Source organism: Myxocyprinus asiaticus, chromosome 30 (assembly GCF_019703515.2).
Source record: "Myxocyprinus asiaticus isolate MX2 ecotype Aquarium Trade chromosome 30, UBuf_Myxa_2, whole genome shotgun sequence".
NCBI lineage: Eukaryota > Metazoa > Chordata > Actinopteri > Cypriniformes > Catostomidae > Myxocyprinus > Myxocyprinus asiaticus.
The window spans coordinates 39,340,405-39,484,583 of record NC_059373.1 but is presented as its reverse complement, the minus strand read 5'-3'; the positions used below and the strand labels follow the sequence as shown (position 1 = coordinate 39,484,583).

The 144,179-nt window shown below is 38.5% G+C and overlaps 1 protein-coding gene across 7 annotated transcripts; it reads left to right on the top strand.

The window, feature by feature from the left end:
- Positions 1-32,670: 32,670 nt before the first annotated feature.
- Positions 32,671-141,594, top strand: LOC127420688 (phosphatase and actin regulator 4A-like). Of its 7 annotated transcripts, none has more exons than XM_051663154.1 (16): positions 32,671-32,951; positions 40,066-40,114; positions 89,177-89,341; positions 89,769-89,849; positions 98,478-98,585; positions 100,690-101,604; positions 105,768-106,181; positions 116,985-117,116; positions 119,266-119,761; positions 120,183-120,424; positions 123,472-123,628; positions 123,717-123,772; positions 124,002-124,063; positions 132,131-132,268; positions 134,010-134,086; positions 139,907-141,594. In XM_051663154.1, the coding sequence occupies exons 2-16, from the start codon at positions 40,102-40,104 to the stop codon at positions 139,920-139,922; spliced, it is 3,072 nt and encodes a 1,023-aa protein (XP_051519114.1). In that variant the 5' UTR covers positions 32,671-32,951; positions 40,066-40,101; the 3' UTR covers positions 139,923-141,594. The 7 variants fall into 7 exon arrangements, 6 of the variants coding, with proteins under 6 accessions (XP_051519114.1, XP_051519112.1, XP_051519116.1 ...); XR_007893847.1 differs by lacking the exons at positions 32,671-32,951; positions 40,066-40,114 and adding an exon at positions 66,783-67,172 and having other exon boundaries at positions 139,907-140,094; positions 140,677-141,594; XM_051663152.1 differs by lacking the exons at positions 32,671-32,951; positions 40,066-40,114 and adding an exon at positions 66,783-67,172.
- The last annotated feature ends 2,585 nt before the right edge of the window (positions 141,595-144,179 follow it).

Below are 144,179 nucleotides of genomic sequence, written 5' to 3'. Positions count from 1 at the left end.
GACCTGAAAAAATATGCCTCACTGATAAGCTGATAAGACCTAACTGAGCTGACACACACTTGCTATTGACTCTAGGTGCTCACAGGGAGCTAAAAAAATGCAGACTAGTATGAATATGTGTGTTTGTGTTCACCTGAGTTTGTTTAGGTGTTCTCAAAGCCACCAGTTTCTGAGACACCGTCTCTGCTTATCAGATTATTGCATAATTTTTAGTCTAGGATTTAGACACTTCACCATTTTACACTAATCAGCAGCTGGTAATCAGTACAGTGCGTCATTAGAAACAACAGCACTGTCTGTCAATGCACTAACTAAAACAGGATAAAGAATGTTTATGAACTCATGCCATAGCAGCACCTGTGAACATCTGTAGATGGATAGGAACAAATGAAGGCAATCCAGCACTGATAAAATGGCTTAAACAGCCTTAAGTGGTTTAGCCAGCCTGATCACGTGTAAATGACATGACTGTGGCAACACTTCTGCAAAATGGTATTATATGGTTCATGACACGCATCGTGGCAGTTCCGAGATGAAATGTCTACTGTGTGGAGCTAAAAGCGAGTTAAATGTTCTCCCAAACACATGAGGTTTTATGTCGAAATGCATTATTCAAACACAGTCGTTTTCAGTTACCAATGCCATTGTAGAAATTCACTATACACAGTTAGCCAGCATTAATTTAATCCATGAACGAAAGTGTCCAATACAAGGGCAGTTACTGAGATTAAGCGAGTAGTATGTGATGCTAACATAGCTGCCCCTATGAGGGTGCCCCTGCTCCATGTAGAATAAAAGAGCTTTTATAAGGTTACTGATATGACTGAACTCTTTATCTCACATGAGTGGTCATGATTTTATACATATGTTTTAAAATGTCTATTCATTTCTTAAGAAGTAAAACTTTATAAATGAGGAAAAAAATTACTGAGTGCACCTTTAATGCTCTATTGAGTTATAAATCAACCAAACTGACCTCCCTACCCTAAACCTTAAACCTAATCTTAGGTGTCAAAAGAGCAAATGTAAGAAGAAAAACAGAACTGCCAAAGCAACCACGTCATTTTGTGGCGCTTCTTTGACACTTTCATGTCCACAGGCTCTTCAGGACTTGTACCATAGTCCTTTGCATCACAAATGCAGCGCTCTATCAGTTGAGCTACAGCTCAATTTGCTCGCAACAATTTGTAAATGTAGTTGGTTATGTAATGCAAACATGTCAGTAAAAGTGTTGTAAAAGTGTTTCGATGTAATAAGATAGCACTTTGTGAGGAATGGGGCGCAAAGTGTTTATGAACTGATACATTCATTACTGAACACTGCTGTAGCGCCTCTAGTGTTCATTTGACCAGGAAACTGCCGCAATATGTACAAAGAGCCATGTAAAAATCATTTTGCAAAATTGTAGGCATGGTAACGAGATACTGTGAGACCAAGTTGGGTGTTTGACTTAGTATGTGCATAAATACAGTAATGCCTCCATATCTAATATGCTCTCATGCACCTTATAAGATCAGCATCAAAGCTGATAATCATGAGCAGAGGGAACATTTTTAGCTTCTGTACTCGTATTCCACAATGACTGGGGTGAACAAAGCCTAAGATGCCTATTGTGCTTAGAACAGAATTATTGTCTCAAACTACATCTATTCCTAACGTTTGTGATGTTAATGCAATGACGTTCATGTCGTTACACTCTTGCTACACATTAAAAACAAAAATAGTAAAGGCTGAGTTTCATCGCATGATCAAATCTGCCATTTCATCTAGATATAATATGTAATTAGGCTATACACAGCATTTCAGACTTCATACATGTGGCACCAAAGCAGAGTGATGTAAACATAGTGATAACATGAACACTATGTGTCCTTCTCAAGTTGTGCTACGTGCCACCTGCAATATTTTTACAGACTTCATGCTCCCCACCAGGCCTCACACAGGCCTCACATGAACTGCTTCATCTGTTTATCAGAGGACCCTATCAAAACCTGCATCCACAAGCTTCTGCCATAATCCAGATGACAACCCTACAGATACGTTCCCCTGTTCATCATTATGATCTCATCTGATTAACCCACAATCACACGTCATTGTTTTAAAATTCCATGAAGATAGAACTTTGTTAGAGGTGTGATTGTTTCTATTATTAGCCTCCAACATAATGGAAAAGAGTGAGTGCATCATTGGTGAAGGGTGTGGGCTGACAGATCACATTGTTTGTGTGGTAGATTAAATGTTGCCTAATCAAGGACATTGGAAGGAATGCAAATGTTGGCTTTATGCCCATTTGGTTAATTCTTTACTAGGTCATAATATAATATAATAGTCTTTGGCCTTGCTATGACAATATCTTGCATTTGAGTACAGAGAGGTTAAAAACATTATATTAAAAATAACTTAATTAACCTATTTAATATGCATTAGTGCCTAAGCAGCTGATTTATGACATGTTAAATTCTCATCCTCATCTCATGAAAATGACATGACTGTGACGGTATTTCATAATATATATTTTGTAGCAGAATGTAAAAAAATTTAATAATAATAATAATAATAAAAAGAGCTCCAGGTGGCATAATAAAGTGGCATATCAAAGAGAAATGTGTTCTCTACCTCTAACTGTTGAGGTTGCTGCTATATTTGTTCTTTATACATGACATCACGACTGTCAAGTCTGAGCTTATAGAATATCGAGTTTACAACTTGTAATTACAAGTTCTATGAGTGATGGAGAAAGGACCTCTTAACGCTATTTATTGTACAAAACAAGCCCAGATGGGACTTGTGAAAGAAATCAAGTACTTTGCAGCCTCTGTAAGGTGCAATTTAATTACCACAGAAGCACATCAAGTCACAAAAACGCAGAATGAGACATTTGTCTGTAAGTCCTTTTTATATAGAGTTCAAAGCGGGGCTTGACATCCTGATGCGAAATGTGAATGCGGCTTCACAACTGCTGTAGCAATGCGGATAGCCACAGTCTGCTGGCTGATTAATATTGTGGCGGATGAGAGTTTAAAAGTTTTAATGCGCATTGAAATGAATATGCAGCAATGCAGCTTCTTCATTTTCATTCGATCCCTGGAAAATTATGTGAAGGACTTCTGCGCTTTTGGCCTGGGTGGACTTTAATGAAGTCATTTTCCGGGTGGGATTGAATGAGCCAATCTCTTCCCTGATGCCTGGCGGACACAGTCCCCTCAATCTGGCTCAGTATATCGACCTTGCCCTGCAGATAAGTGGTTCTACGTTCACTGTGGGCATTCACTGTGGGGGAGGCAGATGCCGAGCCGGAGTTCCACATCATGGCCGCCAAGACAGAGTTCCACGTCATGGCTTCTGAGCCAGAGTCCCATGTCATGGCCGCCGAGCCAGAGTACCACGTCATGGCCGCCTAGTCAGGGTCCCACGTCATGGCCGCCGAGCCAGGGTCCCACATCATGGTCACCAAGCCAGGGTCCCACGTCATGGTTGCAGAGCTTGCGCTACCTTCTGCCCCGGATCCTGAGTCTGCTCCATGCCATGTCACAGCCACGCCTCGGCCTGCTCAATGCCATGTCACAGCCATGCCAGAGTCAGCTCCATGCCATTTCACAGCCACGGCAGAGTCTGCTCCATGCCATGTCACAGCCATGCCAGAGTCAGCTCCATGCCATGTCACAGCCACACCAGAGTCAGCTTCATGCCATGTCACATCCACGCCTGAGTCTGCTCCATGCCATGTCACAGCCATGCCTGAGCCTGCTCCATGCCACGTCATGCCTCGGCCTGCTCCATGCCATGTCACAACCACACCTGAGTCTGCTCCATGCCATGTCACAGCCACGCATGAGTCTGCTCCATGCCATGTCATGCCTCTGCCTGCTCCATGCCATGTCACTGCCATGCCTGAGTCTGCTCCATGCTGTCACACCTCAGCCTGCTCCATGCCATGTCACAGCAACGCCCCAGCCTGCTCCATGCCATGTCACAGCAACACCTCAGCCTGCTCCATGCCATGTCACAGCAATGCCCCAGCCTGCTCCATGCCATGTCACAGAAACGCCTCAGCCTGCTCCATGCCATGTCACAGCAACGCCTCAGCCTTCTCCATCCCATGTCACAGCAACACCTCAGTCTACTTCACGCCATGTCACAGCCAAACCTCAGTCTGTTCCATGCCATGTCACAGCCAAGCTTCAGTCTGCTCCATGCCATGTCTCAACCAAGCCCCAGACTGCTCCATGCCTTGTCACAAGCATGCATTTGCTCCACGGTCCAGGCCCACCTCTGCTCCACTGTCCAGGCCCGCCTCTGCTCCACGGTCCAGGCCCACCTCTGCTCCACGGTCCAGGCCTGCCTCTGCTCCACGGTCCAGGCCCGCCTCCGCTCTACGAGCCAGCGCTCACACCTGCCACGTCCAACGAGTCATCATCCAAGCCTACCATAGCCAAGTCAGGATACTGCCGTAACATGTTACCACGTCATGCCATGTAGCCACGTCAAATCGCCACGGCCCCCCTAGCTCCCTCTTGAACTCTGTGTTTTTGTTTTGGGGCATCAGGGGCCACCACTAGAGGGGGGATATGTCACGTCTAGATGTGTTTTTGTTCATGTCTTTTATTTTAAAGTTTAGTTTCCGTTCCTGTTCAGATCATGTGGTTTCATGTCATGTTATTTCCTGTTTCCATGCCATGTTTGTTCCTGTTTCCTTGGTCATGTGATTTTATGTTTCCCTCCATGTTCATGTGTCTTGTTTTCATTGGTTATTGTCTTGTTACCTTGTTATCAGTTCTGTCTTGTCATTGGTTATCATTGTCATGTTTCTCCCTTGTCCATGTATTTAAGCCTCATGTTTGCCATTGTCCATTGTCAGGTATTGTGAATGTAACTTTGTTGGATTGTTCATGTCAAGTCAAGTCAAGTCAAGTTCATGTTTTTGTATTTTGTTCATGTTGGGAGTTACGGTTTTTGGATTTCATGATTGATAATAAACTGCACTTGGGTTCATCACACATCATCGTCTTCATCATCTGCCCAACATCATTACAGTACACCTGTACATCTACTTATTCATGCGATCATCAAATCAGCCAATCGCATGGCAGCAGTGTAATGTATAAAATCATGCAGATATGGGTCAGGAGCTTAAGTTAATGTTCACATCAACCATCAGTATTGGGAAATATGTGATCTCAGTGATTTGGACTGTGGCATGATTGTTGGTGCCAGACGGGCTGGTTTGAGTATTTCTGTAACTGCTGATCTCCTGGGATTTTCATTCACAACAGTCTCTGAATGGTGTGAAAAACAAAAAACATCCAGCGAGCGGCACTTCTGTGGACAAAAAACACTTGTTAATGGCAAACATTAATGTCAGAGGAGAATGGCCAGACTGGTCTAAGCTGACAGGAAGGTGACAGTTCCCAAATAAACATGTTACAACAGCGCTATGCAGAAAGCATTTCTGAACATACAACACATCGAACCTTATGGTGGATGGGCTACAGCAGCAGAAGACCCCTCTGGGTACCACTACTGTCAGCTTAGAATAGAAAACTGAGGCTGCAGTGGGCACAGGCTCACCAAAACTGGACAGTAGACTATTGGAAAAACATCACCTGATCTGGCAAATCTGGATTTCTGCTGAGGTACACAAATGGTAGGCCCACTGCAGCCTTAGTTTTTTGTTCTTGACTGACAGAAGTGGAACCCAACGTGGTCTTCTGCTGTTGTAGCCCATCCGCCTCAAGGTTCAACATGTTGTGCATTCTGAGATGCTATTCTGCTCACTACAATTGTACAGAGTGGTTATCTGAGTTACCGTAGCCTATCTGTCAGCTCGAACCAGTCTGGCCATTCTCCTTTGACCTCTGTCATCAACAAACCATTTTCATCCACAGAAATGCCGCTCACCGGATGTTTCTTTTTTCTTCACCATTCTCTATACACTTTAGAGACTGTTGTGCGTGAAAATCCCAGGAGATCAGCAGTTACAGAAATACTCAAACCAGCCCGTCTGGCACCAGTACTCAAGCCACAGTCTAAATCACTGAGATACATTTTTTCCCCATTCTGATGGTTGATTTGAACATTAACTGAAGCTCCTGACCTGAATCTGCTTGATTTTATACATTACACTGATTCCACATGATTGGCTGATTAGATAACTGCATGAATAAGCAGATGTACATGTGTTCCTAATAAAGTAGCCGGTGAGTGTAGAGTCAAATTTCAGTACTTCTTTTAATTTTGATTAACTGCAGATTTTAAATATGAAAAAATATGTGATTAATTGCGATTAAAAAAAAATTAATGACTGACAGCATTAGAAAATCTATCTATTAATACGTTTGTTATTAATACTTACTGTTTTTAATAAGTCTTTTTGAGAATCGACAGGACACACTGTGTCACTAATATGATTTCAGCTCATAGAAAAGGTCTGTCAATGTCTGTTATTTAATTGCAGGAAATAACAGAATTAATTGCATGAATACATTTTGTCAGAAATACAATTGTCCACACATGTTCCCATGCACATTGACTAATTTTTTTGACAAAGGGTCTGGTTTGTCTTCTTGAGGACAAACAAACAATGAAAAAGTATACCATAAATATATCTGAAGAATGTGATACAACAAGTGACCCTTGGGGGAATAACCAATCAGGAAATATGTTACACTACATAACATACAAAATGGAAATCATTGATTTAAATCATGTAAACAGACTGTATTGCTGCGCTGAACTTCATCAGATAACTAGAAAGTATACTGTTGTTTATGTGGTCATGCTAAAAATATGACAGAGGATTCTTACAATTACAAGAGCTTAAATTGTTTTTGAAACAATGTTTTATTTACAAGATACAGTTTGTTATGAAAAACCATTTATCTGGTTTCCATTGTGTTCCATATCGGTTTAATCTGTGTCTATACATAACATAAAGGCAGGTACTTTCTGTGGAACACACTGAAATGTATCTCTGGCTCAACCCACTCATGGATTATAAATTATCTGTTGCTACAGCACTATCACGCACACATTTTTAATTTTCTCCTCTTATATCAGTCTCATTTCAGTAACGGTAGCCTAAGCTGCAGGGGTCAATCAGGGTGCTCTTTTCCACTCCAAATTAGCTTCCTGTTTATTTTTTGCGTAAGTCACAGTTTATCTGTAAGAGAATGTAGAGAGGACATTTGAGCTCTTATTTAAACACAGGCTGTGGGTTATCTTTTCGTATTTGAGTATCAGTAGGGTTTTTTTTCCAAATGACCCTTCCACGGCAGTCTCATGACAAATACGGCCCCGTGGCAACTTTTTGCCTGCATCATGAAAATGGCATTCTCATGCCGTTCTCATCTCAGTTTGGATATTTCCGTCACAGGCCCTGCAGTCTTTATATATCATTGTGTGTGTTCAACTGCAGTGTTTTATTATACCCATAAATACTTTAGTTTAGCAATATCGATATTTTAGATCGCCTAACCCAACACCATTCCTAAACCTAACTAATTATGAACCATATAAAACATGTAACGGACCTAAACCTTACCAATTCTCAGCAATAAAAGATTTAACAAGCAGAAAAAAGTACAATTACAATCATTTATTCTAAAAACTGACGAAAAATGCATAATAAATGTTCCCTATCTGTCACTCACTCGAAGTTGTGTCGATGTAGTGACACTAGGGGTCACTCTTGGGAGCCCAAGACACCTCTGGTCTTTGGTAAAAGGCCAATGAAAATTGGCGAGTGGTATTTGCATGCCACTCCCCCGGACATACGGGTATAAAAGGAGCTGGTATGCAACCACTCATTCAGATTTTCTCTTCGGAGCCGAACGGTCATGCTCACTGAGCTGAATTCCCAGAGAATGCAGAGAATGCCCCTGGGCGCTTCGGCAGAAATAAGAGTATATTTCTCTAAAAGAGTATATTTCTCTAAAAGAGCGGCACACACGGAACGTCTTTTTAAAGATGCTTCTTTTTAAAGATGCCTTTCCGATTGTGTGTTATTCCTGGTTGCGCTCGTTATCTCTCGCCTTCTGACGGTGACGATCACTGTCTTTCGTGTCTGGGCACTGCTCACACGGAGACAGCATTCGTGGATGGTCATGTTCTCATTGCGAGGACATGTCCATGGCAATGATGCGGTCGCGGCTCGCCTTTGTAAGAAAGCAAGCCACCCCAGAGGCTTCCCGCCTTGGTCCTTTTACCCACAGGTATGAGGCCAGCGCGGCTAGCACTGGGGGCGATTTGGGGACCCCAATGGGACCGCCTCTGCCGGGTATCCCCCCGCGGACCTCCCATTCCCCAGCACGCTCGTCTGCCCCAATCGGGCTTCCGGATGAGTCCGCCGGCTCGTCTCACGGTGAATTCGACCTCTTATTCGGAGCCCGCGAAAGTGATGAGCTCTCGAGTGCAGCATCGGAGAGCGGGCTCGTCCAGTCGGACGCGGAAGCCTCAGCTGGGCTCCTCCCTTCGGGGACGATTGCCCAGTCACAGGCTGACACGGAGATGACGCCGCTCAAAGCTACACCCCGCCCCCGTTCCTTTCTTCCCGGAAGTGCACGAAGAGCTGACAAGGTCGTGGGAGGCAGTTTTTTACTGCCCGGTCCCGATCTTTTCAGCTTCCCCGCTCTCACTACCCTCGATGGTGGGGCGGACAAGGGCTATTCAGCAATCCCCCGGTGGATAAAGGCGCTCGCGGTGCACCTATGCCCGCAGAGCGCCACCACCTGGCGCAGGTGCCCAAAGCCCCCGTCCAAGGCCTGTAGGTTTACGTCATCTCTGACGGCCAAGGCCTACGGTGCCGCCGGACAAGCCGCCTCTGCCTGCACGCCATGGCTCTTCTGGAAGTCCACCAAGGCGCTAAAGGAACTGCACGAGGGTAGTTCCACCCTGGGATTGATGCAGGAACTGCACTCGGTGACAGACCTCGCTCTCCGGGCAACAGAGGTCATGGCGCGGTCTCTCGGGCGGATGATGTCCACATTAGTGGTCCAGGAGCACCACCTTTGGCTCAACCTTGTCGAGATGGGTGAGGACGACAGGACACGATTCCTTGCTGCCCCCATCTCCTGGGCTGGCCTATTCGGCGACACCGTCAAGGACTTTGCCCAGCAGTTCTCAACGGTGGAGCAGTAGATGGAAGCTACCCGGCATATCCTGCCCCGGCACGGCTCAAGGTCCCGCACCCCATCTACTCGTCGTCAAGGGCGTCCCCCTGCGGAGACTGCACCGGCTCCGCCGAAGCCCACCCCTTCGGCCCGGCCCCGGCGTGGAGCCCACCACAGGAAGCAGACGCCACCCATCTCGCGGCTGCCCAGAACCCATGAAAGGCTTCAAAGCACCCTTGAGACGGGCGACCCTGAGACGACGAAACCCGCTGCTCTGGATCTGGTAAGCAGACCTCTCCATCTTTTTGTTACCTTTGCATTTAATTGTGCTGCATGCCCAAGTGGCTGCAGTACTCAAGAGTTCAGCAAGAGTGGTTTCCTTGTTCCCTGGGTCACGTATCTGGTGCGCACGGCCGTCATCATGACCACCGTCCACCACTCTATTTGGCAGGTTTGGCGCTCCAGCGGTGGTCTCCCACCCCTAAGCGGCCAGCTGTGGCACAAATCCGCCCCTGACGTGACAGTTTCCACGGGTCACGAGGATAGGCCTCTTCCTCCCCATCCCAGGCTGTTCCGGGGTGGTCACAAGGAGCCAGGTAAGTGCTTCGATGTCCTTAGACTCAGCACGGCCATGACATGGTGTGGCACCTCGAGCTCCTCCCCGCCGCGAGGCCCCACCTGCCGGTACATCCAACGACATTGTCCCTTTGGCCTCCTTGCGCGGAACTTGGACGCATGGCTTGCGCTTTCCAATCCGTCGCGATGGCTGGTCCGGACCGTCCGACTTGGCTATGCGATTCAGTTCGCCAGGTGTCCGCCCAGGTTCAGCAGTGTCTACTTCACCTTGGTGAAGGAAGAAAATGCTGCTACCTTGTACGAAGATTGCTACCCTCCTACGGAAGGGCGCGATAGAACCTGTCCCTCCGGCCGAGATGAAGAAGGGGTTTTACAGCCCATACTTCATCGTACCAAAAAAAGGTGGTGGGTTGTGACCAATCTTGGACCTGCGAGTACTGAACCGGGCTTTACACAGACTCCCGATCAAGATGTGGACGCAAAAACGCATTCTGGCGAGTGTCCGGCATCAAGATTGGTTTGCGGCGGTAGACCTGAAGGACGTGTACTTCCACGTCTCGATCCTTTCTCGACATAGACCCTTCCTAAGGTTTGCATTCAAGGGTCAGGTATATCAGCCCAAGGTCCTCCCAGGGTCCTCCCTTCGCATATTCATGAAGGTCCCAGAGGCAGCCCTTGCCACGCTAAGGGAGGTGGGCATTCACATTCTTAACTATCTCGATGACTGGCTAATCTTGGCTCACTCTCGGGACATGTTGTGCGCACACTTGGTGCTCTCACACCTCAGCCGACTAGGGCTTCGGGGCAACTGGGAAAAGAGCAAGCTCCTCCCGGTTTACAGCATCTCTTTCCTCAGTTTGGAGCTGGACTCAGTCTCATTGACAGCGCGCCTCACGAACGAGCGTGCACAGTCGGTGCTGGCCTGTTTGAAGGCGTTTAAACAGAAAACAGTGGTTCCACTGAAACTCTTTCAGAGGCTCCTGGGGCATATGGCATCCTCAGGTTGATGCATATGAGACCGCTTCAGCACTGGCTTCAGACTTGAGTCCCAAGATGGGCATGGTGCTGCGGGACACATCGCGTGGTCATCACGCCGGACTGTCACCGTCTTTTCAGCCCTTGGACTGACCTCTCGTTTCTACGGGCAGGTGTTCCCCTAGAGCAGGTCTCCAGGCACGTCGTGGTCATGACAGACACCTCCAAAATGGGCTGGGGCACTGTTTGCAATGGGCACGCAGCACCAGCTTATGGACAGGCCCGGCGACTGCATTGGCACATCAACTGCCTTGAGTTGTTGTCAATTCTGCTCACCCTGTGGAGGTTCTGGCCATTGATCCAGGGCAAGCACGTGTTAATTCGGACAGACAACAGAGCAACGGTAGCATATGTCTACCGCCAAGGCAGTCTGCGCTCTCGTTGTATGTCACAACTCGCCCGCCGTCTCCTCCTCTGGAGACAGCAGCACTTCAAGTCGCTGCGAGCCACTCACATCCCGGCGACCTCAATACTACAGTGGACTCGCTGTCACGGCAGGTTACCCTCAGGGGAGAGTGGAGACTCCACCCTCAGGTGGTCCAGCTGATTTGGAGTCGATTCAGACAGGTACAGGTAGATCTGTTCGCCTCCCAAGAATCCTCCCACTGCCCGCTCTGGTATGCCCTGACCGAGGCACCCCTCGGCATAGACGCGCTGGCACACAGCTGGCCTCCTGGCCTACACAAATATGCGTTTCCCCCAGTGAGCCTATTGCACAGACTCTGTGCAAGGTCAGGGAGGACAAGGAGCAGGTTGTACCGGTAGCACCCCACTGGCCCACCCAGACGTGGTTCTCGGACCTCACGCTCCTCGTGACAGCCCCCCCTACCTGGCAAATTTCCCTGAGGAAGGACCTTTCTCAGGGACGGGGCACCATCTGGCACCCGCGACCAGGCCTCTGGAATCTCCATGTCTGGCCCCTGGACGGGATGCAGAAGACTTAAGCGGTATACCACCCGCGGTGGTAGACTCGCGCCTGTATGCATTTAAGTGGTGTCTGTTCGCTAAGTGGTGTTCTTCCCGATGGGAAGACCCCCAGAGATGTGCAGTCAGAGCGGTGCTTTCCTTCCTACAGGAGAGGTTGGAAGGGCGGCTGTCCCCTTCGACCTTGAAGGTGTACATTGCTGCTATAGCAGCAGACCATGACACAGTGGACGGTAAGCACAACCTGATCATCAGGTTCCTGAGAGGCGCCAGGAGGCTGAATCCCTCCAGACTGCGCCTTGTTCCCTCATGGGACCTCTCTGTAGTTCTTCAGGGTCTACAGAGAGCCCCCTTTGAGCCTTTGCAGTCAGCTGAGCTTAAGGTACTCTCTTTGAAGACTGCCCTCCTGACTGCGCTCACTTCCATCAAGAGGGTAGGAGACCTACAAGCGTTCTCTGTCAGCGAAACGTGCCTGGAGTTCTGTCCTGGCTACTCTCACGTGATCCTACCGGGCTATGTGCCCAAGGTTCCCATGAACCCTTTTAGGGACCAGGTGGTGAACCTGCGAGCGCTGCCCCAGGAGGAAGCAGACCCAACCCTCTCGTTGCTGTGTCCGGTGCACACTTTACACACCTATTTGGATTGCACACAGAGCTTTAGGATCTCTGAGCTGCTCTTTGTCTGCTTTGGTGTACAGCGGAAAGGAAGCGCTGTCTCCAAGCAGAGGATCGCCCACTGACTCATTGACGCCATAGCTATGGCATATCACGCCTAGGACGTGCCGCCCCCGGTAGGGCTACGAGCCCATTCTACCAGGGGTATAGTGGCCTCCTGGGCCCTGGCCAGGGGTGCCTCTCTAACAGACATTTCTAGAGCAGCGGGCTGGGCAACACCCAACACCTTTGCAAGGTTCTACAACCTCCTGGTGGAACCGGTTTAGTCCCAGGTAGTGGCACGCAATACAAGCGGATAAGCCCAGGATAGCTGGCCAGGTGTATCGCTTGCACATAGCGCCTTTCACCTCCTCTGAGCTGAAGACGTGCGCCATTAATTCCCAGTAGTGTTCACAAACGATGTTCCCTGGTTGACTTCCTCCGAGCCCTGTGGCAGCCGAGTCTTCGGAGAGACATGTGCTAACTAAGAGCCCTGTTCTGGGGTAGGTGCTCCGCATGAGGTGGTTCCCTGTAAGGTAACCCCGTGCGATGTATATCTTCCGCTAATTCGTTTCCATGTTGGCAAACTGCGTCTTCCTTGGGCAGAGCCCCCTCTGCCACAGTCTCCATGTTTGTAGTAACTCCTCTCCCGTTGGGTAGGATCTACCATGAGACTCTCCATATGGTTGGCAAAACCATGTGACATATTTTTCCACTTAAATATCCCCCCCTCTCTTTGGGCGAGGTGTGGTCTCCGCGGTGTACTCCCCTTGGGAGGGATACCCCCCGACTAGACCTGGCGGCCCAGTTGGATAATCCCCCTTCTTTTTTAGGGAGTGGAAAAAAAGAAGGGGAAAAGAGGCCACGACTGGGCTAGCCTGTCTCTATCTTTTGGGTAGTCGACTTGTCCCCAAAGGGCCGTTTGACACTCATAACTATGTTGGGGGATGTTACGTGTTGGCCTGGTGCGCTGGCTACAAGGCTCACAGTTGTCTGCCCATCACACATCGCCAGTTCACGTAGCACAGTTCAGCCAGTTGCGGCGTTTTTTTATAGGGACCCCTAGTGTCACTACATCGACACCAACGTCGAGTGAGTGACAGATAGGGAACGTCATGGTTACTTGCGTAACCTCCGTTCCCTGATGGAGGGAACGAGACGTTGTGTCCCTCTTGCCACAATGCTGAACTACCTGCTGAAATGGCTGGACCTTGTCTTGGCTCCTCAGCATAAAACCTGAATGAGTGGTTGCATACCAGCTCCTTTTCTACCCATATGTCCAAGGGAGTGGCATGCAAATACCACTCGCCAATTTTCATTGGCCTTTTATCAAAGACCAGAGGTGTCTCAGGCTCCCAAGAGTGACCCCTAGTGTCACTACATCGACATAACGTCTCGTTCCCTCCATCAGGGAACGGAGGTTACGCAAGTAACCATGACGTTTTCAAATAATTTCATTTTAAAACTGAGCCTTGGGTAAAGTAATGGAATGTTCAGAAATGAGTCAAATACAGCACCAGATTGACATTTACAGTATGGAACAATGGTGATGCATTGGTGGTGGAAGCAAAAAGTCCTGTCATAAGAATATGTCCCCTGGCTTATTTTGCAGTCTCCACATTTCTTTAATGAGTCAGTTAATGGGATTTGTATTGAGTAATTTTGAATTGGAGGGTTTCCATATTGCCAGTGGCACTGCTTAGACAATGATGATGGATGGATGAGTCACATAGGCTTTAGTTTCAGACACAGATTATGACTGGTGCAAAATTAAACACTGTTAACAGTAAATATTGTCCCAGAGACTAGTTACTTTAGTCTAGGACTATTCTTCGTGAATGTCTGGAAGTATAGACGTATTCATAATGATACATGTACTTTCACAACTCAGACTGTGAATATGACGTTATAGTTTAGTCTGGGCATGACATCCATATAAGGGATGCATGCTTTTGTATGCTTTCCAATACAACTGAAGTGAACTCATATTGGCCTCAAGTGCGCTAGTGTAAGTCTAAAGTAAATATTGTTAATCAAGCGAAACAAGAAAGTCACCTGAAATGCAATGTAGGAGCCATCACAGAATTAACCAACCTATGGTATTCAAAATTGGCACCTTCCTTTGGTATTTGTGGTCATTTTTCACTGGAAGGTTTAGATGTGTAACCCTTTTTTGATGATGATAATGATATACTTTTTTCTTCCCTGAAGTAAGAAAAATAAAATAATGCATTTCTTTGGGGATTTTATGCTGTTTTGATCTTATTTACATGTAAATTTCTAAATTTTGCCATTAATTTGCATATACAAATAAGCACATTTTTGGAAAAAAATAAATAAATAAAAATTCAGAACCTACACTTCTATAAGTTGAAACATGAAGAAAATATGAGAATGTGACATAAATTGGAGGCAAATTGCTGCCATCTGGTGAACAAATTATAAATAACATGACTTGAAAACCATGTCATGCCAGTAACAGCCAGTACATGACGTAGCCAGAGCATGTGAGCGAAGCGGAGCTGTGTGACACTCCACTCAATAATCCGCTCCATGCGTATGTGCACCACCGCTCACGGCCCAAGCTGACGCTCCGCTCAAGTACCGCTCACACTCACCAGTAAAAAAGCATTCGCTCAAATCCCGCTCCGACATTAAATTTCTCTGTAGTATACTTGGTTCCAAGCACATACACAGGGGGTAGTTAAAATGGCCCAAGCAACTGCCCCTTTGCCCACATGGGCTGAGGTGCCCCTCTGGGTGAAATATAGACTATAGGCCAACATTTATTAAATTATCAAATGATTAATAACGTACATATCTGAAATTATGTGATTGTATTGTTGTGTTTTAGTATATAGAATCTCGCTGTTTATTTTGTACTGTTTTACAATGGCTGTTAGATAATCGGGTCTACCAGACCTTCGTTATCACTTGTAATCAGTCAAATATTTCTCTGTTAGCACATATGTCATTGAACATCTTCAAACAATGCCATAAAAAAAATAAAATATAAAAATCAGTTCTAATTACCTTTATTTACTTTAAACAAGTCATCAAACATGCCCCTACAAGTGATAAACTCGCATACGTGCAAATTCATGCTTTTCATATTAAACTGCCTCTGAGTGACACAACCGACCCAGAAAAACACAATCTTTTCAACTTTAAAGTTTGGTAAAAGTGAAATTCATAACTGTTCTTCAGTTGTCTCCATGGAATGATTATTAGGCTACTGTAGATTTGATACATTAATAGGTTATTGATTTAATGCTATCAGACTTTATTTTTTTTTTTTAGAAAATAAAAATAAGCAATTTCTCATCCTAATTTTGTGTTCAGTTTTAAAGGGTGTATTAATTTATCCAGAAAAGAGCAGTGTGAAATGCTTTATAAAAATGATTTATATTCCCTTCAATTTTATATGTAGGAATTGTATGCAAGCTAAAGGACTGTGGTTATTTATATAATAATTATTATATTAGTAAATACCATGTGCCCACTTTGTTTTTTCTTGATATTTTTAAAGCAGAATAAAGTGAATCTGGACTTTATCTGCATCAAAAGATCATGTGTTGTGCATGCACTCTTTATATGTACAGCAGGGTTTAACTGTTGATTTAACAAATAAAACATATTTGTCCTGCAGAGATTTTGTCCAATATATATATTCGATGAAATCATGTTTAATGATCCTAAAACAAGTAAAAAATTATTTAATTCTCAAATTACACTGCCTTCATTTAAGAAAAGTTTTTTATTTCCAATGTATCATTAATAGATTTTTTTTCTGCGCATGAATGCAGCAAGCGATGTCGAAGATGTTTTCCACAACCACTAATCTAGAATCTTTTTTTTTTTTACGTTTCACTTATCGTTAAGGTGTGGATTTGGCTTTGGGAAACTGAGCAGCAGTTATGTGCCACTTTATCCTGAAGCAGATATCGAAAGCAACAGGCGGTCAATGAAGTGTGATAATTCCGCTATGAAATTCTCTATGCGAGAGTGGAAATCTTTACCAATCAAATGCTCAATTGTACAATGAAGGTATGAAAGCAGAAGCTGCAACTGCAATATAGGACACACTGATCTGCAAGATCATATATGTTTATTAGTTTTGATGCAGGGATTTTTTTGTGTGTTCGCCAGGATTCAAGGAAAAATGCTTTGCCAATATACAGTATTATTAATGTTCGCAACCCTGCAGAACCGGGCCTGCATTTAGCTGGCAGCTGCACTGACATGATGGCAAAACAACAAGATACCTTACTTATCTATTAATTTATTATCGAATAGTAGTGTAGTCTACTAGCTCACCTTTTGCTGCACTACCATGTTCGTGTAGCACATCCTCGTGCTCTCTGGCAATATATGACTCCAAAATGAATATTTGCTAATTCTCACGGTCTCTCCACAGTCCACACTCCCTTTTGATTTCCTCGTTCTTAACTTTGATTTATACTTTGCATTTATTTAGGCTATAAGGTTTGCAACTTCACTAAAACAATGTTAGAGCTCCATAACCTCAGGTCTATTGCTTATTTCGCAGATTCCCAAACCAGCATATCACGAAGCGCATTCTGGGTTGAGGGAGCGGCACTGAGCGGCCTAAGCGTGCGGAGCCGAGTCTTCAAAAAGGCGCTCTCCGCTCAGGTGATAATTCCACCGCTCTGCTCACATGCTCTGACTGTAGCCACCACTATGTAGTCCAGGGCTACTCAACTTCGGAAAGGTCAGGGGCTGCAAAGCTGGATCCCTGTACCCTCGAGGGCGGCACTCTTAATTTTTATTATCTATCTATCTCTCTATCTATCTGTCTATCTATACAGTGTGTGTGTGTGTGTGTGTATATATATATATATATATATATATATATACTGGCAGCCAAAAGTTTGGAATAATGTACAGATTTTGCTCTTATGGAAAGAAATTGGTACTTTTATTCACCAAAGTGGCATTCAACTGATCACAATGTATAGTCAGGACATTAATAATGATTACTAATAAAAATTACTATTACAATTTGAAAAAAACAAATTCTGAACTTCTTAAACTACTTCAAAGATTTCTCATCAAAAAAATCCTCCACTTGCAGCAATGACAGCTTTGTAGATCCTTGGCATTCTAGCTGTCAGTTTGTCCAGATACTCAGGTGACATTTCACCCCACGCTTCCTGTAGCACTTGCCATAGATGAAGCTGTCAGCTGAGGACATGTGAGGCGTCTATTTCTCAAACTAGAGACTCTGATGTACTTATCCTCTTGTTTAGTTGTACATCTGGTCTTCCACATCTCTTTCTGTCCTTGTTAGAGCCAGTTGTCCTTTGTCTTTGAAGACTGTAGTGTACACCTTTGTATGAAATCTTTTTCAAGCATTGTATAGCCTTCATTCCTCAAAACAATGATTGACTGATGAGTTTCTAGAGAAAGCTGTTTCTTTTTTGCCATTTTTGGCCTAATATTGACCTTAAGACATGGCAGTCTATTGCATACTGTGGCAACTCAAAAACAAACACAAAGACAATGTTAAGCTTCATTTAACAAACCAAATAGCTTTCAGCTGTGTTTGATATAATGGCAAGTGATTTTCTAGTACCAAATGATCAATTTAATATGATTACTCAAGGATAAGGTGTTGGAGTGATGGCTGCTGGAAATGGGGCCTGTCTAGATTTGATCAAAAATGACTTTTTCAAATAGTGATGATGATGTTTTTTACATCAGTAATGTCCTGACTATACTTTGTGATGAGTTGAATGACACTTTGGTGAATTAAAATCAAATCTGTAAATTATTCCAAACTTTTGGCCACCAGTATGTATATATATATATATATATATATATATATATATATATATATATATATATATATATATATATATATATGTATACATATACTACCGGTTCAAACCTTTCAAACACTTGACTGAAATGTTTCTAATGATCTTAAAAATCTTTTGATCTGAAGGCGTATGCTTAAATGTTTGAAATGGGTTTTGCAGACAAAAATATAATTGTGCCACTATATTCATTTATTTCATTATAAAACTAAAATGTAATAATAAAAAAAAAAAATAAAATAAAAGAAAGGTTTTGAAATTGATGACTTGGACCGAATAATAAAGAAAAACAGCCAATAAGTGCCCAACATAGATGGGAACTCCTTCAATACTGTTTAAAAAGCATCCCAGGGTGATACCTCAAGAAGTTGGTTGAGAAAATGTCAAGAGTACATTTCTGCAAATTCTAGGCAAAGGGTGACTACTTTGAAGATGCTAAAATATAACACAGTTTTGATTTATTTGGATTTTGTTTAGTCACAACATAATTCCCATAGTTCCATTTATGTTATTCCATAGTTTTGATGACTTTACTATTATCCTTAAATGTAAAAAAAATAAAATAATAATTTATAATAAAGAATGAGTGTTTAAAAACTTTTGACTGGTAGTGTATATATATATATATATATATATATATATATATATATATATATATAAAATATTAGAAGTTAACCTTTTTATAGTTATAATGTTGGAATGTTAATTAACGGGGTAGTTCACCTAAAAATGAAAATTCTTTCATAATTTACTCACCTTCATGCCATCCCAGATGTGTATAACTTTCTTTCTTCTGCTGAAGACAAATGCAGATTTGTTTTTAGAATAAATATATCAGCTCAGATCAATATCTAAATTTTTCATCAATTCACTGTATGCCCACCACCTCTTCAGACACTACTACACCACAGCGCCAATTGTTTTGAGCTTAAATAGAAGTAAATGAGAAAGTGTATCCATCCAGAATCGACTGGAGAAAACATCCATACAAAATTCTGCAATCTTTTAATATAAATTTATACACCTAAAAATTTTTTTTACATTGGTAAAATAATATCAAACATGTTGTTTTGTCTCATGCTATCTTGCATAGCTATTTTTTTTTTTTTTATATGTAACTTATCAATTTATAAATTAACATGCTACCCTATTGGTCACAATAGGCCACTGATTATTGTTGTTTGCCAACCTCTAAACAACACCCTTGCAGCTACCTACACAAACCTTTCATCATGGTGGTGAGTTATGCATGGGCAAACATCACTCACTCACTCACGATTACTATAATTTACAAACTACAGTGATTTTCTTTTCTACTCTATTCTTTGCCCTCTTTTGATGTTGGTAACCATAAAAACAAAAGAATCAGCAAATTTCCTTTCAAAGCAAGTCAGTCCACTCAACGGCCATCTTTGGAATGCTTTTGGGCAGGCTGGGCAGTTATTTTTCTATGTTGACAAGCAGCATACAAGTACAACTCCTATTTACTTGAATGAGGAAAGACCGAAATCTCCAAAACAGTTGGTCAAGATTACGATCAAAGAACACATTTCAAATCAGCAGTAAAATCTGACAACAATGGTATCATAAATGGTGCTTCTTAACCTCAGATTATGCAACAACAACAAAAATTCCCAGCTTGTATAGCTAATGTTCTCGAGTTGATTGACTGGTGATGTCTGAATCTAAAATGTGATTGGCTCTTTTACTTGTAAGGTGGGACTTCCTTTTCTACATCCGTTGGCAGTTGGACATTCCAGTTTCTCCAATTCTGCTAAATAGTCTCTGGCATCAGTTAACATTGAGCCTGTTTACATGCACAGCCATACTCTGATAACTCCCAAAAATCAGCTTATTTAAAAAAATCAGACAAAGCAAGAAAACGTTATTTACATGAGATTTTAAATTATCGAGTTATTCTCTGTGTTTGACGTCAAACTTTGAAGAGTCATATGCACAACTCTTGCACAGACTGGATAAGCCAGTAAGAATGCCAGTTAAGGTGTTTACATGCAATGCGAAATCGAGGTTATGATTTCTTCCTACGCTGTTTATGACCACACAGGTTGTCGGCTTAATAAACATAATCGGTGTGAAAATGTGCATGTAAAAGTATTCAGTATTCAGTTTTCATTTAAAATATATGTTTATATTTTAGAGAGAATAACATTAAGAAGTGCTTGTTTTAAGATCTGTCTGTGCTGAAGCATTTGAAGCAGTTACTCATTTACCTGGTCACTAACAGCAGTGGCGAATTCTTAAGGCCGAAACATACTTCACGAAAGAATGCAAACACAGATGCGAGTGCTTGGTCCCGTTGTACATACATTACGTGTGCTCTTACTTTGCACTGGCAGTTACAAACCTCAGACCACAAGGGGGCAATAGATTTTTTAGGCGTGTCCACAAAATCGGTGCTGCGTCCGACACCAGGAAAATGCTGCCTTCGGAAGCTGTATATGGAGGCAGAATGAAAATAAGGTGCTTTTCAAACTGTTCGGAGACCAGTTAATTCAAACCAAAGTTCATTAAGAGTTTCATTCATTCAAAACAGCTGTCAGTAAAGCCATTAACTGATTAGGCAGCAAGCCAGCTGCCTACGTTTTCAGATGCAACCTGGATGTGGTAGATGAGTCGATAGTTGAGCAGTGGGGAGAGACATGGAGAAAAAACAAGTTTGTTTAAATGGACTGGGGACAAACAGTCATATATATTTTTCGAAAAGATTCAACTCAAATTGCTGCCCGAGTCTGCCATAAAAGTTGTTGATTGAAAGAAGAAAATCTGCTCTAGTGCCCCTTGCGGCAACGCTGAGAATTCAGCGTATACTTGCGTTGTGTTATGAATTGAGCGCTGACACATTTCACAACACATCGACACATGAAATTGAGCTTGCGTAGCAAGGTGCATCTGCGCTCACGTACTTGCATAGAGTATGTTTGGGCCTTTAGGGCCAGCAAAGCCTTCTCTGCTGGCCTAACATGCCTAATAAATAAATATTTTTTCATCATTTCATTCACCTTTTTGCCTTTGTATTTTCAGTCGCTTTCCACTATTAATTCATCTACAAATGAATAGCAAAAAAAAAATTTTTTCGTTTAAATGAAAGTTTATCCAATCTGAATTTATTCCTTGATGCTTACAAGCTGTAACGATGCTGGCAATGACAGGCAGATGATGACGATGAAGTGGAGAACCCAGGTGCAATTTATTTACATGAAGCGTGAAAACCAAAAACGTGACTACAAAATATAAACACTAGACTAGACTAGACTTCCAAACAGCATTACATAAACACAATACCTGACCATGGACAGTGGCAAACATTAGGCTTAAATACATGGACAAGGGAGAATCGTGACAATGATAACCAATGACAAGACAGAACTGATAACAAGTTAACAAGACAATAAACCAGTGAAAGCAAGACACATGAACATGGAGGGAAACATGAAATCACATGACCTGGGGACCTCATGACATGAGACAGGGAATCGCATGACATGGCAGGGAAACAGGAAATGACATGGAACACATGACTATAAAACAGGAACTAAATTTCCAAAATAAAAGACATTAACACAAAACATGACCAAAAACACATAAAACCATGACACAAGCAAAGCGTGACGGCTGTTTCATATCGCATGCCCGAAGCTGAGCTTGTTAGATGAAGCAGCGCGTGAATCTGTGCTCCACCCCGTTAGGCCTTCAGAATTTCTACAAAATCTCTCAACAGTGTAAGTGAATAGGCATCTAAAGTCAGATTGTCAGATTTCTCAACCAATCAGATTGATTTATTTGTTCTTGGTGGGTGTGGTCTTTAGGATATGTCCCAGTTTAGGCATTCTAGTTGGCCTTGAGTGTCACAATCAGGCTTAAAGTAGGCTCGTTTGAGATGAGAAAGTTCTGCGCTGAACCGATCACTGGTGATCACTGGCAGGTGCATGCTGGTTAGAAATCTTTCCGACTTGCTGTGACTTGTAGCAGGCAGGCGGCGCAGTTGCGTTTTCTGAGCTGCGCAAACTTTAAGCATGATGGGAAATGACTTGCTGATGACAAAGCTTGATGCTCATTGGCTTAAACAACCGTGATGTTTCATCCTCTTTTAAAATGTTAGATTTTTTTAATTTCTAATAGCAAGTTTTGTGTATAAATTATATGTGAATATTCCCAAAATTCTGACAGTGCAAAGTCTGTATGGGATATGTGATTGGTATCATATTTCTGAAATATCTAAAATGTCTTTATTCAACTAAAAATGGATGGAAAGACACGTCTTATGGGGGTAATTAAATAACAGGTACATTGAGTGTCTGGTTCATCCAAATTTTTTGTCATTTAGAAGCAACCGAATTTAAATTGCTTTTACTTTATTAACAACAAATCACATGAATGTGAATCCCGCCATATCTGCCTTTGATCTCCTAGTTGATGATCCACTACGAGAAGTTAGAATTGTTCAACTTGACAGCTTTTAGGCTCGTTTGAGATGTCAAACGCCTCATCTTGAAAGTAGACGAGAGTAGACGAATGCAGCCTGGGGAGGAGTGAATTAAGTGCTGTCAAGTCGGACAGTTCTCACTTCTCGTACTGGATCATTCGCCACGAGATCAAAGGCAGATATCGCAGGATTCATGTTCATGTACTTTTTTGTTAATAAAGTGGATATAATTTAAATTCTTTTGCTTTAAAATGAAAATAAATATGATGAACAAGACACTCAGTGTATTGGTTATTTAATTCCCCCCGTAACACGTGTCTTCCCATCCATTTTTAGTTTAATAATACACGTATTTTAGATATTTCAGAAATATGATACCAATCACATATCCCATACAGAGATCACACTGTCAGAGTGTTGGGAATATTCACATATAAAATATACACATAAAGCATGAAATTAGTGATAAAAATATCAAACATTTTAGAAGAGAACGAAACATCACAGTTGTTTAAGCCAATGAGCATCAAGCTGTGTCATTAGTAAGTAATTTCCCATCATGCTTGCAGTTCGCGCAGCTCTGAAAAACCAGCTGCGCCGCCTGCCTGCTACAACTGCACACGCCTCGCTCTCGTGGGACATTTTTTGACATACGTCACCATGACATCACAGCAAGTCATAATTTAAAAAAATGATGTACATAATTTGAAAACGAAGAGCGCAAGATCCAGTTGACGAGTTGGCTGTCATCACTGCCGCTATCATCATTGAGAAAGATATCCTAGTGTTGGGTTCGTATCCACCTTAGTCGAGTCCGAGTCAAGTACGAGTCTTTAAACAAACGAGTCCAAGTTGAGTCTGAGTAAAAAAGGGGCCGAGTCAAACTCAAGATCGAGTCCATAACAGGCCGAGTCCAAGTCAAGTCCGTGTCCGAATGAATCTGTTCATGAATCTGAATTAAAATTGTAACCGTAAACTCAACGTCAATATTTTAAGCTTATTTTAAACTTCACAACTAAGAAAAATAGTTTGTCAATATAAATGTAACAAAAACTCCTCTGTTGCATTTCATATATACATTTTATGATTAGTATCCTGATGAACAAACTTCAAAGTGGTTTCAGAATGAAAGCATATGCTTTCAGTCAATGAAGACAAAACTGTCCTTCAACACAATTCTTACTGTGTTCTGTTGACATTTCAGTTATTTGTTACTTTTCCCCTCAACTCAAACATAGACTAAAGAAAGTGAATGCTGCATTAGTCATTACAACCAAGGTTATTATGTTTCGAAGTTTAATTTAGTTTTTATTTCTAATTAATTTTCAATTTGTCAATTCAATTTAATTTAGTTTTTTTAAAATGATCCCTATCTAAAGAAATAATATGTACTGAGATTTCTTTCTGAATCTTTTTTTCTCTATCTGCCGACTGATTTGGGAAAATACAGTACATAAAAATTAGTCAACACAGTAGTAATTAGTACTCGCTGAGAATTTATGTCTCACGATTTGACTGCAAATGCTACATCCAAAAACACTGGAAAAGCCCATCTTATTAGGTCCATGTGGTCACAGACATGATTTTCTAGTTTATTTGCGGGAAACTGCACAATGCAGGGCAGATCTGCGTGCTGCTCTTATACCTAAATCCCTGATGCGACCATGTGTGTCTCGCAGCAGCTGCCGCAGAAGATAAAAAAATAATAATAATAATTGATATTTGCTTGAGCGGCAGCCGCATTGGTCTGCAATCAGTCTGAAATCTTTAAATACCAACCAAAGAAACTTTAATTGAGCTCTTCTTTAACTGCAAAAACATGGAGAATAATAATACTGAGTCATAAATTTAACAGAATTGTCCTTTAAAAGTGTCAGAGATGTAGGCTAAAAAAAGACGTGCATAAGCTACCCGGTGGATTACAATAAAAATAAAATAAAATAAAAATGTAAAATAAAAATGTCATAACCAACTAAATTAATCTCATAACATGAAGTTTAGCTTCATACACAAACTCATCGTTAGTATATTTATTTTATAGTCTATAATTAAATTATAAACAAAACATTTCACTGCCCAAAAATATCCTAATATTTTATTGTGCTTGGCTGAATGTTGTGAATGGTGGACAAATTCTGTAAAAGAATGTATTTTAAGCAGCTCGTCAATTCTTTGAAAATAGTCAGTCAATAATAAATAGGTACTGTTTATCTGTTTAGAGCTGCTGTCTGCTTTAGCAATAATGCTTTCCCCCCCCTAGACTATTTACCAAGTTACACAGTTAATTCATCAAGCTATTATGGACCAGTTCAAGCTGAAAACACTGCATGGACCACAAGAGACTACAGAAGCCTACATGTGTAGATACATTATGCCTAAAAAGACTTAATATCCAATAATAATACTATTTTTATGTATTTTTATTTCGATATGCTGTTTTTAGTAAATTGTGAGAGACATGATGTGGGTGACTTGACTCAATGAAGTTCTTGATTTTAAGTTTTTAACCACGATGAAACTGCAATGCGTGCACCGTCTTGGCTGCACAAATGCCACACGCAATTTACCAGTTGTCAGATCCCGTGTCGTGTGAAACTGCCTTGTTTAGTTTCATTACATTTGATACATACTCGTCTTTATGTTTTCGTCATGCCAGCCACCTTGGTAGTCGATGTTATACAGTAGTCTCTGTAGTAACATTCAAGCATATTGGTTGACTGATGAGTGTGCCTGTGCACGTGCGTATGTGTGTGTGCATATGTCTGCTTAAACACAGTGAAACAACTCTGGCTACGTCTATGACTACAGGGGATAATACAGCTGCATGCAGACAGAGATGTGTTCATTAATTTCTGTTTTTTTTTTTTTTCATTGCATCACAAATGTCATGGACTCGGCTGGACTCGCAAAAAATTTGAATCCCAAAGGCTCGAGTCCGAGTCAAATCCGAGTAAAAATGCATCCGAGTCCGTGACAAGTTCATTAAAAATTGGACTCTTGACTCAGACTTGAGTCTGATTCCAAACTCGAGTACCCCAACTCTCTAAGAGATCCTTTTAAAAACCCTTGATGTAAACAGGAAAGGAGGACTGATTTTTACTTCAAGCAAACTGGTAAGTGCTTTTTTGCATTGTTATAGCAACATCAGGAGTTCTCTAAGTGTAAATTAGGCTGCTTGAGCATTCAGTGTCAGATCAAGTTTGGAAAAGTATCAGGTTTGTCAGGATGTGAAAAAAAATTATTTAAAGCATTTTAGCATAAGGCTGCAACATAACAAAATGTGAAAAAATGAAGGGGTCTGAATAATTTATTAATACACTGTATATACAGTATATATACAGCTCTGGAAAAAATACACTGCAAAATTATCAGTTTCTCTGGATTTACTATTTATAGGTATGTGTTTGAGTAAAATGAACATTTTTGTTTTATTCTATAAAGTACTGACAACATTTCTCCCAAATAAATATATTGTCATTTAGCGCATTTATTTGCAAAAAATGGCAACTGGTCAAAATAACAAAAAAGATGCAGTGTTTTCAGACCTCGAATAATGCAAAGAAAACAAGTTCATATTCATTTTTAAACAACACAATACTAATGTTTTAACTTGGGAAGAGTTCAGAAATCAATATTTGGTGGAATAACCCTGATTTTCAGTCACAGCTTTCATGCGTCTTGGCATGCTCTCTACCAGTCTTTCACAATGCTATTGGGTGACTTTATGCCATTCCTGGCGCAAAAATTCAAGCAGCTCAGATTTGTTTGGTGGCTTGTGAACATCCATCTTCCTCTTGATCACATTCCAGAGGTTTTCAATGGGGTTCAGGTCTGGAGACTGGGCTGGCCATGACAGGGTCTTGATCCGGTGGTCCTCCATCCACACCTTGATTGACCTGGCTGTGAGGCATGGAGCATTGTCCTGCTGGAAAAAACAATCCTCAGAGTTGAGGAACATTGTCAGAGCACAAGGAGTCAATTTTTATTCCAGGATAACCTTGTACGTGGCTTGATTCATGCATCCTTCACAAAGACGAATCTGCCCGATTCCAGCCTTGCTGAAGCACCCCCAGATCATCACCGATCCTCCACCAAATTTCACAGTGGGTGCGAGACACTGGCCTGAAGGCCTCTTCAGGTCTCCGTCTAACCATTGGATGACCAGGTTGAGGATCGCTGATGGACAAGCGCTTGGGCCAATAAAAGCCTTCGATACTCTGTGTGTCTTCTGATTGGCTAGCTGTGAGAAACACGACATGAATTACAAAAGTGATATTATTCAGTACACACCGATTGACATTTATTTAACGATTGTTAAGATAAACTGTTTATAATTATTTCTTTCTTCTACTGTACTGAAAATATTGAAACTACAATTTATTCAGTTTTTGGATATGAGCTCCAAAGATTTCCATTCATACTTTAAAAAAGGGCATCTGAATGTGTGAAAGAGTCAGTTCTATAATCCCAGTCAATCTGATATGTAGCAATAAGTAAAACACATATGAAATATAGGGCTTTCACTGATATGAAAAGTCACATACTTGTATGTATATGGAACACATATCTTAAAATACTGCAAAAATGGCTTTATTCAGATGTAAAATATATTTTCAGTAGAATTTGAATATATGTACAAATATGTGAACTATAACTTAATATATATGTTCATATTTGGATATATCAGATTTCTGTATGGGGTTATACAGAGTATGATCTCGAAATAAATGTCCAAATCCATCTGTTTACACAATGGAGGAAATCAGTGTTTGATTCATGTTGCATTGCTGGTCTTTTAAAACATACGAGAACACAGATATAGTCCTAATTTTATTGAAACATAAATGATGAAGATTTTATAACAAATACCAAATCACAATGCAAATATATTGACAGTTTACAATGTACATCATAACTATTGGTTTTAGCATTCATTACCGTTTTGATTCAACATCTAAAATGTGCAATACATCTTCCTTTGCCCATTCAGGTCTGTGATGTCTCTAAACACTTCATATACAGACTATAAATATTCATATGATCTAAATGAACAGTGAGGTGATACAGTGCTAACAGTACTGAAAATCCTACTGTTGAGCTGAAATGTTTTATTCTATTTCTATAATCATATATAATTTACACTGACTGGCTATTTAACATTTTTCCCATTTATTTCCCTGCAGCCCCTTTCCTCAGACTTGGGTCATTCAAACAGTTCTGTGATGACCACAAGGGGGAGTGTAAAATGTTTTATGGCACCTCCATATTAAACAAGTTTTGGGTGGGGAACAAATTCAATTTAAAATGATTATTCAACATAAATAGTATTCGAGGAGCAATGTGCAGTTAAAATATGCCACATTTCTGCATTCAGTGAATGCAGTTACTATAGAAACTGTGATAAAACCCTACAGTGACCAGAACACAACACCAGTGTGGCTGTCATGCCATTTCAATCCAATCTTGAATCTCTTATTGTATAATTATTATTGATTGTCTTAAAACACATGGATCAGGAGGAATATGGTGTGTTACATATTTTACACACATTTCATTTACACATTGGACGTGCTGATTTTAAGGGAAATCCACAGGGCCCCTTACAGGACAGGCAGGGAATTTATTTTCTGAAACAGTTTTGCATTCCTCACAATTATTGTGGCTTTGCAATAGCTTTCTCCATCCCTTAGGTAAAATAATTTACTAGTAACCATGGCTTTTACCACAAAAATTGGTTACAGCTGGTTTACTATTTTTATTATTTATTACAGGTTTATTACTTTTTACTACCATGGTATTGTTTTTCCTTTCCTTTGCTAATATTATGGTATTACATTGAATATATTGGTCAAAATATGGTTACTGTAGTAAAACCATGATAAAAATGTGTGCTTACTATGGTACTGTACCAGTTCAACTATGGTAACTGTTCACTAAAAAAATGACTAGTAAGATTTACTTGCTACAGGGACGTAGCAGTCATTTTAAAAGTCTGGGAACACAGCTGATAGTAGGTGGCTCGCACAGACCCAGCACTTACAGTGCAGTATTAATATATTAATATCCAAGTATGATATAAGTATTTTATTAATAGATATGTATTATTTACTTTTAATATTTGTAGTATTTTAAATATTCAAGTATTGCAAAATAATTGCAAAATTTAGCAAAAATAAAGGGAATCTTGTGGAGCACTTGATTTTGTTTCACACATGACAATAAAAGACTGAGCACAAGCTGGTCCTGAATAAATTATTTAATCAATTACAATAATGACAATTGTGCATGTGCACAATTTTATTTTTACTCTGTGCTTGTGTATTGTAGGATTTAAATGTATCCAAGTGGCTCCAGTGTTTTGACTACGTTCACCCAAATTCGTTCAGATACATTTAATGATTTAGTGACCATTTCTGGTGATGTCAGAAGGTGGCGACAAATGAGTGTCTTGTGTGAAATGAGTTAGTCACTGAATCAACGATCAAAAGAAAATTTCATTCCTTTCATTTTTATGTCTAAAGACCTACAAAGAGACTTTATTTGAGGTTTTAAGCATTATAAGAACAAAGCAAATCTATAATTTCCCTACAGTTTGTGAGCTGCTGAGCATGACTTTTATCAAAAGACAACAACAATAGTCTTATAATAATTATAATGAGTTTCAATAACATCCAAATGTTTTCATGTATAAAAAGCATGTCTACATATCTATTGACTTCAGTAAAATGCATAAGTGTTCTAAGAACACAGCAGATCTATCTTTTTCCTACAGTTTGTTGACTGCACACCAACACAGAGATAAAAAAACAGGAGCTGATATATATAAAAAAAAGCTTTACATATTTAACACAGATCTAGTAATCTTCTGAAATTGGCAAAAAGACCTGATCAAACGATTACCTCACAAACATAATAATAATAATAATAAAAAAACTTAACTTAATGAAGACTCATGTGCTGATTTAAACTCCACTTACAATGTGTGCTTCAAAGAAGGATTGGCCTTTGTTTTTGTTTTCTGCAGTGCATTTCACGTAATGCTGACGGCCTATTACGTAAGGGTGGCTTCGGCTCATGAAACTCACCTGTGATTGGCTGGATGGTCGCTCAATCAGTCCAAAGTAACAAAACACAAAGAATACTGTATAGAAATCCACCATTTGGACTCGGTATGGGTTTAGCTTGGAAAAGTGCGGGGGACAAAAATCACCTTTTTAAAGGACATGTCCCCTGCAACTGCTACGCCTGTTGACTTGCTAACATAGTTTTTCTAAGTACATTTTAATGGTATACAATTAAGTGAAACCTACTTAACCTAATGACATAATATTGATTAAAGTGAGTCAATTTTACATAAACATTTCAGTTAAAATGCTAACTTTCCTTATAAATCTGATGTACATGGAATTTACATAAATGAAGTAAAATTCAAATGGGTATTTTATTAGACATTTCATATTGAGATATTTTTTTATGTGCACATCTTTCATCATGTACCACTTATCAAACAAAAACGTTCCATCTGGAAGCTCAAATCATGTTATGTAATCAAATAAACATCATCACCAATAGAATCATATTACAGAGCTGCGCATGCTGATCTGAACACCTGGTGCACAAAACACGATGATGTAACAATGAACAGATCTTTTTATTTTTTTTTTGGATCATGAACAGGTAATTTTGAGATAAAAATGAACTTCAGACTTCACAAAACAAGAAGTTACCAAATGTAACAACAAAATCAACAATAAAAGTGGTGTAAATAAACTTGCAAACAGTGAAACCATGCAAGCTGATTAATTATTCAAGCATGCTGGGAACACCAGCTTTGAAAAGTCAAGTAAAATTAACTCATTTTAAAATTTACTCAAATTAGCAAATAAATATGACAACAATTTCTACTTTAGGATTGATACATGACGATGCATTGTAAAGAAAACAACAAATCCTAAATAATATTTACTTAAAGGCTTGAGAAATAATTTTTACATGTTTGAATTGAGAACAAATTTCAAATTTACTTAATGTTTTCAAGTTCACACTTAAACTAACCTATTCAGTGTAAGAAAGTTATTAATCTTTTCTGCTATATTTCCTCACCACAAAATAATGTTTTTTCAGTGCAGACTCATTCAACCAAAATGCCCTTTCTAATTATTTACTGTCCAATCTTTAAGCTCTTGCACATTCTAGCCTTTTCTTCTTATTTGCCAATTTCAGATGCTGCTTTATCTTGAAGCTGCTTGAATCTGAAAGGCTCAGACTCATCACAGACATCACAGACTCTCCTCTTCACTGTTGCAAGTAAAACTGGTGTTTAGTGTGTAGTGTTTAATGAATCCACCAGCTGACCTCCTGTGAGGGGTCTGTTTCTCTAAAACTCCGATGTACTTGTCTTCTTGTTGTTGTGAATCTGGGATGACCACTTCCCTATCTGTCAAAAAAAAAACAAACAAAAAAAAAAAACAATAGAATGATGAGTTTCTGAAGATTGTGTTTCAAAAAGACATTGTTTCCACACTTAACTATGCAGCATAACCATTTTCCACTAATAGTAGGAAAGGCTTCTTAAGTTCCAGATTAACTCATTCGAATGACTTGACTTGAGGATGTTAAGGATGTGTAGATTGGAGAAATGGTTGGTGAAAATTCGAATTTTAAAATATATACAATTTTTGTATTATTTTTTTTTCAGTAAAAATAATTTACAGAAGCATCAATTTCTTTCAAAATATTATCTTTTGGACCATAAGAGTTACATATTTTTTTTTCTTCTTAAATATAGGTCTATTTACCAAATGATGAGACTAAAACAGTCTTGAACCAGATACTTTACTAGACACTAGACTTTACTGAGCATGTGCAACATTAAAGGAGCAATATGTAACACTGATATCAAGCGTTTAAAATGGGTACTTCAGTCCAAATTCAAGATATTGGAGAAAGTTGTCTTCCCCGCCCCCTCCTCCCAGACTCATGCTCATGTGGGTTGCCAGGTTGAGGACACGCAACAGGAACGAGCAAACTGACCATTGCAAGCGACGAGCCTTACACTGTTAAGCTGATCAGCTAATGTATACATCTGCAATGTTTTTATTTTTTGTAAATTATAAACCAGCTCATATGGATTTTTTATAACTCTGTCAATGTTAACTAGATGTATTGCTGGCTTCCATGGCTGCAGCGTGCTGTGTTTGCCCACTAACTTGTTTCAAATCTGGAAACCTGGGGTGTCAAAATACTATTGGTGAGTGGGTAGTGGGCGGGATCACACAGGCCAAAACATAAACAGAAATTCTGGCCAGGAAAGGACCTTTCAAAGTAGAAGATACTGACTGTAGCATTGTTTTCTGAGAAGCCAGTATTTCAACTTAGCATGTTTCCTAAATCTCTGATAACATATTATGATAATTTTACACTTTAGTACAGTAAATATATTACATACTGAACCTTTAAGGAAGTTATCTCTGACTTGAGTGTTTAAAGAGTAGTCTCACTTACCACGAATAAATACCACCACTAGATGGCAGGCGTGACCAATGAAAATTCATGCTCGATGCCCCTGATTCCTTTATGAGTTCTTAAAAACAATGCGAGTCAGTAAAGGCCAAATGTAGTCTGCTTTATCTAAACAGAAATTTTTGTACAGTCTGTACAAAAAAAAAAAAAAAAAAAAAGAAAGAAAGAAGAAAAAAAGTCAAACTACAATCTATAGAAATGAAATAAGGAAAAGTAATGCTTATCCAGTCCAAAAAAAAAAAAAAAACGACCACATGTCCAGAGATAAAATAAATTTAAGGAATTTTTTTTATTAAAAAAAAAAGTTTAATATACGATAATTTTTTACTTATTATATACTAAATAAATAAATAAAGACAAAAAGAAAGAAAGAAAGACAGAAACATACCTAACCGAGCGATTAACAACGAAGAACTTGGCAACCTCGTGATCTCTCAGGCAAGTTAACTTTTACCTGGTCACATGACCTGCCAGTGACTCCTGCTGTCAGCCAGGCATCAGCCTGTACCTCCGCAGGTTTCTGAGAGGAGGAGTTTCAGGTGCGACACCTGGCAACCCGTGATCTCGCGCTTTCATCAGCCAAATTAGAAGCCTGACAGGAACACCCTACTGGCATCGACACAACCGAACCAACTCGACCAATAACAGCGACATGAGAGCCTTCTGGATTAGGACATATTCATTGATTATGGATAATTGTTTTTATTAGTTCTCACTGACTCATTTTGAGAGTTTGGGGATCTGACAGACTTTGAGTGACAGTCGCGAGGTGAAGCTGAAGACTGCGTTTGAAACTCTTCGCAGCTTCACACAAGTTTAATGGAGGGATTTTATTGATATATTCACACAGGTAAGCTATTACAAGTCCCAGTAATGTATTCATAAATAATATAAGAGATGTTTCTAATGCTTTGGGTCGGTGGTAATGATTAGCCGCTGTATGCTAGCAGCTCAACAACCTGTTGCTGTTTCCAAACATCATCAACGAATCAGGAAATAATGACATTTACTCACCTGAACACATTTATGAGACACAATAAACACCAAAACATTCAGAGTACATAATTTAAACGCGAATTTCTTCAAGAGTCCTCCGGCAAGTTTAGCTGTGTTTGATTCAGGTTAACTCGCAGTATTTCACATACACGAGGATGTTGCACTTTGAATGGACACACGTACACATCGCTATTAATGTGAAACAAACCTGTTCAATTGAAGTTTGATGAAAACTAATGAAGCAGGTTACACTCCTCAAATCCCTCCAAACACACGTCAACCTGGTTTAAAGTTTACTAGAGAGGAATGTGCTGTTTTTGTGCAGTGTGACTTGATTGATCAGTGTTCAGAATATCAGTACACAAGTCTACAGGTAGTGTGATGTTTTATATGACTTGATTGAAGTCCATGCATTCCCCACATGGTTTCTGTAGTTCAGGCGAGTTTCAGCAAGCACTGGTGTTCATGTAGACACTCTGAGAATGAGCAACCTGAGGGTCTGTTTTCTGCATACTGGTCTCATTAAGAAGCAGGAATTACAAAGTATGGTCAGGTTCTGTCATCCATTTGAAGTCAAAGTTCAGCCTAGGAAAGGTAAGTGTTGAGTTTATGACTTGACTGGATGGATTTGGTGTTTGTCGCATTGCAGTCACGCAAATAACATTGTATTGTAGCAGTTTTCTTCAACTGCTGTGAAACTGAATGCAGTGTAACTTTGTTGTTGATTGTCATTTTGTTTATTCTCGTTTGAACAGGAAGTGACGCTGGACATTCCATCCCAAGGGCCTCGATTTAAAGGAGAATTCTTGGTTCAAGACAAGTTGAGCTCAATCAACAGCATTTGTGACATATTTATTTTCACAATATGTGATTTCAAAAAGGCAAAAATCTGGGTTACAGTGAGGCACTTACAATGGAAGTGAATGGGGCCAATCAGTAAACGTTAAAATACTGTTTCAAAAGTATAGCCACAAGACATAAACGATACATGTTAACATGATTTAAACGTGATACAATTGCTTACTAACCTTTTCTGTGTAAAGTTATAGCCGATTTTGCAACTTCGTTACCATGACGATGTAACGCAACCCTAAAACGATCGTTAAAACGACAATTTAAACAACTTTACAGCTCATAATAAACAAGCTTTTATAAATTGATAAGCGTCACATTTCTGCTTTTAAACCCTCCAAAAATTGGTCCCCATTGACTTCCGTTGTAAGTGCCTCACTGTAACCTCCATTTTTGCATTTTAAAGAAAAAGAGAGATGAGTCCAAATACATTTTTGTGGTGATCAACATAATGCCACAAATGCTGTCGATTGAGCTCAACTTGTCCTGAACCCGGAATATTCCTTTAATGGTGTCTATCTGAACGTCTTAGACTCCAGGTTAATCATAAATGAAAAGAGGGTGTTCTGGTGCAACAGTTGCTGTGATTTTAGTTGAGGAGATGGCCTTGTTCAAGCTTGGTTATGTCCCATTTAACCTCCATTCATTCTGTCAGTGCATCTAACAATGACAGTCAGACAATGAAGGATTGTTTAGATTAGGTCAGAGCCCTTGATACACACTGTTTGTGTTTCTTAACTGTAGGATGATAATGTGCCTAGTGAGCATCCTGAAATAGCTGTTGTGAAGGTTTTGTTTTTAAGAAATGGCTTTAAGTGTGTTTCAGCATCATTAAACAGAGTTGATGGTTAACTTAAGATCTTTTCTGCTGCCCCAGTCAGGACAGTAGTTCAGATTTTACTCGTGCTTCTACAAAACTTTAGAGTCGAATTGCATAACTCGCACCAGAACATGTCGTGTTCACAGATAAAACGGTCCCACACAGTGCTCTTTGTAGCTGTACGCTTCATATTTCCCGATCTTTTAGATAGAGGAAGACAGTGGTTTACATGTTTAATAGCACCTTTGTGTATTCGTAATGTGCCCTGTGTGATAAACCAATTAAATTACCTCTTTTTTGTTGTTTCTTTAGTATTAGTCAAACAAATAGTTAAAGTCTCATCGGTCCCAGTACTTGTGACCACCAATGGTATATTCCTGGATACTGGAAGTTTGTTTACCATATGCTGCCAAATGGTTACCAACCACTTTACACCGAAAATGTCTGTTTATCTTCTGTTTTGTTACTTTTAGTCTGTGTTTTTATCCGTCTCTTACTACACACATCCCTATAATGACATTATTGTATCCAATCCAAACAAATTTTTGCAAATTTCTGACTGTGCTGCTGCGACTCGCGAGCTTTCTACCCCGGCTGAACATCGCCGTGTGCTCACACTTTCCATTTGATGATGTGCCACTTATCCTTGATACGTGCTATGAGAGCTGCGGGTCGTAGTGGTTTGTTTCATGACTCCAGCAGGGACCTCTTGTTTGGATATTTTACCTTTCCACTTGCACTCATTATATTTGGACTGTCTGGCGGATTTATCAATACCGTACCATCACTCTGGACTGTACTGTTGACTTGGGCTCCGTTTTTGTCTGTCGTAAGTATATTTTGTTTGTTGTTTTATTGTTTGTTTACCTGTACTTTTATGTTTGAGCATTGGCTGAAAGCGCTGTGTAAAGTAAACATGTTGTTATTATTATTATTATTATTATTATTATTTTTTTATTTTTTAGTGGTATTAACTCAGTCAATTGTATGACACATTGCCGTGTGTTGTCAACATAGCAGCGTCCATGAGGGGGCGACCTGCTCCATGTAAAATTAAATAGCTTTTATTAGGTTTCTCATGACTGGAGTCTTCATCTAATGTGAGTTTACATTATTTTCAACATATTTCTAAAAAATGCTTTTCATGTCTTTTGTGTAAAACTATTTTAATTAGCATAAACTTACTGAGTGCACCTTTAATGCGACTAATTGGTTAATTGCCTAAACCTCAATATCCATAAATAGAGGCAAAACGTTACAGATTGTTTTGTAATTTTCAACCCTTTTTAACCTTCGAGACCTTGACAAAACCTTTTTACAATTTCAACAAAACCTCATCTACGTTATCCATCTAGATAGGTGATCATTTTAAATCAGTAGATTTTGCAACATCAGTGATCAGAAATCCAATTATTTAGGTTTGCAAGGTTTAGAAAGACACTTCTAAGATCAATAAATGTAACATTTAGCTACAACACTGCATTGGGCCAATTGGGCAAGTGACAGTTTCCTCAACTGGCCTGAAACTCTTTCACACTGAACCCGGGCCAGCAGGCCATGCTTATTGTTGAGCTCAGTGTGTGCATATGGGGGAAAACAATTTGAGAGCTACGGTGGAGCGATTTTTAATGAATAACGACTTAGATTTTTGCACACAAAGCACAGGTTTTATGGACTAATCTTGTGGTATGTTTATGGTGCTTTTCGTTCATTTCTTAAGCTCCACAGCTTGGATTTGTTGTTGTTACGTGCGCTGCAGCGAGCTCATCACAACAGAATGGGTGAAAAGCGGCTCAAGACACACTGGTGGTGCGCGTTCTAAAGATATATTCAATAACTCACAAGATGATATCTGATGAAACCGCATATGAACGCACACAACCCAACTGTCGCCAGTGGCGATTAGATTTTAAATTATTGTCACAATCAATTATTTTTGGTGGCATTTGCGACCATTTTAGTCTTTAGTCTGGAGCCCTGAACATGTTTACTTTATATAACGCTTTCAGCCAATGCTCAAACATAAAAGTACAGGTAAACACAACAAGCAAACCAAACAATAAAACAACAAACACAATATACAATTACAATGGAGCCAGAGACAACAATAGTCCAGTGTCATGGTATGATATTGATAAACAGGAGTGTAATCCACCAGTCAGTCCAAACAGAATGAGTGCAAGTGAAAAGATAAAAATGTCCAAACAAGAGGTTCCCATTGGAGTGAAGAAACAAACCGCTACAACCTGCAGCTCTCACAGATAAACTGTGCAACATCAAAAGGCAAGCGTTAGCACACAGAGGTGTTCAGCTAGTTAGAGAGCTCGTGAGCCACGGCTCCACAGTCACAGTCTAGCATGCAACAACGCGTGGAAATTAGTTTGGATTGGAAATAGGTCTGGGCGATTCATCGAATACTTATGATATAATCGCGATGATTTTGCTGACAATATAAAATTCAACAATATCGTTAATATTGCGATGATTTTAATCAGCCTTTTATTTGGCCATTAAGTTTCATAGAGAGCATCAGTTGACTAATTTCACAATCCTTAAGGGCTGTATAATTAATAAAAATAACATCAAAATGGAGATATGATCATATGTGATTATTTAACTGCCAAAGGCTGAGATTAAAGACAGATAAACATGAACCGGCAACACGCTGATCTGTGTGCACGTGCTTTTAGCGCAGTTCACCTGCATTGCGAAGTACTGCAGGTTCAAGCATTTACGCAATTCCAAACATTAGTGACCGCTATAAAGTAATTATACAAATCTACAAACACGGAACAGTAAAGGAGAGTTTGACAGAGGTTCACACGTTGTGAAACTCAGAAATGTCAATCAAATGTTGCACTTCCCGTTTCATTATAAAAGCTCCTGGTGAAGGTGAAATAAACACCACTGCACTTGCAGTGTCAAAATAAAAACCCTAGTTTAGGGTGTAGTAAATAGGACAGAAATATATAACCTTGTCCTGAAAATAATAATAATAATTCAGTTTTATATTATAATAATAAACTTGACTGGGTTCCAAAGTAATAATTTAGTATGATGCCATATTTATCTGGTTTCCAAAAAATAGGCTAAGTGAAGTCGTTTTTACACACCTTCATTCACAAAGAAAAATGTTGTAGTCAAAATATATGAAGGTAAATAAGATTTTTTTATTAAACTTCCATGTATGATTTTATGTTAAATAGAAGTATAAACATGCAAATTAATGAAAATGATTACATTTTACTCTCCCTTGTGTTAATTTAGTGAAAAACTAAATACATTTTTATTTCATATATTTGAAATGTTAATACTACTTGGCTACAATGGCTGTTTAGATGAAATGATGGTTCCTCTGATTGGATAAAAAAACACTTATGCAATTTCAGAGCAAAAACACAATTATCGAGATATATATCGAACATCATCAGTTTGCTGAAAAATATCGAGATATCAGTTCTGAAGCCATATCGCCCAGACCTAACTGGAAACAATAATGTCATTATAGGGATGCATGTAGGATGAGACGGATAAAAACACAGACTAGAAGTAACAAAACAGAAGAAAACAGACATTTTCAGGGTAAAACGGCAGCATTTGGTAAACAAACTTCCAGCATCCAGGACGATGGGTGTCAGTGTACAGTCCACAAGTACTGGGGCCGATGGGACGAGTAAGAGCCAGCTAAAATCTTACTTAGTGCACTTTTAAAACAAACTGGCATATTCATCTAAATTACAGCATGTCTGCAAGTGTAAATTTGCAAATGCTTAGAATTGCCAACAGCTCCAGTGGCCGCAGTGTCATGCATCGGGGGCTGAGCAAGTGCTCATTCATTCAGTGAGCAGTGTATGTGATTTTGTGCATGATGCAACTTATAAAAGATCGGCCCTGAATCGAGGCACGATCGGTCGACCGCCGTGCACAGATTTAAAACACAAAATTTGGCTGAATAATCCTTTAGCTCCACATTGTTGTTAGAGATTTACATTAAGAACTGCAAGTCACTTGTGTAAAGCCAAAGTATAATTCAATTTTGACGAGAACGCTCATCGTCTGCGTACAGTCAAACACAAGCCTGTCAAAATATACTCCGTTTGACGGTGCGCGCATACACAGGCAGTTGGCACATATGCGCTACGACTGTTGTTGTTTTTTTTTTTTTTAACCTTCGTCTCCTGTTATTTATTGGCTATAACATCCGGCTCAAATGTGAGTATTGCCACCTTGTGGAACCACTAATTCGGCACATACGCATTCTGCACGTTCAAAGACGAGTGGTTAGAAAAATCGGGCTTCATGCGTTCAATGCTCATGCACTCTGCTGATGACGAGATTTGCGTCACGCATCCTGTACGCGAACGCTCAGTGCTTGACCGAAGTGTACTTTGGGCTTAAGACTAAATCCTGCTGAACAGTTGACTAAACAGTTAGGCTGTTGCATAACATGTCTAGGATGACTTTAATGTAATTAGTGAGGCGATTATTCTTAACAGTTGACATGTTTTAGCAAATGCACGTGTGTAATGCAGACAGTGTACTGTACCATGAGAATGCCTGTTTTTACTGTCATGCAAGTTGCATTTTTCTGACTTTCAGAAGAGGGTAGATGTCTAGGACATGATTTTATGATGCACGGATTAAGTGATCAGACAATAATAACATTGAAAGAAAGGCTTGGCAGTAGATTCCATTTACAATAGCTGACAGAGGATAACAATGAATCCATTTGAGATCACTGAATTATTGAGTTTTTTTAAGGCTGCTTCAAGGCAGAACATTCAACAAACCATGTGTTTGTCATTCCAGTTTAAAAAAATAAATAAAAATGTTGGTACAATCCATAAAAGAAACTTTTACAATTATTTTATAATGGGCATCTTTATACCCTATTACTGATCATTATAAGTCATTTCCTGTGTTAATCTCATTTCACTCTGTGATCTCTTTCTTCTTTAAACAAACCAGATCCATTTGGCCATTCATTTATTTATTTGGAAAGTAGCTGTGCAATAAGCAGGATAATGTACTGTACAGTCAGCAGGTCTTTCTCGCTAAATGTCCCCCTTCAGGATGGAAGAAGACCCATTTGCTTTGGGTTTTATTTTGCAATAATGACCGGCTGACTGAATGTTATCCCTTACCTAGTCTATGTTGACTTCATTCAAGTGTTCTTTTTAATGTGTCTTTCAGTGTAAGGGCTGCACCTTTCAATACAATGATACAATTGCATCAGTGAAATTATGTTTAGTGTTTGCATCTTATTAATCAAGGAATTCTTCTTTTATTTCTTCAGGAACCTCTAAGCTTCTGTTGTCTTCTAGACTTGGGAATGGAAAACCCTGGTAAGAGAATGGAAGCAATATTATTGTAAAATTGACTGGGCATCTGCTCTGTTCTACTTCAGTGTTTTAGGTTGACCACAGATGTTTCATAAATCATACAAAATACTTTGTTCTTCTGTGGATAGTAGAGAGAAGTGAAACACACTACAGCAGATGTTATCATTAACTCTGAACGATGTTGAGTTTATAATATGACTGATCTCATACGGAATGTTAACATCATAAAGATGGCTGACCATGTGACACAAAGGTGTGTTGACTCGAGTGAGATATCTGATCTCGCTTTGACCAGTCGACACACCCACAGGTGAAACAGCATTTTACATTTGCCACAGTGTAACCTTGCTTTTCTGTGTGGTATTTCACACTTTATGGAAGATTTTAACTCTGTAGAAGAGGAAACTACCTCAGGTAGGACATTTTTTTCAGTATCCCACACTTCATAGTGTCTGAAAAATGAAGAACAGTGTGATATATCTGCTTTCTACCACTGAAGGTCAAGTGCTTTTCTGTGATAGCGATGAGGGAAATACAAGCCGCTGCCAAGTTGATTGATGTTGTTTCCTGAGATCATGTCTTTTGACTGTCTTAGCTGTTGATTTAGACTTGTTTTTTAGTTTGTGGCTCATTTAGGAATATTTGTTGAGTTAGTGTTATAACTACAGTAGTATTGTTTGGTATTCTCAAGCATAAATGTAAGATTGTAAAGTTACTGACCACATGGGTTGTAAAAATTACTCATTTGTACAAACCGTTCTTTTGTTTATGCCATTGCTAATATCTGTCCAGTGAAACCAAATACTACATTATATCTTTTCAATTAATCATGCATAGAGATGTACATGCAACAGCAGATCTGTGATTATCTGCTCGTGTGATGCCTAACATAAAGTACTATGTCAGCACAATGGTACATTGATGGTGTGAGATGGTTATACAGCGGTACTTTGATATATACCATAATCACAGTATTTATAAACCATAAAAAAAATTCATAAAAGTATTTGGGAGGTTGACAGGCAAAATATTAAACCTAAAATTTGCACTTTTCTTGTACATTCAAAATAAATGTAAACCTAAAGTCTTTAAAAAAATATGTTCAACTACCTGTTTACATAGTGGTATGGTACTCCAAGATATTGCAAAGAATTAAGGTGACATTTTTTATAAAGTGTATGTATATGTGTGTGTGTGTGTGTATATATGTATGTATGTATGTATGTATGTATGTGTGTGTGTATGTGTGTGTATATATATATATATATATATCACACGTTATATACTGTATATACACTGTATATATATTTATAGGCTTTAGCCTTGTCCCAGACCCAGACTTCCAATATTAAATTATGAAAATGCTAATTATTATGTTTAAAACAGTGATCATGTAAACAAAGAGTGAAATAAACATAAACCATTTCAGTATTTATTATATGAACATATACATTTTTCAAAAAATTACGACTGTCCCACAGTTGTCGTCATTTCCACCACACCAAGCAATTATGCCCCTAATCAGTATTTTCCTCAAAAGCTAGTATACTAGGGGAGTGGTAGCTCAGCGGTTAAGGCTCTGGGTTACTGATCAGAAGGTCAGGGGTTCAAGCCCCAGCACTGCCAAGATGCCACTGTTGGGCCCTTGAGCAAGGCCCTTGACCCTATCTGCTCCAGGGGCGCCGTATCATGGCTGACCCTGCACTCTGACCCCAGCCTAGCTGGGATATGTGAAAAAGAAGAATTTCACTGTATATGTGCAAATGTATAATGTGTGATAAATAAAGAAAATTATAATTAATTACTTGTTAACCATGTCAACAAAAGTGTCACTGAAGAGCATGCTTGGATATGAGGCAAGGAAAAACAATGAAAAAATACAAACAAAGAATGTCAAAGGTAAATATCCTGTGTGAGCAGAGCATTTTTATTGGCTGTTTTTTCCAATCCAGCTGTAATTTTGCCAAATTATGCAGAAAGTGTGAAAGTATTATTGGATTGTGTGCATTTAGGATACATAATATGTTAGCTATAAAAATAGCCTTAGAAATACAAAAGAGTCATTTTATTTCAAAAATGTTAAAAATTTCATTTTCATCAGCATCATTTCCAGCACACAGTTTTATAAATGTTTTATATTTAAGTAAGATTCTTTTGTTAGAAATGTAAAAAAAATCGTTAATGAGCGAGTACAACAATCTGTCTTCCAAACGATGTATTTGCTTTACCCCGATTTACTATGGTAAGCCTATAATTATTATTTTAGAGCTGTCGGGAAGGATTTGTTGGGAAATTGCATACTTCCGTCATTCGTCCGTGCGTGTTTACATCATGTCCGTAAATACAGAAAAGAAGGCCCAGAGCTACCACAGCATGTGTATGTGTGCGGTGATAGTTGTGGTAGTAGTTTGATGCTGAAAGCTTGTAGCCACAACAAATGAGCAACATTGACAATTAATCATTCAAAAAGGCAACCAGTCTGGGGAATCACCCGTTTTCAAAATAAAGAGACCTCGAACCTCGAACAGTCTGCAAGCAAAAAGTGAATCCGTAATAATAAAACATCGGAAAAAACATAGGATTGGCTTTTTCAGAGGTGGCGACAACTTCGAGATCTGAAAGGATTAAAAACCGACCCAGAGATGGAGTTTGTCTTGCTCTCCAGGTAAGATATTTTATTGGACCGATAGTTAGCCAGGAAGCTCTCTTGGCACGGTAGTTCGTTAGATAGTGTTAGCCATTCAAATGGGTCATTTTATTATGGATTGTGGTACTGCAGTGCTTGATTTCATTTTCGAGGAAGGACAATGGGGAAAAATAAACTTTATGCTGATAACAATGCCAATCTCTAAACCAGTTACTACCTTAGTCTATTTGCCTGCTAGCCAAATTATAATAGTTTGCACTGTTTGACTTCATGACTAGCAATCATTGTCTAATGTTAGCATTGCCTAACTTTTTTAATGTTATTTATTTTAAAACAGTTGTTTTCAATAAGTCATAACTACAGTGGAAGAAATGTTACTTACCTTCTCATAAGACAGATTTTTCAGATATCCGTCTTTTTCTATCTTTTCTTTTTAATATATTTATTTATTGATGAGAGGGGGCGAGTTTTGTTGTCATTTGCTCTGATAAGATGATCACCTGTATCTATGGTTACACCGGTTCTCCTCAAACCATCAGATTAATCTGTGCAGTACACTGAAAAATTGAACAGTTGGATCAACACCCACAATTTTTCACATTTATTTACCACTTTAGACCAACTCTATTTCAAAAGGTCAAACACACTTTAATGATTTGAGTTCTGTCAATCCCATAATTCACATTAGTCTAACTTAATTTTACTGCAACTCAACTTAAATATTTGAGTTTTTTCCAAATACATTTTTTACTTTACCTGTATGTACACTGGCGGCCAAAAGTTTGGAATAATGTACAGATTTTGCTATTTGGAAGGAAATTGGTACTTTGATTCACCAAAGTGGCATTCAACTGATCACAACGTATAGTCAGGACATTACTGATGTAAAAAACAGCACCATCACTATTTGAAAAAAGTAATTTTTGATCAAATCTAGACAGGCCCCATTTCCAGCAGCCATCACTTCAACACCTTATCCTTGAGTAATCATGCTAAATTGATCATTTGGTACTAGAAAATCACTTGTCATTATATCAAACACAGTTGAAAGCTATTTGGTTCGTTAAATGAAGCTTAACATTGTCTTTGTGTTTGTTTTCGAGTTGCCACAGTATGAAATAGACTGGCATGTCTTAAGAAGAAAAAGAAATAGCTTTCTCTAGAAACTCATCAGTCAATAATTGTTTTGAGGAATGAAGGCTATACACTAAGGTGTACACTACAGTCTTCAAAGACAAAGGACAACTGGCTCTAACAAGGACAGAAAGACATGTGGAAGACCAGATGTACAACTAAACAAGAGGATAAGTGCATCAGAGCCTCTAGTTTGAGACGCCTCACATGTCCTCAGCTGACAGCTTCATTGAATTCTACCCGCTCAACACCAGTTTCATGTACAACAGTAAAGAGAAGACTCAGGGGTGCAGGCCTTATGGGAAGAATTGCAAAGAAAAAGCCACTTTTGAAACAGAAAAACAAAAAGAAAAGGTTAGAGTGGACAAAGAAACACAGACATTGGACAATAGATAATTGGAAAAGAGTGTTATGGATCTTAACCCCATTGAGCTTTTGTGGGATCAGCTAGACTGTAAGGTGTGTGAGAAGTGCCCGACAAGACAGTCGACAAGTGCTACAGGAAGTGTGGAGTGAAATATCACCTGTGTATCTGGACAAACTGACAGCTAGAATGCCAAGGATCTGCAAAGCTGTCATTGCTGCAAGTGGAGGATTTTTTGATGAGAACTCTCAGTATTCTTTTTTTTTTTTTTTTTTTTCAAATTGTAATAGTAATTTTTCACGTTATTAATGTCCTGACTATACATTGTGATCAGTTGAATGCCACTTTGGTGAATAAAAGTACTAATTTCTTTCCATAAGAGCAAAATCTGTACATTATTCCAAACTTTTGGCCGCCAGTGTATAAACCTAATAATTTCCAACTTAATAATATGGCTTGATTGAATGCATTATTTCCCAGTAACTTAACAAAAAAGTTTGTAAAATTTAATAAAATTACTTCCTTAAAAATGAAAAACTTGGGTTAAAACATCAAAGACTCAAATATTACTTTTTAAAAACAATTATTTTTATTAACAACTTGGTTTGTTTCTTGTACATTCACCAAGTTTAGGTCCCCACTTAACAACAGGCTTAGTATATAGCATACAGCCATACAACTAAACTCATTCTTTCACGTAACTAGACAAATTCTTACAAACATTCTAATACACAAACATAATTACTGTGAGTTTTGTAGTCTCTCGACTTTGAACTTTGAGAGATCTACTGTGCTGTTCAAGCTGCAAGAGTTGTTTCAGGAACACTTTGGTCAATCAAAGAGGTTTCGGATGAGCCAGGTTGAGTACATCTATCAAACCAAGAACCAGGGCACAAACAGAGGCAACTGAAGTTAGTTCATTCAAAACCTTCACACCTTCAACATTGTCGGCAGGTGGTTCTTGATTTTCTTCCCCACGAATCACGAACACTGCCATGGTGAGCTGCTCCAAGTCACTCCGAGCTAGAGGTCTGCAACCCGACCCGGGCCCGACGGGACCTGAGAACCTGAAGGGTTTTGGGCTGGGTTCGGGTCAGTTTTTTATAAGAAGGGCTTAATGTTCAGGTTTGTAATTAGTGAAAAGATAAACAGGCTTATTGAACTTGTTTCGCGCACGCGCTCTCACTCAGAGACACGCGCGAACGGACGATTTAGGGGCCGTTCGCACTGAATGTGTTTTTGCTCACGTCTGTTATGTTTTCCCACTGTTTAAACACATGTTGGACGAATGTCTTTGACATATGCACCGCATCTCACTTTTTCTTCAATGTCTCGTGCTGGACCGGCATATTTTAAACACCATGTCAAGTTAAAAAGAACTTCAAGTTGTCAAAAATGCATGTCGAGACACCTGCGCTCTGTTTCATTCTTTGCGCTGCGTCTAGATTATTTTTAGCGCAGTTGTCAAAGATTCAACAATCTGAACAAGTTCAGGCTGCATAGAGGCAACTGTTGCATTGTTTCATTTTATTCCAGATTGTTCTGCACCAGGTGAAGTTTCAGCGCATAAACGGGAAGTCAATGCTTTTTTCCCCCCCTTCTGCTCTAGTGTACTAAGGGGCTGCTGTGCCTTGTTAAAACGGTGTATGTTTACTGTTTCAGTACTGTTAAAAATGTTGCCTATATGCTTGCATAAAATGTAGCCTATTGCAACAGTACTTGCTAGGAGAAGAAACTATATAGTAAGCGATTTCGTGTTCGGGCTTAAAATCTGACGGTATCGTTCAGGTAGGGTAGAGCCACACGCAGACCTCTACTCTGAGCACCATCTGCCTGGCTATCCTAAAGTAGCATATATAAAACAAAAGAACAATAATTTGTTTTGCCTTATGCCATAATTACAAAATGCACAAGAAGTCAAATCATAATACATTAACAGCTGGGAATGCAAGTACTCAGTCATAGGTCACTATTCCAGTACCTTTTTCCAAACAGTTTTGCAAGCTGTGAAATGCCAGATTTCTCACTTCAGAATAATAAAAAAGAAAGAGCATGAACATTTGATTAAAGAAAATGTGAATCAGTGTGCACTTCTATCAGTGAGCACATTTACATGCACGTTCTTACACCGATTATGCTCAATAAGCCAACAATGCATATATCAATAAATGGTGTTCCTTTGTCAGTGTAAGGTCATAAAACGCGTAAGAATAAACTGGTCAACACAGGTAGATTTTTGCCCAATGCCCCGATTTTCACAAAAAGACGTTAGTCAACTCATAAACCACAAAAACATATGGGCAAACATTACTTGATCAAGTTTATTAATTAAAAGAAAATTCCAACCTACCTTTTGATCCGAATCCGGCAGAAAAAGAAAATGGAGGGCAACCAGCCAGCGGCGTAGCTAGACCCTGGCTGATAGGGCTGAAGCCCCAGATCCTTTGTTAATAGCCTCGAATGTTTTTTTGATTAGAAAAAAGGAAGGCTTCATGTTCATTACATCAGGGTACAAAAGCAACAAGACATACTGCAATTTTGACTTCATATGTAAATTAATTCCATTCAGTGAGCCCAACGTTACATTAACATTGCATTAATTGACAGTTCGCATTTTGAGTTTTAACTGCTGTTCGTGCTCAAGTTCATCAGACATGTAACGAACGCTTTCTATTTTCTCTCACAAAGGTACAGCTTTTCTATATCAGAGGCATGGAGGTTTTATTATGCAAGCCTTATTTCTAAATATATAATCTATAAGCCTCATTTCTAATCTTCATTTGTTATTAACAGTTCACACACCAAGTAGATTTTAATGTATGCGCCAGTCAGCTTGTTCGGAACATCCCTACTCGTTCCCTAAAATGGAAGAATTACCATCCATAATCCAATTAGCAGCAAGTTCACTGAACGGCAAACCAACCAGACTTTATTTAGCATCAGTCGATCAGAATGAAGAAGGTATGTCAGTAACAATAACTTCAATACAACAAAACTTTAACAAGGGTAAGATTTGTATAATGTACGATTTTTATGCCAGTAGTCAGGTATCCACGTTAACGAGCTAACAGTTGCTAACTGGTTAAATTACACGTGAGCTGATGAAATATCTGGATTTATCATTATCCATTGATAATTTGGAGTAGGGATGTGCACAGTTACCTTTTTTACCACTCGGTTAACCACGAGGTTTCACAAACGGTTATTCGGGTTTTCGACGGGAGTTGGTATGTGGAAATAATGTTTATTGCAGTGGAATTTTCTCAAACACAACTCAAAATATCAGCATAGCTATGAGCCTAAATAGCACAATACAAAGGTCTTAAAATTATAAAATCTCACATTAAAGTCAAACAAAAATGATCCAAAAACTGGTTCACATTTCTGTGTCATGTGCATGGAGTTACACTGCTGCGTTTAAATAGCCTCTTTGGAGTGTCTTGATTTTTAAATAGTTTAAAATCAGATGGCACATTGAACTTGTTTAATTAATGTATTTAAGTCTGCACACCAGAGCAAAAGGGGGGAAAAAAAACTGTCTTACCGTTAAGATGAAACTTTGCTTTGTTAAAAACAGCCTGGAATAAAGTTTAATGATGTAACAGTCATGAAACCCAACGCAGGTGTTTCGAGATGCGTTTATAAAAATGTACATTATTTTTAACTTTACATGGTGATCCCACGATGGTGTTTTATTGACACGTTAAATAAAATAAAAAAATTATGATTTCAAGATTAAAGTCGCAATATTTTTCGAATGAAGTAAAAATTACGATAAAGTTGTAGCATTATGAGATTAAATTCATATAAGAATAAAGTCAAATTATTTTGAGAATAAAGTATTCTTGTCATTTTTAATGTCGTAGCTTTGTGAGAATAATATAGTATATTGTGTGAATAAAGCAGAAATAGTTAAAGAAAAAAATTTCAATATTAGGCTAAACAGAGCGTCATTATCACAACGATGGAACGGACGCTGAGCCAGCAGCTTCATTAACGCAAGAGATGGATGTGGAGGATGTAATCATATTTAGAATAGGATTTAGCAATAATGAAATCCTTTGTCTTTTGGCGCATCAGCACAGAGTTATTATTAGTTTCTGGACACTGCAGCGGTTATGTAGGAAATTTTATTTATTCAGGAGAAAGAACCAGACAGACATTCGCGCAGTCCCGTTTGACGTTGTTGTTGGGTTTTCCTCTCTAAACAATACTGTAACTGAGGGGATGTTACCACATACAATGTCTTGAAATGGACCTGTATAATTCACAGCAGTTCCAATAATTTTTCGCTTCACTTGAGTGAGCCTATATCTCGCGTCTCCCTTGACAGGTGCCCATATGTTGAAAACTCCTGTTCCAACACACGCACAGCTCATTCATGAACAGAGAGCTCATAAAAACTTCCCACAAATTCAGTTCGGTTGCATAGCCAAGCTATCTCCCTGGTTAGTGGTGTTGTATGTAAAGACCCAGACACTCCACTTTGCTTATGTCCACAACATCACTTTGATGTTACTTTCCTTTTGATTTATGATCAAAATATTACAGCTTTAATCTCATAATGCTTTGACTTCTCATAATTTTTATTTTATTCTCAAAATATTAGGATAAATGACAATTGCAAATTTAAACCGTTAAATGACTTTGATTTTATTTTTAGTTTCTGTACAATGCACAGTGAGCCGACAAGTTGTAATTCTCACTTTGATCCGCAATTTAAATTAAAAACGCATTTTATTTGTTTATTGTGCGCCTGACGTTTGCTCATATAAAGTTCTCAACCGATGTCAGTGTTGTGCTTAATATAATAATTATTTGACAGGTAGGGTGGTCATTTTTTTAAGTCATGGAAAGAAGGATGATTCTTATTTTTATATTGTAATATTGCCTGTGGGCTAAGCCCCGGAAGACACTGAAGTCAAGCGACGTCCCTGCAACCAGCAGGTTAAAAATCTGGAGATGCAGGCAAGCTTGTGCGTCATGACTTCAAACCAAACTTTAGATGCATGATCCATAACACGAAATTACACTTTCACTGAAACTGAAATTTTGATTAGTTCTTAAGTTGAGATTCGTTTTTAAGTTGATTGAAAGTACAATGTTGAATAAAAGTCCCCAAAGCAGAAAGATGAATTAAATCGACTTAACAAGTAATGCAACACCCACCCATATTCACTTTTTAGAGTGTAGAGCAGAGCCAAAGCCCAACTCACGTAATTACCAAAACAATGTTCCTCCCAAAGTAACTTCTATGCTTCAACCGCCAGACACATAGTGTAGCTTTAACCGCAATACAGAATTTGAGATGTGCTGTAAATGACGGGATGGGAAATTTAAATTACAAAAATGACTTAAATCTCCTGTGACATTGTTAGTACACAAATGAACAAAATTTAGAGTATTCCTTTCAAGAAATCCATTGTGCTAAATGTGCCCAAAGTTGAAGAAAATATAAATTGCATATCACTTCTCCAAAAGTACCATGTAAAAAAAACAAAAACAAAAAAAAAACACTTTAATGCCATGGTACTGTTATTAATTGAAGTTATAATCAGGGACTCTGGCAGGAAGAGGAACTACTCTTTACTTTCAAGAGTTATCTGCTGTGATTTGGGAACACTCCAAAAGATTTTCTTGATAGGATTTACTCGCCTCAATGTTTTGGCCTGTTTTCACCCTGTGACGCTTGTCCTCAACATTTGGACAGAGTGATATCAGGATAACAGATACAAAATAACAGATACTGTTGAGTTTCACATGTTAAATGTGTCAGTTTCATGTGTTTTTATTATTCAAATAATCCCTTTCACCCTCCTTTCCACCTATTACAGTATGAACTGCTAACCCGGTGTTAAGTCAGCGCTCGTAACCATGTGCTGGTGTACAGTGAGTCAGCAGTCCAGTGACACAATTAAAAAAAATACACTTAAAGCCTCACATTAGTGTAAAAATCTCAATTCAGAGTTAATGTCAGCTGGTAGGGCTGGGAGTTATATCACAAAATGTCATTATATATTACCCGTGTACATCACAATAAAGTTATTTATGCCTGAAATACAACTAGTGACTGACCGATTTATCGGTCGGCTGATATGAGCCTTTCACAGATATATCAGTATCGGCGTATATGTTTTCCGATAGGCGCAGATATGAAAACTTTTTTTTTTTTTTCAGAACATATAATGCAGAAAACAATGCTTGGGGTGATTTAGAATTGGTGTCATAACGTAGTTTGTCCAGCAGAGCATGCTCCGACTCCATTGTTTACAGAGCTGAGCTGACGGTAGTTCTGCTGACAGTGCAGAGATAAGCGGTGTCTGCACGGTAAGTTGGTAACTAGTTTGTGAAATACATATTGGAAAGTTAATAAACAATGACCCCATCAATTTCCCTTTTCAATATAACTAATATAACACTAACCCTGTCCCTGACAACCATGTCACTCATGTTTATCACATCTGTTTGCTATGTTAGCTAGCTATAGTTTGTCAGTGCAGTCAGTAATGTATCAGATTGAAAGGTAAGCAGAGCATCTTTTTGCAACTCAGCAGACAACTTGTGGTGGTGGATTGTGTCTGTTGAGTGTTGATTTCACGCTACGTTGTTACCTAGTTGGTGAGATGCAGTGCTGGAAAGTAAATAAACAACATCCATCTTTTACTCTCCGTGACAACGAGCTTATGGCTAAACTAGCTAACCACGTAGCTACTTTAATACCGTGTCAGCTGAGTGGAAGCTAATGTGTAAACATGTATTCACCAAACTGTTTTGTTCAGGATTCGCAGTTTGGCACCCCCTTCAACAATTGCAGTCATTGCATTTACAAAATGTAATTTTTAAAAGTTTGGTTTTCCATTGTTGAAAGTTTCCCCTGAACTTGTATAGCAGAATACAGTGTAACACCGCTGCAGCTGTTTATCTCTTGACTCAGCAGGTGTAAATGTTTCTTGTTTTACAACCTGCCCCTAACTGACTGGCAGTAGTAATATAGTCAGCATTTGACTGATACTAAACAGTACTACTGATGTTTATTTAGCTATTTATTTTATTTGAATTTATTCTTTATTTTAATGGTCAGCATTTGGCTGATACTAAACATACAGTACTGAAGTTTTTAAGCTATTTATTGTTTTTTAATTTATTCTTTATTCTATCATTTCTAGAATTTGTTGACGATGTATAATAATAATGTCAAATATTCTTTGATAAAAATATTTAAGAAAGCAGCCTTCTGAGTTCCTTTGCATAGTCATATCTGTGCAAAATGGGTGCACAATGCACATAGAAAAGGTCTGTTTCCATTCCGGCTCAAAAATTAACTATATCGGCCACCATATTGGTAATCTGTGAATTTTCCCCCTCTTAAAACCAGTATCGGTCTCAAAAATCCCATATCGGTCAGGCTCTAAATACAACCCATAAATGTAGTATATAAATGACATAACCATGTAGCAGTTCGTATTTTTAAGAATGCAGTGAATCAAATACTTCAGAAAATGAGAGAAATTTGATGTTATTTATTTGGAAATTGTGAGAAGCAAAACAAAAAAAATTCACATAAAATCAACAGTAACTTAGTTGCTGTATTTTATACCACAGTAACATTAGTGTATAACTATCTACAGTAGTTTAAAACATACTGTATAATGATTTACAGTAAGTGTTGTACTGTAAAATTACAGTAGTTGTTTGTATGATGTATATTAAAATACAGTATATTAGCTGTATAGTAAAAATAATTACGGTAATTGTATGTTGTATATTAAATTGCAGTGTCCATACCGTAGAACTAACCCCATTAAACACAGTTATAGCTTACAGAGTTAACTTATTTCAATCTATTACAAGTTAAACAAGAATGAATCAACTGAAGCCTTTTTGCAAACACAACATTTATTAAAAAAATGACAACTTAAATATCACATAAATGTTACTCAATGTTAATTATGACTACAGACATAGAAGTCCATTCAAAAACTTCAGTATTAATTTGAACAGATGTCCAAATGACTGAAAGAACACTCTCCAATTCTTTGACTGTCCAGACATGGAGGACAAAAATAAATTCATATCATGTAACTTCAGTCCTGTTTTTATATCAATGTGGCATTTCAGCTATAGGGAAGAAAATAAACTCTCAACAACCAAGGTTGTGCACCATTCAAAAAGGATTGAGAAAATGGTCAGAAGTTACCTACATACATATTTAATAAAATTCAGAGGTGAACATTTACTCATATAATATTTGTACATAATATAACTATATTTTAGAGAGATGGGTCAAATAAAGTGGCCGGAATAACACTGCAGCGCATCAAAATAAGTTGCGCACATTCAACCAGTGTAAATACAGCAACATTTGTTCACAGACAAGATCATTTGGTTGGTTAATACTTCAAAACTTGCTATTGCTTACTTCAATACAAACAGAATGGCTGTTATGTTAACTAATGCTAGTATCTGGCTTACTTGCTAACTTGTTTGAGAACGTAAACTTTATTGTTGCAAAGCTACTTGTCGAAAATGACCTTGCTGATCTTCATTGTCAAATGATGAATGATTGAAAAAAATAATTAAAACCGCTAAAATATGTTTTGAGCGATTTTAGTACTCACCTGGTTCAGTCGAAAGAGATAAATTTGCTTCTGCTTCTCTCAAGGCTGAACTGACAAGGAGTCGAGTACTTTTAATCACGGGTGACTCTTTTGTACCATTGCACAATGTTGCCGTCATACCACCCAGCCCTAGCTGGTGGTATCAGTAAACAAGCACAAGATATGGAGTCTGAGTATCAAAAGTGATTCTACCTGAACGGTTCTTTTTTTATTCCATAAGTCTCTATTCACAAAGATCTACTGTATCTGCTATAACAATTTCTGCCCTATAGCTGGAGCTAATGCAAATAATTCGGCTTGAGTTGCAGGCAGAGTGAAGGAATCTAGAGCTTGAGGAAACCTGTGTGCTGTCACTGCTGTTCTCTCTGTTTGGCATTATAGAGAATTGAGTCTCAGAATAAGGAATGTTGACTCGGTTAACTGTATCTCACATTCATTCTGACAATCAACAGAGTCCACTCAGAACATTGGTGATATCCTTTTTTGTTTTAAGCATTTTCATTACAAATTATTTGTTCAGCATCATGTGTGAAAAAGTTAATCTGAAAAATGAACATTGATTTCAGAATGTCGTAGTATCTGTGTTGCCCTTTTGCTTTGATAACAGCATGCACTGGAGTTGGTGTGAACAAAACATGATGATCTTGTTATCCAGCATGATTTGAGAATGATCCAAAAAGTATCTTGTGTTCTTCACTGCAAACAAGAAAATTGGATCTTTTAGTGCAGAATCTTAAATATTTCAGTTTCATTTACATCTTCTTCATGAACTTTTCTTGTTTTAAGGGGCGATTCTCATGAAACATCAAAAAAAAAATGTCCGCACATATATGTTTAGTATGTACGCACAGTGCCAGCGCATTAGTGAATGGCGCTGCTCTGTTGACACACACACACACACACACACACAAACATGCGCAAGCCGCTAGCATTCGCAGCTATTTTTAGTCTTCACGCGTGTGCAATATTAGAGCACTACTCACAAACAATATCTCAGATGCAGATGCTCAATAGTTCGGTTCATTTATAATATGCATTTAGAACGGCACCGGATGAGCATTTTACCAGAATTTGAATAAGAAGTGAATTAAACTGCTGTAAACTTGCCTAAAAACAGACACATACAGGAGAGTTCAGAATGTCAAAATAAAAGCCAGAGGGTTTAAAAGTTAAAGGTGCACGATTGAGATATATTACTATATATTACTATTATAATAATATTTAAGTTGAATGGGTTCCAAAAAATAACTGTGAATGAAAAGTGAGCTGATATCTTACAACTAAACTGAACAAAAAAAGAGATCTGAATCCTCTACTGGCTTCTTTTCTACTGAAGACTTATACTGGAATTACCGTTAATTTTGCTGCTACATTATCCAGTATACTAGTTAACAATAAAGTTTTTCATAATAAGCTATACATTGAAATAATGTGTAGTTAGAGGTTTGTGTTTCTTTACATATTAAAGAGTACTCCCAATTAGTTCCACACAATAATGTAAAGATATTCTAAACTGATTATGCAAAACAACAACACTGCTATCGGATCAGGATCTGTATCGGCCGATACTGAGATTTCCGATATCGGAATCGGATCGGAAGAGAAAAAGTGGTATTGTTGCATCCCTATCCCAGACGGACACGTTTGGAGCGTCTCACTGGTATTCAGCATCATAAATGCCATATTTTTAGGATGCTGTGTCAAGTTAAAAGTAGTAGAAACTTTGAAAATCGCATCTCAAGATTCCTGTATTCTGCTGTGCTTCCACGGTGAGTGGTTCTCATTCTGATTCTGTGCTGCTTGTGAGGTTTGTTGAAGCGCACTGCCACCTGTTGACGCGGCTTGTAAAAACAGAAGTACTTCAAGGTTGAATTGCTTGTATGGTAGGAAAATTCGTACTTTTGTTATGGAATTTACATACGCTTCCTTTTTTTTTTTTTTTTTTTTTACACATTATTTTTTATATAATGCAGTACATTTTAGCAGTGTTCCCTGAGAAGTGAACCTGTGAACCCGCTGCGAGCATCATGTTCTACCAGTTCTGTTACCAGTTCCCTGTCTGCTTTTGGGATATTCCTAAAGATGAATTACAAGTGCAGAATTTTTGCATCTTATTTTCTCTAATAAAATGTTTCTACTTTTATGTAATTCTGTTTAACTGAAAATGGGAGTGTTGCTGTTGCGCGCTGTAATTAACTCAAGTGTTTAAATGCTTGCACAGCTTACTCATACCATTAACGCACTCCCCTGGCAAAGATGTTTGCTGTGTTTATGTAAAGTGCACACTATTGGAGCAGTTTTTTCTCTCTTTATTAGTGGCATACTTGCCAAATCTTTTAAATAATAATTAAATTAAGAGTATTTAACCGAGTGTCCTATTTAATGATCTTGTTATTTTTTTGGTGGGGTTGGTGTCATTTAACCTCTAGTCTGGGTTTCATCTCCTGACAGCTTGTGTGGGTTTATCCCTGCACAGCTCTGTGTGTGAGAGTGAGAGTGAGAGTGAGAGTGAGAGTGAGAGTGAGAGTGAGAGAGAGAGAGAGAGAGAGAGAGAGAGAGAGAGAGAGAGAGAGAGTGTGAGTGTGAGTGTGAGTGTGTTTCAGTGGAAAACCTGGCTCTGACTGGCACTGAACACAGCCAGCTTTGCTTTTCAGTCCTCCCATGTCTCATAGCTCCAGCTCTCTTCTATCCCTTACTCCCAAACACACTGATAACATGAGCCACATCATGTCCTGTCTGCAAGACTCCCTCCTCAAGGTTCCACATATTCAGAGGGATCTACTTCAGTTAAAATCCTAATAGAAATCACTGGTCCATTAGTTCATGTGCCACTCTTTCAACTCAGTATCCACTAATATACATATAGTTTATCATCATAGAAGAAACCCCAAACCCTAAGTATTAAACTTCTGTGCGTAACTATTTTGTACATTATAACCACATTGTTTGTGCTTCTAAAGATGGTGCCACGGATGGCAGCCTCGGTGTGGAGCTCTCCAATTCTTTTGTTGTTTTTGTTTGTTTGTCCTGTTTAGTAATTTTTTTTCCAATCGGTTTTACCAGGGATGAACTGCTGAACATTCGGCAGCACATATCGGACAATCTTTTCCCCGTTTTTGACTATTGAGATGTTTTGCTGGACATTTTAGTCGGAGGCAGTGTTGTAGTCAAGACCACCTAAACCGAGACCAAGTCAAGACCAAGACCAGAGTGCATCAAGACCATGTCAAGACCAAAACCAGACCAGTGCGAGTCCCACACTGCATGACACACTTACGAAAAATGTGTAACATGCTAACCATAGGCACTCCTCAAACTGATCTGAAAGATCCACATTCCCATGAAACACCCACAGAATACAAATGAAGATTCATCTTCACCTCTTATTGCCTTGTGTGTGTGTGTGTGTGTGTGTGTGTGTGTGTGTGTGTGTGTGTGTGTCTGTGTCTCTGTGTGTGTGTGTCTGTGTCTCTGTGTGTGTGTGTCTGTGTCTCTGTGTGTGTGTGTGTGTGTGTGTGTGTGTGTGTGTGTGTGTGTGTGTGTGTGTGTGTGTCTTGATAAAATAATCAAAAGTCATTGCAGAGGTGAATTTTATGTGTGTGAATTTTCCTTTGTTTTCTATGAGCAAACAAATACAAACAAACACTAAGGAGCTGAAATTAACTTAACCATCTTTATTCAACACTCTTTTTCTAAGTTTTACCATCTACCTAAAACAATAAAAATTTTGTGCAAGCATTGCATCAGGTTTTCTGGATGACTCTTCCCTTAGAAACCATCATTAATTACAGAATATATCAAACAATTATTCAATACTTGTGTCTAAATGAAGTCTTCACTTTACTCTGTCTTTTCTTAAACAGTATAGTAAGTTTTTTGTTGTTTTTGAACCAACAACAAGCCTTGTATAAATGTGTGCAATTTGCTAACCACATAACTAAATCTAGAGAATAGAACAAAGAATGCCAAACATAAGCAAAGCAGACTATTTAAAATGTCAATTTTTCATATAAGTGGAGGCGCATTACTCTGTCTCCACTCTCTGCTGTCACATCTCTAGCTCCCTCACCCAAGTGAGGGAGCGTTACCACGGCATGTAGTGTTAATGCTGGAGCTGACATTAGCTAATGTTGATGTAACGTAACTTTATATACATTAGCTACATAGCTTTATGTGGCCTGTCTCATTGTTTATCACAAGCAAAAACGTAACTTGGGAGCAACAATTTGTCACTACATGCCCTGTCCGCTCAATCTCTCTCAAAGTTAACACTGCATTAGCTACATCCCTCAGTATATGTTAACTAAATTAGGTAGCTTGCACACCTAGCTAGGTGACAAATAGCTGGCAAGCAACTGAAACTAGCGCCCTAAAAAAGTAAATACCTAGGTAGCTAATATGTATAGCTAATACTCGCTAAATCTTTTGGGTGAGGGGTAAAGATGAGTTTAGGTACAGATGCTGCATTCCATTCAAATCGGATGTGGGATATTCTACTTGATATCTCTGATCTCCGACTAAAGGCATTCCAATGCCAGATGCTCGGAAGATGACATTTAAGGAAACAACTGCAACGCTTCCGTTAGCTTAGCAGGTATTTGACCAGAGATGTCTCCTATCAATCCAATTCATAATTTGCAACGCTAGCATTTGTGCTACAGGTGTACGATTATCAAAAGAGAGTATATTTTACCATGTTTTGAACACCTTCTACTCTGCTATGTTTGTTAAACAAGCTTTAATATCATGTAATATAGGAATTTGACTCATTTATCGATATTATTTAATAAAATTGAATGTTTATCACTTCCTGGGTGCCGGCAAGATTGTGTGATGTCATGCACCTGCACCTGCACAGATGCCAAGAGCGCTAATTGGATAATGAAAAACCAACAAATTTGTGTCTTTTCCAATTTGTAGATTTGTTCTTGCAAATTAATTCTCGCAATGGCACAGCAAATACATTTTTTATTTATTTACTGTATATTAGGGAAATAAAGTCGCACCTGAATATAAGTCGCACCAGGTCAAAATCGCATCATTGATGGAGAGAAAAAAAGTAAATAAGTCACACTGAGAGAGGTTGGATGTGGCAGGCACTAGGACCCGAGAGCAGCCGCCTGGCCTCCATTCACTGGTTCAGATGTCAAACGCGCTCCTTGAAGATTGCAGTACCTCAAAATCTACACATCGTATCACAGTGTTTTTGGACTTGTTTAAAACAGGAGAATGTGCTTTTTATGTTTCATTAGAGAAATGTGACAAGTAAGCCACATCTGTTCATAACATCTGTAACTCTATGCTGTGTACAAATAAACAGCTTTTAGTCTTTGAGTAAAAGAATACACCTGTTGTATTCTATTCATACATTTGGTTCACTGACCGTATGTTTTTTACTACAAGTGTGATGATGAAGCATCATTTTGTGAGCATGTGAGGAGTTGCGTTTGACAACAGACTAGAGTTTGTTAGAACAGTAATGTTATGATGGACAAAATATTTAAACTGGTTGCATAAAATACTTTGTAATGGAAATTATACTAAATTGGCAACTTTAAACCTCTTCTGCCATCTTTATGCCTTCACTAAAATACCGGAAAAAAAACAGTATTTATTTATTTTGAGGAATTTGATAATTTTCCATGGCACACCTGACGATCTATCACAGAACACTAGTGGGCACAGTGGTTGGGAAACACTGGTTTAGGTAGCCAGACTGTATTACAGAAGATTTGTCTGAAATCTCTGACAGCCACAGTTTCTTCTCCTGTCTCCCGCATTCACTTTCTTGGAGTACGTATGCAGTGGGTGTGGAGGGGTGACAGCCGTTTACAGTAACAAAAATGTAAAATTTGAAATGAGTCAAGTTATTACTTGCATTTGAAGCAGGAAATTTTACATCCAATCACAGTAATGATGATAACAAATAAATCAGACAATGCACAGGCAATTTAGTGATATCCCCGCAGTTGTGGTCTTGACAGGTCTTGAAATAAAATCCCGAGTCTTCTTTGTCTGAGACCGAGACAAGACCAAGTAAAAATGCGGTTGATTCCGAGACGAGACCTTTAAAAAGTGGTCTCAAGACCGATCTCAAGTACTACAACACTGGTCGTAGGCACAGCTGTGTTGTTCAAGTGCGCTATGAGGCACAAGCGAGGGAAGTGAGCTGGCGCACTGGTCAAGCTCCTACAGTGCGGCTTTCGAACAGCACTGCCGAGTATTCATCTAGCGAATCTCTGCTCTCTTCCTAACAAAATGGATGAACTACATCTCCTCACCCATACAGACAAGGCCTTTTCAAACTCTGCTGCCTTTAGCTTCACAGAAACCTGTCTGAGTGAAGCCATTCCGGACAGCACGTTACATCTGTCAGGCTTTCAGCTGTTCTGAGTGGATCGTACTGTGGATTTAACGGGGCAAACGAGTGGCAGTGGAACATGCTTTTACATCAATGAAAGTTGGTGTACAGATGTAACAACATTAAAGATGTGCTCTCCTAATTTGGAAGCGCTCTTTATCAACTGCCTTTCTACTTGCTGTGTGAAGTTTTCCTCATTTATTCTGGTGAGTGTTTATATTCCTCCACAAGCGTGTGTGAGCGAAGCGCTGCAACAGCTGGCTGATCAGATCACAGACACGGAATAACAATACCTGGACTCACTTATTATTCTCTGCGATTTTAACAGAGCCAACCTCACCCGTGAACTGCCAAAATATAGAAAGCACATTACATGCCCCACCAGAGACAGAAATATACTGGATCACTGCTACACAACATTAAAGGATGCATATCGCTCTGTCCCAAGAGCAGCTTTGGGATTCTCTGATCACTGTCTGGTTAATCTTCTTCCAACCTACAGGTAGAAACTTAAATCAGCTAGACCTTTAGTAAGGACTGTAAAGAGATGGACCAATGAAGCAGAGCTGGAATTACAAGCCTGCTTTGACTGCACTGATTGGAGTGATTTTTAGGCTGTAGACACCAATCTGGACGAGCTCACAGATACATCATATATCAGTTTCTTTGAGGATATGTGCATCCCTACTAGGATTTATTTAACATACAGAAATTACAAACCATGGTTTACAGCAAAACTCAGGCAGCTTCATCAGGCCAAAGATGATGCATACAGAAGTGGGGATAAAATCTTGTACAATCAGGCCAGAAACACACTGACAAAAGAGAGTAGAGTAGTAAAAGAAGCTACTCTTTTACCAGAAAAAAACCCCTGCTACTCACCTGCACGTAAGATCTGTGAAGAGGATGTGTGCCGGGTCTTCTGGAAACAAAAGACATTGAAAGCACAGGGCACAGATGGTGTTTCACCCACTTGTCTAAAATTCTGTGCTGACCAGCTGGCCCCCATCTTCACACAGATATTCAACAGATCACTGGAGCAGTGTGAATTTCCCTGCTGCTTCAACCACTCCACCATCATCCCTGTCCCGAAGACACCCAAAATTACAGGACTTAATGACTACAAACCTGTAGCTCTGACGTCTGTGGTCATGAAGTCATTTGAGAGACTGGTGTTGGCCCACCTGAAGGACATCACTAGATGCTTACTTGATCCCCTTCAATTTGCTTATTGAGCAAACAGGTGTGTGGATGATGCAGTCAACATGGGATTGCATCATATCCTGCAACATCTGGACAGACTAGGGGCATATGCAAGGATCCTTTTTGTGGACTTCAGTTCAGCTTTCAACACCATCCCAGTTCGCTCTAGTATTTAGCCTTCAGTTAATGTTCACATTAACCACCAGAATGGAGAAAAATGTGATCTAAGGGATTTAGACCGTGGCTTGATTGCTGGTGCCAAACGGGCTGGTTTGAGTATTACTGTAACTGCTGATCTCTTGGGATTTTCACGTGCAACAGTCTCTAGAGTGTATAGAGAATGGTGAGGGGGAAAAAAAGCAGACGGAAACACCTTGTTTATGAGAGAGGTCAACGGAGAATGGCCAGACAGGTTCGAGCCGACAGAAAGGCAACTGTAGCTCAGATAACCCCTCTGTATAATTGTAGTGAGCAGAATAGCATCACAGAATGCACATGTTGAACCTTGAGGTGAACGGGCTACAAAAACAGAAGACCCCTTAGGGTACCACTTCTGTCAGTCAAGAACAAAAAACTGAGGCAGCAGTGTGCCTACCATTTGTGTACCTCAGCAGAAATCCCAATTTGTCATACCAGGTGATGTTTTCCCCATTGTCCACTGTCCAGTTTTGGTAAGCCTGTGCCCACTGCAGCCTCAGCCTTCTGTTCTTGGCTGACAGGAGTGGTACCGAAGGGGTCTTTTGCTGCTGTAGCCCATCCACCTCAATCACCACAATCAAATATATATACACTATATTGCCAAAAGTATTCGCTCATCTGCCTTTAGACGCATATGAACTTAAGTGACATCCCATTCTTAATCCATAGGGTTTAATATGACGTTGGCCCACCCTTTGCAGCTTCAACTCTTCTGGCAAGGCTTTCCACAAGGTTTAGGAGTGTGTTTATGGGAATTTTTGACCATTCTTCCAGAAGCGCATTTGTGAGGTCAGACACTGATGTTGGACGAGAAGGCCTGGCTCGCAGTCTTTGCTCTAATTCATCCCAAAGGTGCTCTATCGGGTTGAGGTCAGGACTCTGTGCAGGCCAGTCAAGTTCTTCCACACCAAACTCGCTCATCCATGTCTTTATGGACCTTGCTTTGTGCACTGGTGCGCAGTCATGTTGGAACAGGAAGGGGCCATCCCCAAACAGTTCCCACAAAGTTGGGAGCATGGAATTGTCCAAAATTTCTTGGTATGCTGAAGCATTCAGAGTTCCTTTCACTGGAACTAAGGGGCCAAGCCCAGCTCCTGAAAAACAACCCCACACCATAATCCCCCCTCCACCAAACTTCACAGTTGGCACAATGCAGTCAGACAAGTACCGTTCTCCTGGCAACCACCAAACCCAGACTCGTCCATCAGATTGCCAGATGGAGAAGCGTGATTCGTCACTCCAGAGAACGCGTCTCCACTGCTCTAGAGTCCAGTGGCGGCGTGCTTTACACCACTGCATCTGACGCTTTGCATTGCACTTGGTGATGTATAGCTTGGATGCAGCTGCTTGGCCATGGAAACCCATTCCATGAAGCTCTCTACGCACTGTTCTTGAGCTAATTTGAAGGCCACATGAACTTTGGAGGTCTGTAGCGATTGACTCTGCAGAAAGTTGGCGACCTCTGCGCACTATGCGCCTCAGCATCCACTGACCCCGCTCTGTCATTTTACGTGGCCTACCACTTCGTGGCTGAGTTGCTGTCATTCCCAATCGCTTCCACTTTGTTATAATACCACTGACAGTTGACTGTGGAATATTTAGTAGCGAGGAAATGTCACGACTGGACTTGTTGCACAGGTGGCATCCTATCACAGTACCACGCTGGAATTCACTGAGCTCCTGAGAGCGGCCCATTCTTTCACAAATGTTTGTAGAAGCAGTCTGCATGCCTAGGTGCTTCATTTTATACACCTGTGGCCATGGAAGTGATTGGAACACCTGAATTCATTTATTTGGATGGGTGAGCAAATACCTTTGGCAATATAGTGTATATATATATATATATATATAATTTAAAATAGGCTCATAATATCTTAATATCAATCACAGGCCCCTGAATTGAATCAAAATCGTATCGTGGCAGACTGAAAGTGGAATCGAATGATATCGGCAAACATCGGATCGCTGGCTAAGAGAATCCATATAAGATCGGATCGTGATGAAATTGCAGATTTACACCCCTACTAGAAACTAAACTTATTGCAAATGTGCAAATGGGTTTACACATCTATTCGCATGTTATGTTTTTTAATTGCAAATGCATGCAAAACTGTCGCACTGTACTGCCCTGCATTAACAACAGCCTCTGAATGAGCACCTCATTCCAAACATGCTGAAATGCTCTAATTTCCTCTTTTGTCTACTAAGAACGGGTGTCATAGGATTATGTTAGATTTGTGTAACGTATAAAGTAAATTTGCAGAGCTGTAAGCAGAACAAACTCAGTGTTACCAAACCAAATCTAACGCAGCACATCTGGTATCGCAAGCACGAGATGAAATTCGTGGAGCGGGCAAAGAACCACCTGCTCAAAACAGAGATGCATACGAGCAGTTTGTGGAGCCCCCCTGCATTTTAATAATCGCTCAAGGTCACATTTTTGATTCTATTTCGGTTGGTCGTTAAGCCCCACGCAAATTCGAGGCACGCACTCTTATCTCATCACATTTATTTCAGACTGCAAGCTCACAACTTGGATATCATTTTTTTGCCATGTCACAGGAGAATCAGGAGCAGCGCAGCGCAGTGCTGCTGCTGGGAAGCGGTGCAGGAAACCCTGCTCTTCACCCTTCAGCGGAGTAATTCTGGTAGCATTACAAAAATCATTTTTGCAATTTCTGCTTTTCTTGTCAAATGTGCTGTATTATGAGTTATGAGAGAGCGCCACAACATGAAAGGTGGCAAAATAGATTGCTCCAACAATAACTATGTTTCCATCCAAGGATGTTTTGCGAAAAAATTTTAGCGCATCAAAATAAAGCTGATGTCACAAATGTCGACATAATATTTTTCCGTTTAACTCTAGCGCATAAATACTTAAAATGTCACGAAAAACTGGTTTGGAAACCCTTTTTGTCGAGAAAATTGGCATTAATGCAAAAATGTAGTGTCACATGACAGAGTTCACCCCAATCGTTAGCCTGTGTTCATCATGACGACAAGGTATGCAGCCTTTAAAGCCAGTTTATTGTTCGTTATTATGAATTGATCTTAACGGCATATAGATCTGATGCTGCAAACATGACACTTCCAGGAGTGGCAACACAAATCTCGTATCATGCACATTGACAAGTGCACGAAGAACAAATGAATGGTCACTGTTTGTGATTAATTTAATCATGTTAGACATCCGCTTATTTATTAAAGTTGTTTTTCCACACCATTCAAAATAATAGACGGCAGTCACGGAATTAGCCCACAATACAAAAAACATATAATTTCTGTGCACAAAGATGTTTTTAATTATAAATAAATACACAATACTAGGAGGAAAAACATCAGTGTGCTTTTTTTGGAACACTAACATATAGCCCAATTCTATAAAAATTATTGTTTATACTTTTGAAAAAATGCCGGCAAAATTCCCTGTATTAAATTAAATTAAATTACCAAACAAAAAAAAAAAATTCTATATATTTAGACCTATATATGCCTTTTTTTACACAAACTTAAATTAGCTTTACCCTGTTCTGTAGACAAAAAAAGTTGGCTGAATGACATTCTCACACTTTTTTCAAGACTATAAACTATCAGAACTATTTGTCCAATGTTGAGCTCACTTTCAGAAAATGAGCTTTTGAACATTTTAAAACGTTTACCTCGGATCGCATTTGCTGAGCTTCTTCAGAACATGTAAATTGCAATATGACACTAAAATTAATTTTAGATGACAACCAAGTTCAGTTGCTGGACAAATATGCGGGACATAGTGCAGTAAATTTTGTTTTACGCATTTTCACTTTGTCGATAACAAAATAGCGCAAAAAGTGGATGGAAGCTAGGCTGTTGTGCGCTTGCAATGTTGACAGATTTGAATAAAAACAGGAGCAATAGTTTTATCGCATCGCTCACTTACAGAGACTTGGTACGATGCCACTCATGTCGATAACCAGGTTTATAGATCTGTAACATCTTAAGTTCAGTAAATCTGCGACAAAATGCACTTCCTCGCTGCGTGCACTCACTCTAATTTCAAAGTGTTCAAATAACTGCTGCACGAGAGAGGGAGAGAGAGGGACGCAGAAGAGCTGATTTATTCACGCAGATTCTGGAATTACAGTTTTATGCGAAGACGATAATTTGATTGTTCATCTGTTTGGATTGGTTTATTGATTCTCAGCTAAATGTTTAAATGAATAAATGTGTGTGGGAATTCCCCACATTCTGAACATGAAACGTGCAAGAATGATTATTAATTTTGCGCTTGAGGATGAAAATTCTTTTTCACTTGCCCCTTCAAAAACCCACTTGTCCCAGACAAGCGGACAAGCGTTAATGTCAAGCCCTAAAACTGACTTCATAGGATGCAGGACTGCGTTCTGTATAAACAAGTCAACATGGTGAAAATTTAACATTTCTTGGGAGTACAGTGAGAAAGGAAACAATTGCACACACGTATACACACACAATCAACTAGAGCACACAATTTTGATATTGAGTACTATCTGTCACGTCCACATATAGTACTATGGGGGAATCCTGGAGTGATGTAAGAGGGAAATCCCATTATTACAGTGCAATGCTGAAATGAGTCCCAACAACAACTGTGGAATATTTGGAAATAAAGCAAAGCAAGTCTTTCTTGTATGCCCTGTTTGTTATTAATGCCAGCATCGTAGGAAAATTAGGTTGTATCCTCTTTGCTGTGGAGAAAGTGGCTTACTGACCGAGCTGCATGTATACAGAAGTAATTATTAAACCGTTAACACAGAGCATGTAAACGCAAACTTCTCTTTTGCATCTTAAGCAGCGTTCTGTCAGTAAATGGCTTCCTGGTGTCCATATAAACAAGCTGATTTTCATTGATTACAAATTTATACACAGTAAATCCTCTGAGGTGTCTGTGATTGTTAAAATTTCACCTCCAGAGGCTGCAGTTGTACATCAGAATCGGCAAACTATCAGCGTTAAATCTTTTGGAATGCCCAATTCCCAATGCGCTCAAAGTCCTCATGGTGGCGTAGTGACTCGCCTCAATCCGGGTGGCGGAGGACGAATCTCAGTTGCCTCTGCGTCTGAGACCGTCAATCTGCGCATCTTATCGTGTGGCTTGTTGAGCGCGTTACCACGGAGACGTAGCGCGTGTGGAGGCCCACGCTATTCTCCGCGGCATCCACACACAAGCTAGAACCACATTATAGCGACCACGAGGAGGTTACCCCATGTGACACTATCCTCCCTAACAACCGGGCCAATTTGGTTGCTTAGGAGACCTGGCTGGAGTCACTGAGCATGCCCTGGATTTGAACTCGGGACTCCAGGGGTGGTAGTCCGCATCAATACTCGTTGAGCTACCCAGGCCCCCTCAGCGTTAATTCTTGCCGATAATGGATAGTTCCAAAAGTAGCTGTCAGCACTGATTAATCAGCAAAACCAATATATTGGTCAACCTCTAACCAGAATATCATGGAGACTTGGGGGTTCTTTGAGTTTGGTGAGTGAGCTACCATCTTGCAATGGGCTGCTAACCACCCAGAAAACCCTACCACAAACCCACCCACAAAGCCTTAGTACATCTTAGTAACTGCATGGTATTGACCTGGCAACCATCCAAACCCCCTCCCTCCCCCTGGATTGTGGTGGTGAGTTTGTCACGGGCAAGCACCACCAATGTATAAGTTTGCATATTCTCATTAGTTGTGAGAAAATTAGCAGGTTGGTGAGAAGATAGTAGTAAATGAGAAAATTTATGCTACACCATCCACATTGCAACTGGATTGCACAGCCTTATTAATTACCACAACTGTCTGGAATTTTCCCTCCCGTTTCGGTTACACCTAGGTGTTTCGCATCTGTGTAAGTAAATACTGTGAATGTATTCTTCATTTCATTCCCACACACATAAATAATCAGGGCCACACAAACCTATGTCACTGCCTCACTATCTGTCTGTCTCTCCTTGTAATTTGAGGCCTTTATGATGTCACTTCCTGGCAGCTGAGCACTCCATCTTGCACCAGCTCGTATTGCAGCTGCTCTCAGGTTACACTTCACCGTCTAATGCATTATGAGAAATAAAGGTGTTGCAGCAGAGGTCAAGACCCCAGAGACCCCTCTCCGATATCTACTATTCTGGTGCCTCTGGAGTCGTGTCCTGTGAACATTCTCTCTGAAAAGTATGCTGCAGGGAATGACCGACATCCCGACCAGCTGACATACTTCAGACATGCAGCCTATCTTATTTATGAAGTCAGGGCTGCCGAGAGGGAGGGACCTTTCTGACTTGTTGACTAAGAGAGAGAGAGAATGACTAAAACAGAGACATGAAGAAGGAGGGACGAAAGGATCCACAAACATACTAGTGTAAGCTCAGCCATCTACAGTTACATAGCGTATGTACCTCTGCGGTGGGAGTAGTGGAACTGTGTTTTGCCCTCCCTGCCACAGGCCCGGGACGGCCCTGGGGGTACAGGGCAGGAATATGGGACAGGGAGCGAGCACTCAGACCTTAAACCCGAACCTTGCCTACATAACAGGTGAGTTGCACAACATTTTGGACTGAACATGGAGTTGAAAGTGTGAAGACAAAAGTATGCATTGTTTTTTTTATTTTTTATTTTTTTATGTTCTCATAGAGTTAATTTGCTGTTGTGACACAAGTTTTCACGAAAGAGTTCAGTTTGTTTCTCGGTAAAACTTCTGAAATGGTTGATTCATAAAGCAATACCAGACTTGTTTTGCTTGTATAGTGTCTTGTACTAGAAAGGAACAGATTTCTTGTGCATGCAGATACCCAGTGTACTAGTCTGAATTATGGCAGGTGTATAAGTGTTTGAGATGAAAGACAGCATAATAGACAGGCATGGGCAGGAGAGGTGAATGTACGCTGATGGAATGTGGTGATTGTGCAATGGGACATTCTCATGTTTCTGTCAAGCACACTTTCTATTGCACACAGACTCTCCTGTCCTGATGGGATTAGGCATTATGAGATTATTTGAGAGTTGACTGTAACTCTCTGTAGGAGTTTAAATTCTGCCATATTCTCTCATCATAAACAAACAGCACCAGTCTAAAGATTGAACACAGTTTACTTTAGGTTAAGGACTTAAGGTTTATGCTTAAATGCGTTCAAGTTTAGTTTTGAAGATGCATATATTGTGCCAATGTAAAACTGCTTTACAAAACTAAAGTTGTAATTAATAAAGTTGGATGAAATTGATGAGCTGGAGCGGATAGTATAGGAACAGCATTCAGCAATTGTCCAGTCAACAAGTGAACTCCTTCAGTACTGTTTAAAAGCATCTCAGGATGCACCTCATAAAGTTGGAGAGATGGAATCAAAATAAAGGGTGGCAACTTTAAAGAAGCTTATATATAATATACTGTAGTTTTGATATGTTTTTAGCATTGTGGTCAATGCATATATTAATTCCCATACTTCTATTTGTGTTTTTACATGGTTTTGATGATGATTATTATTCTAAAATGTAAGAAATAGTAATGATGAAACTTTTGTTTGGTACTGTATGTGTGTGACCATGTGTTTGGTGCTTTAATTACTTGCAGCAGTGTTAAAGGAGGAAATTCCGTTTGTATTGTATGTTGATTTGAACTGACTCTGTAGCATTTTCTCAAGATCAAGTGGTTTGTTGTGCTGACACTTTTTTTTTTTTTTTTTCATCCCAACCCAAAGAATTGCAGCTTTTAAGTAGAGTTTTGAGCTGGGAACAAAACATGCAGTCTTGCCTTTCCTAGGGATGCACATTTTCAAGTAATTTTGTAGTCGAGTACTCTTTCCCACAAAAATGAGTACTCGATTAATTGTAAATTAAAATGCATGTTAAAAATAACAAGTATGACACACATGTGAATCTTATATTTTGTTTTATTGACAAACATTACTAATAATGGTTTCAAAATAAGATAACTTGAACAAACTATTTGTTAAAAAAAAGATTGCAAAAAAACATTTGCACTCACCTGAAGCTTACATAGAAAGCAATACTGACGGCATGAGGGTAATGCACAGATATAAACTTTTGAGTCTACATAAAACAAATTTGTATTATTTATTATTAAAGGCAAATGCGAAAAGGAAAGTGAATTTGTGATATTCTAGTAGTGTTTTTAATACTCAAGTAACTGGTGCAGAATAAGTACTCAATTACTCCTGCACATCCCTAGCCTTTCCTTCACTGCATACTTTAAGATGATGATACAGAAGATATAGAGACAGACTATGAGTCTCTTTGATTAAAAATGAGTAAAATTTGTGTATTGTTTTTAAAACTTTTCTTGCATAAATTGCTGCATTTTACTAATAGAATTTGAATGTTTTACACCAAAAGTAATTCTGCTCTCATTTTATGAAGGATGCATACCATGTGGAATGCTGTATCTCACAACACAGTGCACTTGACTTGACTAGGGCCCTATGATTTCCGTGATGTGGAAAACATGGACAGAATCGCAGAATCCAGTCATAAAAATTGAAGTAACTACACTGTAAAAAAAAAAATAAAAAAAAATCCTGTTAAATTTACAGTAAAAAACTGGCAGCTGTGGTTGCCAGAAATTCATTGTAAAAAAATACGGTAACCACGCTTCAGGCTTTACGGGATGTAATTTTGATGCCTGTATATTTTACGTTGCATTACCGTTTATATTATTAAATGATATAACCTTAATACTTTAACCTTCTGAAACTGTAAAAATCTGCTTTTCACTTTATAATGTATTGTTACTCACCATAGTAATTACTGAAAGGCACATGATAACAAGTTAGTCCATTTGACCCTTCTCCCAATTCATCCATCAGTTTTTTTGGAAAGTGGAATGGCTAGTTTCTAAGAACCACCTTTGCTATGACAAACTGTGTTAATTCTTAATACACTATCGTGTGATATCGTGATACTGCTTGGTTTCATGGTACTTTAGCTGGTATAGTATCGTAAGATATGATTATGGTATCGTGGCAACCCTAGTTTGGGGTTGGAGTTAGAGGGTTCAGTTTATAAAAATATGCATTCATCTTCACTATATTAAAGCCTGTACAGCTGAAAAGAACTCGCTTCACAACTCGCTTTTGGCGCCCCTCTGTGGACATTACCGCCGAAAAATGACACGCACACGTGCCTATAAGCCCAACAACACTTACTGCTTTGGCCACTGGGGGCAGTGTTTAAAGTTTCGTTAAGCACAGTTCAATTTTAGCTAAACAATTATCAACCTACTGTTTCCGATCTCACTGCAAGTTGAGTCTGGGAATAAGTTAAATCGATTTACAGATCATGTAAGGTTGACATTTAGTGCACTAATGAAATGTGCTGGCAAATAAGGCCCATTTTTAAATTAAGCTGCGCCGTAGAATTAAGACTATTAGTAGTGCCTCGCAGGCTCATGTAATTAGAGATTTATTAGGTATTTGTATCACATTGAGTATTATTATAGAAATTATGATTGATTTGTTAAATTCCTTAAATTCTGATACATTAAAATGTCTTTGTCATGTTGAATCAATGCATTTTTACAGCCCCTCTGCCAATAGTTAGGAATAAAATTAGGTTAAAAATGCAAAATAACCATATTTATTACGCTTTTTGCATAGCGGGTATGCATTTTGACCTCAAAGTATGCTGGTACGATTTGTCACTCTAAACTACGCAAAAACCTGGTGATGCCTCTGTGCACGCGCAGTACTCAAATCAAGCAACAGCAAAAGAAGAAGAGTTCGACCAATCATAGCGCTGGGTTCATTCCCCAAATAGCAAGCGGGGATGATTGACAAATGCGCCTATTATTAAAAAGAGACTGCAAATCGACAGCAATACAAAATCCCGCTCGATCCCTGTTCCATTCCCGCCGTCTTACTGATATCTTAAGCGAGGACAGTATAGTAGTCACAGTACTTCTAACTCCTTTAGGTAAACAGGTTGGGGTGGATGTGGAAAGTTGAAATATTGAATTGAGTTAACTTAATCCTCTGGAGTCAAAGTGATCACATGGATTAACTTAAAATACTCCGTCATTCATGGTCACTCAGATAAGAGGAAGACATCATTCAGCCACGCAAATTATAAAATGCTCAAGTAATGCTGAACAATAAATCGAAATAGAATTGAAATCGCTATATGGCTTAGTGATTATGAAAGTGCTGTGATTTAAGTAAATACTGTGATTTAAAAACTATAAAAACATGACATCAGTTGAGGACACTGACAGGGAGAGAGAGAGCAGCAGACTTAAAAAAAAAAAAAAAAAAAAAAAACGAGTCCATGCCCCACAGCAGTTCCTGATAAAGTATCAGGAGCAATGGCCGTGCCTCCGCCTGTCAAAATTGCTAAACCATGCATTTTGCACATTGTGCAATTACGATTTTGACATTAGCCATCAAGGAGCTTCAGGTAATAATGTAGCTATCTAGGAAGACCTACATTTCTAGATATTTTTTAATTGAATAGGCTACATTTTTCATTTAGCCTATTTCAGGATGTGTGCCTATATAAGCTGATTTAGTTATTAAACAAAATGGAAATCTTGAACACAAACTTGGGTTTTATTCATTTCATATTCATTCATCTCATTGACAGTGTTTTACATCACAACATCATCATTATTATTATTATTATTATTATTCCTTTTTTTTTTTTTTACATATGTAAATTAGGGATGTGCGAGACTAGTCGACTAAATGGTGCAGCTGCTGCTAGTCGGCATTGGAAATAATAGTCGACTAGTCTGTTAATATTGAATTCCCATAAAACATTTTATTTACACTTTGCGTTATATTGTTTTTATCATTACTTAATAATTATTAACACAATTATTTAATAAGCGTTTATCTCTTTGACTCACGGTGCACACAGAACAATGTCCTGATGAGCAAAACATGGTATGTTATTCATGCTTCATTCTTCATTATTATTCGGCCATAATTTAGACCTATATCACTTTCCAGTCATAGTCTTTATCACCTCAGCACAACATAATGTGCAGGTTAGCAAAGATTTTAAAACTGAAATCATGGATGACTTACAAGCGCGAGTCTGGAGAAACAGGCGTTTATTTATTCATTCTCAGTGTTGAGAAACGTAGCCTACATGTTACGTTATTGTGTTAATAATAACTAAAGTACCTAATTATGTTACATATTTATTTTGTATGAAAACTAGCATGTTAGTTACTTATGGATTAAAAAGTACCTCTTCCTAAATGTAAATGTCTTTTCATTAAAATAATTATTCTGAAAAATGTGACTGCATTGTTTTCTTCACAACCAATTCATACGTTGAAAAATGTGAGAATATATGAACCCCTCCCCTCAAACCCTGTGTCCCATCACACTGATGGTACTCAAAATGTTTTTCCGAGGTTGGCAGGTCTGATGCAATAAGGTCATGTGATAACAATATATCATGCTACTGTTTGAAATGTTTATCATCGTAAAATGCATACTGTTTCACATAGACCTACTAGATTTAAAAATAGTGGCCAGTATTCAGGATATCGTCGTTATCTGACATAAAGCAAGTTTCTCCAAAAAAGAAAATAAAAACATTTTCAATAGCATGAAAAACTCAAACAGTCTTACAAAATGAATCGAAAATAACATAATTAGTCACCTTTAGCACCATATATAGAATTCTATCATTACACATCTGTTAGAGAACTGTTCAATATTTTAATTGGATTTACGTGGGCGGGCAGAGGCGCGCGCAGACAGGCAGACTGTCTGTGCGCGCCTGCCTGCCTGCCTGCCTGCCTGCCTGCCTGCGCGCGCACGTGTGTGTCTGTCTATCAGTGTGTTTGTGTGCCTGTGTGTGTCTGTGTATCTGTGTCTGTCTGTCTGTGTGTGCGCGTGTGCCTGTCTGTCTGTCAGACAGACGTGCGCGCAGACAGACATGCACACAGACAGACAGACACGTGCACAGACAGACAGACTCACACACACACAGTATCTGTTTCTCCCTCACTTTCAGGCCAGCACCATCCAACAGATTGTCAATGTTGTTTTAAGGTATTGCCGGGAATCTTCTGTTTGTTCTTTGTCAAAAGGCAGCATGCGAAGTGCTCCTCACTAGTGCTCTATCACTCTCCTTAATGTTTGACCCATTTACAAGCTCATCCGGTTCTCCGTTTGACTGTTGACCTCTGTGTTTATTTACTCTGTGTCCTTGACTTCCTTTCGTAATGTCCTCTAGCATTATCAGCTGCATATTTTTCTCGGGCCACGCTGTACAAAATCTCGTCAGTCGATTCTGATCCCATTCTCACAAATGTCACTTATATGAGAGGATTTTGCAGCTTTCCAGAAACAAAGAGCTCATTGATACCGGAGCAGCTCTTCAGAGGTGTTGAAGTGTGTGTGTGCGTGCGTTTGTGTCAGGTATGTGTGTGTGTATCAGTGGCTAGTGTTGTTGGGGTTTATTTTGGTCTCTGCTCTGTGACACTAACTTTGATTAATGTATTATTCTGTTGTAGCAAAAGGTTGTGGTACTGTGACAATGAGCCTCCTCGTACTTTGCGTCACCGTGCCCTACCCTTTTCCTAGCAACACGAGGAATGTGTTTTTCCATGTTATTGCAGTAAGAGTCTTACTCACTAATTACTTCAATTACCTCACTAAAGTCCACGTTAGCTATGTTTGCTAAAGCAAGCATCACATACCTTTGCTCATTCTTGCTGTTAGGGATTTGAGCTAACCCCCCAAACCCAAAGTAATAACCGTTTTCACTGCGGCCATTAATGATACCTCAATTGTGTGGCTTGTTGAGGAGAGATGTGCCATTACTAAATCCCATACAGGGCTTGATATTAAGCATTGTGATGTGCTTGTCCTTCAGACAAGTATATTGGTCATTCACTTGTCTGAGTAAAAAAGTTACTTGTCCGGAAAGAAAAAGGGACATTTAAGCACTGGTTACATTATAGCACAAGTAGTAATATGTCAAAGTTTCAGTTGTATGTTTTCTAAAATTACGACAGATGTCCAACCTAATAGTATTTTACCTATGCAATCAACTCGATTCTCTGTGACAGAAATGTAAACCATGCTGGGTAGGGGAGGAGGTTATTGTCAAATGGTAGTTAAATTATGTTATGTGGTTGTCATATAAAGAAAAGCACCCACTGCCATCATTTACAGCAGGTGCACTCACACTTCTATATAATGAAATCTACTTTTACATCATGTTATTGCAGCAAGATTTACCATGCACAACATATACATTGTCACAATACCAAAATTTCAGTAGTGTGTAGTGAAATATGATGATTTTTGACATCAGCTTCAATACCACAACAAATAATATCCTAACACTAACTAATTTTTTAAGAATTGTTTAAGCCCGGACAAGTTCATTGAACTTAAAAGTTTAATGGAAACTCGTTGCCCTAAAAAAGTTAATTTTTCTGTGGTAAAAAAGTTGGGTTTATTCAACTTAGTTTTGTTATCTTTGCTTTGACTCAAGTTACATTGACATAAAAATATCTTTTTTGTTTTGTTTTGTTTTTTTTAAACTGAAGAAGTGACCTGTTTTGTTCAAATAACATAAATATAATTAAACTTGTTTTTTTTTTTTAAAAACACTTGCATTTTATCTGCATACTTTATACGAAGTACACAAATCAATGTTTGCCTTTTAAGGCATTAAAAAACACAGTTTATCGCAAAACACAGCTCATCGCAAAGCCAACACAGTATGTGATAACCAGTGAAGGAGGCACATAGACGTCAAAACTTGACCCAGTAATGGTGACAATCAACAAACATCATTATGTAAAAAGATGAGCTCTGAACATTCACACACAACTATTAACTAACAGTGATGACAAAAACAACAACAATGACTACCACCCCTGGAGTTGCGAGTTCGAATCCAGGGCGTGCTGAGTGACTCCAGCCAGGTCTCCTAAGCAACCAAATTGGCCCGGTTGCTAGGTAGGGTAGAGTCACATAGGGTAATTATCACGATTAGTAGTTCTCGCTCTGTATTTCTCCTGAGGTTACCTGTGGGTTTTTCTTTGTATCCCGAACAATTCTTCTGGCAGTTGTGGCTGAAATCTTTCTTGGTCTACCTGACCTTGGCTTGGTATCAAGAGATCCCCGAATTTTCCACTTCTTAATAAGTGATTGAACAGTACTGACTGGCATTTTCAAGGCTTTGGATATCTTTTTATATCCTTTTCCATCTTTATAAAGTTCCATTACCTTGTTACGCAGGTCTTTTGACAGTTCTTTTCTGCTCTCCATGGCTCAGTATCTAGCCTGCTCAGTGCATCCACGTGAGAGCTAACAAACTCATTGACTATTTATACACAGACACTAATTACAATTTAAAAAGCCACAGGTGTGTAAAATTAACCTTTAATTGCCATTAAAACCTGTGTGTGTCACCTTGTGTGTCTGTAACAAGGAAAAACATTCAAGGGCATGTAAACTTTTGATCAGGGCCATTTGGGTGATTTCTGTTATCATTATGATTTAAAAAGGAGCCAAACAACTATGTGATGATAAATGGCTTCATATGAGCACTGTCCATAAATAAAAGAGGAAAATGTTTTTTTGCATGATCAGTCATATTTTCAAAATCAGTGCCAAAATTTCACAATTTCTGCCAGGGTATGCAAATTTTGAGCACAACTCTGTGTGTGTGTGTGTGTGTGTGTGTGTGTGTGTGTGTGTGTGTGTGTGTGTATATATATATATATATATATATATATATATATATATATATATATATATCATTTAGTTGCCTCTGTGTCTTACCTACTTTAGATGACTTTGCTTTGTTACACTCTGGATTCCGTACCACATGGTCATACTGAAAGACATAATGCTTTCCATGAGATTCTTGAAAACCATTTCTAAAATGTCTTATACTAAAGTGATATAACCTCCTTATAAGATGCAGTCTCGGCATTGCCTTTTTTTTAAAACATAATCTGTATTCTCAGTAAAATTAAGATGACTCTATAAATGTTCCCAGATATTTAAAACTACAAACTATTTCTACAGGGTGCACACCAAGTATTAAAGGTTCTACTTGTTCAGAGATTTCCTGCTTCTTGCTTGTAACAACTAATTATTTGGTTTTATTCACATTAATCTCGAGTGCACTCATCTGACACCAATTCTGGAGGGAATTTATGTGATTATAATACAGATTATTAATTTCTGTTCCTCCATGCAAATGGCCAACAAGTGCCATGTCATCTGCATATTTATATAGACTCAAATGTGCATCCTAAATTTTAAATTCATTAGTGTACAATGAGAATAGTAAAGGTGAAAATATGGTTCCCTCTGGTGAACCTGTGTTCAAAATAGTTGTCTTTGTCAATTTACCATTAAAGAAAATCTCTGATCCACCAGATGAGGCCTTTCCATGCATTTGCTTAAAATAGACGTAAGTGTAATGGGTCTAAAATCATTTAACTGAGTAGTGCCAGAACATTTCGGTACATGAACAATATTTGATTATTTCTAAGATCTGGGAACTGTTATCTTATTTAACAAAAGTTGAAACAGCTGGGTAAAAACCCCGGTCAACTGAAAAACGCAGTCCTTTAACACTTGACCCTTCAACCCATCTGGGCCTGGTGCCTTTTTTGGCTTAATACTGGAGAGGCTGGCTCCGATTTCTTGCTCTTTAAGAATAATGGGCTCATATGTTGGAATTTTAAGGCACACCCTATCACATTCAGTAGTGCACTTCCCACTGTTAAACCTACTGTAAACAAATCATCACCTTTGAGAAAAGCAGCCTTTTCTCATTAAGACATATTTTAAGGTCTTTAGTGAGCCACATACTGTTATTTGGATACATTCAGACTGTTTTTGTTTAAACACAATTGCTTTCACAGAAACATATATAAGACGTAATGGTGTCAGTTATATCATGAACATTATCACATGTATTAAAAAACAGTTGCCAATCCTATATATCATCAAAGCTGATGATCAAAGCAGTCTCTGAGCTCCTCTTTACTTTGATCAATCACAATTGTATCCATTTAATCACTGGCTTAACTTTTTTAAGCTTGGCGCGAAGCAAGTGTACAATATTATGGTCTGACTTCCCCAGTGGGGGGGGGGCACACACGGCCTTGTAACCATCAGCTATATTGCAAAAAAAAATTATCCAGGATACGTGTGGATCTAGTCGGACAATCCACATACTGATGAAGGTTTAGCAGGTGACATGACAGATCACAGGAGTTAACATCCCCAAGGATGTTACCCACATATTATCCACAAAAATGCACAGTCCTTGTCCAGTAGACTTGTGAGACGCTCTATCAGCTCTGATCATTGTATAACCACTTAGTCCAATGTCTTGAGTTTCTTCCTTTAACCTAGTCTCTGTGAAGCATAATACATTACTCTGTCTAAAATCGCTATCATATTTTGCTTTCGCTGCCAGTTCATCCATTTTACTCTTTAAGGAGCATACGTTAGACAGGGTAATTGACGGTAAGGGAGGTCTACTTTAAAGTCTTTGGCATACACCTCCTCTCGATCCTCGCTTCTTTGAAGTCTTAATGCGTGTGTATTGTCCTGGGATTCCTGAGCAGCTCGCTGCAATCATCTGGCAAATTCACCTGCAGGCAGCAGGCTCGTGATCGAGGTAGGAGTAGCAAGAGTTCCTCCCGGGTGTAGACGAGGACACCGCTCATTGCTTTCATTCCTGAACCAGACCCTGCCAGGAATATTGCAAGAAATTCAGCCACCCAGAACATAAAACATTTCCTCTTCATATTTAGTTTTTTAAAATTTAAATGAGGGTAAAAGAAGAAATAAAATAAAACAAACTAACAGACAAACTAGCGAACAAACAAACAAACTGGCGACAGCACTGGGTCGGTAGCAGAGCCGCACCCCCCTGTAAGATACATGTATTTTTTTATTTTTATTTTTTTTTGCCAATTCGCTTTAAAAATATTACTACACATTTCATTTTAACTTAAGTACCCTTTAATGCTCACCCAAAAATACATTTTAGGAGCACATAAAAGGAGAGATTTTAATGAACATCACAGGCTATTTTTTCAACACAATGGCAGTTGACAGTATCTCACTTTAATGCTTAAAAAAACAAACATGTGAACACACAAACCACTTTGAAGGAGCTTCTCTCATTTCAGGTTGTTTCTCACAAAAAAAATAAATAAAAAAAAACAATATATATATACACACACACACACTACCGGTCAAAAGTTTTGAAACACTCATATATAATTATTTTTTTTTTTTTTTTTGCACATTTAAGAATAATAGTAAAGTCATCAAAACTATGGAATAAAATAAATGGAACTATGGGAATTATGTTGTGACTAAACAAAATCCAAAAGAAATCAAAAAATTTTAGCATCTTCAAAGTAGTCACCCTTTGCCTAGAATTTGCAGACATGTACTCTTGACATTTTCTCAACCAACTTCTTGAGGTATCACCCTGGGATGCTTTTTAAACAGTATTGAAGGAGTTCCCATCTATGTTGGGCACTTATTGGCTTCTTTTCTTTATTATTTGGTCCAAGTCATCAATTTCAAAAACTTTTTTTTTTTTTTTTAATTATGTTTTAGTTTTATAATGAAATAAATTAATATGGTAGCACAGTTATATTTTTGTCTACAAAACTAATTTCAAACGTTTAAGCATACGCCTTCAGATCAAACGATTTTTAAGATCATGAAAACTTTTGACCAGTTGTGTGTGTGTGTGTGTGTGTGTGTGTGTGTGTGTGTGTATATTGTATGCCTTCAGACGACTTGAAATTAGATGCACAAGTCACATGGACTATCCACTGCCATTGCATTGAAAGTGTGGGCTGTGATATTCATTAAAAATATCTCCTTTTCTGTCCCAACTTAAGAAAAGAAAGTCATACAGGTTTGAAATGAGGGTATGCCATTTTTTATTTTACGGTGTTAATAGTCTCTTCTGGAACACAGGATGTCTTTGAATGATTCTTGACTCATATCTTTGCAATAGCACATTTCAGGAAGTGAATATATTTTTCATATAGGGTGAAAAAGTCATGTTAAAAAAGAAAGGATGCTTACAGAGGTGTGGATAAAGTCTTGTACAATCAGGCCAGGAACACACTGAATAAGGAAATCAGTGGCTAAAAGTAGATACTCTGAGAAGCTGAAAAACAAGTTTTCAGCTAACGACCCTGCATCAGTGTGGAGTGGCCTAAAACAACTTACTAACTACAGGACTTATACCCCCAACACTGTCCAACAACTGGCTGACGACTTGAATGTGTTCTACTGTAGATTTGAAAGGCACAATCTCACACTCCACACCCACTCTGACCTTAACTTCACACAAACACCAACACCTCCTGCAACCCCCCTCCTCCCCCCTACTACTACTCAACCTGCACTTAAGATCTGTGAAGAAGAGGTGTGCCTTGTCTTCCGAAAACAAAAGACAAGGAATGCACAGGGCCCAGATGGTGTTTCACCCACGTGTCTTAGATCCTGTGCTAACCAGCTGGCCCCCATCTTCACACAGATCTTCAATAAATCACTGGAGCAGTGTGAAGTCCTATGCTGCTTCAAACACTCAATCATCATTCCTGTCCCAAAGAAACCAAAAATCACAGGACTTAATGACTACAAACCCATAGCTCTGACGTCTGTGGTCATGAAATCATTTGAGAGACTGGTGTTGGCCCACCGTAAGGACATCACTGGACCCTTTCTTGATCCCCTTCAATTTGCTTATCGAGCAAACAGGTCTGTGGATGATGCAGTCAACATGGGATTGCATCATATCCTGCAACATCTAGACAGACCAGGGACATATGCAAGGATCCTTTTTGTGGACTTCAGTTTGGCTTTCAACACCATCATCCCAGCTATACTCCAGAATAAATTACACCAACTCTGTTCCCACATCTATATGTCAGTGGATTACCACCTTTCTGACAGACAGGCAGCAGCTTGTGAGATGGGAAATTCACTTCCAGCACCTGTACAATCAGCACTTGTGCCCCCAAGGGATGTGTGCTCTCCCCACTACTCTTCTCCCTGTACACAAATGACTGCATCACCAAGGACCCCTCTGTCAAGCTCCTGAGGTTTGCAGACGACACCACTGCCATCGGTCTCATCCAAGATGATGATGAGTCTGCATATAGAAGGGAGGTTGGACAGCTGGCTCTCTGGTGCAGTCAAAACAACCTGGAACTGAACACGCTCAAAATGGTGGAGATGACTGTGGACTTTAGGAGGAACACCCAAACACTGACCTCCCTCACCATTCTAAACAGGCAAAGGGTGACTACTTTGAAGATGCTAAAATTTAACACAGTTTTGATTTCTTTTGGATTTTGTTTAGTCACAACATAATTCCCATAGTTCCATTTATGTTATTCCATAGTTTTGATGACTTTACTATTATCCTTAAATGTGAAAAATAATAATAATAAAGAATGAGTAAGTGACCCTAAACTTTTGACCGGTAGAGAGTGTGTGTGTGTGTGTGTGTGTGTGTGTGTGTGTGTGTGTGTGTGTGTGTGTGTGTGTATATATATATATATATATATATATATATATATATATATATATATATATATATATATATATATATAATATATTACTGAACCTGCAGAGTTACATTCACAATGCATGTTAACCGCAAAATGATCTGTGGAAATAAAGTGAACTAAACTCACGAGATGATCATAGATCATTTGCAGCATTCTCATAGATGACATTATTCTTTCAAACAGTTTTCAGATTAATGAACAGAGAAAAGAGTGAAAACTCTTTACATGTGCTTGTTCCACGAGACAGGCTCACGCTGCACGCTTCTAAACAAACAGCGCATCAGAAACAGGCATTGACGGCTTATCTTTTGTCTGTTCTTAAACATATAATAAAGTGTGTTTCTTCAAGCATGAATTTGTGTCTAACAAAATTTCTTGTCATGTGTCACTCCGAGACGTCTTAAAGGTTGCCTGCCTGTTGCGGCTAGATGAGCAAAATTACCCGTGCATGAAAAACATATCTGATTACATCGTCCTATCGCCCACCTCTATTGTGAAGTGTATTTGACCGTTTAGGCACATATCCGCATTAGCGCGAGATCTCTCGGAGCACACGCGCATATAAAGCCTGCACACACTTAAGCCGCCTGTCAGTCAAACAGCGTGCAGCAAGATCGCTAGCGAATGACAAAATTATGCGCTCTGGATTATTTTCAACAGCAAAATAAGACTACATATAAACTTTGTAATTAGTGACACAGGCCTAGGCACAAATATAGCCAGTTATATTTTCATTATTGAAGTTTTAATCATGTTACTTGTCCAGTCAGACAAGTAAAATTCAAAAATCCACTTCTCCCGGACAAGCTGACAAGCGTTAATGTCGAGCCCTGCCCTACTCTCATAGACTTGCATTGAAGTTGGGACCAAAGTGATATTGTTTGCACCAGGATGTTATATAGCCTAATGTTAATGGTGGGTTGTGGCAGCAACTTTTACATGGGTAAGCACCACTCACATTTTCATCCGAAAATGTAAATATCCTTTGTATTATTTTGTATATTTGTATTATTTTCTTTTACTGTGAAAAAGCTTTATTCATATGTTTGTTTTTTTTAAGCATAGTGTGTGAAAATCTTTAATCTACTTTCTCATGTGTTATCTCTCACTTTAGCAGAAGTGTGTGATGTAACGATAAAGCTTGTGGTCTGGAGCACTGATAGGACTTTGGTGTTTTTGTTTTATTTTTATCTGTTCTGGTGTTTCTTAGGCACATTATTCTATTTGTTGTCTTTGTACAGTTGTCATTAGTGCAGGGTGATATAGCTAAAAAAAAAAAAAATGTATCTCTTTGTCAGCTTTTGGACAATATTCGATATACATCGATTATGGTCTGTCAATCAATTAAAAATGTTAATCAAATTAATTACATGATATGCCGATTAATTAATCACATATATAAATATTTGCTGAGAAAGGTCCTCCAATAACAATAATTAAATTTATAATGGTTGAATAATTTTAAATAGTTATAGGCCTATTTAAATAAGTATAATACTGTATATATTATTAATCTAACAATTCAGATAATTTAATTAAAATGAATTACATTGTTGTGGCAGATAAGTAAAGCATTAATTAGACAACACAAAAAGTGGCTTTAGAAGTATAAATACTATACACAATCAAGGCTCCAGACTAAAAAAAATGACTAAGGAGCCATTGGCTCCTAAACTGAAACATTTAGGAGCTAAATGGCTGTTTTAGTTGCCACATCACAGAATTGCTCGATTTAGATTGACTGAAGATAGAAAGCCAAAGAAAAGACAGCCGATAGCTCATTAATCAGGTATTTAATATATATACTGTATAGTTGAGTGCACAAATTTGCATTCCCCTTTTGTCTCATAAGTTTATATAAGTGTATAAATATAGAGTTGAAGTCAGAAGTTTAAATACACTTAGGCTGAAGTCATTAAAACTATTTTTTAACCACTCCACAGATTTCATATTAGCAAACTATAGTTTTGGCAAGTTGTTTAGGACATCTACTTTGTGCATGACAAGTAATTTTTCCATCAATTGTTTACAGACAGATTGTTTTACTTTTAATTGTCTATATCACAATTCCAGTGGGTCAGAAGTTTACATACACTAAGTTAACTGTACCTTTAAGCATCTTGGAATATTCCAGAAAATTGCCTACCTTCAAACTCTGTGCCTCTTTGCTTGACGTCATGGGAAAATCAAAAGAAATCAGCCAAGACCTCAGAAAAAAAATTGTGGACCTCCACAAGTCTGGTTCATCCTTGGGAGCAATTTCCAAATGCCTGAAATTACCATGTTCATCTGAACAAACAGTAGTACACAAGTATAAACACCATGGGGCCACGCAGCCATCATACCGCTCAGGAAGGAGATGCATTCTGTCTCCTAGAGATGAAAGTAGTTTGGTGAAAAAAGTGCAAATCAATCCCAGAACAACAGCAAAGGACCTTGTGAAGATGCTGGAGGAAACAGGTAGACAAGTATCTATATCCACAGTAAAACGAGTCCTATATCGACATAACCTGAAAGGCTGCTCAGCAAGGAAGAAGCCAATGCTCCAAAACCGCCATAAAAAAGCCAGCCTATAGTTTGCAAGTGCTCATGGTGACAAAGATCTTTGAGAAAAGGCGTGTGCAAGCAAGGAGGCCTACAAACCTTACTCAGTTACACCAGTTCTGTCTGGAGAAATAGGCCAAAAACTTATTGTGAGAAGCTTGTGGAAGGCTACCCAAAATGTTTGACCCAAGTTAAACAATTTAAAGGGGTCATGAACTGAGAAATCAAAATTCCCTTGATCTTTTGACATATAAGAGGTCATTGTACTATAAAAACATTCTGTAAGTTTCAGAGCTCAAAACTTTCTTGTTAGTCTAAAAACAGCTTATATTGAAGCCAATCTGTCAAAACGACAGGATGTGGAATGTGCCACTTTATTACGTAATAGTGTGGCTAAACACCGCCTCCGCAGAAGAAGATCAATGCCTGCTTCTACATCACTGCCTGTTTAGCCCCGCCCACCGATTCACGCATGTAGTAGGAAAATAACGAGAGAGGCAAACGCAGGTCTACGCAGAAACCAAACGATAAAGATGGCTCTGAAGACAAGACGCTGTGCATTGCCAAGTTGTGGAAAAACTTTTCATTGCCTTCTTTCTGATCCCAACATTAGGAAAGAGTGGATGAACTTTATTTTTAATGAAGTTCCAGACACGTCAGTAAGAACTTGGTCCTTTGTTCACTTCATTTTACTCAAAAGATTCGTTTACAAACAAGGCACAATTCGATGCAGGATTTTCAGAAATATTGAAACTAAAAGACGATGCTGTGCCGACTATATTGGATCCGACAGTAATGTCGCACCACGCAAGTGTGAGTAACTGTTTTTATTACGTGGTCACTATTGCTTTGTCTGTTATTACAGATCATTTGATATGTACTGAGTATTTATGCGTTTTTAACCTAAATCACAGCAGCGTCCATCTATGAAGGATGTAGGATTTTTAAATATGCAAAACTGTTAGCCAATCATACCAGTGGGCATTTACTTGTGAGTCTACAATCCGCAACGCCTATTCAAACGGTGTGTTACGATGAGGGGGGGTCAAAACAGGACAGAAAATAGTCTATTACTTCTAAATTATGATGTTTTTTTTATGTAAAACATTCTTGATAACATTATAAGTGGACCTCAGAGAACAGTACAAAATATAAAAAAGGCAGTTCATGACCCCTTTAAAGACAATGCTACCAAATACTAACAAATTGTATGTAAACTTCTGACTCACTGGGAATGTGATGAAAGAAATAAAGCAAAAATAAATAATTCTCTCTACTATTATTCTGAAATTTCACTTTCTTAAAATAAAGAAGTGATCCTAACTGACAGGGAATGTTTTCTACGATTAAATGTCAGGAATTATGAAAAACTGAGTTTAAATATATTAGGCTAAGGTGTATGTAAACTTGACTTCAACTGTGTGTGTTTATATTATATATATATATATATATATATATATATATATATATATATATATGTATGTTGAATTCAGAAGTTTACATACACCTTAGCCAAATACATTAGCCAATCAGTTTTTCACAACTAAACTAACAAAATATACTTCTATACAAGATCTATTCTCAAAAAGCAAGTCTAAATATCTTATATGCTGCTTCTCAGGTGAATGCGTCTTTTTTTTAAAGGAGTTTTAGATATTTAAAAATATTTGTATTTTTTAAATTATATTCAACATTTTCAGATAAAAATTTTTTCTTCTGCAGTATAGCTGCTAAAGAAAATGTACGTTGTTTTAACGGAGTTTTAGATATTTATATTGGAAAACAAGCCAAAACAAAAACAAATCAAAAACGTATTTTGTTGCCGTGTATAATGGGGTGAAGACTACCCTCTCTCACCTTTCTGTTCACTTCAATCCATCTTTAACTCACACACACACAAAAAAAAAACTTTCTCCAGTGTTTCCAACAAGATTTTGTGAGACTGGTGGATGGACCTCGGATCCTCTAAAGGTGTATGGGGACATGCTCCCCCGGAAGAAAATGTTGTACATTTTAAAGTTAAATGCATCAATCTGGTGCATTTTGAGAGCAAAATTAAGAGGCTAGATCCATGAAGAACTTTGTGCTCTAGTAGTAATTTAATCATAAACACATTGGTTGTATAGATATGAATGGTGATGACACGGCAAAAAAGTTATACCCACAAAGCATGGTAAACGAATTTAACGTAGTTCACAAATGGTCAAAATACAAAATCGACTAGATCATACATTTGAGCTATCAAAGAAATGAATCAAAAGTGGTTACCTGTGTTGAACTTGCTCCTCAGATGCTGACTGGGAGTGAGAGATGCTTTGCCAAAGCAGCGGCGCAAAACACAATGCTATAGATCTTTTATGTTATTATGAGAATTGTAAAAATATTTTCTGTTCATTATGAGCTAACTAACTTTCCTAAGGTAAATGAGGAGTGCTGATTGGAGAGAGGGTAAATGCAGCACTTCCGTTTAAATTGACAGCAGCTGAAGCAATTTTACGCCGCATTTAAAAGCAAAAAACAGCATTTAAAGTTTGAATTTCATGATAACATTGACCTAAGTTGAAAGCTGAGACTAAAAAACCCAGAACAGTAAAAAATAACGTTTTTCACCAAATTTCATGTTTCTCCAAAAGCGGCCCATTGCGTCATACATTCAATGTGGCGTCATACCACTTATCTAAGCGAACGATGTGATAAAACTATTGTTCCTATGAACAGACAACAAAGTCTACGTGGCAAATGCGCTATGGTCTAGCGTACTAGCAATCTAGTTTTGCCACTTTTCATACCATGGCGCTCCCTCATAATACAGCACCTTTGACAAGAAAGGGAGAAATAGTAAAAATGCTTTGTTTGTGTAATGTAACGCTGCACGATTCTGGATAAATTGAGAATAACGATTATCTTGCTAAGAATAAAGATCACGGTTCACTCACGATTCTGAAGAAAAATGCTTATTTCAGTGATTTACAAAACCTGGACATAAGGGTACTAAACAAAGTAACATGTAATTTACTAGAGGTTCTGACAAAATGTTCTCTGCTTCAATCTATGCAAAAATGCAATAAAGTTGTATGTTCTAAGTCCACAAGAGGGTGCAATGTATACATTATACACCAAACAGCACCTTGTTATTATTGCAAAAAAAAAAAAATAATGTTTATAATGTTTCCAGGAGTGTTGGTTATTAATGTTTTTGAGATGTTACAGACATTACAGCTGAATTTCTGTGAAGCTGCTTTGGAACAATGTGTATTGGGAAATTCACAAATTGTATCGCCCCCTTTAGCATCAATGACAGCGTGCAGTCTTTTGTAATAGTTATCATGAGGCCCCAAATTCTTGCAGGTGGTATAGCTGCCCATTCGTCTTGGCAAAATGCCTCCAGATCATGCAAAGTATTGGTCGTCTTGCATGATCCACACATTTGAGATCTCCCCAGAGTGGCTCAATGATATTAAGGTCAGGAGACTGTGATGGCCACTCCAGAACCTTCACCTTTTTCTGCTGTAACCACTGGAGGGTCAACCTGGCCTTGTGCTTAGGGTCATTGTCGTGCTGGAAAGTCCAAGAGCGTCCCATGCGCAGCTTTCGTGCAGAAGAATGCAAATTGTCTACCAGTATTTTCTGATAACATGCTGCATTCATCTTGCCATCAATTTTCACAAGATTCCCTGTGCCTTTAGAGCTCACACACCCCCAAAACATCAGTGAGCCACCACCATGCTTCACAGTGGGGATGGTATTCTTTTCACTATAGGCCTTGTTGACCTCTCTCCAAACATAGCGCTTATGGTTGTGACCATAAAGCTCTATTTTGGTCTCATCACTCCAAATTACAGTGTGCCAGAAGCTGTGAGGCGTGTCAAGGTGTTGTTGGGCATATTGTAACCGGGCTTTTTTGTGGCATTGGCGCAGTAAAGGCTTCTTTCTGGCAACTCGACCATGCAGCTCATTTTTGTTCAAGTATCGTCGTATTGTGCTCCTTGAAACAACCACACCATCTTTTTCCAGAGCAGCCTGTATTTCTCCTGAGGTTACCTGTGGGTTTTTCTTTGTATCCTGAACAATTCTTCTGGCAGTTGTGGCTGAAATCTTTCTTGGTCTACCTGACCTTGGCTTGGTATCAAGAGATCCCTGAATTTTCCACTTCTTATTAAGTGATTGAACAGTACTGACTGGCATTTTCAAGGCTTTGGATATCTTTTGATATCCTTTTCCATCTTTATAAGTTCCATTACCTTGTTACGCAGGTCTTTTGACAGTTCTTTTCTGCTCCCCATGGCTCAGTATCTAGCCTGCACAGTGCATCCAAGTGAGAGCTAACAAACTCATTGACTATTTATACACAGACATTAATTGCAATTTAAAAAGCCACAGGTGTGGGAAATTAACCTTTAATTGCCATTAGAACCTGTGTGTGTCACCTTGTGTGTCTGTAACAAGGCCAAACATTCAAGGGTATGTAAACTTTTGATCAGGGCCATTTGGGTGATTTCTGTTATCATTATGATTTAAAAAGGAGCCAAACAACTATGTGATGATAAATGGCTTCATATGAGCACTATCCTTAAATAAAAGACAATTTTATTAAAATTTGTTTGCATGTTCAGACATATTTTCAAAATCAATGGCAAAATTTCACAATTTCTGCCAGGGTATGCAAACTTTTGAGCACAACTGTGTGTGTGTGTGTGTGTGTGTGTGTGTGTGTGTGTGTATATATATATATATATATATATATATATATATATATATATATATATATATATAAACGATACAAATAAAAATGATTTGACTTGATTTGACTTTTTTTTTTTTTTTTTTTTTTTTTTTTTTTTTACTTTGGCAACAAAATCTTAGTGTTCTCTCTTGTCAAAAGTTTAACCCTTTACTGACAGCCTGAACTGAAATCAGTCTGTTTAAATGAAATGTATATTTACATTTAGTCATTTAGCAGAGGCTAATTGCATTAAGTGTTGATTGGTTAATTGGTCATGGAACAGATGTGTTTTTCAGCTGTTTCTTGAATGCTGAAATGGTATCAGCAGATTGTGTGGAGGTTGCAAGCTCATTTCACCACAGAGGAACAGAGAGAGTGAATTATCGAGAAATGGACTTTGTGCCTCTTTGCGACGGGACCACCAGGTGCTACTCGTTCATTTACCACAGAGAGCGAGTTGGGACATAGACCTGGAGGAGTGAGTTGAAGTAAGAGGGTGATGTTCCATTGGCTGTTTTGAAGACCAGAGTCAAAGCCTTGAATTTGATGTGAGCAGCTACTGGCAGCCAGTGGAGTGAAATCTAGAGGAGGGTGACTTGAACCCTCTTTGTCTGATTGAAGACCAGACACGCTGCAGCGTTCTGGATCATCTGCAGTGGCTTAATCATGCTAGCTTGGAGAACTGCGAACAGGACATTACAGTAGTACAGTCTTGAAATGACCAGAGATTGTATCAGGAGCTGTGTATCATATTCAGACAGGAAAGGTCTGATTTTCCTGATGTTGTAAAGCTCAAACCTGCAAGACCGTGTGATTGATGAGATGTTGGCAGTGAAATTAAGCTGCTCATTCATCACCCGTCCCAGGTTCCAGGCTGTCTTTATTGGCATTAGGGTAGTTGAACAGAGATCAATAGAGAGGTTGTGGTCAACAAATGGGTTGTCTGGGATCACGAGAAGTTCTGTCTTGGCTAGGTTGAGCTGAAGGTGACATTCCTTTATCTAGGATGAGATCTCCAAGAGGTAGGCAGAGATATGAGCTGAATTAAATTATTCATAGCGAATAGCGAAGACAGAACACAATGTCTGCGCAGGAGGATGCAGGGTCGCACAAGGATAATATTAATAGTATCCATATAATGTGCACGAATGTGCTTTTTTATCTTAAATGCAATTAATATTTAATTTTGAATTTTAATTTGACAGTCTTACCTTGAACATTAACTTAGCAGTCAGTTTTAGGATAATCAGTGGGACCTGTATGCCTTAGACAGGGCTCCAGACAAAAAAAAATCAGTTAAGGAGCCATTGGCTCCTAAAAGAAAAAAAAAAGGCGCCCAACTTACGTTTTACATTTTTAAAACACTTTCAGTCATCCTGACGTGTGTACGTCTGCCCTCCTTTTACAGTGTCAGCATTTTCATTCATCCTGTGGATGACCATAATTATGTCAGCATCACTTGGCCATTGAGTGTAGATTGGTATCCTCCTCCTCTTTTTTGCAGAAAGCCAGTATTTGACATATGGTTCAGGATCAAACTGTTCAAGTGATGGGCCCTCTTTGCTGATCCTGATCAAGTCTTCCAAGGTTGACACATGGAGTGAATTGCGTACCTTTTGATGATGGTTCAAAAACTACAAAAACTTTAAAAAGGACATTTTCTTTTAAGAATGAAACTAATAATTGTTCTGTCTCTTTCCATCTCCTCAGATGATGAAGTCGACCATAGTGTGCCAGTTGGTGATGGGGCGAATCCAGCAGGAGGAACCCCTTTGGGAAAGGGCAAGACCAAGTTCCCCAACCTGGGCAAGATCTTCAAACCCTGGAAGTGGAGGAAGAAAAGAAGCAGTGATAAGTTCAACGAAACATCAGAAGGTACATGTCTGTCATGAGTCCAGACAATAAGACTAAACAGGTATAATTATTTCTCTGCTGATACTGATTCAGAACTCCAGACTAAAATTCTAATTTGTTTATGCTGCCTTCTGATATCAACTTTTTTATTGTAATAACAAAGCAGTGATTAGCTTAGATCTTTGATCGTTTTCAGTGACATTAATGACTTCTGTACTACAAGTAGAATGCTTTAATCCTGTAGAACTGTCGGGTTCACTATCTCAGGCACTCCTGAAATAAAACATCTAGCAACAAATGCTAAAATGTCATCATTGGGGTTGAAACAGCATTTTGGAGCTGGTGTTTGAATAATTTTTCAAATATTCTGGAAATTAATGTGTTTAAAGTTAGAAAGTGGCTTGTGAGATGAGACTAATGTGTTTCTGTTTTCTTTCTGAATGATCAGTGCTGGAAAGGAAGATATCGATGAGGAAGCCCAGAGAGGAGCTGATAGAGCGAGGTTTGCTAAAGGACATCCCGGAGAATGGTACGGCAGGAGAGACAAACGCACTCAATAAAGTTGAATGAAGGGCATGAATCACAGATAAAGTTGAGATTGTCACATTGTTTTGAATTTGATAGTTTAACCCTAGAATGCAAAAAGAATGTCAAATTGACCCGAAGGGGTCTGATGTTTGGAAGATTTTATCAAAGAATAAATACATATATATATATATATATATATATATATATATATATATATATATATATATATATATACACACACACACACACACAGTTGCAATCTAAATTATTCAACCCCCCCCCCCCCCTTAAAAAAAAGTTTTAAACTTTACATCTATATCAGTTGAGTGACACATTCATAGTCATAGTGTGAATATATAACCTAATATTTGTAAATAGCAGGATTTAAAAAAACAAAAAAAAACAGCCATGTCATAATTATTTAACCCCTATTGCTTGTAGCTGTTCCTTAAATATGTAAGGCTACACAAGTAATTGTTTTAAAAAACAATTAAGTCATCAGTCTGCAATGGCACTTATTTAATTTTTAAAATTCAAGTTTAGCATTGTAAGCAAAAATGTATTTCTATGCAAAAAATGCAATTAAAAATAAGCTGTCTCAAAAGCTAATAGAGGAGATTTCATTACACAAGAAAGGTCATGGCTAAAAGTACATTTCCAAGGCACTTCAATTTCCAACAGACAAAGTTGGCAGCACCATTCATAATTTTTTTTAAAATATGGTACAACAGCAACCTTCTTGGGGTGTGGAAGAAAGCAAAACTTCACCAAGGGAAATGTTGACTTGAATATTCAAGAAGTAATTAGGAAAGACCTGTGGAGTCCTGGAAGAAGGTTTTATAGACGTATTACACTAAACTGAAAATGAGTTTTAGACCCATGGGTCAGCATTACGTCTGGAGTAAGATGACAAGGTGATGACAAGAACGACACCATCCCCACAGTCAAGCATGGAGGTGGGTCAGTCATGTTATGGGGGTGTTTTGCGGCTGCAGGAAACGGCTATCCTGACTATGTGACTGACACCATTGATTCTTTCAGGTATCAGGCCATTTTGGCATGAAAAATGTGATGCCTTCAGAGTGTAAATTGCAGCTCGGTGATCACTGGAATTTCCAGTAAGACAATAACACCAAGGATACATCCAAGTTGTCCAAAATCTGGTTCAGGGATAGGTCGTTGAATGTCCTTAAATGGCCCTTTCAGTCCATCATTAAAATCCCATTGCAAACCTTTGTTGGGATTTCAAGGAAGCAGTGGCAGCACAGAAACCAAAGAATGTCAATGAGCTGGAAGCTTACCTGAAACATTTATTTGCTGTTATTAAGGATAAAGGATGCTCCACAAATGATTGACTTTGGGGGTTGAATATTTTTGACATGACATTTGTGGAAAGAATTAGTTATTTTTTATTTTAAAATTTGGGTAAACTGAACTCTTTGTTCTCAAAATCACTCAAATGTGTATTAAAAACTTACTTTGACTGTTTACTGAGGTTTTAGTTGATGTGTTTTAATTCACATCACCAGAATGTATCGCTGGTCAGGGGGGTTCAATAATTTTGATTGCAACTGTGTATGTATGTGTATATATATATATATATATAACTCAGCAAAAAACTAAACGTCCCTTTTTCAGGACACTGTATTTTAAAGATAATTTTGTAACAATCCAAATAACTTTACAGGTCTTTATTGTAAAGTGTTTAAACAATGTTGTCCATGCTTGTTCAGTGAACCATAAACAATTAATGAACATGCACCAGTGCAACGGTCGTTAAGACACTAACAGCTTACAGAAGGTAGGCAATTAAGGTCACAGTTATAAAAACTTAGGACACTAAAGAGACCTTTCTATTGACTCTGAAAAACACCAAAATAAAGATGCCCAGGGTCCCTGCTCATCTGCGTAAATGTGCCTGAGGCATGCTGCATGGAGGCATGAGGACTGCAGATGTGTCCAGGGCAATAAAGTGCAATGTCTGTACTGTGAGACACCTAAGACAATGCTACAGGGAGACAGGCAGAACAGCTGATCATCCTAAAAGTGACAGACCATGTGTAACAACACCTGCACAGGATCGGTACATCCGAATATCACACATGCAACTGCCCGAGTTAAACCAGGAGCGCACAATCCTCCATCAGTGCTCAGACTGTCCACAATAGGCTGGGAGAGGCTGGACTGAGGGCTTGTAGGCCTGTTGTAAGGTAGGTCCTTACCAGACATCACCGGCAACAATGTCGCCTATGGGCACAAACCCACCTTCGATGGATCAGACAGGACTGGCAAAAAGTGTTCTTCACTGACGAGTTGCGGTTTTGTCTCAGCAGGCATGATGGTTGGACTCACGTTTATCGTCGAAGGAATGAGCGTTACACCGAGGCCTGTACTCTGCAGCGGGATAGATTTGGAGGTGGAGGGTCCGTCATGGTCTGGGGCGGTGTGTCACAGCATCATCGGACTGAGCTTGTTGTCATTGCAGGCAGTCTCAGCATTGTGCGTTACAGGGAAGACATCTTCCTCCCTCATGTGGTACCCTTCCTGCAGGCTCATCCAGACATGATCCTTCAGCATGACAATGCCACCAGCCATACTGCTCGTTCTGTGCATGATTTCCTGCAAGACAGGAATGTCAGTGTTCTGTCATGGCCAGCGAAGAGCCCGGATCTCAATCCCATTGAGCACGTCTGGAACCTGTTGGATCGGAGGGTGAGTGCTAGGGCCATTCCCCTGAGAAATGTCCGGGAACTTGCAAGTGCCTTGGTGGAAGAATGGTGTAACATCTCACAGCAAGAACTGGCAAATCTGGGGCAGTCCATAAGGAGGAGATGCACTGCAGTACTTAATGCAACTGGTGGCCACACCAGATACTGACTGTTACTTTTGATTTTGACCCCCCCCCCCCCCCCTTTGTTCAGGGACACATTATTCCATTTCTGTAAGTCACATGTCTGTGAAGCTTGTTCAGTTTATGTCTTAGTTGTTGAATCTTTTTATGTTCATTAAAATATTTACACGTTAGGTTTGCTGAAAATAAAAGCAGTTGAAAGTGAGAGGACGTTTCTTTTTTTGCTGAGTTTTATATATATATATATATATATATGCATACATACACAGTTGTGCTCAAAAGTTTGCATACCCTGGCAGAAATTATGACTGATCATGCAAAAAACTTTTTTTTTAAGGATGGTCTTTTATTTAAGGATAGTGATCATATGAAGCCATTTATCATCACATAGTTGTTTGGCTCCTTTTTAAATCATAATGATAACAGAAATCACCCAAATGGCCCTGATCAAAAGTTTACATACCCTTGAATGTTTGGCCTTGTTACAGACACACAAGGTGACACACACAGGTTTAAATAGCAATTAAAGGATAATTTCCCACACCTGTGGCTTTTTAAATTGCAATTAGTGTCTGTGTATAAATAGTCAATGAGTTTGTTAGCTCTCACATGGATGCACTGAGCAGGCTAGATACTGAGCCATGGGGAGCAGAAAAGAACTGTCAAAAGACCTGCGTAACAAGGTAATGGAACTTTATAAAGATGGAAAAGGATATAAAAAGATATCCAAAGCCTTGAACATGCCAGTCAGTACTGTTCAATCACTTATTAAGAAGTGGAAAATTCAGGGATCTCTTGATACCAAGCTAAGGTCGGGTAGACCAAGAAAGAATTCAGCCACAACTGCTAGAAGAATTGTTCGGGATACAAAGAAAAACCCACAGGTAACCTCAGGAGAAATACAGGCTGCTCTGGAAAAAGATGGTGTGGTTGTTTCAAGGAGCACAATATGACAATACTTGAACAAAAATGAGCTGCATGGTCGAGTTGCCAGAAAGAAGCACCAATGCCACAAAAAAGTCCGGTTACAATATGCCCAACAACACCTTGACACGCCTCACAGCTTCTGGCACACTGTAATTTGGAGTGATGAGACCAAAATAGAGCTTTATGGTCACAACCATAAGCGCTATGTTTGGAGAGGGATCAACAAGGCCTATATTGAAAAGAATACCATCCCCACTGTGAAGCATGGTGGTGGTTCACTGATGTTTTGGGGGTGTTTGAGCTCTAAAGGCACGGGGAATCTTGTGAAAATTGATGGCAAGATGAATGCAGCATGTTATCAGAAAATACTGGCAGACAATTTGCATTCTTCTGCACGAAAGCTGCGCATGGGATGCTCTTGGACTTTCCAGCACGACAATGACCCTAAGCACAAGGCCAGGTTGACCCTCCAGTGGTTACAGCAGAAAAAGGTGAAGGTTCTGGAGTGGCCATCACAGTTTCCTGACCTTAATATCATCGAGCCACTCTGGGGAGATCTCAAACGTGCGGTTCATGCAAGATGACCAAATACTTTGCATGACCTGGAGGCATTTTGCCAAGACGAATGGGCAGCTATACCACCTGCAAGAATTTGGGGCCTCATGACAACTATTACAAAAGACTGCACGCTGTCATTGATGCTAAAGGGGGCAATACACTGTATTAAGAACTAAGGGTGTGAAGACTTTTGAACAGGGGTAATTAAAAAAAAATTTCATTGTTGCCATGTTTTGTTTTATGATTGTGCCATTCTGTTATAACCTACAGTTGAATATGAATCCCTTAAGAAATAAAAGGAATGTGTTTTGCCTGCTCACTCATGTTTTCTTTAAAAAATGGTACATATATTACCAATTCTCCAAGGGTATGCAAACTTTTGAGCACAACTGTGTGTATGTATATATATATATATATATATATATAATATGACGTTGGTGAGGGTCACAAACAAGATTTTTGAGGTTTTCATGGAAGATCAAAGAAACTTTATATATATACAGGTGCTGGTCATATAATTAGAATATCATCAAAAAGTTGATTTATTTCACTAATTCCATTCAAAAAGTGAAACTTGTATATTATATTCATTCATTACACACAGACTGATATATTTCAAATGTTTATTTCTTTTAATTTTGATGATTATAACTGACAACTAAGGAAAATCCCAAATTCAGTATCTCAGAAAATTAGAATATTGTGAAAAGGTTCAATATTGAAGACACCTGGTGCCACACTCTAATCAGCTAATTAACTCAAAACACCTGCAAAGGCCTTTAAATGGTCTCTCAGTCTAGTTCTGTACGCTACACAATCATGGGGAAGACTGCCGACTTGACAGTTGTCCAAAAGACGAACATTGACACATTGCACAAGGAGGGCAAGACACAAAAGGAGACACAAACTTATGTGCACAGAGCTCTGTGTCCAAGCACATTAATAGAGAGGCGAAGGGAAGGAAAAGATGTGGTAGAAAAAAGTGTACAAGCAATAGGGATAACCGCACCCTGGAGAGGATTGTGAAACAAAACCCATTCAAAAATGTGGGGGAAAACCACTACACACAGACGTATGCAAGACATGGGTTTCAGCTGTCGCATTCCTTGTGTCAAGCCACTCTTGAACAACAGACAGCGTCTGAAGCGTCTCGCCTGGGCTAAAGACAAAAAGGACTGGACTGCTGCTGAGTGGTCCAAAGTTGTTCTCTGATGAAAGTAAATTTTGCATTTCCTTTGGAAATCAGGGTCCCAGAGTCTGGAGGAAGAGAGGAGAGGCACACAATCCACGTTGCTTGAGGTCCAGTGTAAAGTTTCCACAGTCAGTGATGGTTTGGGGTGCCATGTCATCTGCTGGTGTTGGTCCACTGTGTTTTCTGAGGTCCAAGATCAACGCAGCCGTATACCAGGAAGTTTTAGAGCACTTCATGCTTCCTGCTGCTGACCAACTTTATGGAGATGCAGATTTCATTTTCCAACAGGACTTGGCACCTGCACACAGTGCCAAAGCTACCAGTATCTGGTTTAAGGACCATGGTATCCCTGTTCTTAATTGGCCAGCAAACTCGCCTGACCTTAACCCCATAGAAAATCTGTGGGGTATTGTGAAGAGGAAGATGCGATATGCCAGACCCAACAATGCAGAAGAGCTGAAGGCCACTATCAGAGCAACCTGGGCTCTCATAACACTTGAGCAGTGCCACAGACTTATCGACTCCATGCCACGCCGCATTGCTGCAGTAATTCAGGCAAAAGGAGCCCCAACTAAGTATTGAGTGCTGTACATGCTCATACTTTTCATGTTCATACTTTTCAGTTGGCCAAGATTTCTAAAAATCCTTTCTTTGTATTGGTCTTAAGTAATATTCTAATTTTCTGAGATACTGAATTTGGGATTTTCCTTAGTTGTCAGTTATAATCATCAAAATTAAAAGAAATAAACATTTGAAATATATCAGTCTGTGTGTAATGAATTAATATAATATACAAGTTTCACTTTTTGAATGGAATTAGTGAAATAAATCAACTTTTTGATGATATTCTAATTATATGACCAGCACCTGTGTATATATATATATATACATACATACATACAGTGCCTTGCAAAAGTATTCAGACCCCTGACCAATTCTCTCATATTACCGAAATACAAATGGTACACTGAAATTTCGTTCTGATTGATATTTTATTTTTAAACACTGAAACTCAAAATCAGTTATTGTAAGGTGACATTGTTTTTTTGTTGGGAAATATTTTTATGAAAAATAAAAAACTGAAATATCTTGCTATATATATATATATATATATATATATATATAGATATGTATATACAGGTGCATCTCAATAAATTAGAATGTCGTGGAAAAGTTCATTTATTTCAGTAATTCAACTCAAATTGTGAAACTCATGTATTAAATAAATTCAATGCACACAGACTGAAGTAGTTTAAGTCTTTGGTTCTTTTAATTGTGATGATTTTGGCTCACATTTAACAAAAACCCACCAATTCACTATCTCAAAAAATTAGAATATGGTGACATGCCAATCAGCTAATCAACTCAAAACACCTGCAAAGGTCTCCTGAGCCTTCAAAATGGTCTCTCAGTTTGGTTCACTAGGCTACACAATCATGGGGAAGACTGCTGATCTGACAGTTTGTCCAGAAGACAATAATTGACACCCTTCACAAGGAGGGTAAGCCACAAACATTCATTGCCAAAGAAGCTGGCTGTTCACAGAGTGCTGTATCCAAGCATGTTAACAGAAAGTTGAGTGGAAGGAAAAAGTGTGGAAGAAAAAGATGCACAACCAACCGAGAGAACCGCAGCCTTATGAGGATTGTCAAGCAAAATCGATTCAAGAATTTGGGTGAACTTCACAAGGAATGGACTGAGGCTGGGGTCAAGGCATCAAGAGCCACCACACACAGACATGTCAAGGAATTTGGCTACAGTTGTCGTATTCCTCTTGTTAAGCCACTCCTGAACCACAGACAACATCAGATGCGTCTTACCTGGGCTAAGGAGAAGAATGTTGCCCAGTGGTCCAAAGTCCTCTTTTCAGATGAGAGCAAGTTTTGTATTTCATTTGGAAACCAAGGTCCTAGAGTCTGGAGGAAGGGTGGAGAAGCTCATAGCCCAAGTTGCTTGAAGTCCAGTGTTAAGTTTCCACAGTCTGTGATGATTTGGGTTGCAATGTCATCTGCTGGTGTAGGTCCATTGTGTTTTTTGAAAACCAAAGTCACTGCACCCGTTTACCGAGAAATTTTGGAGCACTTCATGCTTCCTTCTGCTGACCAGCTTTTTAAAGATGCTGATTTCATTTTCCAGCAGGATTTGGCACCTGCCCACACTGCCAAAAGCACCAAAAGTTGGTTAAATGACCATGGTGTTGGTGTGCTTGACTGGCCAGCAAACTCACCAGACCTGAACCCCATAGAGAATCTATGGGGTATTGTCAAGAGGAAAATGAGAAACAAGAGACCAAAAAATGCAGATGAGCTGAAGGCCACTGTCAAAGAAACCTGGGCTTCCATACCACCTCAGCAGTGCCACAAACTGATCACCTCCATGCCACGCCGAATTGAGGCAGTAATTAAAGCAAAAGGAGCCCCTACCAAGTATTGAGTACATATACAGTAAATGAACATACTTTCCAGAAGGCCAACAATTCACTAAAAATGTTTTTTTTTATTGGTCTTATGATGTATTCAAATTTTTTGAGATAGTGAATTGGTGGGTTTTTGTTAAATGTGAGCCAAAATCATCACAATTAAAAGAACCAAAGACTTAAACTACTTCAGTCTGTGTGCATTGAATTTATTTAATACACGAGTTTCACAATTTGAGTTGAATTACTGAAATAAATGAACTTTTCCACGACATTCTAATTTGTTGAGATGCACCTGTGTGTGTATATATATATATATATATATATATATATATATATATATAAAGTCCATGTCAAATATGTATATCAAAATGACCCATATGTATTTCCTATGGAATTTTGCCTTAGTTTTTCAACTTTTAAAATGTATGACCGATACATTTTAAAGCACTGACATTCAGATAAATTATATTCTAAATCCGCTAGCAAGCAAACTACTAGAGCTAATGCTTAGGTAGCTAGCAAATTTTAGCAAGTTGGTTAGTTTCGTTTGGAAATACTTTATTTTTAAACTTTGTTTAAATATTTGACAGATTTTGAAGCATTGACATTGAAATATTCTAAATCTGCTAGCAAGCAATCTATTAGCAAGTTAACTGTTAGCAAAATATGCTCACATTTACAGCAGAGGCGGCATTGGAAATGTTCAATGAGACACCCATAATGGCTTTGGAGTCAAAATCAGAGTACTCAGATGATGATGATCCAGACTACAGACCAGGTTGTGCTGGAGGTAACTGTCATTTTGACAAATTATTGTGCAGTTGTTTGGTGTTTTAATGAGAAGCAGATGAGGTTTGGAGCATTCCAGTGGAGAAAGCTGTCTGCACTGTTAGATGTTTTGAATGTTTTTGTGGTAAAGGCTCAGAAAGAGTCGGTTCAGGAAAAGTTATTTTAAAGAAAAATATTTTAAAGAACACTGAATTTTATCTTATAATTTTGAAAATTAAAGGTGAACAAATAAACATGAATTAAATGTTAAAACAGTTTTGAATGATCTTAAATTTTTGAAGATTGAGGGCACTATTTTCATGAGCGCGCAAAGCGCAGAGCTATGCGCAATGCCCGTGTGCAACGTCTTATCCATTTTTCGTGAGTGCTAATTTTAATCACAATTTTCATGCCAGCACAAAGCGTAAGTGGTTGTGGGTAGGAGTGTTAGTGCTATCTGTGGGTGTATGCGTGCAAACTGTGGGTGTATTGTATGTTAATGATGAGGTGCAAAGTGCAATTTGCTATTTTACTGAGAAATAGGTCATTGTGCTAAGATGTTTGAAAACCACGTCTTAACTCAGTGCAAAGTCTAAACTCAGTTCCTGAATTTGCAATTTGGAGATTACACCAGCATGTGGTAATAAAGTTCATGTCCAAACTCTGGAAATACAGTGGGTTCACTTTTGTAGCCTTTTTATGAAACAAATATTTATGAGATTTGTGTTAAACTACTGTGTCTTTAGGTCATAGTTATTTTTTTCAATAATAATAATAGTAATAATAATAATAATAATTATTATTGTAGTTACAATTGTATTTATGCTCTAATTTGTATTAATAATTATCAAAGAGTGATTTTTGAGTCACTGCAAAAGGGGCGGGTGAAAGAAGTTGAATAAGTTAAAATCTTTGGATTTGGGATGTTCGCTACATACGATTTTTTTACCACTTCATTATTTTGATTATATTTTTGTTTCATTTGAAGTGTAATTTGAATTTAGAAATATATATATATATATATATTGTGTGTGTGTGTTTGAATACATTAATTTTTTTAAATCAAAATTGACGGGTAGAAAGGAAGTGCCGATACAATCACTGTTAATACTAGCCATGATTTGTGTGTCAGTAGATGAAAATGATTATTAATACTTACATTCTCTATAATTTACGGAGCCTACATCCAAATTTTGACGAGAATCACATTTTCTATTTGTATAAAAGAAGCGTGTCACTGTCATAAAAATATGCTTGACATTCAACAAGGTTATTGCACAAAAGATCGACATTTTTCAAATTCATTGCATGCAGTCCATTTACACTACCAACTTATAAATGTGCTGTCTTTGTATATATCTCTGATGCTTTACAGGGTATGGACTATTTAATAGGACGCAGACGGTGGAAAATCCTGAGAAGAACCTCAGAATTAAATTGCACTTGACACAGCCCATTTGTGTATTGCGCAGGCGAATTCACCAAACCAACTTGCGCATAAACTTAACGCATGCTTGCACGAAAATACCAAAACTTCATGGCCATGACCATTGACTTTGCGCTTATGACTATAGCGCTGCACTTAGCATTAGCACTCTTAAAATGGGGCTCAAAGATATAAACAGGATAGGACAGCACAGACCTTTTCTTGGAAGAAATCCATTGAAACAAATAGGGGTCATTTTGACCCTCTTTATGCATTCATGTAGGTGTTTTGGGTCATGCATTCTAGGGTTAAAATTCAGATCTTGTTGTGGATGAATGGCACAATGTGATAAAGTAACATCATTTTTTTTTTCCTTATAACCAGCCACAACCACGATGAGTAACAAAACATTTTGTTGCTTGGTTTCCGTTTTAAAATCTGTTTCAAAATTCCAAAATCCAGCCTCACCAAACAGTATATTAAACAACAAAAATGTTCAGATTGCATGTGATTGTGTCACACAGTATTTTCGCTTTCATGTGGACCGTGAAATAGCTTTTCACTTGAAATTTGCCTTGAAAATTGAAACTGTTTAGGTGTAATCTTGTATTATTCAGTATGACATAATCACATATGATTTTTGCTATTTTGGGTTCCGTTTCTCCTGTCTAATTAGCCATTATCAATATCTGTGTTTCAGAGAGCAACGATGTGAATCACTCTAAAGCTCCTCCAGTTAAAAATGGCCACACTGCACCACTGCCAGGAGACCGCAGATCAGATACAGCGTCAGAAGTCAAGGGACCATCATCGCGGCCACAGGGAGACAAACAAAGGAATAGCCTTGCACCAGAACCGGAGCGCCGCAACAGAGCGCCCTCAGACGTTAGTCGGAACCGCCAGCCTCTAGACGTAGATGCTCGAACTCGGTTGCCACCCGAAACAGACCGCCGCAGCCGACTGGAATCAGATTCGGAAAAACGAGCGGGAACGTTACCAAGAGAGAGTCACAGTCAGGATGAGGGAAGATATCGGAGGGACGAGAGGGAAGAGAAAGGGAATAGAGACAAAGACAGAGACAGACGGGACAGAAAAGATGACCGGGACCGAGATAGAAGAGACAAAGACAGGAGGGATGTAAGACCAGATAAAGAGGACTGGCACGCAAGAGACGGAAGATCTGAGCGAGACGAACGTGAGAGAGTCAGACGGAGTGACAGGGATAAGCAGGAAGACAAAGACTGGAGAGATAACAGAGACAGGAAACAGCCTAGAGACAGGAAGGAAGATCACGAAAGGAGGGTCGAGCTGGAAAGGGGAGATGATCATGAACGAAAGGAACCGAATGAAAGGAGGGAAGACCGGGAAAGAAAAGAGGAACGGGAGCGATGCGAGGAGCGCGAGAGAAAAGATGACAGAGACAGGAAGGAGGTCACAAGGAAACAGGTGTCTGATGAGAAATTAGTGCGGCCTCAGTCAGAGATAGACATGCGGCCCAGTATTCAGAAGAGCTCATCTGAAATCGGCCTAAAGGTCCGGCCGGTTTCTGAGGCCGTCCAGAGCAGCTCACTGCCACGATACACACCCGCTGAGGACGAGTCAAGATTGCGAACAGGTAAAACGCACACATGGATGTACCACATACTGTATATTACTATAAATACAGGACACAAGAATGAGATACAACATAAACAATGTATGCAATTTAGACAGAATATACAGGGACATAATACAAAGTTTATATTACACAAAGTACACATTATTGGAAAAGTAAAAAATAAATGAAAAAAAAGCTGTTCGTTTTAATGTTCAGATCCAACATCAGCTCTGTTCTAAAACCCTAGTGAGCTACCTACTTTGCAAAGGAGACAGCTAGTTGCGAGCGATGCATTTGCAGCCCTGCTTACATTGCACGCTCACTCATGAACATATCTAAAAGGCACCCCACCTCTTCGGTGTCCCACAATGTTCCCCTGCCACTCATAGGGCGTGTGAGTGTGTTTTTGTGCAACTGATGATGCCATCATGCTTAAATCTGCAAAGTTATTTTATTTCCTCCTGTAGATAGTCTTGGTTTTGGTACCCTGGTTTGCAAAACAGCTTTCATATTACCAATATTTATGTGCATCTTACTCTGATATAGACTAAACTGCCAGTGTGAATGGCCCCTAGGGTTCCTAAGTTTGGTCCAGTTCTAAGGCAGGTATACTTGCAGAGCAGGCAAGCTAGGAATGCATTATGACAAGTTCAGTGGAAGAAAAACAAAAATCCATCTATTATAATGTCTATTATAAATATAGTGTATTTTATTCAATAAAAGTATTAAGGAAAAATCAGTTCAGTCTTATTAAAAATGGACTTGGATCTCACCCAATATTTGGGTGTGCTGTGCATTTTATCATCACTGTTGGAGGGTGGCTTTATTAGCTTAGCAACATGTTAATGTCAAACTCTAGCCATCTTGGTTCCTGAAGTATTTTTTTCATTCATTTCTTCCATTAGAATTTCATAAAATCCTTCAATAAAGTTCTAAACCATGAACCAAATCAACCAGCTCTGAAGTGAATCATAACATTACAAACTTTGATTTGAAAAAGTATTTCAAAAACGGACAAAAAGACAAAGGTACAAGACTGTGTACTTAACGTCTTCAATGAGGGAATGAACTATAATCCCATGATTCATTGTGAATGATGTAATCGAATTATAAACGATGGAAAATGTAAATTATTGAATTAAAGTTGTTGATTATAAGTATAAAACAATAGATTTTTATTTTATTGCAGAATATTCAGATTCAGTGTCTAGCTAGAGCGACTCGATTGCATCATTTGCAGTGTGTCATGGGAGTGGACGATTGTTTCAGAACTCTTTTGGCACGCTTTGTTCATCGCGATTCTCTGATTGGTGGATTTCCCCCCTTAGGATCATTGGTGGTGTAGTTCTTCATTAGAAATTACTCTATTTGACATGATTTAAAAAAAAAAAAAAAAAAGTTTAAATAACATGGACTGATTGTTTCAACAGAAGCATATACCAACGATTAACAACCTCGGAGCTCCCCTATGGGGAAAGGGAATGGGATATTTACTTCCAGAATCAGACTGTTGGGCTCTATAGAAATTAATTGTGAGTAGAGGCCTGTGCGCTTCACCTGTGGAGTACTATTCGTGTGCCTTGTATCTATTCGAGCTTTTCAATCAGTCACTTATAAGGGTTCATTGTTTTAGATGGAAGCTTCCTGTGTAGGCAGTGTACAACAAGGTGTCACACAAGGTTTTGGAGCAGAGCTATCTCATTTTAAAGCCTAAAACTTAATGGCTACATCTTTTCATAAACTCTCGTTATGAACTCTCAGAGCTCTCATTAGCACTTTAGTCTATCTGTGAAATAAGCTGAGAAGTGAGCAGCATTCAGTGTGGTAGCAATAACTGATTGTTATTCCTATCTGGAGAAAATACACAGTTTTGTGTCTGTGCTACAAACACATTTGCTTAAGCTCTTTAAAGCAGCTTATATTGAGAAACCTTGAGAAACAGCTTAGCTGTACACCAAGCTGTTAGAGCTCTGATCAAACACTCCATACAGTTTTGTTCTAGATGTAAAAAAAAAAAAAAGAAAGAGTACTAGATCTATAATTGCTCACTGTGCACAGCGCAGCAATGTTGTATGTTTTTTAAAGACCCCATGATATGGCTCAACAAACGTTTTCTTTCCTGTGTTGACATATTTCCTTAACTTTTTGGTAAATAGCCAATAGATTTTAGTTTACAGTTCAAGTCAGAAGTTTACATACACTTAGGTAGAAGTCATACAAATTAATTTTTTAACCACTCCACAGATTTAATACTAGCAAACCAGTTTTGGCAAGTTGTTTAGGATATCTACTTTGTGCATGACACGAGTAATTTTTCCAACAATTGTTTACAGACAGATTGTTTCACTTTTAATTGACAATATCACAATTCCAGTGGGACAGAAGTTTACATACACTAAGTTAACTGTGCCTTTATGCAGCTTGGAAAATTCCAGAAAATGATGCCAAGCCTTTGGACAATTAGACAATTAACTTCTGATAGGAGGTGTACTGAATTGGAGGTGTACCTGTGGATGTATTTTAAGGCCTACCTTCAAACTCAGTGCCTGTTTGCTTGACATCATGGGAAAATCAAAAGAAATCAGCAAAGATCTCAGAAATGTTTTTTTGGACCTCCACAAGTCTGGTTCATCCTTGGGAGCAGTTTCCAAATGCCTGAAGGTAACATGTTCATCTGTACAAACAATAGTACGCAAGTATAAACACCATGGTACCACACAGCCATCATACCGCTCAGGAAGGAGATGCATTCTGTCTCCTAGAGATTAATGTAACAGCAAAGGACCTTGTGAAGATGCTGGAGGAAACAGGTAGACTAGTATCTATATCCACAATAAAACAAGTCCTATATCAACATAACCTGAAAGGCTGCTCAGTAAGTAAGAAGCCAGACTACAAAACCAAAACCACCATAAAAAAGCCAGACTACAGTTTGCAAGTGCACATGGGGACAAAGATCTTACTTTTTGGAGAAATTTCCTCTGGTCTGATGAAACAAAAATTGAACTGTTGGACCATAATGACCATCGTTATGTTTGGAGGAAAAAGGGTGGGGCTTGCAAGCCGAAGAACACCATTCCATGTTGTGGGGGTGCTTTGCTGCAGGAGGTACTGGCACACTTCACAAAATAGATTGCTATCATGAGAAAGGAAAATTATGTGGATATGTTGAAGCAACATCTCAAGACATCAGCCAGGAAGTTAAAGCTTGTCACAAATGGGTCTTCCAAATGGACAATGACCCCAAAATGGCTTAAGGACAACAAAGTCAAGGTATTGGAGTGGCCATCACAAAACCCTGACCTCAATCCGATAGAAAATTTGTGAGCAAAACTGAAAAAGCGTGTGCGAGCAAGGAGGCCTACAAACCTGACTCAGTTACACCAGTTCTGTCTGGAGGAATGGGACAAAATTCCAGCAACTTATTGTGAGAAGCTTGTGGAAGGCTACCCAAAATGTTTGACCCAAGTTAAACAATTTAAAGGCAATGCTACCAAATACTAACAAAGTGTATATAAACTTCTGACACACTGGGAATGTGATGAAAGAAATAAAAGCTGAAATAAATCATTCTCTATACTATTATTCTGACATTTCACATTCTTAAAATAAAGTAGTGATCCTAACTGACCTAAGACAGGGAATGTTTTCTACGATTAAATGTCAGGAATTATGAAAAACTGAGTTTAAATGTATTTGGCTAAGGTGTATGTAAACTTCTGACTTCAACTGTATGTCACAGATATGAACTATGATTTGCTACTTGCAAGTACTAGTCAGTGTCAGGTGGAATTACACTGAGGGATATTTTCTTTTAAGAGAGTGTTTTATTAGACCAAAATTTGTACATGCTCCTGAGTGCCAGATAACATCAATATTTTTGGTACATTTTGCCAGAAGAGAAATACTGCATTTTAAATGTGTACATCATCTTAAAGTGAGTTTTGAAATCTTTAAGTAGTTCACTTGCATATAATGACCTCAAAACAAAAGACAAACTAAAAGCCACAAAACTGCAATTTTGATCTCATGGGTTCTTTAAAGCGCTCTTGCACCACTTTGTTTACAAGCTTTCCCTTTGCCTGATTTACTCATGCATACCCTTGTGACTGTGCTGTGCACTCATGTATGTGTTCTGTTATTTGTGTGTGTTTGTGCATCTGTGTTGTTCTCATTGCTAGGATCAGTGGGTGTACGGTTTACTCCTGAGCCCAAACCTGGAATAACCTCCACTAAAGAGTCACAGCAGCCCACTAAACATGCCATCCTCCCTCCCAAATGGCTGATGGCTGATTCCTCCTCCACCGAGCCTGCTCAAGCCCCGTCCTCATCCTCCTCCTCTTTATCATCATCGTCATCTTCGTCGTCCTCCTCATCCTCAGCTCCCCCCGTTGCGAAGCCTCCTCCCCGGACTGTGTCTTTAAATGTAGACAACTCCTCTCGTAGTAATCTTGTTCCCCCCGTAACAACAGGAGACCAGGAGACCCTGCCCACAGTCCCCACCCACTCGGCCCCTCCAGTCTCTGTTGCCCCTAAACAGCCCCCTGTGCCCCCTCCCAAACCCACCCATCACAACAGCAACACTGCAGTGCAAGGTGAGTCATATTTTGTCCTGCCTGCTTATGTTCAGAGGAGACAGCATTTTTCATTTTTGTTCATTGGACATTTTTTGAAAGATGTACCGTATTTTCCAGAATATAAGTTGCTTTTTTTTCATCATCTGAAAGGTCCTGCGACTTATAGTCTGAAGCGACTTATATACATAATTTATATGTAACTGATGTCGGCTGGTCAAACACACGTGCAACAAAACAGATGAAAATATCAGTTATAGAGACAGTAGAAGCATTTTAGAGTTGAAAATTCAGAATATTTTGCCTTTTACAAAGTACTTTATGCAACCAGTTTATATATTTTGTCCATCATAACATTATTGTTTTAACAAACTGTAGACTGCTGTCAGATGCAACTCCTCACGTGCACACAGAATTATGTTTCATCATACTCGTAGTAAAAAGATTCAGTCAGTGAACTGGATAATTAATGTATGGCACTTACAAATATCAGAAATATCCACAGTCGCTAACGTTAATGAATAAATAGAATACAACAGGCATATTGTTTTACTCAGTCTAAAAGCTGTTTATTTATGCACAGCATAGAGTTACAGATGTTATAAACTGATGTGGCTTGGAAATGTGACGTTTCTTTCATGAAACATAAAAAGAATATGAGAATCTGATACACACAAACGTGATACGATGTGTAGATTCTGAGGTACTGTAATCTTCATGGAGCACGTTTGACATCTGAACCAGTGAAGGGAGGTCGGTTGGCTGCTCCCGGGTCGTAGTGCCTGCCGCATTCACCCTCTGTCAGTGCGATTTATACACCGATGCGACTTTCAGTATATGCAGAGTGCGAATTACACCTCGGCATTCAGAGTGTCTCCCTTTTTGTTCGACCTGGGTTGGCGGGGGGTGTTGGCGGGTTTGCAAGGGCTGGAAGTGCAAAGTTAAGGTGCTTGAAGTGTGTGCCAAGGCGGAGTTACAGGGAACAGAAGTGGATCTACTCAGTTCTACTTCAGTTTTTTTTGCCATAACAGTAATCAGAATCAGATTTTTGTCAGTTTCAACCCCAACTGTTGAAATGGACTGTTCTTCCATACCTCGCAGCCTTTGTTTTCATTCACATCAAATGAAATACACTGTATACTCTGAGGACTATAACTCTAGAACGTCCAAAATTTCAAATGGATTTCTAGAGTCCTTGTTCCAGCCACACTGAGTTCAGCTTGAGTTCTAGTGTAGCTGCTCTGTTTTGTACTTTGCAGTCTGGCTTTGCTCAGTGTTGCAGTATTACACAGGCTGTAAGCTGCTTGGTCTTGTTAAACAGAATGCTTCCTAGATGAGCACCATATATAGTGTACATGTCCCTGAGTGGAAAACCACAGGCTGCCTCAGTGACCATCATTCTGTAGACATGTTTATACAGAGAATAAATTCATGTTTAATTCATGTTTAAAAAACCGAGCTGGATTTTACTGCACCCTTTATTGTCCATTCTACGTGGTACAGGGAATTAGCAACATTATGTAATGCAGACTTAAAGTTAAGCTTACAGATATTTCGGTTATGTTGTGGTATTATTTTATAAAAATGGCAATATAGAAAATATATTAAATGATCAATTTTTGTTTTTATATATAGTCCATCTGTTTTTAGTAAGTCACGCTCTAGTCTCACAAGCCAGAGCTTTAACTATCGGCATAAAGTTAAAATAAAATTAAGGATGAATAAATCTGTTGTCTTTACATCAAGAAGAAAGAAGTTCCAACTATAAAGCATTTTATATACAGGTGCATCTCAATAAATTAGAATGTCGTGGAAAAGTTCATTTATTTCAGTAATTCAACTCAAATTGTGAAACTCGTGTATTAAATAAATTCAATGCACACAGACTGAAGTAGTTTAAGTCTTTGGTTCTTTTAACTGTGATGATTTTGGCTCACATTTAACAAAAACCCACCAATTCACTATCTCAAAAAATTAGAATATGGTGACATGCCAATCAGCTAATCAACTCAAAACACCTGCAAAGGTTTCCTGAGCCTTCAAAATGGTCTTTCAGTTTGGTTCACTAGGCTACACAATCATGGGGAAGACTGCTGATCTGACAGTTGTCCAGAAGACAATCATTGACACCCTTCACAAGGAGGGTAAGCCACAAACATTCATTGCCAAAGAAGCTGGCTGTTCACAGAGTGCTGTATCCAAGCATGTTAACAGAAAGTTGAGTGGAAGGAAAAAGTGTGGAAGAAAAAGATGCACAACCAACCGAGAGAACCGCAGCCTTATGAGGATTGTCAAGCAAAATCGATTCAAGAGTTTGGGTGAACTTCACCAGGAATGGACTGAGGCTGGGGTCAAGGCATCAAGAGCCACCACACACAGACGTGTCAAGGAATTTGGCTACAGTTGTCGTATTCCTCTTGTTAAGCCACTCCTGAACCACAGACAATGTCAGAGGCATCTTACCTGGGCTAAGGAGAAGAAGAACTGGACTGTTGCCCAGTGGTCCTAAGTCCTCTTTTCAGATGAGAGCAAGTTTTGTATTTCATTTGGAAACCAAGGTCCTAGAGTCTGGAGGAAGGGTGGAGAAGCTCATAGCCCAAGTTGCTTGAAGTCTAGTGTTAAGTTTCCACAGTCTGTGATGATTTGGGGTGCAATGTCATCTGCTGGTGTTGGTCCATTGTGTTTTTTGAAAACCAAAGTCACTGCACCCGTTTACCAAGAACTTTTGGAGCACTTCATGCTTCCTTCTGCTGACCAGCTTTTTAAAGATACTGATTTCATTTTCCAGCAGGATTTGGCACCTGCCTACACTGCCAAAAGCACCAAAAGTTGGTTAAATGACCATGGTGTTGGTGTGCTTGACTGGCCAGCAAACTCACCAGACCTGAACCCCATAGAGAATCTATGGGGTATTGTCAAGAGGAAAATGAGAAACAAGAGACCAAAAAATGCAGATGAGCGGAAGGCCACTGTCAAAGAAACCTGGGCTTCCATACCACCTCAGCAGTGCCACAAACTGATCACCTCCATGCCACGCCGAATTGAGGCAGTAATTAAAGCAAAAGGAGCCCCTACCAAGTATTGAGTACATATACAGTAAATGAACATACTTTCCAGAAGGCCAACAATTCACTAAAAATGTTTTTTTTATTGGTCTTATGATGTATTCTAATTTTTTGAGATAGTGAATTGGTGGGTTTTTGTTAAATGTGAGCCAAAATCATCACAATTAAAAGAACCAAAGACTTAAACTACTTCAGTCTGTGTGCATTGAATTTATTTAATACACGAGTTTCACAATTTGAGTTGAATTACTGAAATAAATGAACTTTTCCACGACATTCTAATTTATTGAGATGCACCTGTATATATGTGTGTGTGTGTGTGTGTGTGTGTGTACAGTGGTGGCCAAAAGTTTGGAATAATGTACAGATTTTGCTCTTATGGAAAGAAATAAGTACTTTTATTCACCAAAGTGGCATTCAACTGATCATAATGTAAAGTCAGGACATTAATAACATGAAGAATTACTATTACAATTTGAAAATAATATTCAGAACTTCTTAAACTACTTCAAAGAGTTCTCATCAAAAATCCTCCACGTGCAGCAATGACAGCTTTACAGATCCTTGACATTCTAGCTGTCAGTTTGTCCAGAAACACAGGTGACATTTCACCCCACACTTCCTGTAGCACTTGCCATAGATGTGGCTGTCTTGTCGGGCACTTCTCACCCACCTTGCAGTCTAGCTGATCCCACAAAAGCTCAACGGGATTAAGATCCATAACACTCTTTTCCAAGTATCTGTTGTCCAATGTCTGTGTTTCTTTACCCACTCTAACCTTTTCTTTTTGTTTTTCTGTTTCAAAAGTGTTTTTCTTTGCAATTCTTCTCATAAGGCCTGCATCCCTGAGTCTTCTCTTTACTGTTGTACATGAAATTGGTGTTGAGCGGGTAGAATTCAATGAAGCTGTCAGCTGAGGACATGTGAGGCGTCTATTTCTCAAACTAGAGACTCTGATGTACTTATCCTCTTGTTTAGTTGTACATCTGGACTTCCACATCTCTTTCTGTCCTTGTTAGAGCCAGTTGTCCTTTGTCTTTGAAGACTGTAGTGTACACCTTTGTATGAAATCTTTTTCAAGCATTGTATAGCCTTCATTCCTCAAAACAATGATTGACTGACGAGTTTCTAGAGAAAGATGTTTCTTTTTTGCCATTTTTGGCCTAATATTGACCTTAAGACATGTCAGTCTATTGCATACTGTGGCAACTCAAAAACAAACACAGACAATGTTAAGCTTCATTTAACGAACCAAATAGCTTTCAGCTGTGTTTGATATAATGGCAAGTGATTTTCTAGTACCAAATGATCAATTTAGCATGATTATTCAAGGATAAGGTGTTGGAGTGATGGCTGCTGGAAATGGGGCCTGTCTAGATTTGATCAAAAATGACTTTTTTCAAATAGTGATGGTGCTGTTTTTTACATCAGTAATGTCCTGACTATACTTTGTGATCAGTTGAATGCCACTTTGGTGAATAAAAGTGCCAGTTTCTTTCTTTAAGAGCAAAATCTGGACATTATTCCAAACTTTTTGCCGCCTGTGTGTGTGTGTGTGTGTGTGTGTGTGTGTGTATATATATATATACACACACGTGTGTGTGTTAGATTTTTGTTGTTTTGTTTTTATTTTAATTTTTGTTTTTGTGTGCTTTGTGCTGTGATGTGTTTTTTTTTTTTTTTTATAACACAGGCCATGTTTTAACCTTTGGCCATGGGAGCACCACAGTTCTACCATGTTATGAGCACAATTAGTTATTTTATGGTACAGGATCTTTCATTGTTTTTCATCCGAATAAGCAGTCCATTAGTTGATAATGGTTGGGTGCTTATGTCTGACATGTACTGTTCTTTCCAGTTATTCTGTTGTTATGAAGCAGAGAGACAGGGAGAGTAAGAGCCGTTGTTCAAGCTCCTTGACCAATTTGTACCAGTCGGGAGAGATCGTGTGGAAATCGTGGGTGCTCGTGTGATCTTGGCTCGCATCGTGTGAGAAGAATTGTGAGCGAAGCAGAGTGGTTTACGAGCAGCTCACGACCTTCCGATAATTTTTAAAATGTCTAAAACATTTTGCCGATTTAGCGATCTACCTGAAGTTGACCAATCAAGAGAAGGTGTTACAACTCACACGATCAATGAAAACTGAGTGTTCATGAAGCTTTTACACATTTGGAGAAAATGGTTGTGTTTAACCTGTGTTTTTCCCATATCATTCACGACTACAACACTGGGAAGGATTCTGCAGAAAGGCCATGCTGTTCTCTGCTCCTCAAACAAATCATTTGCCATACGGGTTGCACTAGAAAACCATCTTTATTACTCTGATGGACAGAGTTGTAAAATTTCTGTCATGGTCTATTTTTATTTGTCATACTTGCATTTGTTTCAGTTCTAGGGCTACATTTAGGGGGATTTGGCATCTGTTATAATTGTATATGCACACGATAGAGGATATGTGATAGATTTTTTTCAACTCCCCAAGCGAGAGTCTGGTGAAACCAAGGACTTCTAGGTTCAAAGTTCTACCTGTCAATCAACCGCTGCGCTAAAACAAGATTTTTAAACTTTGCTTCGTGCGGCAAAGTGAATTCACATGGACTAGACCTCACGGATCTTCAGTATGTCTGCTGACAACATGCAAGCAGTGACAGTGTGATATAGATAAGGATGTAGCCTACATCTAAAGCTGAATAATACAGGTAGAATTCTGCACAAAACGTCATGTTTGTGCTTAGATTAAATCCAAGTAACTGGCACAAACGATGCACGAATTTTCTGCACTTTTTAATCTTGTACATTTTGTGCACTTTATTATCATGCAGTAACTGGCAGCAACATACTGACATTATCTCCCTTCGAAATCTTAAATTGTCAAATGTCGGACTGCGTTTAGAATAATTATCCATAATTTATTTTTTTTAATCGGCAGATGAGTTTTCAGCTAATGCAGCCCCTGGCAATGCCTGTCTTCTTTTTTTATTTCTAAATTGCAAGCTACAAGGAATTAAAGCGATCTCCTCCTCTGGCTTTGTCTTATAATAATAAATAGCACGAAAATTCATGCAATTGCTTCGGAATCCGCCAGGTCTTAAAATCGTGTCATTTACCACTGCATCTGTACGATTATCAGATAAACAGACTCATAATGTGTGCAGGGGCTCACGACCTCTCCTAACATGTATGCTCGGCCTAACAGAGAGAGGTGGGCAGGCTCAGAGTTGTCTTTTTGCTGTTTGTGCCGCTGTACTGGCATACTGTTCACGGCTGTTGATCTGGCTGGTGGAGTGTTTGTAGATGTTCCAAACTTCAGCATATTGCAGCAGCTAGGGCTGCACAATTAATGGAAACATTAATCACGATTACGGCTGCCGCAATTAACTAATCATGAAAAATGACGATTTCAGTATTCCATTTCAAGTCTACATCTATTGTATCAGAAGTTTCTATTTACAACATGTTTTTGGAATGGTTATTCAAACCAATCCCAGACGTGTCTGAGCAATGAAATGGCAATGTTGAATCTGAGATGCTTAAATTAGTCTAATAGTCTGTAGTGCTATCTGTAATGACAAATGATCCTAATGTGCAAGTTTTAAACAGTCTGATACCCAGACGCTTGCTTAATATTTCACCTTTGTTCACAGTGGCACATGAAAATTAGTGTCGAAGAAACACCACCTGGCACTCGAAGCGCTAGAACAAAAGTGATAAACAGTCGGTGATTTGCAATTATTTTGCCATTACTCGATTTGTTTTTGATTTATTCAATTAATTATTAATCAATAATTAATGATTAATAATCACCATTACAATGTCAAGGAATATTTTCGACAATTATGAATTTTGTTATAATCGAGCAGCCCAAGCAGCAGTCTTAAGCCCACATTACACCGCAGGAGATTCTGGGGAGATTCACACAGACACAGTGTTTTCCGACAGGTTTTAAACAGTGTGTTCACAGCAAATAACAGAAATTATAAGAAAAAAAAGGTGTGTGTGTGTGAGAGAGAGAGAGTGAGAGTGTGTCTTCCTGTGGGACTAGAGATCTAAGTTTTTATTTTATTTTAATTTTTTTATTAGGACTGCAACAACTAATTGATAATTATCGATAATGAAAATCATCGACAACAAATTTCATTATCGATTAGTTGGATATATGCAGTGAGCACGGAGAAGCTCCTTCAGTGAGGTCACTTTACAACCCAGTGAAAAATGTGTTACGTGATAACTCATTTGTAAAACATACTGTATACATACATAATGTATATATGTTACGAATTCAAAACCAGGCACATATTTCCGTTGTCTCCGTTGAACTTCACTGAGCAAACGAGTGCATGCATCTGTGTCAATCAAACCGATTGCAATGGAGAAAGAGAGCGCAATCATTTTGATTAAACTGGTGCAACATCACACCACGCTTTCAGTTTCGATGTAATCAGTTGTGCAGCTTTCATGGATATATCACACTGATGTCTCGAAGGTTTAATTGTGCCAATTTTTCAAGTGTTTCAGACGGTTTCTCCTCCTCCTGTCAGCGCAGGTATTACAATAGGCAAAGATGCTATTTTCAGCACGATTGTACTATATTAAACTATATAATGCTAAGGGTCCTGATATTTGATACTAATAATGCCAAATGTAACGTCTTATTTCACCAGTAAATTTATACCATGGCAAACATGATTTTACTGGATAAACACATATTTTTCAAATGAATAGCTTAGAAACATGTAATTAGTAACAATACTATTTTAAAACCTACAATATTAATTTAAAATACTTAAGTATGTAATCAGTGACAGTGTACATGCATATGTATCTAACATCATTATGTATTTTTCAGCTGGGCAGAATTATAAATATTTCTATTCTGGTGTCACCATTGCCCTCTGCAATGTTCATTTTACTCTTCAATGAACAGTACTTTTTGTTAAGTTTTACAATTAATGGAAAGGAACTGTTTTGCATATGTCCTAAAAGTAATAATAATAAATTCAAACTTAACTTTTCGTGATTCAGGCTTTGTTAAAAGTTTTGTGAGTATAGAATCGTGAATTCAGTATACAGTAAATCAAACCAAATCCTTACACCTTTTATCGTATCGGTTTTTTAAAATATATATATATATGTTTTAATAAAATACAGGAAATAACATTTCTGTATTCAACCGATGAATCGATTAATTGAAGAAATATTCAAAGATTAATCGATTAACAAAATAATCGTTAGTTGCAGCCCTAATTATTATTATTATTATTATTATTTTCAGTATTATATAGCACAACAGTGACAACCCACTTTTTTGGTCTGGGCTGTAGAATTGTTTTTTCCTTTCTTTTTCTCCATAGGCATTTCAAATAATTCCTCAAAGATTTTAAAACATCAAAACAAACCAAACTGCTCTGAGTACATGGGAATTGGTGGATCTCGTGAATTAAATGTGATTTTTTTAAAACTTTGAAATCACACTGAATAGTTGCTTCTATAGAAGCAAATTCCATCACTTCGTGGTAGAACTGTATTGAGTGTTTTATACATAAGATTTCACTAAGGAGACTTTGAATTTGGCTTCATCTTCCAGAACACTTCTATTGCTGTTCTTATGATTTGATAGGTCTTTTGAGATCCGTAGTGTAACAATCTAGCTTCTTAGGACTTTTGACTGGATGACTGGACGTCTACAAAAGGCATGCCTGTAATTATTGTTTTATAAGTAGTGAAGCTCATATCATGTAGCTGTAAATTAATAAACACTTCGCAATGAAAGGTATCTTTTCCGTGTTATTCAGAGTTTTTGTCCTACAAAGCTGCCACAAGCAACAGAACATTCTGTCGATCACTTGGTTTCTATTTCTGCGCCATTGCACCTGGCCTCGTCTGCTGTGAACTCTCATTGGTCCATAATCTTTCTCATAATGGTACATTAAAGTCACCGTCTCACTTGTCAGTTGAAAACAAACTGTTTTGATCTTATTGCGTCGCTTCTGGTTAGGACAGAGTAAAGTTTGGATTATTGTGTATCTAGCCATAGAAGGTTCTTGTTGCTAGGCTATTCTTTGATACGGTGTAAATGGAAAACCCTTGCTGGTGCTCTTGCCACCAATTTTAGTTTCTGTAGAGTGAATTGTTTAATTCTATATTATTTTTTCTCTACACTGAATTTTTTTTTTTTTTTTTTTGTGGGGAAGTAAACATAGCAGAAAATACTTTCTACATTGAATAAGTTAGTAGTGTGTACTTGAAAATATTAAGTAAATTCAGTATTTAACAAACATTCATGCTTGAGCTTATAAGAAAGTATTATTTATAATTGTTTATCTTTACAATGTGTCATCATGTATCAGTTCTAAAGTAGAAAACCTTATCATGTCAATTTGCTAATTTGAGTAAATTTTACAGGTAAATTAAAATAAGTTACTTTTTGAAGCCGGTTTTCTAAGCATACACTATGCTTGAATATTTGATGAGCTTGCATGGTTTCACCGATTACATTTTGATTTTCACAGTTTAATTGTGATTTTGTAGTTACATTTGGTAACTTCTTGTTTTAAAGTCTGATTTTTATACTCAGTTACCCATTAATGGTCAAAAAAATTATCTGTTGTTTGTTACCGTCATCGTGTTTTGTGCACCAGGTGTTCAGGTCTGTGTAGGCAGCTCTGAATCCTGTTTCTAATGCAAGGTGATGTTGTCTAATAGATTACATAGCATGCATGAAGCTTCCCTGTGCAAGGCCTCTGTGTGTCATGTGGCACTTGACTAAGTAAAAAAAAAAAAAGCATTGAAATGCTAGTACATTTAAAAAAAAAAAAAAATTCATTCAGTGCTATATTGCTTGAGTAAAATGTACAAAGAGTGAGTAAAATTTACTTGAAACAGAGTATTGCATTGTAAACTGAAGTTTAGAATTTCTAATTAAAGCCACCAAGATTTGTGTGGAGCCTTTACAAACAATTTCTGCATGGGAATTGTTTCCTAGGTTGTTTTAGGTCCTCTTTTTTAAGTAAACCCCACTAAAAAAAAAAAAAAATCAATGTACAGTTAGGCTATATAATGTATCTTCAGTCTGCTGAACTGAAAGAGATGAGAGCTAACAAGGATGGCTGCAGCAGTGTCACTGAGAAAAGATAATTTTATACATGCCATGGTCCAGTGGCATGACAGGCTGGCAGCAGCTGCTCAAGTGTCTGAAACACAACACACACATGGTATCCCTCTCCAACAGGAGCCATTTATAGACTTCACAGAGATAATGAACAATTTTTAAGTTGTGTCTGTGTTAGATTTATATTTTGTACAATTAAATGTTTTAATTACCTGTAACTTTGACAAGTGTTTGGTGAAGGTATTAAGGTGGTTTAATATACTGCCACTTGACCTCAGATTACAAACTGTTTTAAACTGACTTAATTAACCAAAAAACAAAAGTGTACATTTTTCCTACATTATATACTTTCCCTTATAATACTTTCCCAGTTTAATGTGTTGAGAAACTATAAGCCATTTGTAGGTTGACTTGCTGAGCACCTGTTTGGAAACGGTCATTATTTTTGCAATTCTGGATGGTATGCCACAGAAATTACACACTTCACCTTTAAACCGGAATATTTTCTCACTCAATTTTCAATGTAATGCATTTAAATAGCATTTTCAAGGTTTGGAAATGTTTTGTCTGGTGAACTGGACCACTCTCCAACAGTGCGTTTGTTTGTTGTTCGAGATTCTAAAAACATATTTCCCTCCCTCCACCCCAAAGCTGCAACGTTACAGAGGTATAGTAAAGCTCCACCTCCTCAGTACTGGACAAGCTGGAGACAACGGCCAGATCCCGGAGTCTGTCTCTCCCTGCCAACCTACCTCTGCCACAGGGGTGCTCAGCTCCGCCCAGGTATCCCTGGTGTTGACCCATCTACTGCCAACTGGCATGCATGTCCCTTAAAGTAACCTCTGACAGTCATGCTTGTTTAACACCTTGAATTTGTAGTCCTGTTCCAAATCGCTGTGATTACTGTAATTGAATCCATAAGAGGTATGATAATTAAATGTAACCAGTGCTGATGTTTAAACTAACAGACTCAACCTGGCTGATATCATATACTAACATCTCACAGTCTTGAAGAGCATACAGATGTGTGCTTACTGGACGTTTAGACTGAGCTTTCACTCAGGAGAAAGTACTCCTGTTTTTTGTTTCCTCATAGAGGTTGTCATATATGCATATTAACTCAAGTGTCTAATATTACATTTTTGATATGTTAAGAGTTCTTTATTTTTATTTTTATGGAACTGTCCTGCATGCGAGGTGAAGCTGATTTAGACACCTGGACCTGACACTAAAAAACACAGACGCGAAAGCTTGGCCAAACTTCATTAACAAACTTTTGTGCTCATGGGGGCGACGGAGTTTCCTTCAGATGTTTGTGCAGTTAATGAGATATGTTACTATTAGGCTTGGAACAATGCCTTTTTCAAGCATTGATTCGATTTCAAGCATTTCAAGTTGATTATCGATATACTGTATATCGGCATTTTAGATATAAGTAGGGCTACTCGTTGCACAATAGTCTTTGTCTCTTTATACATATTTCTCAACATAACTTTGGTAAAGTGTAAGCGTAACTTCAAGGGAGTCGCACACCGGACACGTCAGGTGGATGACATGGCATGTTCTAAAATTAGAAACGATTATTTTCTATGAAGGTACGCACACTGCCACTCGGCATCTGTCGCCAGTGCCCAGCTACAACTCCGGAGGCTGCTTAAAATTTTGTAGCACCACGGAGTGCAAAATTCGTTTTTCATTAAATTTGACCCAAATCATTGTCAAAGGATGAAGATTATTTACTCAAGCATCACTGGATGATGTATTGTGTATATGTATCTTTCATATAGCCTACACAATTAAATTTCTGTTACAAATGTGTTTTTGTGGTTTGACAGCTTGAATGAAACCTATTCAAAGCTGCATACAGTGAAATTGCATAATAAACGTCACCATTTCAAATCGTACATATTGCATAGTTAAACCACTTTCATACATTTACCTGCAAACTCATCGTCACTTTGTTCATTCTTGAAGAACAACACAAACCTTCAGAACTTTTGAGTGTATGGTGACTAGATTCCCAACTGTGGACTGCCACCTGCACCTGCCTTCTCGTCCGGTGTCCGACCTTCTTCAGTAAATGTTATATTACCCCCTATTGGTCTCCCAAAGATATTACGCCAGACTACATTAAACCGAAGGCTAACTGACAGTGAATTGGAAAACAAGCACTTGCGTTATATGTTGCATTATAATTCGCATTTTGACAGATTTTGGAACTCAGCAGCACATGAAATCAAGCATATGTAGCAAGAAGTGTTTGCTTTAAACATACTTGCATAGAGTGTGTTTTAGGCCTTGTTTTGCAACGGACTGTATCTTCTTTGGCTCAAATTGTACTTAATGTTCTCAGGTAAGACACTGTGTACATTACTGCTTACAATCTCACCCCCTCCATGCTAAAACCCACAATTAATTTCATGAGAGAGAGGAGAGGTGCAATTTAATAAGCCTTTGTTTGGGCAGCGGATGATGAATCGAGCCTCATCGCCGCTGCTATAAACACGCATCTCCTCGGGGAGCCCCATTCACTGCGAGGGCACCAGATCCCCCTTTATTTTGGGCACTTTCTTCCAAGGACACTTTAATCATTGCATGTTTATTATTAATTCAAATAAATGCCTCTCCGAGTCTGTCTCTCACTCACCCCACCACAGTAGGTGGATGTCTTTGACCTTTGCATTGCAATTATCAGTTTTTACAGTATCTCTTGCCATGAGTGCTGGATTTTTAAAAAATCCCTATGTCCAGATAAAAGAATTTCAACTACGACAAAGTGTCTCGAGATCCCATTCATTTAGTTCTGTTCCACCATTTTTTAAATGCAGGAATGTTTCCTGTGTGAACAGCCCCTAATTTTTTGTTCTGTGATGTGCATTAACCCTCTGTTCTCTGTGAAACTCATTTTGATTAATATTTTAATTTTCTACAGTGGATCCCTCTCAAACTGCAGTCCCAGTCAAGCCATCTCCTCCCATTCCTCCAAAGAGGACTACACCTGTGACCAAACGCCACTCAGACGACTCCTCAACCAATCAGCCCGAGCTTCCGTCCACAGGCCCCGCTCCCATCCCTGTGCTGGCCCCAGTCCTAGCTCCTGCCCTGCCCCCTGTCCAATCAGATGATGGCAGTAATGCAAGCTCTGAAGAGTTCTCTCCTCCACCAACCCATATCCCCCCATCCCCTCCTCGGGCCCATTTGGCTCCTCATATGGACCCGCCCAGCCCCACCACAGAGCCGCCCTCTCAGCCGCCCTTAACTCTGCACATTCTCATCCAGAGGGCCTTGAACAATCCTAGCCCATCCCAACCCAACCAGGATGGATCCCAGCGGGCACATTCACTTCTGTTTGAGCTGCCGGATTTCCTCGCTGAGGCCCCAGGAGGAGGGCGATTCTCCCTTCCAGTCACTATCGAACCACTCCGACTGTGAGTGTTTACACAGTGTACATATCAGTTAATCTTCAGTTATTTGACCAGACTGCCAAAAGTCAAGACATTTTAACACAAAATGTAACTAAAATGACAAAAAAAAATTCTAGTCATTCTATGATGGTTAACTTACAAATGAAAATTTGTACCCACCATCCTAAATCTATACTGTATGTTGCATTACATATTTCAGTTTAGGGTGGGACAAACATTTTCATTACTATAATGATTAAAGTATTTGATGATTGAAATGTCACCCCATGTTCCTCAGGTATCTATGTTGATACAATACTTTAAATGTACCAGCCATGCTACGTGTATACTATACTATGCTGTATTATGCTTACTATACTATACAGTATTACACACTTGCTGTATTTTCTGTAAGTCCATACTGCATTTTGAATGGTATTTTTAGGCCTGAGGATGATGATTTTGACATTGAAGAAGAGCTGCAGAAGCTGCGACCAACCCCTCGACCCGCACAACAGCCGGAGCTTGAGCCACGGAGCCGCCGAGGTCTGGTGGGCGACCCTCGAGTCACGGTCATACCTGAGGACGGTGGACCTGGAAACAGTGAGGATGAGGAAGACAGCGACTCTGATGGACCCATTAATTACAGAGATGAGGAAGATGATGATGAGGAAGATGTTCCCACAAGTATGATGCTTTATTCTTTCTGATTCATTGTAAATCCTGGATTTTCTTGTTTCATGTTTCATACTGCTCACACTTTACACTGGGTTAGGAATTAATCCTGGGTATTCAGATTTCGAAGGTTTACAAGGTTCATTTGTAAACTCTGGGTTAACAATCTTATTTGCATATTTGTGTGGTTGATAGCAATGACTGGACAAATACAGCTCGTGATGTGCGGGAAACCAATGTTAAAAACTGCTTATCAGTGTAACTGCATATAGGTGGAAATGTCGGCAAGCATATCCTCTCTGTCTTTCGGATAGAACTTAAATAGCACGTAAAAGTCACTGCGACTGTAGAAAGCGTGTGATTTCTCAATGTGGTAAGCACTGAGGCATTCTATGATTGGTTGTCTGTTGCTAAACAACTTTCTGTACCATTCTAACAGTGCAACGTTCCGCACAGTATACCTTTGGCACCACAATTCGGGGTAAACCTGGCTTAAGAGCGATGCTAACCCCCTTTCACAATTACAAAAGTTGCTTTACCTAGGGTTAAAAGCAGGTTTTAAAAAGATGATGAAGTGCAATGTGAAAAGCCCTTTTGAAATGTTATTTCGTACCTGCCTTGCATTCAACTTAGTAAAAAAAAATAATAATTAAGCAACTATTCAATTTACAGTTAATGGCAGTCAGCACTAACATATGAAATCCATTAAATTGACACAAACTTGACAGATTAAATCCTATTACAACTTTCTGACATCCAGCTGCATTGGAAATAACAGTAGGTTACTACTGTTTGATAAATAGATATCGATTTAAAGCTGAATGGACAGTGTTCACAAAGTGTTTCATGTTTGCATAATTTTAATATATTTTCGACTGATGTATTGCAAAGGCCTACAAAAAATAATAATTCTAATTGAATGGCTTCATTCTCTCATAGTATAAAAATGAAACAGTTCTTGTAATTGCTTAAGCAGTCAAATTGACTGAGCCATTGTTTCGCCAGTGGGTCCTGTTCACACAAGTTCTAATTGGAAAATCTTTATTAAATTTGTGAAAATGTCTAGTAAGGGTTATAATGTTTACTTCAGGCCTGTAATATGACCTAACAACAGGCCCAGAGAGAATCTGAAGACTTTTTGTTTGCATTTTCTGTTCTGATTTTTGGAGGAATTATGCAGAATTTTGTGGAATGGATTTTGAAATGCTAACGTGTTCCTAACATGTTTGCCGTGGAACTTATATTCCCGTTCCGATAAAATTTTTACGTTTTCCCACCGAGGCAGAAAGCAAGAACTTTTTAAGCAAGAACTGTTTAAATTAGCTTTGATGCAAGTATGTGATGCTATTATAACCGTGATGCACAAGTATGCACTTACAACAGCTGGTCTTTATCCTCTTGTTTTGTTGTGACATGTACACATGAACATTAAAAAGTTCATTTGTAGCCTTGAGGTAAAGTAAAAATATCTTTATTAGTACATAATGCAGTGAAGCTTTTAAAAGATGCAAATAACAAAAACGAGGAAGTGCAAAAAGGTAAAACATTTAAAGTACTGAACAGTAAAAAGCAAACTACTGTATATACACAATAAATACAATGTACAAAAAGCATGGAACGTAAATTGTTATTATGATCCTTTATTTTCTTGATTTTCAATCTACAGTGTTTATCGTCGTGGTCATCAAAGCCTAACTTGATGAGACAGTCAGAAATTGTAACTACACGTTTTCATTTTTAGTTGACGTTTTAAACTCAGGTTGAATTTTTCTTTTCCATACATTCTCGGCAGAACCAGCACAGCTCTGTTTGTCTATCATGCACAGCATCATCTGTAGCATAGATTTAGCATCTGAATCTATCCAGTTTTATTTGAAAAACCTAGAATAGCAACAATTCAACAAAAGGATTATCTAAGCTTACTGACCGGTCTTTTAAAAATGGCCAGTATCCTTCTGTTTGATGGCTGATGACACGTTTTTTTAACCAGGGATGGGAAAAATATAGATTTTCCGCTTAATCGTGATCTTCATATGAACAATCTCTAAATCGATTCTTTAATCCCAAGATCGATCTTTTACTCTTTGCGCAACCCTCCACTACAATGAGAGAAAAACACTTGCATTTGCAACCAAATTTCACGCTATGCGACTAAAGTGAATCTATATGGCAACTGGCTGGTAAATGTTCAGATTTCACTCACCAGTAACTGTGTAGTTTAGTCGTGAAGTGTTCAGCAGCGAGATCCTTTCACAGCATGTTGAGAGTATTGTTGTTCCATGTAATGTGTTTTCAAGGACGAGATCCACGCAACCCATTTGTCATTGAATAATGTCTCTTTTATTACCCTTTCTGTTCTTTACAGTCAGTTGTTGATCAAAACAACTACAAAAAATAATTAAATTCTAATCATGCATCACACAGATGAGGTAAAGCCATTCGAGTCTCTCTCTTTAACATGCGCTCAACTACAGACGCTCTTTATAGAAATGCCAGTTTTCTTAAAGAGACAGTACCGGTTTTAGCACGTGTTCAACAAATCAATGTAAATACTTGTTAATAGTACAATTATGCAATTTAACAATAAACTATAAAAAATTATAGATGACATATAATCTTATTTATTGATTGAATACATTGATTTATTCAGTTTTTAAAAAGCCAAAATGTGACTACAATGATGAAAGAGATCCTTTCATATGGAAGCAAAAGGGACATTATAACTGAATGATATGAATCGATATCGAATCGACATCGAAATGGAATAGAATCGAGAGAATGTGAATCAGAATTGAATTGGGAAATCTGTATCAATACCCAGCCCTATTTTTAACCTCATAGAAACATTCGCCGTTCTGACTCCACCTAAATAGTTCCACTTTGCAAGGAAAGTACTACCTCTGGAGCTGGTACTAAAATGTTTCTTGTTTTGGTTCAGGTTTTAGAACAATGTGGAAATTCATTGTGAACTAGGAAATGTTTCTGCAGTGGGAAAATGCCTATTGGTAGCTAAAATCAATATAAATTCTGTGGAGATCTGCATGTGTGTGTGTTGTCAGGTAGTCTTGCGAGTCGTGTGAAGCGTAAGGATACTCTGGCACTGAAGTTGGAGTGTCAGCATGAGAAGGAACAGTCTCAAGAGCAGGACAACAGCACCTGGAAGAACAAAGAGCAGTGGGAAGCACTTCGCAACCAGATTGGCAGTACACTCACAAGGTCTGTGTGTGTCCAGAGCTGTATTACAGAGTGTTTATGTATTCTGTTCACATTGACAGTGTGTGTATTGTTCATGTTCTTCTCATAGGAGGTTGAGTCAGAGACCCACGGCACAAGAACTCAAGCAGAGAAACATTCTCCTAGGTGAGAGTTTGGCCAGCTGAGTTTTTCCTACACATCTTCCATTTATCTAATGAAGCATCCATAGAAGCCATTCGCACTTGCTCGACGCACATGTGGAATGCTAAATGTCTTGACATGTCTAGACAAGATTTACTGATGCTTTTATTCACATAGTTTTCAGTCTAATTAAAGAGCAACAGTTCCAGAAAAGGTTTTCTATACTGCATGTCTGTATGTTCTTGTGTTTCAGCTAAGAATGAAGCTGACAGACGGGCAGAGAGAAGTGAGATCAAACGCAGGCTGACCAGAAAGGTATGAAGTGCACATAAACAAATTTAGGCTGGAAAGATAAGATCTTAGTCTTTAACTGTTTACCTAACCCTTGACTTTGCCTGCATGTTGACTTGCAAGAGCAAATAATCTACATGCAGTACAAATCAAACGTTTGGACACAACCAATCATTCTTTATTATAGCTGTGTCCCAAATGACATACTGTACACTGTGCACTCGGCCATCTATTGTAAGAATTTTAAAAGTGTAGAATCATCTCAAATGGAAAACTGATGTTTTTTTTTGTTGTTTTTTTTTGCAACATGCATGTTCCGGTTTTTTTTTTTAGCTGACGTTTGATTTATTGCTGTTAGCTTTAGCACGTTAGCCAGTCTCATTCCAACACTTTCATCTAAAACAACACAGGCTACATATTCACACAGCATGGAGTGATGGTAATGCATTCAACTTACATTTATAAGATGCTGTCTTTACAGAAGTTTCGGTAGTCGCTACATTCAATTTTAATTAGAATTGTTTTGTCAGTCTAGCATTGCGGCCCCATATCTCCGCTTCTTCCGCTACAAAGGGCAAGTCGCGACCACTGAGTGCTTGAAGTGTCCAACATTCCACATTAGTTATTTCGGTTGAAGTACATCATCCGGGTGCTCGTAGTACTTAAATTTTTGTCGCATTTTTAGTGTGAACACACTACTCACCCGACCCTACTTAACAAAATAGTGTAGAGTAGTGCAGAAGAATGCGATTTGGGATGCAGCTTAGGACTGTCTTCCACATTTTAAAATAATAGTAAATAGTAAATCAAAACATTGAAGTAACAAAAATAGAAATGTGGAAATGATGTGCCTTCAAAAAAAATGTATGTTAGATTTGAGCTTCTTCAAAGTTGCCAAGTACAGAAGCGGCCTTTGAGAATGCGCGATTTTGATCAGCAATGGCAATAAACTATAGTATTGCTGACTTCATATCATTGACAAGGAGTATAAATCTATGAAAGTGTTGCACGTTTTGCTTGGACATATACTCCTTTTAGGCTACACACTAATTTTTCAGTGAAGTGGTGCTGTTCTCCTGCAAGATCCTGTAAGATTTTTTAAAATTAAAAATCTTCTATGTCATTCTTTTAGCAGTAGGCCTAGATCATGTTTGTGACAAGTGAAGTGAGAGAAATTTTGTTCACGTTGGTCATTGTTTTATTCCATTATACATAGGCCTATCAAAATATAAAGTATTTTTCCTGTATTTCCCATAAGGCACAAATTGTGAATGAAGGAAAACAGTGCAAGGGCAAATGGGGAAAAAAAAAATGCAGAAAAACATTTTATGCCAGTTAATACAAAATGATAATGATGATGATAATAAAAATAGAAAGATGACTGGAAGATGATCCCACTTTATGATAGCACTTACAGTAAATAATACAAAAATATTAACTTGCACAATACACATTTACATTGAAGATATTTTGGTAAATACAACATTTCTATAATTTTTGGGACACTGTTTATTTTTTTTATAGCACCCTTAAAATACACATTGTTTCAAAGAAGCTTTCCACAACGAACCAGTTTTACACAGTTTTGTCATGCTCAGGTTTAGGAAGTTCAGATGATTGTAATAATACCTGTTATAAATAGTCATTGTTGTAAATAAAATATTTTTAGAGCTTTAATCGCCAGCATTTACGTGATCATGTTCCTGAGTTTAGAAGCGTTTTGAGTGATCCTGTGATTCTTGTAACATAAATGTTACATTATTTGAATTTATTTTATTTGTATTGTCATTTTTATTGTATTTGTATAGACCACATGCATACAAGCACTGTTCTATTTTAATACAGTAAATTAAAAGAAAATGAGGCCCATTTTCTGTATTATTGGCTGTAACTAATAAGCAACCAATTAAAAAAAAAAAAAAATTAAAGACAAAGAAAAATAGTTAGAAAAGCTTATAGTTACCAGAAATTATCAGAAATGTTTTTTCTTTTTTTATGGTACTACAGTATACACTACATTCCAGTGTGTCCACGCTGACACTCAACCACAACTGAAAGAACTTTAAACAGTCTATTTACAGGTGCATCTCAATAAATTAGAATGTCGTGGAAAAGTTCATTTATTTCAGTAATTCAACTCAAATTGTGAAACTCGTGTATTAAATAAATTCAATGCACACAGACTGAAGTAGTTTAAGTCTTTGGTTCTTTTAATTGTGATGATTTTGGCTCACTTTTAACAAAAACCCACCAATTCACTATCTCAAAAAATTTGAATACATCATAAGACCAATAAAAAAAAACATTTTTAGTGAATTGTTGGCCTTCTGGAAAGTATGTTCATTTGCTGTATATGTACTCAATACTTGGTAGGGGCTTCTTTTGCTTTAATTACTGCCTCAGTTCGGCGTGGCATGGAGGTGATCAGTTTGTGGCACTGTTGAGGTGGAATGGAAGCCCAGGTTTCTTTGACAGTGGCCTTCAGCTCATCTGCATTTTTTGGTCTCTTTCTCATTTTCCTCTTGACAATACCCCATAGATTCTTTATGGGGTTCAGGTCTGGTGAGTTTGCTGGCCAGTCAAGCACACCAACACCATGGTCATTTAACCAACTTTTGGTGCTTTTGGCAGTGTGGGCAGGTGCCAAATCCTGCTGGAAAATGAAATCAGCATCTTTAAAAAAGCTGGTCAGCAGAAGGAAGCATGAAGTGCTCCAAAATGTCTTGGTAAACGGGTGCAGTGACTTTGGTTTTCAAAAAACACAATGGACCATCACCAGCAGATGACATTGCACCCCAAATCATCACTGACAGTGGAAACTTAACACTGGACTTCAAGCAACTTGGGCTGTGAGCTTCTCCACCCTTCCTCCAGACTCTAGGACCTTGGTTTCCAAATGAAATACAAAACTTGCTCTCATCTGAAAAGAGGACTTTGGACCACTGGGCAACAGTCCAGTTCTTCTTCTCCTTAGCCCAGGTAAGACGCCTCTGACATTGTCTGTGGTTCAGGAGTGGCTTAACAAGAGGAATACGACAACTGTAGCCAAATTCCTTGACTTGTCTGTGTGTGGTGGCTCTTGATGCCTTGACTCCAGCCTCAGTCCATTCCTTGTGAAGTTCACCCAAATTCTTGAATCAATTTTGCTTGACAATCCTCATAAGGCTGCGGTTCTCTTGGTTGGTTGTGCATCTTTTTCTTCCACACTTTTTCCTTCCACTCAACTTTCTGTTAACATGCTTGGATACAGCACTCTGTGAACAGCCAGCTTCTTTGGCAATGAATGTTTGTGGCTTACCCTCCTTGTGAAGGGTGTCAATGATTGTCTTCTGGACAACTGTCAGATCAGCAGTCTTCCCCATGATTGTGTAGCCTAGTGAACCAAACTGAGAGACCATTTTGAAGGCTCAGGAGACCTTTGCAGGTGTTTTGAGTTGATTAGCTGATTGGCATGTCATCATATTCTAATTTGTTGAGATAGTAAATTGGTGGGTTTTTGTTAAATGTGAGCCAAAATCATCACAATTAAAAGAACCAAAGACTTAAACTACTTCAGTCTGTGTGCACTGAATTTATTTAATACACGAGTTTCACAATTTGAGTTGAATTACTGAAATAAATGAACTTTTCCACGACATTCTAATTTATTGAGATGCACCTGTATGTACTCGCTGCATGCCATTTCTGTAAGTTCTTCAAACCAGAATTTATTAATGGCAGCATTAAGTCAGACTTAGTAGTTGGCTTTGTTTCCTTCGGAATAAAGTCCTTCAGAGCATGCCACACCATCTCAATGGGATTCATATCAGGAGATTCTGCTGGGAGTCTTAACCCAGTTCATACACTCTGCAGGAATAACTCCGCTCGCAGCGGTGTGCTTTGGTTCATTGTCCTGAATGAAACGGTGGTGGACTCTGAAGTTTTCTATAATGTATGGAGATTCAGTTTCTTTTATAATAGCAACTTCAAAGAAAGTCCTGTCCATTACCCCTTCGAAGATTGCAAAAGGTCCTGGTCTCAGTCTGGATATTGACCCACAAACATGAACTTTCAGTGGGTGTTTCGGCTTTGGTTTGGAAACGTATCTCCCGTATCATCTTCTTACGAAATGACATGCTGGCAAAGTGATCCAAAGCCACGGTGGTTTCCTCAGTGAAAATAACATCATGAAACGTCTCCTTCTTGTCAACCAATTTTTGGGCTTGTTGGAGACAGATCTCTTTGTTTTTGTCTTTGATCATGGGACAGTGTTGGGTTTTCCTGTACATCCAACCTAGTCTTTGCCTGATCCTCCTAATAGACCGCTCACTGATATCCACTCCATTGTCACGCCAGAGCTGTGTTTTCACAGAGCTTGCTGCCAGTTCATCATTACGGCTGATCATGTTGTCTATGGTTACAATAATGTCACTAAAATCAAGGACGGAAGATTGAATAAATATTTTGCACTTTAGGCACAACCAACATATGCCATTGTGGCAACATGCTTATTAGCATCATATTGAATGAAGTGGATAATGTACTTATTTATTTTGGTTAACATATGCTAGATGTTCATTCTTTGTAGTGTTTTCTAATGGTGCTCAATGTGGCATTTACACCAATGGAATTTAGATGGTGTATTTCTCGAGTGTATCTTCCTGCAGACATGCAAATGGTTGATCTTGGTCATTTTTAGATACCTTTGCATGTGGATGATGTGCATTTATCCATACAGTTGTCAAGTGATCACTGGGGGAGTGGACAACCAGTGAGAATGTGTTGTAGTTAGGCCTATAGCAGGTGTGAAGTCAGACTACTAACTAACCCATTTAATCCCATTCAATCCCACCTGTTACAATTGTGCCAAGTGATGCAAATAATCACATGACCAGAGCCATTTAATTCAACTGTGCTTCTCTAAAGATTAAGGGTGCGTTCCATTCAGAATTGATCATTCCTATGCCCTATTCTCTTTGAAGACTTTGCCATCCACCCTTAGAGCTTTGAAAGGCTAAAAGTTGTGGGGCTAGATGCAGGCCTGGTTCTGCGGGGTCGCAAACATTAGAGCACCCTCAATTGAATATGTAAGATTAATAATGCTGTATATTGGCAAAGCATATTTCATTGATCCTGGCGAACACACAAAAAAATCCCTGCATCAAAACTAATAAACATATATGATCTTGCAGATCAGTGTGTCCTAATTTGAAGTTGTAGCATTCTGCTTTCATACCTTCATTGTACAATTGAGCATTTGATTGGTAAAGATTTCCACTCTCGCATAGAGAATTTCATAGCGGAATTATCACACTTCATTGACCGCCTGTTGCTTTTGATATCTGCTTCGGGATAAAGTGGCACATAACTGCTGCTCAGTTTCCCAAAGCCAAATCCACACCTTAACGATAAGTGAAACGTAAAAAAACTGACTCTAGATTAGTGGTTGTGGAAAACATCTTCCGACATTGCTCGCTGCATGCATTGTACATTAGAGAAAAACAAAATGGCAGTGTAATTCATTAATTCATTTTTATGTGTTTTGGGAACATTAAACATGATTTCATGTAATATATACAGTATATGGGACAAAATCTCTCTTTATGAAGGACGAATATTTTTTATTGTTAAAGCCACAGTTAAACACTGCTGTACATTAGAGGTCTTCACAGGTCCAAAAATTTGTGCCCGAACCCAAAGATTTAATGATTTAAACTTGATTTAAACTCTGTTAATGTACTACCCAGACCCGAACTGGACCCATCTATTATTTGAAAGCTTGGACCTGTACCCATGCAGAACCGAGAAATGCCGGACCTGAGACAAAGACCAGATCGACACCGATTTCACAGCTGATTGCGATTAACAAGTTAATTTACAAGTTGTGAAAACAAAACTTTGTCTTACCTAATGTAACATTTGTAGCATTCTCCCCTGTGCCTGGCCATGACGCATATAATCCATCCTCATTGCCAAGAAAGTTGGTAAAACACATCCATGTTTTCTGTGATTCCTCTCTTGCTGAATGAAACAGCATAGCTAAACCACTCATTATTTCAGCTTCAAAAGTCCACTTGCTGTCACGGTGACTGATGACAAATGCGACTTGTTTAGAATCAGCTTTGCAGTTTTTTTGTATCTCGCGTAAGATAAATTCGACTGTTTGCCCTTTTGAACTGTAATAACGATTGCTCATTCATTGCCTCTGACGTCACTCAGCTCATTGTGGCTCCGCTCCGTTTTTCACCTTATACCCGGCCCGCACTTTTTCATCCTAATTTTACAATGTTGCAAGTTACAACACACAGCACCATCATCATCAGCACTGTCTGATCACGGCAGGGTCTTCTTGGATTGACTCAGTTATTACACATAATGTTAAACAGACCCGGGACCCGCAGCAATAGAATGGGACCCAACCCAGACCCAGCTGACCATATAAAACGTGGATCCAAACCCATATGGGTCCCGGGTTGGATCTCGGGTCCTCAGGTTATGGTGGACACGTGAAGACCTCTACTGTACATATAAAGAGTGCATGCACAACACATGATATTTTGATGCAGATAAAGTCCAGATTCACTTTATTCTGCTTTAAAAATATCAAGAAAAAACAAAGTGGGCACATGGTATTTACTAATATAATAATTATTATATAAATAACCACAGTCCTTTAGCTTGCATACAATTCCTACATATAAAATTGAAGGGAATATAAATCATGCAACAATACTGAAAAAGAGAAAAACTTTCACTGCTCTTTTCTGGATAAATTAATACACCCTTTAAAACTGAACACAAAATTAGGATGAGAAATTGCTTATTTTTATTTTCTAAAAAAAATAAAGTCTGATAGCATTAAATCAGTAACCTATTAATGTATCAAATCTACAGTAGCCTAATAATCATTCCATGGAGACAACTGAAGAACAGTTATGAATTTCACTTTTACCAAACTTTAAAGTTGAAAAGATTGTGTTTTTCTGGGTCGGTTGTGTCACTCAGATGCAGTTTAATATGAAAAGCATGAATTTGCACGTATGCGAGTTTCTACGCCACTGCACGTTTTATCACTTGTAGAGGCATGTTTGATGATTTGTTTAAAGTAAATAAAGGTAATTAGAACTGATTTGTTTTTATTTTTTTTATTTTTATTTTTATTTTTTTATGGCATTGTTTGAAGATGTTCAATGACATACGTGCTTATAGAGAAATATTTGACTGATTTCAAGTGATATCGAAGGTCTGGTAGACCCGATTATCTAACAGCCATTGTAAAACAGTACAAAATAAACAGCGAGATTTTATATACTAAAACACAACAATACAATCACATAATTTCAGATTTGTATGTTACTAAGCATTGATAATTTCATAAATGTAGGCCTATAGCCTAGCCTATATTTCAGCCAGAGGAGCACATCTGCAGTTGCTTGGGCCAGTGTAGCCACACCCGTGTACGTGACCAGAAACAAGTATACTACAAAGACATTTCATGTCGGAACTTTTTTTTACCAGTGAGCATGAGTGGTACTTAAGTGGAGCTCCGCTTCGCTCGCATGCTCTGAAACCCACCACATCACAAATTATTATTTAGCCTATTTTTAAGAAGTACGCATTTGAATTTCATGAAGAAGAAAAAAATATCGAGTAAACTTTAACAAATACAAATTAATAAAATGTGCATATATTTAAGTTCAATTAATAAAATTTTGTTAAAGATTACTCCGTACAATACAATACAATATTATTTTATTATTATTATCTGTGGTGAGAATGAAGGGGATGGCGCTACTCTTTCAAACCTTTTGGGAATAAAATGGTCGACTGTATTCTGTATGCACTCTATTAAATAACATTTTACATTCAAACTGACACTGTTGTCTCAGGAAATAAGTACTTTCTACAAGTACATTGTTAGGGGCAACATTGTTCGTTGTGAAAATGACGCCACAAGTAAAAACCAACTAACCAAGTCTCGTTTTTCACACTGTATGTAAACAAAGGTGGCAAATCTTAAAGGGCACTTATACAGGCTCTCAACTTAAAGGGCAGTTTAAGGTATCAAGAAGCACATGAAAATAAAAGTTGTTTTGTCTTTGTTTTCTACAGTTATCACAGAGGCCCACAATAGCAGAGCTTCAGGCCAGAAAGATCCTGCGTTTTCATGAGTACGTGGAGTGCACTCAAGCTCAAGAATATGACCGCCGCGCTGACAAACCCTGGACCAAACTCACGCCTGCTGACAAGGTTTGTCTGATGTACTGGTTTCATCTGACCCGTAGTGGTGGCAAATATGAAACAACTTGAATTTAGTCTGACGTAAATTGTAGTTACATAAAAAAAAAAAACTACATTTCTTCATCAAAACAGAATTTAAGATTTTTAGGATTTCATTTCAGGCCTCCACCTTTAAACAATGCATGTGAATGTACTCCATTTTTTTGACGGTCCAAAATGAATATTTTGGGTGCATCAAAATAATCCACACGACTCCAGTCGACAAATAAAGTTCTTCTGAACCCAAACAATTGATTATTTTTAGAAACAAAACAATACTTATATACTTTTTAACTACAAATGTTCGCTTCAGTACATCTCTGTGACATGCGCTCATTAGAGGGATGATGTAAGCTCGTTGATAAGGTCACGCGTGGAGTCGTCAGGAAGTGCGTCATTGTTTACAAGAGGAGCAGCGCTGCACAAAAGTTTAATTGTCTTTGCTGTAGATTTGTATTTATTTAAGTGTATTGTTCAGATATTTGTTTGGTGTGTGTATCCTGGATGCTTTAACCTTCAGAAACCCCAAAGAAAATGCACGCCGGGAAAAATATAAACTTTTCATCGATTGCTTATACATGATCATGAGCGATTGAAGCTCTGGCTTATCGCCTGAACCTGGAAATTAGTACACCCCTACATTCTCTCAAATATTGGAGGGTGTGCAGTGAACATTTTACCCCTGTGGATTTCAGAACATCGAAAGACACAAAAGGTCGATATCTGAATTCATCGGCTGTGCCCGTGCTGTTTTTCCAGCGAACTCAGGTATGTGTGAAATCTCTGTCATTGTTACGCCTCCCTCAGCGCTTTGCTCATCACCCGATTTCTAATTCACCGCACCTGCACTCAGTTCACTCGCTCATTACTGCATACATAAGTTTGTGAAGCTTCTCTTCTGTGTGATATCACCTGTATCACTGTGTAAACCCTGTAAATCCTGTGAATCTCAGTAAACGCTCTCACACTTGGTTTCATTAACTACAACTTGTGTGGCTTGAATTCCTGACAGTCATATAGCCTATATATTTCTAAAGAAAAAGCACAAGTAGATAATGCAACGGCATTGCGAAATAAAGGATGGTTATTTACTGCAGTGATGTTTTTTTATTATTATTATTTGTAAATGATTTGTATTTTATATTGTTTTGGACTGTTTTGGTTTGTGAACGGCACTTGGTCTGTGGTCTGTGCAAGTTTCTCTTGTAAACGACGCGCTTCCTGACTCCTCCACGTGACCTTACCAACGAGCTTATGTCATCCCTCTCATGAGCGCATGTCACAGAGATGTACGGAAGCGAATATTTGTTAGTTAAAAGGTATATAAGTATTGTTTTGTTTCTAAAAATAATCAATTGTTTGGGTTCAGAAGAACTTTATTTGTCGACTGGAGTCGTGTGGATTATATTGATGCGCCCTAAATATTCATTTTGGATCATCAAAAAATGGAGGACATTCACTTGCATTGTTTAGAGGAGGAGGCCTTGAAATCCTAAAAATCTTAAATTCTGTTTTGATGAAGAAAGAAACACCTGAGGGTGAGTAAATTATCAGCATTTTTGGGTGAACTGTTCCTTTAAGAATCACTGACCAATTCCATCATGATGCAATAATCGATATATAAATGATACTGTCTATTATATAATGTAACATTATCAGGTTCATGTTGATCTTTCTTTTTTACTCAATATCTTTTTTTCTACTCCTCCAGGCGGCCATAAGAAAAGAACTGAATGAGTTTAAGAGCTCAGAAATGGAGGTACATGACGAGAGCAGGATTTACACCAGGTCTGACACTTTCACTGAGTCTTTAGTATGACTGATTATAAATAAATGAATTTATCAGTCGAGTAATTCACAGGCACAAGAATTTTCCCATATTATTCAGAATTTGGTAATTTTGATAATGTATGCGGCACATACAGTGCATCCGGAAAGTATTCACAGCGCTTCACTTTTTCCACATTTTGTTATGTTACAGCCTTATTCCAAAATGGATTAAATTCATTATTTTCCTCAAAATTCTACAAACAATACCCCATAATCACAATGTGAAAGAAGTTTGAAATCTTTGCAAATTTATTAAAAGTAAAAAACGAAAAAAATCTCATGTACATAAGTATTCACAGCCTTTGCTCAATACTTTGTTGAAGCACCTTTGGCACCAATTACAGCCTCAAGTCTTTTTGAGTATGATGCTACAAGCTTGGCACACCTATTTTTGGGCAGTTTCTCCCATTTTTCTTTGCAGGACCTCTCAAGCTCCATCAGGTTGGATGGGGAGTGTCGGTACACAGCCATTTTCAGATCTCTCCAGAGATGTTCAATCAGGTTCAAGTCTGGGCTCTGGCTGGGCCACTCAAGGACATTCACAGAGTTGTCCCGGAGCCACTCCTTTGTTATCTTGGCTGTGTGCTTAGGGTCGTTGTCCTGTTGGAAGATGAACCTTCGCCCCAGTCTGAGGTCCAGAGTGCTCTGGAGCAGGTTTTCATCAAGGATGTCTCTGTACATTGCTGCATTCATCTTTCCCTCAATCCTGACTAGTCTCCCAGTTCCTGCCGCTGAAAAACATCCCCACAGCATGATGCTGCCACCACCATGCTTCACTGTAGGGATGGTATTGGCCAGGTGATGAGTGGTGCCTGGTTTCCTCCAGACATGACGCTTGCCATTCAGGCCAAAGAGTTCAATCTTTGTTTCTCATGGTCTGAAAGTCCTTCAGGTGCCTTTTGGCAAACTCCAGGTGGGCTGTCATGTGCCTTTTACTGAGGAGTGGCTTCCGTCTGGCCACTCTACCATACGGGCCTGATTGGTGGAGTGCTGCAGAGATGGTTGTTCTTCTGGAAGGTTCTCCTCTCTCCACAGAGAAATGCTGGAGCTCTGTCAGAGTGACCATCGGGTTCTTGGTCACCTCCCTGACTAAGGCCCTTCTCCCCCGATCGCTCAGTTTGGCCAGGCGGCCAGCTCTAGGAAGAGTCCTGGTGGTTCCAAACTTCTTCCATTTATGGATGATGGAGGCCACTGTGCTCATTGGGACCTTCAATGCTGCAGAAATTTTTCTGTACCCTTCCCCAGATCTGTGCCTCGATACAATCCTGTCTCGGAGGTCTACAGACAATTCCTTGGACTTCATGGCTTGGTTTGTGCTCTGACATGCACTGTTAACTGTGGAACCTTATATAGACAGGTGTGTGCCTTTCCAAATCATGTCCGATCAACTGAATTTACCACAGGTGGACTCCAATCAAGTTGTAGAAACATCTCAAGGATGATCAGTGGAAACAGGATGCACCTGAGCTCAATTTTGAGTGTCATGGCAAAGGCTGTGAATACTTATGTACATGTGATTTTTTTTTTTCATTTTTTATTTTTAATAAATTTGCAAAGATTTCAAACAAACTTCTTTCACATTGTCATTATGGGGTATTGTTTGTAGAATTTTGAAGAAAAAAATGAATTTAATCCATTTTGGAATAAGGCTGTTACATAACAAAATGTGGAAAAAGTGAAGCGCTGTGAATACTTTCCAGATGCACTGTAAATGCCTTAACCCAATTGCTATAAGCCAGTTTACTGGTTTATACAAAACTGTAAAGACTGGCGGCATATGCAGGGCTCTATGCTTGCATTTTTATTTTGGAGCACTTGTGCCCCTAAATGAAAATTTTTAGGGGTACAGTCAAAAATGTAGGGGCATAGTCAAGTATTCAGTTTTTTAAAGACTTGTTATGTGTAACAGTTAATGTGTTCTCAATACAACATATGCACAAGGAGATGTTAAGAATTACTACAGAACTCATAAACAAAATAAATACTTTTACATGACAAAGGACATCAGACACCTTCTCTGATGAAGGTGGCTTATTTTTCCCAGACCATATTGCTTGTTTCTCTTGCGAGATCTAGCAACACTGCAATAGGTATTTCACCCACCCATCAGCGCAGAGTACTGTCATTTTAAAAAGAATGTTATTAACCGTTCTTTAATTTTGTTCTAACTGGTTACCATTTAGAAAGGAGACTGCAGAACTTTCGAACCAGAATGAAAAATACTGTTTTTGCTCATAACAAAACGAAATGAAAACATTTTGTTTTTAGTCCCTGCTCTAAACTATCATTAGTCATTAACTGAATCAAATATCATTAGTCAAATTCTGAAGACATTAGTAATTCATGAACATTCATATAGAATTTAAAATATATTAATCAAAATTTCATGGTATTTATGACTATTTAATTATATTTTAAGTTTTAACGAATGTTCTGTAATGTGATAATGCTGGTTTATGTTATTCATGAAAGTACTTATAAAATGTTTAAATATATATATATATATATATATATATATATATCACACACACACACACACACACACACACACACACACACACACACACACACACACAGTTGAAGTTTACATACACTTAGGTTAATTTTTTAACCACTCCAGATTTCATATTAGCAAACTATAGTTTTTGGCAAGGCATTTAGGACATCTACTTTTGTGCATGACACAAGTAATTTTTTCAATATTTGTTTACAGACAGATTGTTTCACTTTTAATTGACTATATCACAATTCCAGTGGGTTAGAAGTTTACATACACCAAGTTAACTGTGCCTTTAAGCAGCTTGGAAAATTCCAGAAAATTATGTCAAGCCTTTAGACAATTAGCTTCTGATAGGAGGTGTACTGAATTGTACACGCTTTTTCAGTTCAGCCCACGGATTTTCTGTCGGATTGAGGTCAGGGCTTTGTGATGGCCACTCCAATACCTTGACTTTGTTGTCTTTAAGCCATTTTGCCACAACTTTGGAGGTATGCTTGTGGTCATTGTCCATTTGGAAGACCCATTTGTGACCTAGCTTTAACTTCATGGCTGATGTCTTGACATGTTGCTTCAATATATCCACATAATTTTCCTTCCTCATGATGCCATCTATTTTGTGAAGTGCACCAGTTCCTTATTCAGCAAAGCACCCCCACAACATGATGCTGCCACCCCCATGCGTCACAGTTGGGATGGTGTTCTTCGGCTTACAATCCTGAGCCTTTTTCCTCCAAACATAACGATGGTCATTATGGTCCAACAGTTCGATTTTTGTTTCATCAGACCAGAGGACAATTCTCCAAAAAGTAAGATCTTTGTCCCCATGTGCACTTGCAAACTGTAGTCTGGCTTTTTTATGGTGGTTTTGGAGCAGTGGCTTCTTCCTTGCTAAGCAGCCTTTCAGGTTATGTCGATATAGGACTCGTTTTACTGTGGATATAGATACTTGTCTACCTATTTCCTCCAGCATCTTCACAAGGTCCTTTGCTGTTGTTCTGGCATTGATTTGGACTTTTCGCACCAAACTACATTCATCTCTAGGAGACAGAATGCATCTCCTTCCTGAGCGGTATGATGGCTGTGTGGTCCCATGGTGTTTATACTTGCGTACTGTTGTTTATATAGATGAACGTGGTACCTTCAGGTGTTTGGAAATTGCTCCCAAGGATGAACCAGACTTGTGGAGGTCCACAATTTATTTTTATTTTTTTAGGTCTTGACTGATTTCTTTTGATTTTCCCATGATGTCAAGCAAAGAGGCACTTAGTTTGAAGGTAGGCCTTAAAATACATCCACAGGTACACCTTCAATTGACTCCAATTAGCCAATTAGCCTATCAGAAGCTAATTGGCTAATTGCCTAAAGGCTTGACATCATTTTCTGGAATTTTCCAAGCTGCTTAAAGGCAGTTAACTTCTGGAAACCCACTGGAATTGTAATATAGTCAATTAAAAGTGAAACAAACTGTTTGTAAAAAATTGATGGAAAAATTACTCAAAGTAAATGTATTTAACAACTTGCCAAAACTATAGTTTGCTAATATGAAATCTGGAGTGGTTAAAAAATTAGTTTTAATGACTTCAACCAAAGTGTATGTAAACTTCTGACTTCAACTGTATATATACACCAACAATCATACCACGATCAAAATCACTGAGATCACATTTTTTCCCCCATTCTGATGGTTGATATGAGCATTACTGAAGCTCCTGACCCGTATCTGAATGATTTTATGCACTTCACTGCTGCCACATGATTGGCTGATTAGATATTCACATGGATGATTGTTGGTGCTAGATGGGCTGGTTTGAGTATTTCTGTAACTGCTGATCTCCTGGGATTTTCATGCACAACAGTCTCTAGAATTTACTCAGAATGGTGCCAAAAACAAAAAACATCCAGTGAGGGGCAGTTCTGCAGACGGAAATGCCTTGTTGATGAGAGAGGTCAACAGAGAATGGCCAGACTGCTTCAAACTGACAAAGTCAACGGTAACTCAGATAACCGTTCTGTACAATTGTGGTGGTAAGAATATAATCTCAGAATGCTATTCTGAGATGCGGGTTGCGCTGTTTTGGCAGCATGAAGGGGACCCACACAATATTAGGCAGGTGGTTTTAATTTTGTGTTGGATCGATGTATGCTGTTTTTTTATTTTTATTTTTTTTATTGTTTTCCTATGTGAACACACACCAGACGGATATCTTTGACTGTTGCGCCACGTCTCGCCATCTTTCTCAGCGTCCTTCCTTTTTTAAAACATTGACATATAATATGCTGTCTGTCATTTTGACAAATAAAAACAAGCAAGAAACTCTGCTTAAATCATCTTTAAGTGTTGTACCAGGGATCCCACTTGTCCTGGGTTTTTTATTTATTCATTTATTTTATTTTTATATGAAAATTGCAATTAAAAAAAATTCAGGCTTGAAAAATGACATAAATTTCATGTCAAATGATTAGTCACCCTTGAAATTGTTTGAGTGAAACATATAGTGAATGTATTTGTGCATTTTTTTGAGTCTGAAAAAAATATTGATTGCATAAACATTTATAAACATACTTCTTATGATACCAGATATATATAGCATAAATAACTAAGAGGTGTTGCGTCAATGCTAAAAAGCAATGCCGATTTGTAAAATTGAACTCTAATACACCATTAATTAAAAAAATAATAATAATTTATGGATTAGTGTGGTTGTAAAAAAGCAGTGATGTACTGTATATCTCATGATGTCGTGCTATATTGTGGTTAAATGTTACTAGTGTTAGTCACATAAAAAGTGCTGGAAAATAATGTATTGAAAAGAGTGGGAACCCTGTAATGCCTATGTGTATTCACTCTCTCTTTGTCTAGAGCGCTCTCATCCATGTGAAAGTGAGAGAACAGCACTTTTAATGCAAAAATAACTAACATGCTTTTTTTTTTTTTTTTTTGCATTAGAATAGTTTAATTAGTGAGTTTTTATTCTGATGGTACCATGCAAGTTTCAACTGTCCCACCTTCGCACGCAATCATTTACACTCACAAAGCAGTGCATGTCCATATGAAAGAAATAACTTGTGCTTATTCAACTACTTTCCTTTTAAACTGACATCATATAGACCTAGGAATATCCCAATAGCTGTGGAGCGTGTAAGCCTTTTTTTTTTTTTTTTTGGGGGGGAAAACTTTTAACCAAAATATGGACACTTGGAAAATGATTTGCATGTAAATGTGGTCTTGTCTTTTGTGAGGAAAGATTTTTAACACTTAAAAGTGTCTTTCTATGCAGGTTTCATCGGCCATAACCAGCGTCTCTGTGGAGGAAGCCCCAGACAGATAAAAGCTGCCTCTAGGACTGCAGGCTGAAAGCCCTCCATCTCACTCTATTACCCATGACCCTCCAGTGTAAACTGATGAGTGCCCAGGCCAGTCACTCAGTGCTATCGAGTGAGGAAGAGGAAGTGATGCAGGACGCAGGTAATTCATTTCTCACACCCTGTTGAGGAGCGGGTTTGGACTGCCAGTCCTCTGAAGAGTTCCCTTGATTCCTCGTGACCAGATCACTCCGTTTACTGGGAATTTCAGGGAAAAGGCAACATAGAACTGTGTGGCTTGGGCTGTTTTAATTTTCTTTATGGTGCACAAGAATAGACTTACATGTACACAACAATAATTATTTTATGGAAATTACAACACTGGTGATAAACAAACTGTTTTAGTGGTGAGTGAATGGGACTGTGTGTGTGAGAGTGTGATTCATGGAATATGCTGTCCCCTTTTGCCTTAACACTGGTACAACATGTGGACTTTTGTACCCTGACCCTAGAGTAATAAAGTCTGTTTATACAGATGTTTGTAACACTGAAAGCTAATATTTCTCTGTTTCTCAGCTGAACACATACTGATGTGTCTTTCTGAAAGCACATCTTTGACATTCTCAGGACAGTAATACATGGTAACCTGATAATGTGCATTTGACTGTAAATTACTTTCTAACATAGATAGGTCTTCAATATTTGTATAGATATTTATAAAAATATTCTTTTTTTTTTTTTTTAGCAACACAGCACTTCACTTTAAATGCTTGAGGGTGAATCTCACAAAAACATGTCCAGGTAATATAATACTATAAATCATAAATGATGTATCTGGAAAAAAAAGGAAAAGATTTATGACCATTACAATTTTTTGCATTGTGACACTATTCTTAAGACATTTAAGCTCATTTATCCTCCTAATATCTCATTAGCATAATGTGTTCAGGCATTATTTTCAGTTTAAATATCTGTAATGCAATAAAAAAAAATTATAATATCAGCATAACTTGAATGCAGTACAACAAAAACTGTGTAAATACTTGTGGAAATGTGATTAATATAATATATATTATCATTTAAAACAAAATGTCATATTACAACAAATCTTCAATGTTCAAATCATGGAGTACCTAAAGTACCCTTCTATATTTCTATTTGCAAAATATTAATTTAATATTTTATTTTAAAACATTTTGAGGTGAAATGTGACCTGGACCGAAAAAAGTTTCATCAGATTAACCCTTCTTCTGTAGATTACATTTTAACACTGTATATTGAACAATTTTATACCATATGTTGATGTTACATCATGGAGTCACTGTAAATGTAAAAATGTTTTGAACTCATTTTCACTGCTGGTTGTATGGTACACTTTGTTTTGTAGGCCTTGTGCACTGTATAGATAAATGCTATAGATTGATTGTATTGTATATCTTGTCTTCCTGATGTCTGAAATTTGGTTTAATTGTGATTATTGTATTACACTATCCTGTTTTTATAAAGCACAACAGTATGACTACAGTGATAAAAGGATCCAGTACAGATCTGTTTTATTCCACTGCTGTATAGTTTTTTTTTAATGTAAAGATGTATACAAAAAAGGTCTTTCAAGAATCAAATGTACATTCATGTCTCTATTAATAAAAAATAGAAACTGTGACATCTTTTGGTTTATTTGTTTGGTTTGTTTTACATGACAGATGACTTAGTTGTGTACTGATGCATGAAACCTATCATTGTTCCTTGAATGCGTCATTAACTTTAGATTTTTACTGATTAATTTCTTCATGGTGTGTGTGTGTGATATATATATATATACACACACACACACACACACTCACACACACCACTGGTCAAAAGTTTTGAAACACTTGACAGAAATGTTTCTCATGATCTTAAAAATCTTTTGATCTGAAGGCGTATGCTTAAATGTTTGAAATTAGTTTTGTAGACAGAAATATAATTGTACCAACATATACATTTATTTAATTATAAAACTAAAAATAAATAAAAAAAGTTTTTGAAACTGATGACTTGGACCGAATAATAAAGAAAAGCAGCCAATAAGTGCCCAACATAGATGGGAACTCCTTCAATACTGTTTAAAAAGCATCCCAGGGTGATACCTCAAGAAGTTGGTTGAGAAAATGTCAAGAGTACATGTCTGCAAATTCTAGGCAAAGGGTGACTACTTTGAAGATGCTAAAATATAACACAGTTTTGATTTATTTTGGATTTTGTTTAGTCACAACATAATTCCCATAGTTCCATTTATGTTATTCCATAGTTTTGATGACTTTACTATTATCCTTAAATGTGAAAAATAATAATAATAAAGAATAAGTGACCCTAAACTTTTGACCAGTAGTGTATATATACTGTACATTATATATTTATGTTATATAAAATGTTTAGAAAAATAATATATTAAAATTATACTAATATAATAATTAATAACATATAAGAAATATATATATATATTGGGGGAGGAGGGGGCATTTTCCATAATAATGTCATGTTATTTTCTATTAACCATGTAAATATCATGGTACACGAATAGATAATATAATTATTTTAGGGTCTGATATATATTAAAGTACAGCTAGTACCATCTGCCATAGTACTTCCTTGCAAGGATACAATACAGAATATCAACTGCAAATGGTGTGCCATGAAACCACATGCAATATTTACTTTGCATCTGTAGATGGCACTATAAGCTCAGCTCAAGATTTCTAGCTGGCTCATTTCTTTTAAAGCATTCCTGTCCATTATGGTTTCGTCCAGGGTTGAGCTCAGAGTTAAATCTATAATTTCTATGAGCACTCAGAAGTCTTTGAAGTGTTAATGAATACACTTGCAGAGGGAATGCCATTGTGGCTTCAACCCATCATGACGTTTTGAAGTTGTCCATCATGATTGTTCTTTTAATGAGTGTCTGCTGCTCTCTATCCCTCAACAACTCCACAATTGCACTCTTTCACCAATGCACTTTCTGTCTCTGCCTTTGGCTGTCCTTTCCACCCATATTTCCCACAGTTACACTGGCATTATTCATTCAATGTGATTGCAATATCATCAACTGAGTCTTTAAAGCAGCCTTTTAACCTTTGACCTGTCAGTCATTGGAACTCTCTGTGCCCAAAGTTCTTTGCTCTATGATGTTTGGTAAAGTTAGTATGTTTTTCTGGTTGGATTGCACACTAGTAATTATTGGAACAAAAATAATGACTGTTTTTCCCAAATGTTCCTACCACCCATTTTCTGTTTTTAGGACAAAAAGAATGGGGTAGTCCCAATTAAGCACATTAGGCCTTAATCATGAAACAGCAGAATACAATGTGTGTGTGTAAATGCAAAAAGTGTTTTCACTGAGTTGAATGGAACAATTTAGGTTAGACAAATTTGTTCTGCTCGTGTCATGGAGAGGGCCCATTGGGTTAAATCGTACAAACATTTAAAAGCAACTATCGGCCTCTTGTGTACTGAGATAAAACAACACATAACACAATAAGGAAAACAGTCTATAACATCTACAATATTACATTAGTTTAGATATAATATTTCGAATAGATTAAATATTTCACAGTTCAATATGCAGAGACCACAGACCAATTAAAGACAGGTGGAGTGTTTAAAAACAAAATATATTTGCAACTCTTTTTGGTGCCTCCAGTGGTACAGAAATTACATACTTCACCTTTAACATGGAAAATAAATCTGAATCCATTTTTACAGGTCAGTTATATTATTGCAGCAATCGCACTTGTTGAAATATCTTCACCTCATTGATCGGGTCTACAGCGAAAAACACACAGCGCTACCAGTGTATTTTGTTTCCCAAACGAATGACTCTTATAAGCAGGCTCTTTTGAATCTGCAGCGTGAAACATACAGCAATTCTGGTATAGTGATGATTGTATTTACTAGTTGAACACACATGGGGGTTTTGGGGTGACGCCATGCAAGGAGCAGACGTGTGAGCGACGAGCTCTGCGCACTTTGCTGAATTTTCGATTATTCTCATGTTATAATCTGGTGTAATTTGATACACCCAGTTACACATTTGTCCTTTGTTGCAAAACATGGCAAAGAAGTCTAATCCTCAGGTTCTGGAGATATTAAAAGACACTTACGTGTTCAGGATGAAAGCCCCGACAGGCCTACAGACTGGGGACTCGATTTGGATGGCGCGGCGGGAGAGGTGATCCAGCATCAGTTGTCCGACATGTCGGTGATGTTGAC

Coding starts and splice junctions, on each gene's coding strand:
- LOC127420688 (XM_051663152.1), top strand. CDS start 67,031: ATGTACCTCTGCGGTGGGAGTAGTGGAACTGTGTTTTGCCCTCCCTGC. Junction 123,773..124,001: donor GCAGAGAAACATTCTCCTAG/GTGAGAGTTTGG, acceptor CTTGTGTTTCAG/CTAAGAATGAAGCTGACAGA. Junction 124,064..132,130: donor AACGCAGGCTGACCAGAAAG/GTATGAAGTGCA, acceptor TGTTTTCTACAG/TTATCACAGAGGCCCACAAT.